We start from the raw sequence: 113778 nt of genomic DNA on the forward strand, positions 1-113778 counted from the left end.
AAAAAAGCAGCGCGGAGGGCAATCTAAACTCCCCTCTGTCTGGAGATCAGGGGGCGGGGCCACCGGCCATGTAACTATTTTCGCCGAGGGCAATTTAAACTTTAAAAGACTGCCCCCTTGTTCCAGCTGACCCAAAGTGATATCATAATGCAGTCTTGAGTTCCACCGCTGAGTTCCACCACCTCTTTTCCCAGAAAAAAAGCCCTGTTTGAATCATTTCCCCCCATCTATAGCCCCACAAATGTTTAGCCTCAATGTAGGGGTACTGATCCTCTTTTAATACATGTCTTTTTTCTCTAAAAGTAACATATGATGAGAAATAATTTCATTTGGGAAAATGGTATAGTGGGAGAGCTACAAGGCCCAATGACCATTTGACTCTGTATAAAGCAGCTTCATACATTCAGAAGGTGACCACCTTTTTCGTTTATTCATTCATTTTGGAATGTATTTATTTATACCCTGCCTTTATCCCTGAACGGGGACCCAAAATGGCCTGCATTGTTGCCCTTTCCTCTATTTTATCCTCACAACAACCCTGTGAGGAAGATTAGGCTGAGAGTCCCAAGGTTACCCAGTAAGCTTCCATGGCAATGTGGGGATTCAAACCCAGGTCTCCCAGGTCCTAGTCCAGCACTCTAACAACAATACCACACTGGCTCACCACAATCACATCCACTCTCTCTCTTTTAGGGGCCCGTTCCCCGAACTTTTAACCACCACCTCCTGACCCACAGAAACTGAGCAGTTAATTTTTCTTCATCAAGTATCTCCAGGCCAAGAAAAGTTTCCCCAACCCATTTTCCTGGGAACAAGTCCAGGAAAGAAGGTGGCGACCCAACGACAGCAATGGCTTGAGCTGCAGACATTAATAAGATGTCTTCCTCACAGGGACAGGCTAGAGTTGCCAACTCTGGGTTGGGAAATTCCTGGAAAGTTGGAGGCGGAGCCTGGGGAGGGTGGGGCTTGGGGGAGGGAGGGACCTCTGCAGGGTATAATGCCATAGAGTCCGCCCTCCAAAGCAGCCATTTCCTCCACGGGAACTGATCTGTGTAGTCTGGAAATCAGTCGTAATTCTCACCAGGCTCTACCTGGAGGTTGGCAATGCGATAAAAACAACAACAACAACAACAACAACTGCACTTATATACCACTCTTCTAGACAGATTAGGGCCTCACCCAGAACAGTGAACAAGTTAGTATCATTATTATCCCCACAAAACAGCTGGGGAGCTGCAGCTGAGAGGAGAGGTTTACCCTAGGCCACCTACTGAGCTCATGGCAGTAGTGGGATTCAAACCAGTAGAGTGCTGATTCACAGCCAAACTGCTTAACCACTGTGCTACAGCAGCAGTGTAATGGTATTTATCTCCACATTGAGATTTGTTCACATGGAGCTGATGTTGGAGTCACAAGAACTTTTTTTCTTCCGGTAACTTGGCAGTCCTACAAACTGGAGCATAGATCTCTTCTGCCTGTTTCCAGGCCTTATGGAATAGACATGACCTAGAACAGCGTCAGGTTTCCAAATCAATAAATAAAATATGCTAAAGGTTTTCCCTTTTGAAAAAGATCCAGCATTTCAGTGGGGAGAGAGAACTGGTGGCAAGAGTGACCCGACTGGAGTTTCTTTCTCCAGCGTTCTCTATTAGCATGAAAATGGTCTCAGTTCCGGCTCCTCTTACCAAAGGGGAAAGAGCTCAGCCACTCAATTCTCCACAAAGGGTCAAGCCTCTGAAATCAGATGGCCAGGCGAGATGAGAATACTTGCTAGGAATTTAATTCCTGTAGAGCAGCTTGGTTTTGTGTTACTCTTGCACCAGAAAAAGCTTTTTTGACAACAGCTAGCTATACATTACTGATCTGCACAAAGGCCTCAGCGTGCTATTTTCAAAAAGAAAAGCCACTATGGGAAGCAATTACTGAAGCCCTTTCCACGTGGGTTTGATGCTGTTGTGAAGAGGGTTTCCCCCCTGCTTCCTAGGGTTGCCAGCCTCCAGGTAGTGGCTGGAGATCTCCCGGAATTGCAACTGGTCTCCAGGCCACAGAGATCAGTTCACCTGGAGAAAATGGCTACTTTGGGGCGGGGGGGGGGGGGACTCTATGGAATTATGCCATGCCACGGTCTTCCTCCCCAAACCCCACTTTCTCCAGGTTTCTCCCCCCAGAGCTCCAGGAATTTCCCAACTTGGAGCTGGCAACCCTACTGCTTCCCCATAGCATCCTGGTCCATTTGTGCACCTTTCTCTGATCTTTCCCAAAATTGCTTTGCTATGGAGTTTTGGGAAAGATCTCAGTAAAACTTTGATGGCTGTCCTGTGGTTTGGAAAGTTTGGCTTTTCCTGGTCCAGACCACACGGCAGCCTTGTCCCGTCCTTAACACGGCCATTCCTCTCCACTGGGGTGTGCGTCTTTTTTTAAACCAACAAATGAATATTATTATATTGATATGACACCATAACAATCCATTGGGGCTGGGGACATGTGATTTCTTATGCTGGCTAAGTAACGGGCCCCCTTAGGGCTATCTTCAGCAAATATGGTTGCCCCTCTCAGGACCAGGTTGCCAGCTCCAGACTGAGAAATTCCTGGAGATTTGGGGGGTGGAGCCTAGAAAAGGTGGAGGTTGAAGAGGGGAAGGGCGTCAACAGGGTATACTGTCATAGAGTACACCCTCCAAAACAGCCACTTTCTCCAGGAGAAATGATCTCTGTGACCTGGAAATCAGTTGTAATTACAGATCTCCAGCTACCACTTGAAGGTTAGTACACAAAGCAGATGAACCCCCACATCAATACTGAATTCTCAAAAGTAGAAACCTCTACAAGTGAAGGAAAACCCAATCAAAAATTATTGTAAAGCTAAATGAATACGTTTTTTTCTACACAATAGCTGCAACTATTGACTACAGGAGAATACACATTATGGATGACAGCAGGCAGCGTCTTGCCGGCCCTGGTGTTGGGTGAATAGGATACGCCTCTTTGGCTGTTTGAACTTGGCACCCACCACCTGAAAGAAAGAGAAAAAAACGAAGAGGTTACTTAAGAACTTACTGAAGTACTTACCTTGGACTCACCTTTTGGAATACTTACTTTGGACTTTTCTAAAAGATGGGTTTGATCATTTGAATGGACTTATATGGACTGAGAGATTATTTAATGTAAGCGGTCTGAGCTTGCATGGCTTGCTGACCACCTTGAGGTTGGCAACCCTATCTCAGGTGGTGGCATAAGCAAAGCCATGTTGGATCAGGCCAGTGGCCCATCCAGTCCAACATTCTGTCACACACAGTGGCTAGAAATCCAGTGCCATCTAAAGGACTGTCAGTGAGGCCAGGACACCAGAAGCCCTCCCACTGCCTTCCTTCCAGCACCAAGACAACAGAGCACCACCTCCCCACAAAGAGAATACCATCTATCTCCTGTGGCTAATAGCCACTGATGGACCTCTGCTCCATATATTTGTCCAGTCCCAGTCCCAGTGGCAAGGGATGCCTGGTCCCCCAGGATCTAACAAGGCCATAAAGCCCACCCTCCTAAGCAGCCATCTTCTCCGGGGGAACAGATCTCTCTATTCTGGAGATCAGTAGCAATTCCAGGAGATCTCCAGCTCTCACACAATAGGAGCAGCAACCAAAAGAGGTCAGCTGACAAGGTTTGCAAAGGCTCCTTCCATGCTGAAGGACAAGTATCTATTCCACCAAATGGACATGCCAGTCATGTTACCCATTCCCCTTGCAACCTTGAGACCTTTCCCCCATCTTGCAGCCTCAACCAGGAAGGCATTCTCCGAAGTCACTATGGAAATACAGATGCCGAAGTGCGTTGTCTCTCATTATCATTGTCAGGCTCCTCTTCCTTTCACCCATCAACTTCTCAAATATTCATTACCGCTTGCACAAAGCCATGCTGCATAATTGGGACCTTAGGGAAATTATACCCTTTCTAGAACAGGCAAGGGTATGTTATGCTTCATCTACTGGATCAAGTAATCCGTGTGAAGGGAGAGGGGCTGTCATCGCCGATATGGTATTTATACCCTCCAAGGTTATCAGCAATCCAGGGGTGGGGGGGAAGCCTGGCCTGGCCCGCTCTTGTGTCTCATTCAGAAAGCACAGGGTGAGCTTTTTGAAAAAAACAGGTAAAGCTGCTCGTACTTGCATACTAGGTAAATATTAAAGGCACAGCTGGCTAAAAAGTTGGAAGCCTGATTTTTCACGCTTTCTCTCAGCAAAAAAGAAAACAATGCAACTCAATATGGATCCTGGGTAAGGTTGCCAATTCTGGGTTGGGAAATTCATGGAGATTTAGGGACAGAGCTTGGGAAGGGACCTCAGCAGGCTATAATGCCATGGAGTTCACACTCCAAAGCAGCCATTTTCTCCAGGGGAAGTGACCGCTGTCAATCGGAGATCAGCTGTAATTCCAGGAGACCACCAAACTGCAAGTTAACAACCCTTGTCCTAGGGCTGGTGCGTGATACAGCAATCTTGCTAAAGCTAAGCAGCTTTGCATGCAGATCTGGGCGCAGCCTGGCTGCAGGGACACCAGCTTTTAAACTGGTCCCTCTAGCTGTATCTTTAATATCAGCTTATCAGTTATCAATGATATTTAACTTCCTGCCATGTTAAGCTTCAATGGTCCGTTCCCACACATGAAGCCCCTGGTAAAAGGGTAGCACATTTTTCTCCAGGTCTACTTGGCAACCCTTTTTCCTGCTGTGCTTGTTTTGTGTTTGCATGAAATATTTTATACGAAGCTGGAATCCTCCTGCTGTCTGAAGTCTATTCTCTCTTATCCTATACATGTGGAATTCCAAGTTGGGAGGTCTGGGGGAGGATTCTGGGAAGGGTGGAGTTTCAGGAGAGGAGGGACTTCAGTGGGGCATAATGCCATAGAGTCCACCCTCCAAAGCAGCCATTTTCTCCAGGGGAACTGAAGTCTGTAGTGTGGATATCAATTGTATTTCCTGGAGATCTCCAAGGTCCCCCTGGAGGTTGGCAACCTTATGAACTAGACTAAGGGTGGCCAAACCGTGGCTCAGGAGCCACATGTGGCTCTTCTAGACATACTGTGCAGTTCCCAGTGGTCTCTGAGTATCGCTGTGGCCATAGATTTTATTTTAGTCTAGTTTATTTCCCTCTCTCCCTTTCCTCCCTTCTGTCTTTCCCCCCCTTTCCTTCTTTCTTTCCATGTCTTTCCCTCCCTTTTCCTTCCTTCCTTCCTTCCTTTCTTTCCATGTCTTTCATATTTTCAATAAAAATTTTGGGGTTGCCAGGTCTGACTCAGAAAATACCTGGGAACTTTGGGGGTGAAGCCTAGCAAGGATGTGACATCACTTTCATGATGTCACTTCCAAGTCAGAGGTCAGGTGATGGCTCTTCCCAAGTTCCACCCCTTCCGATGATGACACTTCCAGCATACTGCACCAAAACCCCACCCCTTCCTGTGATGTCACTTTCAGGACACTCCCCCAAACCTACCTCCTCATCTGAAGTCACTTCAATGCATCGTGTCTTGTGGTTCTTGAACATCTGACGTTTATTCTATGTGGCTCTTACATTAAGCAAGTTTAGCCACCCCTGAACTAGACTAACTGTGCTTCTGTGCACGTGGATAAAATCATTCTATATTTCTTGCAGTATATGATTTGACTAGTGTGGCCTTTGTTTGAAATCTTACCTGCTTTCCCAAACAGTGCCACTCTTCCTGGTGAATAACCAGCCACCTGGAAGTAAGGGCTGTAATATTAGCAAGATCCAGTGACTGGCTGGTTAAGATTTTATCTCTTTCCTGTACAAAATGAGATCAGTTCTGAAAGAGAACTTTGCAGAACAGGAGGGCTTTGATTTCCATAGCTGTCATCCCCTTTGTGTCACCTCCTGCAAAAAGATTCTCTTCTCCTTATTTAAATTGACCTACAACAGCCAAAAATATGTGTGACAGAGACTGTGCATATAGTAAAGTCTAGGAAGACTCCATTTCGTTCAGAGATAACATGACTTTACCATTCACACCAGCACCCCTGCAAGCCAGCATGTCACAAGCATGGACTAGCAAGGGACCTATTGGCTGTAGCATAGTAGTTAAGTGGTTGGAGCAAATCAGCACCCTGCTGGTTCAAATCCCACTACTGCCATGAGCTCAGCAGGTGATCTCGGGTCAGCCACTCCTTTCAACCCCAGCTCCCCAGCTGTATTGTGGGGATAATAATAACACCGATCTTGTTCACTGCTCTGAGTGGGACACTAATCTGTCTAGAAGAGTGGTATATAATTGCAATTGTTGTTATTACCCCTTTTATGTTCCTTGACTACATTTAGGTGCCATCTTTCTTCTATTATAAAACTCAAGATGGCGTGGCGGTCTAGCATACTGGTTAAGAGACTGGGTTGTGAATCAGCACTATGCTGGTTCAAATCCCACAACTGCCATGAGCCCAGCCGGTGGCCTTGGATAAGCTTCTCTTCTCAGCCCCAGCTGCATGGAGGAGATAATAATAACATAGACTGCTGTAGCATAGTGGTTAAGTGGTTGGGTTGTGAATCAGCACTCTGCCAGTTCAAATCTTGGAACATTTGTCGATTTAAAGGACTATTGATGGACTATATGTGACAATATGTAAGAGTAACTGAAAGTAATTGTATAATTGAATAATTGTAAGAAATTGATTGGAGTGTGCTTTCTACTAGAAGGTTACTATCGACTTGTATATGGTTGACTATATGGATTTTGTATGTATTCAATTATGTGGATAAACATTTGATTTTGTAAGTGGTAGTAATTGATGTATGCACTATAATATTTGATAGAGTACTTTTTGGTTACTATAAGACACTTTGTGTTTAGAATGACACCGGTTGAGGCAATAGAGTTCTCCCATGGGGCTTTGCACTCACAGGGTCTCTTGTATCAACTGGGCTTCTAGCTGCACAAAGTAGCTATGCTGGGTGAGTTCTCATCCAGCATCAATCTTAAACAATCAGTGCTGGAGAGCTGACACCACCTCCGATCCCTGATGAGTTCCTGAAGAGATCCATCTCCGGATGACAAAGGAAATAACCGCAGCCATTAAACAACATTAAAGTATCTTTCCAGAGGCCACAGACTTCCTTTAGATTTTATTTCAGACCATACAAATTATTATTATTATTATTATTATTATTATTATTATTATTATTAACAACATTTCTAACTCGCCCTTCCCACAAGTGGGCTCAGGGCGAGGTACAACAGATTATAAAAATATAATACAAATATTAAAACCATAAAACAACAGTTCATCATAAAATCATCAAACAGATAATAACTGTCCCAAGACGGGGTCAATTCCAGATTCCTGCCCATCAGCATACGGGGCGGGGGAAGCTGACAGATAATGTACAGCAACCCATACGTGGGTCAGCAATGAATGGGCACTACATAGCCCCGTGCTGTACCCATATGTTGGGCAGCCGGCCGGTGGACACTGTGTAGCCCCACACTTAGTGGGAGGCTAGTGGAAGGTTCAGTGAGGATCTCATGCTGGCCTCAACCATATGCCTGGTGGAACATCTCCATCTTACAGGCCCACTGAAATGATAGAAGATCCTGACAGGCCTGGGTGTCCTCAGACAGAGAGTTCCACCAGGTTGGGGCCAGTTGAGGCCAACCGAGCCTCCCTGGGGCCAAGGACCACTAGCAGATGTTTTCGAGCTGATTGGAGCATTCTCCGGGGCACATACGGGGAGAGCTGGTCCCTTAGGTATGCTGGTCCCAGTCCATTTAGGGCTTTATAGGTCAAAACCAGCACCTTGAACCGAATCCGGAATTCCACGGAGAGCCAGTGGAGCTGCTGCAGAATTGGTGTAATATGTGTCCTATAAGGAACACCTGTCAATGGGCCCCAATTCACAGCGATCAGATAGCCATCTGCAAGACAGTACAGATTACAACCTTATTATTATTACAACTGTATTACGTTCTGCCTTTCTCACTGGGGTTCAAGGTGGATTACACAGTGTAATCAATAGAATGAGGCTTCTAGTAAACCATGTAATAGGAATGGGATTACAGCAGTCTTAAAACAAAGAATAAACATATATGGCATAGACATATATATGAAATTCTGGGGGGGGGAGGAAGAGACACCAAACTAACCCAAATTTTATGACAAGCAGACAAAAATTTGAAATGGAAGTAAAATAAAATAAGCTTGTGATCCTATTCACACACAACTCTCACTCCTATGTGTGGTTACCGAGAAGAAAGTCGCACTGAGTTTAGTGAGATTTATTCCCAAGAAGAATCACACTTTTGCTCAATAGGTTATCCCGTTGAACTTGGTGAGAGTAAATGTATACCATAACACTGCCATTCCCCCTGAAGGCAATTGTGTGAGTTATGGTAAACTGGTTTCAATAAAACTCACTTTTTTTATTCCTGGTAAAGATCTAAACTATATCTTATTTAATAACTTTCAAAAGACCATAATTGTCCTTTAACATCCCATTTTTTCTCTAAATATTTTCTGAGTTTCCCTCAATCCTCAAAGTATCCCTTTGGATCTTGATCCCTCAATTTGATCTCTCTAATCAATTCTGACTGACAGCAGCTCTCCAGAATTTCAGGTAGAGAATTTTCACATCCCATGTTACCTGATCCTTTGAACTGGAAATGCCGGGAATTGAACCTCTTACTTTCCGCATGCCAAGAAGATGCTCTACTGCTGAGCCATGCCCTACTAGGGCAACATGAAGCAAACCTCCGCTAGATTTGAGTCCAGTGGCACCTTAGAGACCAACACAATTTCCAGGGTATAAGCTTTTGAGAGTGAAGGTTCTCTTCTTCAGATACAAGCAGGACTGGAGGTCCCCGTGTCTTTATATCCCAACCAGAAGGGTAGAGGGATGTTGAAAAGAAGGGAGTCAAGATGCAAAGGTACAATGTGTCGTACCTCCCACCTTCTGGCTGGGATATAATGGCTCAGGGATCTCCATTCTTTGTATCTGAAGAAGGGAGTTCTGAGTGTCGAAACCTTCCACCCTGAAAATCTAGTTGGTCTCTAAAGTGCCACTGGATTCCAATCCTGTTGCTCTACTGCAGACCAAAATGGCTACCCACCTAAAACACTGCAAAATGCAGAAGTTCCAGGTAGGGCTCCAAAAAAAAATCTATAAAATACTTAGAGAGTTTCGGGAGGGTAGCTGCCTGCATTAGAACAGCAGGACTCCAGTAGCACCTTAGAGACCAGCAAGATTTCCAGGGTATATGCTTTCCAGAGTCAAAGCTCCCGTCATCAAATATAAGTCTTTGACTCTGGAAAGCATATACCCTGAAAATCTTGCTGGTCTCTAAGGTGCCACTGGACTCCAATCCCACTCTTCTACTGCAGACCAGCCTATCCAAAACAAACCTCAGCCTTAGATTCTCCATTACCTGTTTTCTTAAGCAGCAGGAAAGAGCAAGAGTCCAGTAGCACCTCTAAGACTAACAAAATTTGTGGGTGTGAACTTTCGTGAGTCACAGCTCACTTCTTCAGATACTAGGAGTTTTGGATACAGATGGTATCTGAAGAAGTGAGCTGTGACTCAAGCTCATACCCTCCCACAAATGTTGTTAGTCTTAGAGGTGCTACTGGACTCCTGCTCTTTTCTACTACTACAGACAACTAACAAGGCTACCCATCTTGATCTTTTCTTTAGAAGAGACTCTTTGGAGGGTGGCTGCTAGGGAATCTTGCCCCATACCTGTGGGAAGACAAGCATGGCCAGACTAGCCATAAAACCGGCACGCATCGCCACCTCGCCCTCTCCTGAGCTTAGACCCTTTCCCCTCTTCTATTGCACGCTTCAACCAGCTGCCTCTCCCCCCACCTCACCCCGGGGTGCAGCTGCGGTTGCAAGCAGCTCCGCCGAACAGCAGGTGGCTGCCTGGTGATTGACAGCCCTCCCATGACGTCATGCAGGTGGGCAGGGCGCTGGGAGGCGTTGACTGGGGTGGGGGGAGAAGCGTTTTGCTTATCAGTACTCAGAGTGTGTGGAAGGCGGGAGGGGGAGAAAAGAAGCAGCGGTGCGCGTCTGGCGGCTCCCCATACGAAATGCATCTCAGGCGAGGCTTCCTTGCAAGAAAGGAGGCGAGCGCACAGTTGTGGCAAGCCGAGAGCCATTCTCCTCGGGCTCCTTAGCTCTTCCCCGGGTGAGTAGCTCCCCTCCAGCCCTTCCTCTCTCCGGTGAGGCTCTTTCTCAATTAGTTGGGCGCAGACTGTCTTTTTAGCTGCCATGGGGAGGAAACACACACACACAATGCAAAATGCAAAACGCAAAACCCGCGCGCAGAATCGCTCCGTCTGGAAGAACAGACAGAGGGAAAGGAAGGAGAGACTTGCCGGCTTTCCTATTCTCTGCAAGCGTCTCTTTGGGTTAGCAGCGGTAAAGGATGGACTCGTTGTCCTAACGCCCTGGACCGATTTGGCACTCTCGCCTTTGCGTCCTGGGATCAATTGTTAGAGGAAGGAAGGAGGGTGGCTGGCTGGATGAATGGAGGCTGATGTGGTATTGGCTGCAACGCCTGAGGTTTTTTGAGGACACTGATGGGGGCAAGCTAGGACGGGTTTAAAGAATGGAGGAGAGGCGTCTGGCTGGGGGTGGGAGGAGAGGCAGCCCCCCCATGCTTGAATAGGATCGCTGCAGTTGGGGGGCTTGCTCGCTCAGAAGTCAGGAGGAGTCACCGCGCTCCTAAGCAGAGTTAAGTCCCCTGAAGCCCACTGGCTTCCAAGGGAGCTACTCTGCCTTAGGATGGTACTGAAGAAGGGAGCTTGGACTCGAACGCTGAGACCCTTGTTGGTCTCTGAGGTGCCCCTAGACTCAAATCCTGCTATTAGGACGGCCCTGGAAGCATGCTTTGGAGTCACTTTCCTGGCAGGATGGGCGCCCCCGTCTTTCGCCCTGCCAGGGAGAGGGCAGTTCTGTTCCCTTTCTCTGGATTAGGAGAAGCTCCATTGTCAATTCTGTCACGCCCTGTGGATGGGGTCTCTGGAGGGTGGCAGGGGGGGAGCTGGTGGCTTTGTCCATTTCTGGCACCGATGCCCACTTGGCTGGATCAGCTGGCAGCGACTGGCAGAGGGAGGTGGCAGGGAGGCTGTCAGATGCGTCCTAGAAGCGCTGGCGGAGCTGGGAAGCGTCCCTTTTGTACGCCTGCTTATTTTCCTCGCTCTCTTTCCCCCATTGATAACAATGTGGTAGATTGGGACTAACCTCTCCAGACCTTCCTTGGAAGTACCAAACGCAGGGAGGTGACTCTTAGCTGATTATTGGACACACAGAGAATATGGTGAAAGATCAGTGAGTGGGTTGAAGAAAGCTGTTAAGACCAGAGAGGGAACATCACTGTGTATTTATGTTGTGAGTGGGGTTCAAGCCTCCCCTCAGCCAGAAGAGCGGATGGGTTGGTCTCTATGCTGAAGGTTGCCAACTGGCCGGGTGGGGGTGGGGAGTCCTGTTCCTTTAAGAGAGGCTTTGTAGGAAGTTATTTACTTCCATGCCCGTGAAAGCTTTAGCTGCACATTTCCACCCCTTAAGGGGCAGGATGATTTTCTTCAGGGCAGTTGCCAATTCTGACTCTGCCCTAGTACCGTGTCTCTGATATGAAGATGGTAGTACCAAGCTTGTTTTTGCAAAATCAACAGCTGCCCGTACACGTGCATTCTCGGTGGTGGCCCCTGCCCTGTGGAACGGCCTGCCTGAGGGGGTCAGGAGAGCCCCCACAAATGGTGCAAAACTGAATTAATCAAAAGTGCTTTTTAAACAGATAGGAGAGCTGCACTGTAGGGAGATGATCTCAAAGAGGTGCTTTACTAATGAGTTAGGGACCGTAGACTTCACCACTATGTTGCTTTATGTCCGATATGTTGCTTTAAGTATGTGCTCCTATCTGCTACCTGTTGCTTTAAGTACAACCCTACTGGCTGGTTTTATGTTGTCTAATGTCAGTCCTAGAATTACTTGTGCTCTGGTTCAGCATTTCTTCAGCTCTGTATCAGATTTTTGCGAATGTTATATCTTTGTAAACTTGCATTTATTTACCTTATGACATTGTTCATTGAAATGTCCTTGATGTTGACTGTACTAAACTCATATAATGTGATCCGCCTTGAGTCTCAGTGAGAAAGGCAGACTATAAATGGCATAAATAAATAAATAAATAATCAAGACAATGGCCTGTATCCTCGCCACTGCTCTGCTAAGCAAAGTTTGTAGCTTTCCTCCAGCTGATGGAGATTTTCTCCCCCTTAAGCGGTTCTTCTGTCAAAAGAAGAGCCCCGTAAGTTGGTGGAAGGTTTCTTAAGACAGAGGAACTTCCTCTAACTTTCCTATGCACCCAGTACATAGGAAATAACTGTGAACACTGTACAGATAATACTAAGTGTGAATGAAAGGGGCTGTGGCTCAGTGGTAGAGCATCTGTAGGGCATACAGATGGTCCCAGGTTCAATCCCCGGCATCTCCGGTTAAAACGTCCAGGGAGGAGCTGATGTGAAAGACCTCTGCCTGAGACCCTGGAGAGTCTAGAGGGGTGGGGGAACATCAGCTAATTTCGAGTGCACTGCCCAACAGTTGCTGGGATTTTGGCAAGGAATGCTGGTCTAGATGAGCTTTGCTCTAGTCTAGTGATCTCTTAGCAAGAGTGTATACCCAGGATAATGTCACTTTGAACTGTTCGGCAATCCTGAGCTCACTCACTGGCTTCGTAAATGTAAGGAATATTGATAGACCAATGGGGATTCTGAGAAAAGACAGACAAGGCAAGATGAAGCTAGCCACTCCTGCCTCAAGAAGAATATGCTTAAATCCAGGGCTCATTTCGAGGGGGAACGCGCAGGCACGCAGTTCCGGCAGTTCCCCAAAGAGGTCACATGTCAGGTGGCCCCGCCCACCTGACTCTCGGCCATTTGGGGCCTGTTTCAGCCTGGATTGGGGCCAAAACAGCCTGGATCGGGCCTCTGACAGGTGATGGATTACTCTCCCGCTCAGCAGTGGCCCGATCCTGACCATTTTAGGCCCCTTTTCGGCCATTTTCAGCTCCTTTTTGCCATTTTGGGCCCAATTTTGGCCCTGAATGGCCAGGATTGGGTCCAAAACAGCCAGGACAGGTGATGTCAGGGGGTGTGGCATATGCTAATGAGTTATGCTAATGAGCTGTATTAATAAGTTCCTCCAGCTCTTTTTCTACGAAATGACCCCTGCTTAAATCTATCATAAAACTTGATTAGGTGCCGTGTGTTCTTCTCTTCCACTTTGGTTATTTGTACTGTGATGTGCTGCTATTGGTGAAGCCTCTGGACACCGATTGGCTGACCTGATGTGTTCCATCATTCAGGGAATGAAATGGCTTCTAGTCCAACTTCTGTGAGGTAAAGGGAGTTGTAAGTCCAACTGGGATTAAAACCTTGCACAGGAAATGGTAGAGGACCTGGAAGAGGTCTGAGTGGGAGGAAAGTGGAGCGACAAGCAGACAAAGATGGGTGCAAAATAGGATGCTTACTGAGAAGGATCCAATCCAGAACTATCCTGTATTTGAGTGAGGCTCCATCTATACCTTACAAAGACCTCATGTTTGTTGGGGAACATGAAAACCTTGTATCACATGAATAATCGTATACAATTATTCCCAGATACATGCCAGCACTTCTTTGTTTACAACCACAGCAGGTAGAGAGAAGGGGCCTTAATCCCCACTCCATTGTTTTTGGGTCCTCAAACTGACTGATGTAGCTGCAATTGGCTTTGTTGTGAAAACCACATGACATGTGTAGCCAGGGCTTTTTTTTCAGCTGGAACGCAGTGGAAGGGAGTTCTGGAACCTCTTGAAAATGGTCACATGGCTGGTGGCCCCGCCCCCTGATCTCCAGACAGAGGGGAGTTTAGGGCAATCTAAACTACCCTCCGTCTGGCGATCAGGGGGCGGGGCCACCAGCCATGTGACCATTTCCGCCAAGGGTGAATTAAACTTTTTAAAACTCTGCCCTTGTTCCAGCTGACCCAAAGTGACCTCATTGGCACTTTGTGCACGCACATGTGGTACCAGGGGCACCACCTCTCGCCAGGAGTTTCCCCATGTGCTGGCAACCCACTGAGTTCCACCACCTCTTTTCCCAGAAAAAAAGCCCTGTGTGTAGCCATGTAACAGATCCAATAGCGGCTCCCCAGGGTGGCTTGGAAACGTGGAAATGGCAGAGAGGGAGGCTGTAGCCACTTCTCCCTGCATGTTGTGGCCTCAGACAAAAAACAGTCAGTGTGTATCTTGGAGGCACAAAACTCCCATCTCACATCTAATGCGAAGTCCCAGTTTAGATCCCAAATGGACACGAGGACTTTGTAATGTGTAGATGGTGCCTGTGGTGGAAGTATTTCTTTCGCTAGCACGCACGGGGATTCCAGAGGTCTCCCATCCTTCGGCACTGTTGAAATCTGTGACCAGGGTGGTCCAGTCACCCCAAATAATGCTTCCAGACAGACTCCTCCACTTCTACTTTTTACTACTTTCTACTAGACATGGGCACGGACCAAAAAAACCCTGAACCATGAGATTCGTGGTTCGTGGATTTTAACGGGCCAAAAACCACAAGCTGACACAGAACTGGGGCCAGTTACGACCCAGTTCTTGGTTCAGGGGGTTTAAATGCCCCTTTCCAGCTGCTTAGCAGTGGCAGGGAAAGGGCATTTATCCGTTTAAAGGGCACTTTCCTGCTTTGCAAGCAGCAGGTCCCTTTAAACTATCAGCTGGCAGGCGGCAGGGGGGATCCCCCCACCCACCGACTGCCAGCTGATAGTTTAAAGGGACCTGCCAGTGGCAGGGCCCTTTAAACTGCCCTAACCTCAGCCCCCCCTCCCCCCTCAGCCCCAACCGCTGCCCCAGCCCCACATTTACCTTCCTCTGTGGCGTGGGGTCCTCCCTCCCCTCCCGTGAGGGGTGGCAAGGCCGTTTTTGGCCTCCTCCACCCCAGCTCAGGCCCACAGAGGGATGGAGGAGGCCAAAAATGGCCTTGCCGCCCCTCACAGGAGGAGGGGGGGACACAGTGGGACGCAGGAATCCTCAAGGTAAGTGTGGGGCTGGGACTGGGAGGTGAGGGGTAGGGGGGCTGGGGTTTGGGCAGTTTAAAAGGACGTGCCATGGCAGGATCCCCCCTGCCGCCTGCCAGCTGATAGTTTAAAGGGACCTGCCCTTGCAAGTCCCTTAAAGGGGCAGTTTAAATGGCCATTTCCCTGGGGAAATGGCCATTTAAACTGCCCCTGTAAATACAACCCAATGAACCAGTATAAAGTTAGGGGAAGTTCTGGAAAGGGAGCTTCCATGAACCCTGGTTCGGGAACCCTGAACCAGCCTGTTTCGTGGGTTTTTTTGGGTCGCATTTCTGTTCATGCCCATCTCTACTTTTTACCACGAATATATGCTGCACTTACTGTGCTGGGACAGCAGGCTTCTGTGCTTCTTGCTTGTGCCTCTGATTTCCTCCACTGGTTCTAGTAGTGTAACTTTTTCCAAAGGCTGCATTTTCAAGAAATTGGACCCGATGTCTGTTAGTAGACCCTACAGAGTGCGAGCGCTCCTGGACGTGTCGCTTGCAAAGAGCTGATTTGCATCTGCATGAATGGATCCGGTGTTTCCGAAAGCATACGCAGCTCTCTCTGTTCCATTGTGAGAGTGTGGATATGTCATCTGTTGTGTGGCGTACAGGAGGCAGGTGTTTGAATAAGAGATGCATACATCTGGGCAAGCTGAACTGCAAGCTCTTTGCAATCTCCCAGATCACGGGACTGAGCTGCCGGCATATGGCTGTCTCCATGCAAATGTCAGCGATTTGGGTGCCAGCTGACTCCGTGCAATATTGTTATGTCGATCAATAGTGTGCCAAGTTCACAATCTGCATCCGAACCATAAATAATGTTATTTTCAGGGCATTCCAAGATGGGTGTGCACGCTTAGGTTATCCAGAGGAGATGCTGTGGTGTTTTTTCAGCCATCGATTGATGGCTGCTATTACATGGATTTTGTAGTAGTCCAAATGAACCAGAGAAATTCATGACCCCCACCATTAACTCGTAGCCTTCCTTACGCCCATAGGATTGCCAGGTCACAGTGCAGACATAACAATGTTGCTACTGGCAGAATTCCTTTCAAAGAGGATATTCATTCATTCATTCATTCATTCATTCATTTGTACCCTTCCTTTTTCCCCAGAGGGAACCCAAACCAGCTTACATTCTCCTCTCTTCCCCTTTATCCTCACAACAACCCTGTGAGGTAGGTTAGGCTGAGAGATGGCCCAAGGTCACTCAGCAAGTTTCCATGGAAGAATGCAGAACTGGCAGCAGGGTTTAAGCCTCCCCCCGTGCCATTTTTCCAGTCTGAACCAATCCTGGTTGCTGACCTTGTGGGGGGCAAATTCATTGTGTCTGCATCTACTCACATGTTTCTCCAGTGGGACAAATAGCAGATTCCCAAGGCTGTTGTGGATTCAAAAGATGGTGCAGTGGGATACCTCCTGGTTTTGCACTGTGGTCTTGATCCCAATTGTGGGTCCAGCATGACTGGCAGAACTTAAAAAAACACTGGGTGTTCTGGACAGAGAACTCCCAGTGACTCATCTGGTTTCACTCTCAATTGGTTATTTTCCTGCATTTTTTGCTATTGCCTCCTTTGTCTCACTATGATTAGTCAACTGGACTTTTGTTCCACCTCCTGTGTACTCCTTTCTCCATCACCCCATAGCATACAATCCCACGTCATTTTAGGACTGTGTGGAGTTCCTCCAAGCCCCCTTCTCTGATTTGCCCCCTGTTGTGTCTCTTTTGCTCTTCCATCAAGCCTCATTTTCAGCCTATTATCAGGCCCCTCTTGCTGTCACTCAGTTGCCTACCTTCAGCCTGTATGCTCCGTCTCCCTTCACTATATCTCTGACCCTCTCCTGAGTCACCCAGCCATTTTCTGTGTGAGGTTTTAAGTCCATCCAAACTGACAAGTACGTCCTTCCTCACAACAGTTGGACTAACAGTTTCCCCAAGCAACTGAACATTCTGTGCTGTCATGCTAGTTCAGCCAATCAAACTGTGAGGCTTCACTGACACAAGCACAATGTAATATATTTATTTTCATATAGGTCTGTTGGTGGGGGGGCTGAGTGATTAATACATAATAAAATATAATTGTCTTATCTGGTAGCATTTTAGTTGAGTGCACACTTGTAAGAATTGGGTACATTTGGGACGCCTTCATACAAGTTTGACCTCCCTCTCCCATGCTTGCATTGCTTCTTTTTGGAAACATCCAAAGTCTGCCAATGATGACAGATAGTTTTAGGATGGCACAGTTCACAAAGTAACAAAATTATCTCTCTAGATTGGGTAACAAAATGGCAGGTGCAGTTCAAATTCATTGGCATTCTAGTTAACTGATATATAGATGCCCAACTTCGGGGTTCTCTCTCTCTCTCTCTCTCTCTGGCTAGCATTAAGCTGAGTGGTTTGGCTTCACCTTCATTTATTTTTCCCTTCCCTGCATATGCAAAGCTGGTAATCAAATCCTCTTAAATAACTCTTCATTGGCGTCTCTTGGGACGAGCAGCCAATTTTATAAGAGAGCTGATTACATCATAGCTCTTGAAGGCAGCATGCATATTAATGCTCAGCCATGCTTTCAGACCATCACACGGACATCGATCTCCACAAGGCTTGGAGTACAGAGTCGCAGGTCAAGGGAAGGACAGTCCGTTGGCCCAGGTCTTTGCATAGGATCATGTTCAGAAAGCTGTTGTAGATACTGCCTCTGCGGCTTGAGATGTACGTTGTGGAGTTCTGCAAGGTTCTGCGCCATCTCCTACGTTGTCAGATTTTTGTGTAGGGCTGCTGAATGAAGCTGTCCATCAATACGCTGATGACACCTAGGCCTCTGTATTTTTAAGCTCCTGAAAGCCCCTGTCTCTGTGCTGGGCCAGTGCGGGCAAAGGGCTAAGGGGAAACGTGCTGAAGCTGCACCCCGATAAGATTGCAGTGATGTGGTTGGTAGGGCTGGTGTTCTAGGGAGGAAATGAACTGCCTGCTTTGGATGGGGGTTAGTATCTCTCTTTTAAATAATGTATTTGAGCTTCATTAAGATATTGTGGTGGGAGGGAAGGCGGCAGAGTATAGCCCAATCTCGTCAGATCTCGGAAGCTAAGCAAGGACAGTACTTGGATGGGAGACCACCAAGGAAGACTCTGCAGAAGAAGGCGATGACAAAACCACTTCTCCTTCTCACTTGCCTTGAAAACCCAGGCAGAGGTCGCCATAAGTCAGTTGTGACTTGATGGCACTTTACACACAAGATATGATGGTAGAAAATGCCTTCAAGTCATAGTTGGGTATTCAAGGCAAGAGACTAACCGGTGGTTTGCCATTGCAACACTCAACTTCTTTGGAGGCCTCCCATCCAATTACTAACCAAGGCCGACCCTGCTTAGCTTCCGAGACCTGACAAAATCAGGCTCGCCTGGGCTATCCAGGTCAGGGCCCACAAAGATATGGCAAATGTAAAAATCAAATGGACATGGCGCAGTTTTTCAAGAACTGTATTTCCTGGATTGCTATTGCAGTGTGCATTTTTGGAAGCAAAAGAGAGGAGAGAGAGAAAAGGGAATGATAAGTAGAATATGCGGGACATGATACTGCACTGGTAGTTATGTTTTTGGCGGACAGGTTAAGTTTTAGCACAATTTTTATACAAAGACCTCTGTGTAAACGAGACAGATGCCTTCAATTGGATCCATAATCGGTAACCTACAATTGTGCTGGTTCAGTTAAGGAATCTTTTATTTTATTTATTTATTTATTCATCAGATTTATATCCCGACCTCCCTGCAGGCGGGCTCAAGGCGGGACGCAACATCATAAAACCACAGTTTAAAAATATGTATACAATAAATAACAGTTAAAATCATAAATCAATAAAATGAATACATATCACTCTGGGTGAACACAACAGATCTTATTAGACAGTGGAGCAGAACAAAACAGGCAAGGGACCAGCAGGGGCGTTCACCAGCTCCTCGGCCACTCTCATAGGCCTGGTGGAACATCCTGTCAATACTTCGCGCTTGACAGTAAACAGGACTACTCCTCGCTTATGAACAGAGGTAGCTGGTTGACTGTTGCTGAAACCAGCATAGCGGACTTGATAGATCTGCGTCGAATCCATCAAGGCAATTTCTGTATTCCTATTTCCACTTCTCCTGACGTAAATCTTGTTGATTCAAAGATCCGTGGGGCAGTGGTCTTAGCCAATGCGGAACAGAGCAGCTGCCCGGGGGGTGGGGGTGGGGGTAGGGGAGCATGACTGCATACAGCGCAGTGTCTCCGGATGATAGGGTTGCCAATTCTGGGTTGGGAAATTCCTGGAGATTTGGGGGTGGCACCTGAGTTGGGGCTTCAGTGGGGTAGTGCTTTGGAGGTTGGTAGCCCTATGAGACAGAGTGGAAAAACAGGCTCCTGCTGCTGCCGTTCACACCTGCCTGGGCTCAGGACCCCCACTTGCAGCAATGGCCATTCACAGCGGCCCCATCTAGGGTTTAGAGAGCTGGCTCAGCGGTGGCCACTTGTGCCTGCTCTATTAGGGATGCCAGACCCCTGGAGGTGCCCGGGATCCCTAACCTTCACCTTTTGCCCCCTGGCCCCACTCACCTGGCTGGCAAGAGTCATGTAGGGGTGATAGGGCTGCCAGGTCCCCCCATTGGGGGTGGGGGGGATCCCCCGCTCCCAGTCTCTGCACCCTGCCACCAGTCACCTGGCTGGAGGGGGGAAAGGCCCTGGGGATGGTTCCGGGAGGCAAGAAATCTCCTGGACTAGTGTGCAGCAGGCACACTCCCCATGGCCGTGATGATGTCACTTCTGAAAGTGATGTCATCACACCCGGTGGTGGGCAAGCTCCCTCCATTGACCTCTGTGAAGGGCGGGGGCACACCTGCTGCCAGGCACACTGACATCACTTTTGGAAGTGTTGTCATCTTGCCTGCTGGGAGCATGTGTCAAGCAAGTGCCAAGCCCCCCCCCCACTCCCACCTCCTGCCAGGAGATTAAGGGGACCTGGCAGCCTTACGGAGTGGGGAGCACTTCTGGCCTTTTCTGAATGCTCTGAGAGTCTGTTTATTGAACCACTTTTTGAACTAGCTTTTTAAATTTAAAGTATTTCTATGCTACGCACTTAATCTCTTGACTCCCAAGGTGATTAACCATGAACAAAATCTTTTGTAAAATACAATAATAGTTGGGAACAATAAGAGTGAGAGATTATAGCCGCCTGATCAAGTTATCAGTAAAAAAAAAACCCCTCTTAAAATCCAGTTTAGTAGCATGTTGTTAAAATCCAGTAAAAACCAAATAGCCACACACAACAAAAGCACAACGGTAGGTTCTGCCGGCTTTTTTATTCATTGAGTTGCTACCCAAATCAATGTAAACGGTCGGTATTGTTGGAGTATAGCAACGTATTGCGTGCAAAGAAGAAGTTCCTGCAGGGGGCAGTAAGCTCTAGTTAGGCCTGTAGGAGAGAAGTACCTTCATTCTAATAAGAGGTTTTCTCCTTGTCTATCGGCAGAATGCTACTCTCAGGGTAATCTCCTCCTTCTCAGAACTCTCTCAGCTAGCAAGGCAGCTAGATTTATTTCTTCTCTTTCCTATCCAGTCTGTTCTATTACTAAAGCTTTTTTTTTATTCTCAATCAGTTCAGTGTCCTGACTGTTGCATAGGCACCCTGCAGACAACTGTACTACACCAGAAGGAGGTGGCAAAGATAAAACAACACAAAACTCACAGTGCTTCAGTTTAGATGTAACACACAACCAGGGCTTTTTTTCAGCAGGAACGCAGTGGAACGGAGTTCCGGCACCTCTTGAAAATGATCACATGGCTGGTGGCCCCGCCCCCTGATCTCCAGACAGAGGGGAGTTTAGATTGCCCTCTGCACTGCTGGAGCGGTACGGAGGGCAATCTAAACTCCCCTCTCTCTGGAGAGCAGGGGGCGGGACCACCAGCCATGTGACCATTTTCGCCGAGAGCGATTTAAACTAAAAAATTCCCCTTTGTTCCAGCTGACTCAATGTGATGTCATTGTATGGTCCTGGGAGCATGTGTGCACTTTGCGCACATGCATGTGGTACTAGGGGTACAACCTCCTGCCAAGAGTTGTCCCCTGTGCTGGCAACCCACTGAGTTCCACCACCTCTTTTCCCAGACAGAAAAGCCCTGCACACAACTATGATTTATTTTAAATGTGGTTAGTTTGCAAAAGCAGAATTTATTTGTGAGCGATCGAGACTCAATAAGTAAGTTTCTACAGGCAGTCTAGGATCAGCTCAAGTTTGTACTTGAGCAGTTTGTTGTTGAGGTTGATGAACCAGTTAAGAGAGGGGACCTTGTTGGCTATTTGTCTGCTCTGACTCCAGCTGCACTGGTGGCTGCAATACCATTTCTGGCCACCTGCAGTGGTGGGGCTGTTGTGCAGCACAGAGCAGGCTAGGCAGTTCTGTCCTTTGGCCAGCTTACCACAGTGGCACCCGGAGTAATAGTAAGTCCCTCACCCAGAGTTTCTGGTTGAAGATCCCCCGTGCATTTCAGTTCTAAGCAATAAGGTTCCATCTAATTTGATCACAACGAGGGCTGAATGAAATATGGTTCAAATCATGAGTGCTGTTTCTGCATTTGCATTTGGGAAGAACCCATTTTCTACTGTGTGAAGCAAATGATCAAAGACAAAGCAGCACAGCCTGTCGGCAATCATTTGCCCAAGACTATCAGAGGAATATCAGATTCTTTTAGGTTAATTATTATTGGACACCACCCCCCTCCCCTTGGCTCAGTCAAGTACAAGATTGTTATTCCCGCAATGCTATTTCATCTCCTTTTGCTTGCTACCCGTTGTGACTTTCGTTGATGGTTAAGTGAATTTCCTAGACAGCTGGATTTCAATCTGACATTTCTAATGATATTGTAACCTCCCCCCACCCCCTGCACTCAACATGAATTTTCCGAAGAAGCCATAGTTTGTAGCAGCACAAAGGTGAGTTGATGGGCATCAAGCAAATTAATAAATTGAGAATTAAAAAGAAGAATGCAAAAGATCTCACACAGGGATCCCAGGTCCCTGGTGGGGGCAGGGGATTCCCTGTTCCCACCCTCTGCCACCTGCCAGCACTCACCTGGCCAGCGGGAGGGGCAAGGTGGGGGAACAGACATGTGTGCAGAGAACAAAAAACGAATTTGTGCTGGATCCTCTCTACCCACCGGGAAGGTAACCCTTACCTCTCCTGATATTGGACCTACCACACACGCTTGTTTTATCTTGCCATGTGTCTTAATATTTGGGTATATGAGCCAATCTCAGTTCTTTGCTTGTCTTAGGGAGAGAGGAATTAAAAATTGCTCAGTGTTTATGGGTTATGTTATAAAGTCCTTGTTGCTGCCATAATGACTTTAGTTTAGCCATGCATGGGGAGTTCTGTGATTTGGATTTAGGTTAGGGTTCCCAGGTGCCCGCCAGTGGTGAGCAAACACCCAGGGATTTGCCCCCATGCTCATTGATCCGCCAGAGGTGGCAAGCCCCACAGAGGTCGCTCACCACGGATAAGGACCTCAGAGACAACTGCAGACTGTGTGCTCCTGGGGGAGCAGTGACGTCACGTCCAGAAGTGATGTCATTGTGCCGGCTGCAAGAGCGTCCCCGCGCTTTGTTTGGGGCCGAGTGACCACACAAGCGACATGAGGTAAGTGCCAGCTTAACGGGAGGGTATAGGGACCTGGCAACCCTAGCTGGGGCCATGGCACGCGGAGTGAAGCCGCTTTAGCCTTCACCTCCCCACTGTGTCCCTGACCTGAGATGTTCCCAGAAAGATACTGTTTGCCCCGTTGGGAGATGTCACATAGGCTTTGGATGAGGCAAATTTCTGCATACCAATTGCTTAGGAAGACAAGGATAGATATCTGTGGTTGCCAGCATGTGTCAGGGCCTGACCTTTGTGGCTATGAAGCACTTCCTCCACCCATCCTCTGCAGGGCATCATGAAAAATTGGTCAGTCCCGATATAGCACGTCTTCAGTATTCCAAGAATTAATACACATTTTCTCTTTATGCTTATATCAAGCAAAGGTTGCTTGCTTCAGCTTCGCAGCTTGGCAGGTAGTGACGGGTCGGTTGCTAGATCCCCTTACTTTCCTGGTGGGGGGAGTGGGATCCGTCACTCACCTTACTTGTCTTCTTTGTGCTTGTGAAAAGTGTGCACGTGCTCCCAGGGCAGTGCAATGACATCACTTCTGGGAAGTGATGTCATCACGCAGACCTGGGAGCACACGCATGATTTGCAGCGGGCCAGTTTGGGACCCAAATCGGCTTGCTGTGAAGCACGGGAGTGCTCTTGGGGCTGCACGCCCAGGAGGTCTGTTCCCTTGCCTCCCCCCTCCCGCCACTCTGGCCAGGGGAATGGGGGGGCAGACGATGGGAATGGAGGATCCCTCACCTCCACCGAGGGAACGGCACCCCTAGTGACTGGAGAGTATGGAGTTTGGAGGAGGTAGCTTTGCAGGGATGTAATTCCATAGAGTTCACCCTCTGGAACTGCCATTTCTTCCTGGCGAACTAATCTGTATAGTCTGGAGATCAGTTGTGATTGCAAGAGAACTCCCGGCCTTACCTGGAGGTTGACAACCCTACATCAACCGATAGGATATGTCAGCAGAATCCGTATCATAGTTCAGATTGCTGCACTGAACCAGGTAGGGGGAAAAGCCTTTTCGAGGTAAGGTTGCCAACTCTAGGTTGGGAAATTCCTGGAGATTTGTGAGGTGGAGCCTGGAGAGGGCGGGGTTTGAGGAAGGGCGAAGCCTCAGTGCTGTATAATGCCATAGAGTTCACCCTCCAAAGTGACCATTTTCTCCAGGGGGGTTGATTTCTGTCATCTAGAGATCAGTCATAATTCCAGGAGATCTACAGCCACCACCTGGAGGCCGGCAACCATATTTCAAGGCCATCTAGTGATTTAGCTACTCTTGAGAGATGAGTTGGGGAATTTCACAGCTTGTGGTTCATTAGGGTTGCCGACTGCCAGGTGAGGCCTGGATATCTCCCAGAATTACAACTGATCTCCAAACCACAGAGATCAGATCCCTTAGAAGATTGACTCTATGGTGTTAAAACCACGAGGTCCCTCCCCTTCCCAAACTCCGCCCTCTCCAGGCTCCATCCTCAAATCTCCAGGAATTTCCACACCTGGACTCAGTGACCTGATGGTTCATACTTTTAGCTTCTACACTATAACAGCTCTTCTCTCTCTGTGTGTTTAAAAATGCTGTGTCCTGGTATATAGATAAAGGCATTAGGATGCCACAAAATGCACATTTGGGGCTGAAATAAAAGACCTGATATGCAATTGTCTGTTTATTGGATTGTCTTTCAAAGCACCTTGCAATGAAAAAAAAATTAATTACAGAAGTTTATCATATAAAACAGAGGAATAATAAACTAACATGTATTACAATCCCAATCCAGAGAATACAGTTTGAGAGGATGAAAGGCAGCAGTACAAGCAGAAGTTCATCACATGAAACAGAGGAATAATAACTTTTAAAAATGTATTCTTTTGATCAGGATTTTAATTCAATTGGAGAAGACAAAAGGCTGCTGTACAAGCAGAATCAATCAGTTTCATAGCTATTAAAAGTCTTGTTAAAAATGAAATCCCACGGAGGGAAAAATTAATTCTATCCATGGTGCCCTTTTATTTTCCGTATCATGGTTGCTTCAGACACTCATGGTTTATTTTATAACAACAACAACATTCGATTTATATATTGCCCTTCAGGACAACTTAACGCCCACTAAGGGCCAAGCTACACATGACGAATGACACTTGAACAGCAAGTGTATTTCTCCCTGTTCACTTGCCCTCCACTCAATCCACTTGCCGTTCAAGTGTCATTCGTCATGTGTAGCTTGGCCCTCAGAGCGGTTTACAACGTATGCCATTATTATCCCCACAACAAACACCCTGTGAGGTGGGTGGGGCTGAGAGAGCTCCTAGAAGCCGCCTGTGACTGACCCAAGATCACCCAGCTGGTTTCAAGAGGAGGAGTGGGGAATCAAACCCGGCTCTCCAGATTAGAGTCCCGCACTCTTACCCACTACACCAAACTGGCTATTTGTCTTGCTCAACATCATGATGACAAACAGCGGTTTCATTGTCTTCACGGTTTCCCCCCTGCATCCCTGAGAGTGACCTGATATCATGGCCTGCATTGTGTTGAAGACACCACTGGGAAATAAGCCAAGACAACGTCAAGAAAGATGTCTGCATACATATTTCAGGCAAAACCATAATTAGGCCAAACTGTAGTTAATCAACCTGCTTTGATGTATCATTTCAGATCCCAGTTTGATGTACCCACCGTAAGTCAGCTATTACTTGAGGCACTTTCCATGGCCACTTAACTGTAGCTGAAGGTGTAACACGTGCCTAAGCAGCATCACATCTTTTAAAGCTCATTGGATACTAGTGATGTGCACTGAAAAATTTCTGTTTCGGTTTTGGAACTCAGGTTTCTCAAAGCAACTGTGTACTGTTATTGGGGTGCTGCTGGCTTAGATCTAATCCTTTTATTGCCGTTGTGGTTATCATGTGTTTTGGCCCTGTTCTTTGCAAAGAGGGCTTCCAAGCTCTTTGGGGCAGCTGGTTTTGCACTTAACGGCAACAAAATCGCACAGAACAGAGTCTCCCTCTAAACCATCGATCCACCAAGTTTTTCTTCAGTTATACTACACACACACACAACAATGGACTCTGAAGAAGGTGAGTGGGACCCACTATGTCAGGAAACTGCCTGGCAAAGGGGCATTGGGGCTGCAGCAGCATTAAAAACAATCCTGCTTTCTGTTCACTTTTTTCTTTTTCTGTAGCGCCAATAAATTATTATCTTTACATTGTGTATCCTCAGTCCCTGCTTTCGGTTTTCTTATCCCACAGCTACAGCCTGAGGTTTAATTTTGGAAGTGTTGCCACTTGGCCTTGGATGCTGCTGTCTTCCTACTTTCCAAGCCTGGCTCTTGCTTGTATCTGGCTGCCCTTCCTTCCATGTCAGCATCTTGGGAAGGAAGATTCACTTGAATCTTGGTAGAGCACATGATACTTCAAACACTGTCGGAGAGTGGTTAGTGGGGAGTGGTTTCTCAGCTCTGTGTAGGGTTGCCATTCCCCTGCTGGGGGCGGGGGATCCCCAGATCCCACCCTTTCCCCCTGCGACCACTTACCTGGCTGGTGGGGGGCATGCTACCTGGGGCACCCTCTCCTCGTGCGGCATGGTGCGCCCCCAGGCAGGGGGTGCGCTCGCACTGCAAGAGTGAGCGGTGGCAGTGGCAGCAGCAAGAGCAGGCCACTCTCGCTGCCACCAGCTCTCACCACCACCCCTGCCGCCTCTCGCCACTGCGGCCCCTGTGCGCCAAATGAGAGCGGGCTGCAGTCATGGTGAGAGTGAGCAGTGGTGGCAGTGAGAGCGAGTGGCAACTGCAACAAGGGGCCCCCTTTGACCTGGAGGCGTCCTTTGATCCTGCGTGATGACATCACTCGTGAAAGTGAAGTCATCATGCAAGCCAGGAGCACGTGCACATTGTGCACGCACACAGAAAAGGAAGCCGGGGTAAGTACCAGCTCCCAATCCCCCGCTGGGAGACTACAGGGACCTGGGGTCCCCTGTCGAGGGACTCCAGGTCCCTGGCAACCCTAGCTCTGTGTTGTGAAATTTGTCCTGGAAATTTGGGGGTGGACTCTGGAGGGGGGCAGGGTTTGGGGAGGGGAGGGAATTTAGCCAGGTGTAATGCCTTAGCGTCCACACTCCAATGTAGCCGTTTTCTCCAAGGAATCTGATCCCTGTAGTCTGGAGATCAGTTGTAATTCTAGAAGATCTTCAGGCCCCACCTGAAGTTTGGCAACCTAGGGGGAATGGAAGGAAGCTTGCATCTGACAGATGGCAGCTCTCAAACCTCTTTCGTTTGGCGAAGGCAAGGCTCTCCAACGTTAATATCGGTCCTTCATTACTGAATCTAGCTCAGGTCACTAGAGATGAAAGAGATAGCAGTCCATTAGCCATCTCCTCGATCCAATCCAATTAAAAATGAAATGCCTGGCTTGAATGAACTGAATCATATATTCTGGATAAAAGCAAAAATAATTTTGTGCTGTGGAAAGCCTGGGCATTAGCGCTGGCCTCATCCAACTGTTTGTTCTTTAGTAGGCACATTTTTATCAAAGGCTTGGGCTGAAAATTTTGCTTTTTCCCCTAAGTATGATAACAGGGAGGCTACATAGGTTTTTGTGCCTGATGCCTGGGTTTTTCATATGTGTTTATCATAGAGTAAGTGTATGTGTAGAAGGGGTTTCATGTGTTGGTTTGCTTTGGCTGAATGGGAAAGAAAACCATTGCTGTTAGAACAGCTGGTCTGATCAATTTTTTAATATAACAACATAATAACATTTGATTTATATACCATCCTTCAGGACAACGTAATGCCCAGAACTTTTTTTCTGGAAAAAGAGGTGGGGGAACTCTCACCTGGGGCAACTCCTGGAAGGAGGTGGCACCCCTGTTACTACATGTGCGTGTACACAGCACACGTGCACTCCCAGGGACTGTGAGATGATGTCACTTCTGAGAAGTGACATCATCGTGCAGGCCATGGCCGCTCTGGGAGTGCTCCCAAGCCTGAATCAGCCCAGAATGAGCTGCTGTGGTGCAGGGGAGCACTCCCTTGCCCAGCAGTGGCCCGATCATGGCTGTTTTGGGCCCAATCCTGGCCGTTTTGGGCCTGTTTCAGCCCGAAACGGCCAGGAGTGGAAAGGGGCAGTTTTGAGAACTGCCGAAATGCCGTTCTGGAGCATTCCGGCAGAAAAAAAGCCCTGTTAATGCCCACTCAGAGCGGTTTACAATGTATGTTATTATTATCCCCACAACAATCACCCTGTGAGGGTGGTGGGGCTGAGAGAGCTCTGGAAGAGCTGTGACTGACCCAAGGTCACCCAGCTGGCTTCAGGTGGAGGAGTGGGGAATCAAATCCACTTCTCCAGATTGGAGTCCCTCTGCTCTTAACCACTACACCAAACTGGCTCAAAAAATAGTAGATTAACTGTCATCTACACATAATAAACCAACAGTATCTTAATATCTATAGCAGACTTATGGACATTTCTAAGAGCAGCAATGTGTTTTTTAGTACATTGTAAGAAATGTGTATACATATAAAGGTCTTCGATAGAGAACACATTTGGAGCAGGAGTCTCTCGTTGGCTCAGTCCAAGTGAGCACGGTTTGGAAGATCAGATCTGAGCTGGTCTCATGAATTCCTTTCTTTTTTTCCCTCCACCGGTGTGTGGCTTTCCTTCAGTTCCTTTTTTTTAGCTCAGATGTAGTTTGCCATTCTTCCCATACTTGCCAACTGTGGCTTCTGCTTTAGAGCGTAACACATAGTTGGCAATGTAGACATTGTGGTAAACTGTGGTTGGTTTTAAACTGGAACTATGAAAGCATGCGCACAAGGGAAGGGTCAAGAAGCTCACAGCTGCTTTCCAGTCTTTCAGACCACAGCTGAGATTATCAAGCCTCATCCTGGGGAAGATGGGCCATATCTCAACAGTAGGACAATTACAGTTGCAAGGCATGTTCCTGGCGCACCCAAAAGCCTTTGGTTCAGAAGTGATGTGGCATCATCGCTTCCGGGTGAAGACCTGAAAATGACATCAGCACGTGTTGAAGTGACTGTCCGGGAATCTTCCAATATCATAAAGACCAGGGGAATTCCTAGAACATTGCTTAGCGTGGTGATACCACTTCTGGATCTTCACTCAGAAATGATGTTGCCATGTATATGACATTCCCCCCTTTATTGAAAAGGTCATGAAAGTTCCACTCTTCCCTCCAGATGCCTCTTCTAGAATGAATGGGAGATTGCCCCAGAAGACGCCTATGACATGGGCTGATCTCCTATAACTTGCGAGAGCAGATGAGGAGCTGGTAGCTGGACATCTAGCAGGCTGTGGGCCTCTGTATATATCCCAGTTGTGTGCATGATCTGGACTGGTAGAGGGCCCATGGCTCAGTGATATGGTATCTGCTTTACATGCAGAAGGTTCAAGGCTCAATTCCCAGCATCTCCAGTTAAAGGAACGGGTAACAGATGATGTAACAGACTTCTACTTGAGAGAGCCTCTGCCAGTCAGAGTAGACAATGCTGACCTTGATAAATCAGTAGCCTGACTCAGTAGAAAGCAGCTTTATGGATTCGTGGGCACAGGCCTTGATAATGATCTCTTTCTGCAAAGCACTAGAATATGTATTGGAGCAAAGCATGGGCAGGGAGACTGGGCTATATTGATGCAACAAGCTTGATACCAGAAATATATAGCAAGAAGGCCTTGTAAAACCACCCATGGGATGAGCAGATGAGGCGGCAACTTGGATAAAATGAAAAGGTTTTCGGGAAGCAGTCCTTTCATCCGGGAGCCCAGTGTTAGGGGAGCCACCACAGCATGCGGCGAAGGAGCCAGGCCTCCTGTAGGTTAATGTGCTAGCAAGTTACCTTGTGCCACAAGCTTAGCAACAGAAGCGATGTTTTCCTTTTGTTTTATTGTGCAGCTAGGATTTGGGCAACACTGCCTCTGCCGTTTGTGTTCCAAAGGGGATTTCAAAGCAAACAATAATTCTCTGGCTCGGCATTGCCACTTTATGATATGGTCACAGGGGAGGGGTGAGGGTTGGTGGCTGAGGTTAAGTGGTTTTGATGATAGGTTATATTTATTTATTTATTAAGTTATAAAGGTCATCCTCCAAAGATCCGGCTCCTAAACATTACCCAGAGAATTGAAAAGGCTGAGCTTGCATCCAGCAGAGAGTTTGATTTACTGGGCTCGAAGGCCTCTGGAGACAGACAGACAGGATGTTTTAACAGGGTGCTCTGTAGATCCTTCACCTGCAGCGCGGTCCCAGCTTTGCAATGTGCCTGACATCCATATGTGCCAGTAAGTTAAAAATTGCCCCGGTGTCCCTTGCTCCCCTGCTTCAGGGAAGTCATTTGCTTAAAAAACAACAATGAAATGGAGCATACATGTTTATAAGCATGGGGACTCACTGGTGTGTATGTAGGGGGAGGTAATAGGGCTGCCAGACCCCCGTGGGGGTGGGGGATCCCCCGCCCCCACCCTCCCACCCCCGCCCCCACCTACCTGGCCAGCGGGGGGGTGCACCTTCAATGCGTGCCCCCCTGCGGTGCTGCATGCCCCCGCGCACAGCAGCAGCCAGGATCAGGCCTGTTTTGGCCTGGATCGGGGCCCCTGTGGAGTGCGGGAGCGTTCCTGAGCTCCGCGAGGGCCCACAATGGACCCAATCCATGCCAAAACGGGCCCGATCCACGCCAAAACCGGTGTGGATCGGGCCCGTTTTGGTGTGGATCAGGCCCGTTGTGGGCCCCTGCGGAGCGCAGGAATGCTCCCATGCTCCACAGGGGCCTTAAACAGGCCTGATCCGTGCCAAAACGGACCCGATCCGTGCCAAAATGGGCACGGATTGGGCCCGTTTTGGCATGGATCGGGCCTGTTGTGGGCCCCTGAGGAGCGCAGGAACGCTCCTGCGCTCTGCAGGGGCCCACAACGGGCCCGATCTGCACCCAAACGGGCTGCATGGTGACGTCACTAATTGACGTCATCGCGCATGCAGGAGCGCGCACGCACTTGCTCCGCACGCGCACACACCCCCACCTCAGGTAAGAGCCAGGCCTCAATCTCCCGCTAGGAGATTGAGGGGGCCTGGCAACCCTAGGAGGTAATTCTAGTGCTCAGCAGATTGGAAGGGGCAAAGGGAAAGAGCACTTTTTTGTGCAACATAATCATTGATAAATAAATCATTATGTAGGCCCCAGAAACCAAATTAAGGGATTCCATGTTTGGACCATCAGCAGAGTCTATTGTTTAGCATAGGAAGCGTGATAATAGGTGGTTGTGAGCTGGTTCTGCTGGCTGGTGTGTGTGCAGGAGAGAAAATAATAAATCATACACTTGCTTTACATTTAGAAAACAAATGAGTGTTCTTTATTGTAGGAACTCCATATTCTGATAAGAAAGGAGGAGAGACAGATCCTAACTACCCATCTAGTCTAAGGATGGACATGGATTGCAGGGCAAGGCCTGCATCCATGCTTTCAAGATGGAGGGAGGAGAAGGAGAGAGGTGTTGCCTGGAACAAAGCCAGGAAGAGAAGGAGTGAGAGGGAGGAAGTCAGGAGGAGGAAATCCTGAGAATAGCAATCTGCATATCAAAGGACAGTCAGAGTAGTAAACAGTCAATAGAGTGCCCTGACCTCTCTATCTTTCTAACTCTTTGGTTTGTCCCCCTCTGAAACTTGAGAAAAGGGACAGCTTTGAATCCTCCTCTTCCAACAATCATCCCTTGACGCCCCTTTCCCTGCTTCTTTCCCTCCCATTTACCTACTTTCTCAGTTCTTCCCCTTGGCTACTACGTTCTTTCCAGTTGCTTATTTCACCCTCCTGGCTCCCGTACCTCCTAGTGGGGGAAACGTTTTTGGGGCACCATTTTGTCCAGATACAACCACCCAAACGCCACCAAACGTTTTTTTCCTTCCAATGTCTGTGCATGTATGAACATGAGTTTTAGTTCTTTGGAGTTTTAAAGGAAAAAAGTCTTTTCCAGGTTTTGCATTTTGTATTAGGAATGTCGCCCCTAATTCTACATCTACGGTGTAGATTTTTTGGTATGCATTTTAGGGCTAAGCTCAGAATATCTGATACAATTATCTCTTTTTTAAAAAACATAAATTTTATTGAAGATTTTAAAATGCATACAAATTTTTAAAGAGAGAAAGAAAGAAAGATAGATTTAGGAAACACTTTCATTTTTCTCTATTGGCCTAATTACAAAGTTCACACTTGTAGTCTTATTATCAGCATAAAGCTTCTCATTTTTTCCATAGTCTTTCCCCCCCCCCCTCCCTTCCTCTTACACTTCAAAACCACACATCATCAGTTCATTTTTTTTCAGTTTCACACACAAAATCAATAAGGGGATTCCTGTTTGCTCTAAATGTGGACAATGTCTTCTCTCTGATAAAATCCATAAATTTAGCCATCTTGGCTAACTCTACCATCTTCACAATCCACTCCTCTATTGTAGGCAGTATTGCACTCTTCCAATTTTGAGCATATAGTAGCCTTGTTGCTGTTGTTATGTATAAGGATAAAATACCATGTCCATTTTCTAGCTGTCTGTCCATTAGTCCTGACTACGCTCAGAATATCTGATACAATCATCTTTTGACTTTTTAGGAAGTCCTCCTCTTTCATTTTTTTTTAAAAATAGACATCTGCAGCTGTAGCGTAGTGGTTAAGTGGCTGGACTGTGAATCAGCACTCTGCTGGTTCGAATACCTCTCCTGCCATGAACTCGGGCAGGTGGCCTTGGGTAAGCCACTCCTCTCAGTCCCAGCTCCCCAGCTGTATTGTGGGGATAATAATAACATTGACTTCATTCACTGCTCTGAGCAGGGCACTAATCTGTCTAGAAGAGTGGCATATAAGCGCAGTTGTTGATGTTATTATTCTCTTAAAACTGTTAAATTTCTCCAAAGATTGGAGGTGGGATTAAATTTCTTAGAGGAGTTTAAGGAACTTGGTACGTCAGGCCTGGGTTGGGTCTAAAAGGTCCTCTGGCGGTGATATTTCCTTATGTTGGAGGAAAGAGCCACTGCTCATGGAGCGGACCTATGGGATGTGGTTCCTCCCTCCTGCACTTTATCCTTGAAAGAACCCTGTGAGGTAGGCTGGGCTGAGAGAGACTGAACGGCCCAGAGTCACTCCGCTTCATGACCAATGGAGATTTCCTCTCAGGTCTCCTTATTCATAACCTAACCACCACACCACACTGACAATTTATATTGGTGATGATGCAGGCTCTAGCCAATCAGCATCCTCCACAGCTGTCTTTTACTTGTTTCAAACTGAATCATACTGAAAAATTGCCTGACTAGTTTGTGAAAGCTTATCCTCTGGCAGGAAAAGGTATGTTGATGTGAGGGAGGAGTGAGTGCTTTCAAACGGGCTCCTCTGCTCTTGAGAAAGCTCGCTCTTTGCCATGCATTTATGTATTGAAGATATTCTATGCCAATGCCTTCCTCTTGAAAAAAAGGATATTTGCCCTTTCTCTGTCTCCTAGTTCATTAGGAAAGCTATCAAAAGACATTTCTAATGAGGAAGGGGGAGTGTTGAAGAAGAAAACGCTGAAACCGCACTTGAAAGCTAATCATCCTTTTTCTCCTCAAAGCGAGCAGAGGCCTCTTGTAATATATGCATAGTTCTTTCATTAATCTCTAAGTGCCATAATTTTAATGCATTTCAGACAGCCGCTGAGGGAATTAACATCACAAAAAAGGAGGAAGAGAAAATGGTCTGTGTATTCTGTTCTTTTACAGCTTCGTGTATTGGCCTCAGTGACTCAAGCTGCTAGTTCTCAAGGCTTCCACTTGACTAGCTGAATACTAGTATCCCTACGAAAATAATAATGGGCTTATTAGTTTCATGGGGTTTATTACAGGGGGGTAAATTGTGGCTTTGGACTAGAGATGGGCACAAACCGAAATACCAACCAAAGTTCATGAAGAACTGGGACGGTTTATGGTTCGCGAACCGGAGGTTCATCAGAGCCCGTTTCTGACGAACCGCCACGAACTTTAGGCTAGTTTGTTTTTTGGTTCGTCACTGCAGACAGCCTGGCGCCGATCAATCAGTTTCCTAGGCAACAAGGGATGGACTTCCTGCAGACCTTCTGCTGACCCGGAAGTGACCGGGCCAGGTTCATGAAAGTTTGTGGTTCATGAAATGTGATGAACCTATTCCAGTAGGAAAAAATCAACCGGACTTTTGTGCTCCTTCCAGAGGAAAAGGAGTGACATCTCTTAAGCTCCTGAAACCTGGAGAATTGGCATTTTTCTAGAAGGATGCGGTTACAAAAATGCGTGCTGAAAGACCTGAATACCTCTGCCAAAGATTCCCCTTATCAAACTGCTTGAAACCATAGAGAGGAAACAGAGTAGACTGGGATGTTAAAGTGGCTCCAGAGCAAACAAAGCTGAGTTGTCCATGGCTTATTTGGCTCTGACCCAGCCAGCTGGGGCATGTTGCCGCTGGCTGGGTCAGAATTAATTAGCCCCTGTGGTACTGCCAGAAATACCAGAACTGCCAACACTATTGGGACTCAACCCATCTTGTTCCTGGCTGCCCAAAGAAGCCCAGTGGGAGCTCCTGGTAAGGTAAAGTGCCAGTCCGCCCAAGAGAGGAGCTATAATTGGCTACACACTTGACCATTCCGCTCCTTGGAGGGTGCCTGTAATTGTCTGCTCTTTACATGCAAGGTTATCCAGAAGAACCCCTCCCCAAGTAGAAACATCTGGTTGTAGTCCTCTCCTTTCTTGCCCTCTTTTCCCATGTAGCACCAGAGACGCAGCATGGATGAACTGCTTGTCTTTATGATGTCCCCCCATCTTCTTTCCTCCCAGAAGGTTAATCCACCGAATGTCATTGTGGCTGTCAGTGATTGTTCTGGGCTGTTGCTAAAGCCGGCTTGCTGGTTCAACCTGTGATTCTTGGAGTGATGTCATGTGAAACTGCAGGAAGTCACTGTGTTTGCATCCCGTTCTGTTCTGTGCTATTTTAGGATTTTGACTTGGGATGTAACCTATTTTCTTCCTCCTTTTACCATTTTGGCTCTTCAAGGAGACTCGGGGAAATCTAGTCGGTCTCTAAGATGCTACCAGATCCGAGTCTTGCTCTTCTACTACAGACCAACATGGCTACGCACCTGAAACAATCTGCATGTTCTCAGAGGGCTATTTCACAAGCTGAAACCTGGCTCTGGAAGCAGGTTCCAGAGCAATTCTCAAATTAATCTCTGGTCACATATTCCTTATCCTATTCTTTGTGCACAGTCCATTGTTCCGTAAGTTAAGGTGCACTAGTACAAAATATGTATGTGCGGGATGGGTGCTCAAGCAAAAACGAGGGGAGCCAATGCGGTTATAGTTGCTACGACTGGGGAGATACGGGTTTGAATTTATTGTCAGCCATAGCTTGCCAGGGGACTTTAGCACACTTACTAGCTCTCGTTTACAAGATTATTGGGAGAATAAAATGGAGGACAGGAGAGCAGTGAGCAGTGACCCTGCCTTTGGAGGCAGGGTAAAAGGCAATTGCAATCGCTGGAGGGATCAGTGAATGACAACTTGACTCAAAACCAAGGGTAGGGTTGGTTTTAGTAAGGGGCATTTGCGGCGGTAACTGAGTAAGTGCAGTGACCACTATGCGGCACTGTGTGGGGATGCTATGCTGTTCCAGCTGGAAGTACAGTTCAGTGGTAGCTATTATCTAACCTAAATGGGGAGCCCAGACTTTCTGTTAACTCTCCTTGATTTGAAGGTACTTTGCATCTTCCACAAATAATGCTGCCACGGAACCCTCCCTGGTAATATGAGCTCGGATAAGTCCACACAAACTTTCCGATTATGTACACACTACGTACAGCTGCCTGCAGTTTCCTGCACTAAGGCTCTGTCCCAGCTAGATTGCCCAACCTCCACGTGGGCCTGAGAGATTTCTAGGAACTACCAGAGATCTTCAGACTACAGAGATCAGTTCCCCAGAGAAAACCTTGCTTTGGAAGGTGAGAGCCAAGCTACAAGTGATGCCTTACGCAGGTTGGACACTTGTCAGCTTCCCTCAAGTTTTGAGGGAAATGTAGGCATCCTGGTTTTACAGCTTGGCTCTCCATTACAGCTGCAAGACCAGGATGCCTACATTTTCCATCAAAACTTGAGAGAAGCTGACAAGTGTCCAATCTGTGTCAGGCGTTACTTGTAGCTTGGCTCTCAGTGCTATGGCATTAAACCCAGTGGAAATCTCTCACGCTCTCCAAACCCCATCCTCCACAGACTCCATCTCCACATCTCTAGGAATTGCTCAACATAACCCTAGCACTCCTGGGTGCCCTTCTTCGGTGTCGTACTCTTGCCTCCTTTCTAGGGTTGTCAAAGTCCAGGCAGGGCCTGGGGTCCTCCTGGAATTACAACTGATCCCCCGACCACAGAGATCAGTTCCCCTGAGCAAAATGACACCGAGCTTACTCCCCAGGCTCCACCCACCAAATCTCCAGGAATTTCCCAACCCAGAACTGGCGACGCTGCTTCCCCTCCCACCTCTTCCTGTTTCCTCTTCCCTTTTTCTGCTGCTCTATCCCCTAGTTGTCTCCTCCCACCTGGCCACAGGCTGCTTTCTCATGACCTGTTAAGGCCGTCTGGTACCCCTGCAGCCTAGCCCCTTGGGGATGAACCCGAAGCTGCAGGGCCACGTCCTGTGTTAGGGCCACTGGAGTCAGCTGCCTTTCTAACCACACCAGGCCAGGCAGCAGCTGATAGCTTCCCTGGGCCTCTTTGGAATCTTCTGGGCTCCCAGGTAAGGCTGATCATTTGATGCTGTCTTTGTCGGATTGCCACACTCCTGTTGTGTGTTTGTAAATCTGTTACAAGTTATGGCAACACAGGAAAAAGAGGTTCAGATATGGGCTTTGCATGCTGAAATTTGGCACCAAAATACTGGCTTAGCATGTTGAAGATCCCTATAGTGTCTAGATGCTACACATGATCTTAGCCAAAAGGCCGAGAAGCTGGTCGTGAACCGAAATAAATAAAGATGAGTGTCTAGATGACCTCTCTCAGTCTCTTCATGAGATACGGAGAACTGCTGTCAGTCAGAAAGCACAGCACTGGATCAAATGGATAAGTGGTGTCACTTGATACAGTGTCTTCTTGGGTCGACGGGTGCAATGGTTGTCTTGGCATCGGGCAAGAGAATGCTTCTTTTGATCTGCTTGGATGGCCCCGTACGTGTTTAAAATGTGTGGCATATTGACTTGTCCCTGTGCGTGTCTTGATACCATGAGCCTCTGGGCAAATAGAGATGCCCGTCTCAAATGGAAGTCAGTATTTACTTGGGGATATCTTGCAAAATTGTTCTTACAAATCACCATCTATCTGCGCTGTAATTGATTGGATTGATTTTGCTGTTAAGAGTGGCCCGAGAGACCTCCATTTTGGACTCCCTCCCTCCCTCCCTCGGACTACTCTCTACTCTTCATGCAACACAGTCTATTTTTATGGCCCGGATAAGAGGGCCATAAATAGCATGTCTGCATTACTCCCCTTTTACTGGATGCAGGGGAACAGTTCATGTTGGGTTCCTATTGATTGGCAGGGAGCCTTTCATGTTAATTAATGGCAGATCTCCGTGGAACATAGTTTTGCAATTGGATACACTGAAATAATTCAGCTGGGCTCTGCTGCTCCCATGACCCATCCACTCACAGAATGGGACGCAGGCATTGAAGTCGGATTCCCCCTGTTATCTAGGGGCAGTCTAGGTGAGACTTGCCTTAGCACAGGTGCCTTGTGCTTTGGGGGCAAATGAAACAAAGGGGTCCATTGAGGGTCAATTGACAAGGTCAGATGAGGCACATGGTATGGTTCTTCTGCGGGGGGGGGGGCTGCATCATTGAATACACCCTCCCAGGGCTTTTTTTCTGGGAAAAGAGGTGGTGGAACTCACTGAGTACCATACGAGCGCTCCCAGGACCACGTGATGACATCACTTCTGGGAGTGACATTATCACACAGGCTGTGGCTGCCCCGGAAGTGCTCCTGAGCTCCACAGGGGACCCGATTCAGGCCCAAATCGGACTGGAATGCGCCACTGCTGCACAGGAGAGCACTCCCATGCCAAGCAGTGGCTCGATATTGGCTGTTTGGGCCGAATCAGGCCGAAACAGGCTGGACTCGACCATTGCCTTGTGGGGAACCCTCTGCTGCCCAGTAGCGGCCCAGTTCTGGTCGTTTGGGGACCAAAATGGGCCCCAAACAGCTGAAACAGGCCCCAAACAGCTCGAACTGGACCCAAATCAGCCTGGAAAAGGCTGCTGATATGCGGGGTAACCCTCCCCCACTGGTTAGTGGCCCAATCCTGGCCGTTTAGGGCCCAAATTGGGCCAAATGGGCCCAAAATGGCCAGGTTTGGGTCTGAATCAGCCTGGAACGGGCCGCTGCCTTGGGGGGGATCCCTCTCCCACCCAGCAGCAGCCCTATCCTGGCTGTTTCAGGCCCAAATTGGGCCAAAATGGGCCCCAAATGGCCAAAACGGGCCCAAAGCAGCCAGGATCAGACCCGAATTGGCCTGGAACAGGCCACTGCCATGCAGGGGAACCTTCCTGCACCTGGCAGCAGCCTGATCCTGACCATTTCAGACCTGTTTTGTCTGAAACAGGCCCAAAATGGCTGGAACAGCTGAATACCCACCAGTCATGTGGGTATTTTTAAGAGGTGCCAGAACGCAGTTCCGCTACATTCTGGCTGAAAAAAAGCACTGCACCCTCCTATCAAAGCCTTCTTACATTAGTAAGCTATCCTGCAAAATCTATAGGGGTGATAATTAACCAGAGAAATGACATTAAGTAAGGTTCTTTCCATTTTAATTTCTGCTTAAGGCAATAGCTGTATAAGCAGAGAGAGAGAGAGAGAGAGAGAGATTACTCTATCTATCCATCCATCCATCCATCCATCCTGTTGGGAAGACTGATTCTAGTTAACTGTCTTCTTGACATGCCAGTTCTCTTTGTGCTGGGATTTTTTTCCAGTGTGGAAGAACATTCATCTATCTCCCATGAAGACACACTTTTCCTGATAAAACAAAAGTCCAGTGGCACTTGAAATACAATATTTATTTCAAGATGAGCTTTTGTGAGTTGCAGTTACCTTCTTCAGACATGTGAAAGGAAATCATAACAGGAGTCTTGCTTAAGGGGAAGATTACAGGATGAGGTGGGGGAAGAGTTAAGACAGAGTCAATTATGCCATCCATCTTTCAGTATGAAAAGCCAGGGGGGGATTCTTATAATGGGATTGATCTGGGGTGGCGCAGAATGGATCAGAAGGGCGCTTTCATAAGCAAGTGGGTGCCACATTGCCTGCACTTTTGTAATCCCACATTTTGCATTGCTCATGCTATGCTTGTTTGGGCTGAGCAGTTCCATTGTCATTTAACTTTATGTTCTTAGTCCTATTATGCTACTCAGTTGCATTGTTATATGTATCTTATACTGTGTAGTCACATTGTTGCTTGCTTTGTTCAATTTTGTATTCAAAGGCCTTTTTTGCATGAGTGATTTTTGCCACTTTGGGCCCCATACTTCTTCAGGTTTTCTTCCTAATTCTGGACAGTTTACTCCTCCTTCAGATTTTAATGCAGCGTTTCAAGGGTTCTCGTCTGAATTTTCTGCCTGCACAGTGTGGTGAGAAGGCCTAATCAATGTATGTTCCAACCTCTGAGGCCCATTCAGGTGCTGAAAGGAATGGGGATATACAATAATGGCTCCTGTGGTGGACAGACAACATGATGGCTCTGTATTGGCCTGGCCTAAGTCTTCTGCACTTGTGATTTCTGCCTGCTGCACGACCCTGGGGGACCCTGGACTAGAGATGGGCACAAACAGGGGAAAAAAATGAACATGATGTTCGTTGTTTGTTGCCATCCATGGACAGGGATTCACGAACAACCACGAACATGGCCCTGTTCACGAACATGTCCGTGGTTGGATGTTCGTGGGGGCCAGCAGGCTCTCCTCCAGCCATCACCCAAGTTTGGTCAAGATCCCTACTGCACCGCTCCCAGAAACCTTACTTGAGCAGGCAGCAGGAAAGGTACCAATAATAAATAATAGTTTGGTCCACAACCTGGCAGCAGCCCTGGAAACTGAAGGGGTAGATCCCTATCCCACCACACATAAAGAAAATTCAAGCTCCAATGCACTCTATCAAAATGGCAACAGCAACTGTCTCTCCCTCTCCACTGTCTGCAAAGTCAGAGGCGGGAGCCCCCCTCCCCTCTGGTCTTTGCTCCCTTGTTGTAACAAATTTGGAGCTCCACACTTGAAAGGAAGACCTGCCTATCAAGCTAAATTGGGCTTAGATTGGGGTTTCCAGGGCAACAGCAGGAGTTCAGACAGAGTTCAGACAATCCCTGCCTAAGTTGCCAAGGGAATTGATTGCAGGTGCCAGACAGTCTGGCTTGACGAACAGCAACGAACGAGGCTTGCGACGACCACCTGTTCATTTAGAATGGGGCCTCACGAACAGTTTGTTCTCGAACAGCAGATTGGGCTGTTTGTGGCTTTTTTTTTGTTCGTATTGCTGTTCGTGCGCATCTCTACCCTGGACTGGAGAATGTATGATTCAGCCTACTTCTGTCACAGCCTGCATCCGTGTGGAGACGTGTTGTTTTCATCGCTGTAACAGTCAGCCTACAGGAGTTGTTTGAGGGATGAATTTAAATGGATACCAGCTTGCGTGTGTGTAAACAGGTTTTCCTCAAGTCTCCTTCCCCCACCTGAAGGCAATCGATCCAGGCAAGGCTGTTTGCCAACCTCACCTCAGTGAACCCCAGACTATTGATGCATTGGCTGGTGCACTTATTGGCCGGTACTGAATTTTCTTCCTCATTATATGTATTTGCTCTGCTTTAGCTTAAGTAGAGGAAACTCCTTGGGGAAAAAATGACCTCTTCTTTTGCTGTGTTGGATCTCAGAGCATTGTTACCAGTAAATGCAACCTGCTATATCTAAATGGCTCCTTTATTCTATAGGAGTGAGCAGATTGTGAACTTAGCATTATACTTAAGATCACTACTTAGTTGCCATAGAAACATGTTTCGTTCTAGAAAAAAAGTTGTTTAGGAGGGTTGTGAGGGGGGAAAGGGGAAGGGAGGGAAGGGGAGCCTTTTGTTGAATCAGGTTAGGTTCAAAGGTATCTGCAAAGAGTATTGGGTGCAAGTTTTTGTGCTACAGGATAAGCTCTGCTTTAATTTCACTTCCCCAACCTCTGAATTAAAGCCCAGTTGCCTCCTCATGCTTCAGGCAGGACGTCCATTTTGTTTTTTTCCCCTCAAGCATTGTGCATGTTCAGTGGGATTGTTTGGTACAACAGAAGCGAAACTATTTTTTACTTTTTACTCTTGAGAAACTGCTCCAAAATGGGAGGGAAGGGGGCTGCATGATTGGCATTGGGACTGGCCAATCAGTACTGTGCAGAGAACTGCTTTGGGAAAGGTGAAGGAAGTACCTTCATGATTGGCACATGGGACAGCTAATTGGCCCGCTGCAAATCCAACTGGAATAACAGTTTGTCCTACACTTAATCTAGAGATATAGCTTGAACGCATGCCCCCAAATGTAATGTGTGTCCTCTGATAATATCACATATGTCTGTCTATGCTCAGAGGGACAATTATGAATGTTGGCTATCTCTCCTCTTTAGAGGACAAGAATTTTTTCCTTACATCACAGCTCCAGGGAATGGGCATCGTTCTTTACTTGAGGGTAGGCTTCCCAGACCACTATAGCAGGAGGCCTTCTGCCAGCAAACTTTGTTGCCTGCTGCCACTTCCGGGAGAAAAATAAAAAACAGTGATGTTGCAATGTCATTTTCAGGTACAATGACAAAAGATAGTTCTGGGGATCACCGGAAACTCTATGATTTTACTATAGAGTTCCCAGTGATTCCCAGAGTATACTTTGTTGCTTTCATGTTGTACCCTGAGGTGTTGTAGTGACATTGGTGCTACACCCCCTTGTCCCTAACCCCAGCCCTACTGCCAATTGCCAGATTGGGGGAAAAAAGAGTCCTGGGAGGATGTTAGTAATTGAGGTTCCAACTTACTGTAGCTCTTGACCAGATTCCAGGCTTTCCACTCAGTACCTGATTACTGTGTTAGCTGGCCAAGATTCAAAGCATTCATTGCAAACCAGTCAAGTTCTAGCCCTTCTAAGGCAGATATCTGTATTACAGACTTAAATTAATTCAACAGTCTTCCCCCTTCCCCAGGGAATGATAACTCTATGAGGAACCATAGGGACCTCTGACACAGAATTCTCAGCACTTTGTCAAACTAAATTTCCAGGGATTTTGTGGGTCAATCTCTAAAGATTAAAGAAATTTTGTAATATAGGCTATACCTATAATTGTAGAACAAAATGGAGGGGGGAGCAAGTTGCCTAATACTTGCAAAAATGCTCTTCCACCTTTGGGTATTAAAAGAGAAACGTATCTCAGCTGTACTGAACTGCATTATGAAGGAGATGAGATTAATAACTGCGTTATGAAGGAGGCAAGATTTTTCTACTTCCTCTTGCTTACCATATGGGTTTTTTTGGGTCTCTTTGGCTGCCATCTTGCCTAATGGGTGGGGCTAAAGGAGAAGGGAGTGGAGCTTCCCTTTCCCCCGACTTCTGCCCCAGAATAGAGTTGCTTTTCACAATACTAGAGCAGACAGTCTAAAATGCCTTTCGTTATTTATTAAAAATTGCCTTCCTAACGGAATGCTTTGCTTCAAGCTGTGTTTTCCAATCAAGGCTTCAATGTATCCCGTAAGCTCAATTTCGTAATCAAATGAAAGGGAAGAGAGAGACTGTATGCATTTTTTTTTAATTGGAGCAGCCAGTGTTTTAAAACTGGTGAACAAAACAGATAATTCCTAAGTGCATGCTGCCGTGTCTTATGCATGAAGATGTTGTAGGATCATGACGGTTTGTGGGAACACTTGCAAGTCTTGTAAAGAATATTTTCTGCCGATGCTGCTGCTGTTACCTTCTGCATGTTGCTTTTTACCAACTTAATTTGTATGGCACCGTCTCTGCGTGGGTGGGTGTGATGTACACAGTCCCACAGTTGTGCCAGAATGCAGTGATAAAATAAAAAGCGGGGAGGGTAGCAGACATATTTTACAGAAAGCTTTCTTTCTATTTTTATTTTATCGCATGTATACTCTGCTTTTCCTCCCGGGAACTCGGAGCTCCCGAGCACATTCTCATCCCAGCAGCTTCCGAAGCCAAACCTGCTCAGCTTCAGCTGCTTCACGCATCTTCGATAATTGTCTCAGCCCGTGAAGTAATGCAAAAAGATGTTTTCTGTCTTCCTGTACAGGTTTGCATGTCAGGTGGAATAACCCCTCATCTGTTCCTTCCGTGAGGATTCAGATATTCTCTTGAGAGCAGGCTAGATGTTCCAGCAGCATGACGTGGCACATCAAAATGCAGGCTGTGCCAATTTCCTACGAAGTGTGAATTGGAGGCACGGCATGACGAGTTCAAGATTTTTTTTTTTAACCCCAAGTGATCCATCCCCTTCTGGGCTCACATCACTACCAGCCAGGGCCAAGCTAAGCCCCTGTGAGAACAGCATGGAAAATTGGCATGGACCTGGTTGGTGGCAGTGCAGACCCAGGGGAGTATGCCAATCATTTTCTGTGCCACAGATGATTGGCAGCTAACTGAGCCCCTGCGGTTCATTGGCACCTCCCTTCCAGGAGGGGCTCTGGCTCAGCAGTAGAGCGTCTGCTTGGCATGCCAAAGGTCATAGGTTCAGTCCCTGGCATCTCCAGTAAGGATCAGATAGGAGGTGCTGTAAAAGACCTCCACTGGAGACCCCAAAGAGCCACTGCTCATCTGAGTAGACAATACTGACCTTGATGGACCAAGACTCTGATACAGCATGAGGCAACTTCATGTGTTCATGTGTGTTTATAGGGCTGGAGTCCTGAAGCATAGTAAGTGTCAGGATGTCAGTGGCTCTGAATTTTTTTGCCTAAACCTCCTCAATTCACGACTTTATCCCTAAACCATCTTCTTCCTTTTGGTTCTCAGAGACAGGAAGGAATTTCCAGCATGGAAGCGTGTTGGTAAAGAAAAGTCTTGCAACCCTTCTTCTGCTCCCTCCTTTACAGGATTTTTGTAATGATATGGTTCTACTACACGGCTCCACTTCTGTTCCCTCTCCTTTTTAGATGTCTGTGGTGTAGTGGTTAAGAGTGGCAGGACTCTAATGTGGAGAGCTGGGCTGGATTCCTCACTCCTCCGCTTGAAGCCAGCTGGGTGACCTTGGGTCAGTCAAAGCTCTCTCAGAGCTCTCTCAGCCCCACCCACCTCACAGGGTGATTGTTGTGAGGATAATAATAACACACTTTGTAAACCTCTCTGAGTGGGCATTAAGTTGTCCTGAAGCGCGGTATATAAATCAAATGTTGTTGTTGTTGTTATTATTAATGTACAGCACCATGAGCCAAACATGAAAGCTGATGCAATGTGATCACTAAGAGCTAAACTACACGAGACAAATTACACGAGGACGCTCAAGTGAAGGGAGACGCAATGTTAGCCGGGAAGCATAGTTTGAATTTCACCTCTCTCTACGGAGCTGGCAAAGATCGCTCCTCAGAGGGTTTGTTAATTCCCTCTTTGCCTCCCCGAAGGCTCTGTCAATTATTAACAAACCCTCTGAGGAGCAACCTGATTTGGACCGGGACCATAGTGCATGGGGAGTACTGGCTTAAGCGTCCTCCCAACCCATGCTGCTTTCCTGACTGAAAATTACTTTGGGAGCTTTTATGTGCCCGTTGGGGAAACATACATTACTGATGGCTGTCAGTTGGCAGTCCATGCACCTGGTATGTGGACTTTGCAACATGTGACTTGGAGGTCAACTATCCATTATTTTTCTGATTTTTTTTTCTATTGCAAGGAGAGCATTTTCAGAAAGGCAATAGGCCTGTAGTATAACTGAACGGCTCAAGAAGGTGCTTGACTTTGCCACTGCATATGGTATGGATTATCTGTTTATTGGATGTCTTACCCTGCTTTTTTGCCTTGTTTTCTACTTAGGTCATTCCATTTTCTGCATTGGTTGACATACCACATCGGATAATTGTTTTTCATTATTTCTGGTTTTTGCAATCTGAGGGCCAAGCTACACATGACGAATGACACTTGAACGGCAAGTGGATTGAGTGGAGGGCAAGTGAACAGGGAGAAATACACTTGCCGTTCAAGTGTCATTCGTCACTTGTAGCTTGGCCCTGAGTCTTATTGCATTGCTTCTTACATGTCTTATGCTATTGGATTGCGGTTTTTTACACCATGTAATTCACCTGGCATCTCAATGAAAAAGGCAGGCTATAAATTAAGGGAATGAATGAATGAATGAATGTAGCTGTGGGGATTGCTTTTATTGAGGAGAAGAGCATGGAAAGAAAGAAGTTTATAGTGTGGGGGGGAGCTTCAAGCCTTTCCTTTTCTGTTATTTTCTTATTGGAAAATGCCATTTCCAAGGTGCTTTTATTTGGGGAAAACTTACAGGTATGAATCCATTCCACCCACCCCTCTGCTGTGTGTGTGTGATGTTTGTGTGTGGGCAAAGCAGCTGTGGTTCAGGTTGCCAACCACCAGGTGGTGGCTTGAGATCTCTCAAAATTACAACTGATCACCAGGAATCAGTTCCCCTGGAGAAAACGGCTGCCTTGGAAGCTGGACTCTATGGCATTATAGCCCTCTGAGGTCCCTCCCTTCTCCAAACTCCGCCCTCCTCAGGCTCCAGCCTCCAAATCTCCATGAATTTCCCATCCCCAGGCAGGCTGGCACCCCTAGGAACGACTTCTTCCATTCAGAAAATGCCTGGGGAAGAAGGGGTTAAGGCTGCCTTCCACCCTGCTCTCTTCTTGATAGACCATCCCTGGCAGCTGCGACTGCAAAAGAAAAAGGCAGAGATGGATTTGGAGAGAGGCTTAGAAGTATATAGAAAATGCCTGGTGCAATAACTGGAGTGGGGGCAGAGTTTGGAAAGCTTTCCCAGAGTCAAGTGTGTGCTTTCCTTGACTCACATGACTCTTTGCCATGTCCCCATAAAACACGTGCGTCTATGCACCTTTGGCTGCGATTTATGCTAGTTGTTGAATTTTGTGCAGAATCTTTGCTTTAAAAAACCCCCAGAATACATAAATCTTTTGACACAGGCCATTCCTTGCAAATGATTGCTTGGACTTAAATCTGCGAGGATATCCACCCCTGTCATTCCTTGGGTTTGAAATGGGGGGAAAGTGCTAACACAAGTAGCGTCTCTTCCCAGAATCCCATCTTGCAACGCCATCAGCCATGACCTCATTAGCAATCCTGTCTCCGTTTCCCTCCTGGTTTCTTTGGCAAATGTGCATCGGAACAAACGGCTTATCTGCATGACGTAAAGCTTGGGCTGGAGCCTGTAAGGCTTGCTGCCAACGGTAAAGTTGACCGAGTGCCGCATTTGGGTGATTTACTGCTGGACCTTGAATGCATTGGAAACTGCCCCGTTAGGCTGGCAATGTAAAAGCCATAAGCAGCTCAGGACAGGCAGCTTGTGATGCAAAACCTATTAGGCACGTCTGACAGGGCCTTCAATTGGGAGAGCAGGAGTTTGGCCCTCTGTTACACATGGGAGGGATGGGGGATTTGAAATGCAGTAAAACTCTCGTTGATGGCACCGGCGGGCAATGAAGCCGTGTCTGTAACTGTAGATCTTGCCCGTAACAGTAAAACTGGCTGGAAACGAGGACACGCTGGAAGGGTGATAAATTATTGAATCCACTTCTCGATAATGGACTGCTGCCTCCATGGAACCTCCAGTTCTGTCCAGAGTCCGCTTGGCAAACACGTGGCAGGTGGGTGGACATGTAATCCAGAGGCCCCTCCCTCCCAGTATTTTCAGCTCTGATTGTCAGCGAGGTCCCAAGCCCGGATCGGTTCTGTTTCTGATACCTGATAGCCTGTTAATCTCCAAGATGTTGGGGATTGAACCTGGGGCCTTGCATGGGCAAAGAAGGGTCTTCCACAATCACGTGTTGTTATGCTCTTGGTTCATCTAGTCCTCTGTTCTTTGCGTCTGGGGCAGCTAGGGTTGCCATCCAGGTTGGGAAATTCCTGGAGATTTTGAGGGTGGAGCCTGGAGAGGGTGGGGTTTGGGGAGGGGAGGGGTCTCAGTGGGGTATAATTTCATAGAGTTCACCCTTCAAAGCAGCCATTTTCTCCAGGGGAACTGATCTCTGTTGCCTGGAGATCAGTTGTAATTCCGAGAGATCTCCAGCTATCACCTGGAGGCCGGCAACCCTAGGCAGCTGTCTAGAGTTTTGAGTAGGACCCGCTGTTTGAGATCCCTGCACTTTGGACCTGCTATGTATTGACCTTTGGCCCTTCTGCAGGCAAAGCATGCACCCATCTGCTGTCCCCTTCCCACCAGATGGTGTGAAAGGCAATACAGTGTGTGATCCAATGAACACACTGAAGCAATCTGAGGTTGATATTCCAGTTTTGCTTGCACATCACTTGACTTCTTGCTTCTAGATTATTCAGTGATTGATCTGAAGCAAAACGTGTGAAATGGCTTGTGTTTGAGGTAGGTTTTATCTGTGGCAGATATCCTGGGCATAAGGGGGAGATTGAAGCATGCCAATGTGTTTCCTTATACCACCATGTTTCCTGAGAGTCTCTCTACACAAGACGCCTGGGTGCGTTTGTCAAGTGCTGGGAGATGCAATGTTTATCCAAGAAGTGTAGTTTTAAATGATAGAGCCAGTGGAGGTCTACCCCTGAGCCACAGCCCCTCCCCAGGTTTGTGTTAGGCATCAGGGTGAGAGGAGATATGCCGCTGAGCAACTGCTGAGCATGCCCAGAATGCCCACGCTGCTGTCCTGCTTTCCCCTGCTAAATAGCTGTTGCATTTCACCCTGGATTTGGCCTCTGTCCATTGGCATAGGAATCGCCAGCTAAATATAGCCTGTGATCGGTGGGCCTTGCAGAAACGGGAGATAGTTATCATGGCTGGGGAGCAGAGGCAGGTTTTAGTTACCTTCCCTTGAGCAGCACGTGCATACTGATAGACCTGGCTGCAGTGCTGTGGGAAAGCACTTGGGAGTCGGACCAACAGGTCTTGCCGTTCCAGCTCAGCTGTGATTAAGCTGGTCTGCTTCAGTTTTGCTCCCGGCCACCTCTGTTTCTGTTTCACCAGCTTCTGATCTGCACTAGCAGGTGGTTATGAATCTGGACTGGGCAGAAGTAGCAGAGAGAGAGAGAGGTCATATCAATCTGGGTCCATCGAAACATAACATCCATACGTAACGTTCTGCAGACGTGAAGTCTGGAGACATTTCTGAGATCTCATGCCCCTGTTTCAATACTTTCCAAGCTGGACTCCATGCGCTTTGGAGACAGAAATGGAGCTTGCAATAAATGCTTAGGAAATCTGGACCACGGCACTTGAAAGAGAACTGAAGACACACAATGCTATGCTCAAGATAATGCTTCTTGGGGTGATAATCAGTTAGGGCTGCTTGTCCCCTGTTGGGGCAGGGGATCCCCCACTCCCAGCCTCTGCCGCCTCCCACCGCCACTCATTTAGCCAGTGTGGGAGGGAGAGGGAAGGCCCCCTCGAATGGGCCCAGGAGACAAGAAGCCTGTCAGGCCAGCATGCAGTGGGTGCACAATGACTTCACTTTAAGAAGTGACATCCTTGCACCCAGCGGCCTTCACATAGCAGATTTCTTCATTTTGTATCTCCCCTGCCTTTTCTTCCTCAGAGCTAGAGATAGGAGCTTCCCAGGAGACAACCTGTCAAGGCACTGACCAGCACGAGATCTGCTTTGCTTCAGCAAGGTTGCTGCATCGTTCACCTTAAGGCCCTACCCGGCTTCTGTATTTTTTAGCAGTGGATTCACACATCCCTGGATATTGTACTATCATTGTCCTACAGCAGTCCTTCATCTCCTAGATTCTGCTGCTTCGACACCGTAATCCTAGAGGCGAATGATAGTGCAATGTCCCATGATACATAACAGCCAATTCACACCTTATAAAGATATATTCTGGAACTCCGTGCCTCTAAGGTGTGTATGGGCCCAGTTTGGATCAGGACCATGTTGCACGGGTCAATGGTTTTTGAGCTTCCCCCTGCACTTTTTTACTTCCTCCCAGGAGCTGCTGCTTGCCTGGTTGGAGAAACTTACCTATACTTCTGACTATGTTAAGTTTCCCCAGTACGGCCAGTAACTTCGGGACCACCTCTCACCCTATATACCCCGGAGGGCACTTTGCTCAGCAGGGAAACAGCTACTGGAGATCTCCAGACCCAAGGAGATCTGCCTTGCCTGGGTTAGGGCCCACACCTTTTTGGCCCTGGCCCCAACCTGGTGGAATTCTCTGTCTGAGACAACTCGGGCCCGGTGGGATCTTTTAGCATTCCCCCGGACCTGTAAAACAGAGATGTTCTGCTAGGCTTTTGATGGTTGAGGCGGGTGGGCCTCCTCTTGGCCTCCTACCAAGGCAGGGGGAAGACCTCCTCCTGATTTTTAATTTATTGTTGTATATCAGCCTCTGTGGATCCACTGATTATGCAAGACTGTGAAATCTGCTTTCTGTCTTGAATTTTGCTGCCAGTTTTAATTGTCTTAGCTGTATTTTTATTGTTGTATATTGCATTGTATTTTAATCGGGTTGTGATCTGCTCTGAGCCTGCATTGCGGAGAGAGCGGACTATAATCCCAATCAATCAATCAATCAATCAATCAATCAATCAATCAATCAATCAATCAATCAATCAATCAATCAATCAATCACAGCTCTCTAGGGAAATTTCAGGCCCAGGAAAATGGTGGAAGGGAGACTTAAACACACTTTTCCCAGCGGCATGGTTCATATCTGAACTGGAGTCCCCGCATGTCTGGGAGGTGCAGAACTCCAGAACATGCCTTTATAATGTGTGAACTGGGCTAAACCTCTTTGAAAGGCGTGAGGAGAGGACGAGAAAGCTGGGAACCTTGGAAGATAGTTTAGAGACAATCTCATCAGCTTTTCCAAAGATTATCACTGATGCATCCCCCTCTCCTTTCTCTTCAGGTGCATTAGCCTTCAGAAAGAAAGGGTTTAAACAAAAGCCATTGCATAATTAAATTAATCCACTTTGCTACTTTTTTTTGTCTTGTAGGAGGAAGATTTCTAACAAGTGAGGAGTAACAGATGCTGAGTAATCAATCAAGCAACGCTCATCCCAGCAAACAAAGGATACAGGGAAGATAATGAGTGTTGAAACTGATAGTGTTGAGCTCAGTTGATGACTATAAGATCTCGTCTGAAAAGTATCTCAGCCATCTTCTGAGTTCAGAGCGAAAACCAGGCTTACTTTTAAAGAATGGGTGGTAGAAATTGCCCCAAAGCCTGTGGCAGTCTTGGTTTTGCACAGAAAAATGCCGGCTGATTCCATCTCTGGAGAATAAAGGTTTCCAGTGAATGTTGACTTTCAAATACCTTGTGGCTGAAGGGCCTGTGTTTTGATAACAAAGGAACGCTAACCATGCTCAAAGGCTTACGTCTTGAAGTTTCGTTGGGTCCCGTTCCCACAAAGTAGAAGAAATAAGGGTAGCTTTAAAACTCAATTGGTTTCCTGGCATATTGCTACAGAATTTTTAAATGAATTTGCTTTGCTTTAGCAAAACCATCTGTAAGCTTTCATCTCCGTCTGCCCTGCTCTCTCCTCCAGTGTAATGATTCAGTACTTTACATTTGCAAGCTCTTTCTGGAAAGAAAATTTTCGAATCCGCTCGTTTAGCTTTTTATACCCGAACCTTGAATATTCGTGGGGCTCTATTTTAACAATGGGCTCAGAGAAACAGATTTTGCAGATTCTTGTTCATAATAATGGACTATTTAATTTCAACCCACACTTGTGATCTGGAGGTTCTGCTCATCTACTGGAATTTTGTTACCGGGTCAAAGAGGGAGCTGACCCCGCCATGGCAGAGAAGTGCGATTACATTGCTAATATGTATGGTTATGACCTCGGTTGCCGTTTCATCAACTTCAGACCATTGGGCTTCGGTGTAAACGGGCTTGTCTTGTCCGCAGTTGACAGCAAAAGCTGCCGGAAAGTGGCTGTGAAGAAGATTGCTATCAATGATGCGCAGAGCATGAAGCACGCTTTCCGCGAGATCAAGATAATCCGCCGGCTGGACCATGACAATATTGTGAAGGTCTACGAAGTGTTGGGTCCTAAAGGAGTGGACCTTCAAGGGGACTTATTCAAGTTCAATATGGTGTATGTTGTCCAGGAGTATATGGAGACAGACTTGGCACGACTGTTGGAGCAGGGACCACTCTCAGAAGAACATGCTAAGCTCTTCATGTACCAGTTGCTCAGAGGTTTGAAGTACATCCACTCGGCCAATGTGTTGCACCGGGACTTAAAACCAGCCAACATTTTCATCAATACAGAGGACTTGGTGTTGAAGATTGGAGACTTTGGACTGGCAAGAGTTGTGGACCAACATTACTCTCACAAGGTGAGTCCCTAGACTTCTTTTGGTAGCTTTGACCATATTCCTGTCCAAAACTCAGAGAATCTTGCACCGGATTTCCAGATTTCCAGACTCAAATAATCCCAACAGGTTATGTATGATTTTACTGCTGTCTAATTATAACTTATTCATTCTATTTATATCCTGCCTTCATTGCATCATAGAACTAAGAGAAATAGCCTACAGAAAAATAGCTTCCAGATCTGATTAACTTCAGCTAGGTGGTTGTAACAGTTGCTTTCGGACAGTTCCCACGATCCTATGATAAGCCCATGATCAAATGTTACTCAAAGGATACATTCAGTTATAATTCTCAAAGTAGTAGGAGGTCTCAGTAGAAGTCAGTTTCTTTAACAAGAGAGCGTTCCGGAGATTTAACATGTAGTTTCAAATATACCAGGTGAACAGGTAAGGGGCAAGATAGTCAGGAAAGGATCGTCCCAAAAGCAAGTGACATATGTTTAGCCTCCCCTCCAAAGTTTGGTTTTTGCTAACCAACTGCGAAACTTTCACTGACCTTTAGTGGCTATCGACAAGTGTACACAGGAGTCCAGTAGCATCTCAAAGACTGACAAAATGTATTCCAATATGAGCTTTTGTGAGCCAGTGATGATTTCCTCAGATGCACAGATACATTAGGTCTGGATAAATACCAAACTGAAGAAGAGGGGGTGTTACAGAGAGAGGACAAGATCCAAAAGATAAATTGGTTTTCCCAGAGTAGCTGTGAGATACTCCCAGCCAACAACACCAGAACAGAATAAAGATTAAAATTTCCCGCATTACATTTGATGTTTAGTCTACTCTGTTGTTGGTTGAGAATGTTTCATACCTAGGCTTCCCAGGTTCCTGCTGGGGGTGGGAGATCTCCTGCCTCCAGTGGGGCCTACCAGCTGCCACACAGTTGGATGGTGAGGGAAAAATAAAGACAAAAATGAGGGGGCATTTGGTGTCCCGATGCGCTGATGTCACTTCCCATACAACAGGAAGTGAAGTAAGCACATAGTTAACCCTTAGAGTTTTGTCCAAATGCTAGATGTCACTTCCCATGAGACCAGAATGAAGTCAGGGCATCACTGACAACGTCATTATGGTGCCAGCGAGGGCCCCGATTCCTGTATTAGTCACCTGCCAGTTGTCAGCTTTGTGCTGGCAGTCCTACTCACATCTGCATTGGCTGAACAGACTCCTCTTTTTATTGGCTCTTGTTTTACTCCAGCCTCTCTTTGGCTGCTTCCACACACGTTGGATAATGCACTTTCAATGCTCTTTAGTGATCATTTGGAACTGGGTTTTCGTGTGTGAAACACAAAATCCACTTCTAAAGGATAACTAAAGTGCATTGAAAGTGCATTATTCAACGTGTGTGGAAACGGCCTGTGTAACATTTCTTCTATCCTTTTTCTGGAGATTCAGCTTGGATTATTGGACATACCTGCACTTCTGTGCATCAAAGGAAGTGAGCATTCACTCACTAAAGATTGTGATAAAATAAATTTTGTTAATCTTTAAGGTGCAACAGGGCTCCTGTGTAATTTTGGTAAAACAAACTAACGTGGCTACCCTACAGGCAAACTGCCCCAGCTGTTCCTTCCAAACTCCCCAGATGTGCATTCAGAATATATGAAATAATGTGTAGCCACATGAACCATCCCAAACTGCACCTTTTTAACCAAGCTTCCTTTTGGCTATCGACACCCACCGATGAGACATTTTTAGTTATTAGCCAAAAAAATGGATCTAAAAAGAATCACCTGGCCGGTCCAAATGGCTGAGCTCAGCATCCAGACAGATGTCACAAGGTGCATAGCTCAAAGTTCATCATCCTGTATTTGGTAGGAATAGAGAGATTGTGTTTTTGGGTGTTTGGGTGTGTTGCTCTGTTCTCCATGTATTCCTGTTGTGTGGTTTAAGGCTTCTGTTCTAGTGGTCCTCGTAACTGAGTGTATTACAGTGAAGTTGTATACCATCAAGTATATGGTCTGATTAAATGCTGAGAATTCTTTAAATTGCTGTTGTGGAAAAGTTTCAGCAGCGACGATGTCATTTGCATAATCTTTCTAAAATGGGATTTTGAATTTCCCACGTCTGTAAATAGAATGGAAGAACAATGCTGATCAGGAAGGATGTACATGGAGATTAAAAATGACTGGCTCTTACTTAGATGCTAAAAAGGCATCTTTTAGCATTGCCTGCAAAATCTTGCTGTGTTAATTGGATTACAGATGAACGTTGTTAGGTTGGAAGGCATCCATCACAACCTTCCAGAAGTGCAAGAACAAAAATGGGAATTTGTAGGAAAGAAACAGGGAAGAATGTTTCCAGTACAGGTCAGCTTTTGCAAGACTTTTAATATACAGAAGGGTAATGCGAGTCTTTATATTAGACTAGCTTGATACCCATGCTTCGCTACGGTATTTAACTATTTTAAATCCAGTTATAATACTTACGGGTATGTAACAATATGTGAACTTTGAGGGGAAGACTGGGAGGTGTATTTTACCTCAGGACACATTCAATGACATCCAATAGTAACTGCAGACTGTTTCAAACGTGGGTGGTGAGGGCCAATCAGGCCGCATATGCAAATGACCTCTGTTCCCACTGTCTCTAGAGAGGGTGAGGTGTGGAATGCTGTGAGCCCCAATAGGCCCACATATTCAAATGACCTTGAAAGGCTGGCCCAATCAGGGAAGAGTGGCTGAGCTGGCAGTGGGCAAGGACGCAAGCAGGCAGCAGCCTGCCAGCCACACAGGGAAGCTGTATCCCTTTGGGAAAACACATTTTACTCCTTTTTACCTCCATAGGGGGCAAATTTCTTAAAATCCCTTCTTAGTGGGTATTTACATCATGAAAGGAATGTTCTCCCCAGATTTCACGTTTCTAGGTCCAGGGGTTTGGGCTGGGCGTTGATGAGTCAGTCAGGACACTTGTCTTTATATATATAGACTAGGGATGTCCAACTTGTTGACCTTTTCTGGTATTCCAGCCATTTTATGTGACCCATCTGGCCACAAGTTTTCTGTGGAAAAGAAAAATAGAAATATTCCATACTGCAACATGTTTGAACATAAAACCTAGCTATGACTGAGCTCATGGCCTTCTATGTGGCAACTAGGCTGGCAGCTGGCACGAGACTCAGCATCTGTGAGGGGGGCCTTAGAATCATAGGTTTGGAAGGGACCTCTAGGATCATCTAGTCCAACCCCCTGCACAATGCCGGAAATTCACAAATGCCTCCCCACAACACACCCAGTGACCCTTACTCTGTGCCCAGAAGATGGCAAAACGTGGTGGGCATCATAGTGACATCACTTCTGGCATGACCTAGAAGTAATGTCATTGCAACGTTGGCAATCGTTTGGCATTTTCCTGATGCCATGATATCATATCCAGGTTGTATTGGAAGTGATGTGATGGTATCGGGACATCACCAGTTGCCCCACTGTTCCTCCCACTGTCCCCCCCTGCTGCCCAGCTGAGTAGTGGTGGAAAAGGCAGGCAGGAGGTGGGGCTGCATGATGGCAACAGTTTTATCATATTTTAGTGCCTGGGCACACATCCATTTGGGAGCAAGATGTTCTTTAGCCCACACACACACACACACACACACACACACACACACACACACACACACACACAAAATAACACTCTGAAAATAACTTTCTGACCCCTGAAAAGTTCTACTGAAAAGTTCTAAGCAACAGATGAAACCTCTGTCCACGCTGTACCAGGAGAAATTTAAAACACAGAGTGCTTCTCCGTTTCAAAACAGCAACATCCCTTAATGTAGAAAGCTAGCATGTCAGGGTCAAAGCTAGTCTGTAACCTGACATACTAGTTTTCTGTGGGGAATGCTTTTGGAGAAGCATTCATTCATGTGAGTTCTGTCGAAAAGATGCGCTGGTCAGTTACCCCGATGAGAAGGAGGTTCTTGGGCCCGTTATTATTCCTATCTGGAACTCTTTCAGGCGAGGGGCATTTCACAGTTGCTACTCAGGATGGTGTTTTAGAATTCACTGGAGGCTGGCGAAAGAAAACTCTAGCCTCCTCCTGAATCAGACGAACAGCCCATCTAGTCTAGCATTCTGTTTTACTTAGTGGCCAGCCAGATACTTCCCAAAAGCCTATAAGCAGAGCGCTGGTATTGACAGATCACTGCTTCTGACCATGGAAGTTCTATTTCGTCATTGTGGTTAATCTCTTGCGTGTGTACAGTCAAGTGGGAAGCACAGCTCAGTCATTCCCTTAAAGCAAAGGGATTTGTGTGTTTAGCTTTTGTAGGATGACATAACTGTTTTTAAAGTGTAATAATGCCCGTGTGTTGAACTTTGGAGTTATTTATTTTATTTTACTTCCTTTATACCTGTGTGTTTCTCCACAGAGGGGACCCAAAGCGGCTTCCCACATTGTTATCTCATCTTTTGTCCTTACAACAACCCTGTGAAGTAGGACAGGCTGAGAGTGTGAGACTGGCCCAAAGTTCCGCAGAAAGCTTCTGTGGCAGAGTGGGGATTTGAACCTGGGTCTCCCAGATTCTCGTCTGACACTCTTACCACTACAGCAGTGTCCTCCCCGCAGTAATTTTTGGATTAATTTAGCTGCTTTGTGCTTCTGATGTCCTTGGTCCAACTGAAGCAGGATACAGCAAGTCCTTTCTGTCTACCACACCATGGCAGTCATGCTGTCACACTGCCTGGGACTGCTGCATGTTGAAACCACAAGACAAGGGAGATGGTATGGTGTCTGATTCTGTGGGTGCTCTACCCTGACCTAGATAGCCCAGGTGAGCCTGATCTCATCAGATCTCAGAAGCTAAGCAGGCTCAGCCTTGGTTAGTAATTGGATGGGAGACCTCCAAAGAAGACCCGGGTTGCAGAGGCTGGTATTGGCAAACCGTTAGTCACTTGCCTGGAAAACTCCAACAGGGGTCGCCATAAGTCAGCTATGACTTGAGGTCACTCTCCACCACCACATAGGGGTGCCAACAAGTCTTTAAGCATGCCGAACTCTGCACTGGATTTTGGTCCTAGGGCACGATCCAGCCATAGTTTAGCCCCACTGATTTGTGGGAGGCTGAAGCATGGATGCAAATCTCTCCAGCTAAAATTGATAGGATGTATGTACAGCCCAAATCTATCTGTGTTTATTCAGAAATAAGTGCCTATGGGACTTGCGGCCAATTAAGTGTAGAGTTGCCAACCTCCATGTGGGACCTGCAGATTTTCAGGAGCTACAGCTGATCTCCAGATGACAGAGATCAGTTCCCTGGGAGGAAATACCTGCTTTGGAGAGTGGACTTCATTGCATTATACCCTGCTGAGGTCTCACCCTGCCAGCTCCAGGTTCGACTCCCGGACCTCCAAAAAGTTCCCAACCCAAAGTCAGCAACCCTAATGCGTACAGAATCTCCGCCTTTAGGCCCTCTAGGACTGGATAATTGGAAGGCTACAGTTCCGTGCACTCTTTATTTGGGAATAGGTTCTAGAATTCAATGGGATCCTAGAATTCCGTGGGATTTGTTTTTGAATTAAGCATGCATCGGATTTTATGCTGCGGGGACCTGTTCATCAGCATGTTTATCGAGAGGGATCCTAACCATTTCCCCCATGTGTGTGGGAGTCGGTAGTGCTGGGCTGGCATTAAGTAGCAAGGAAGGGGCTGGAGCACGTTGAGGGGTGACTCACCTGTGAAATGGAAAATTCCACCATGAAGAACATGTGCACAAAGAATGTCCTGTTATGGAAAACTTTGACCCCCACCTCTCCAGAGCCCTAAGCGTAGGCTCAGTTTATCTGCGTGATTTCCCCAGATAAAAAGAACAGATGGACAGGAGGAGGAATTCAAAGTATGCTCAGCATCGTTGCCCCCAATGATTATTATTTATTTTTTCTGTCTCCAACAGAGGGTTGCTTTAGGACTTTTTTTTTTGTGTCTAACGTGCCTTGCCTTTGCCAATGAACAATGAGAGAGATGCCCTTCTGGCTCAGCGAGATGTGCTTATGTAAGTAAGACAACGGTGTGGGCCCCTGATCTCCAAGGGCCAGCTTTTTTGCTTTGGGATAGCTGAGCTCAGGCATGTGGAAGACTGAGCCCTTGTTCTGTGTGGAGGAATTTAGTGGCCTGCAAAAATATAATGATACAATTGCGGCACTTCTCCCCCCGCCTCCCAACCTCCAAGACCAGAGAGCAGCATAAATTGAGTTCCCTTCCATTTGTAGCTCCACAACAACTTTGCTCCCACAACGGGATCTTTAGTCAGGGCGCTGTGCACATCCTACATACTGGTTCCTCCAAGACACGGGAAGGATATCCCATCATGCATCTGCACTCTGTGCATAGACGTGAGTGCCATCTACCCTCAGTTCTGAGAGCACGGTGGAGTGAGCTGCAGATAGGAAGCAGAAGATCCAGGAAAAAGGACACTCTGCATTGTCGACTTATTGGTTGCGGTTGCGACTGTGAACATGCGCCGTCACGGCCACACCGGAGCATAACGTTAAGAATCCGTGCCTGGACCAAAACACGTGCTCATCGAGAGAATGCTGGACATGGGCATTTGGGGGAAGACAGGACTCCTGACACTCACTCCGTCTCGTGTAATTCGTATCATGTGGTTTGGCTCTAAGATGTCAGGTGTCCGAGTCTGGTCCTTCTGTAATGGCGGTGTGGGACTGCACTCAGAATGGATGAACTTAGTACATTTTCATCTGGCCTTTCCTCCAGGGAGTTCGGGGCGGCCTACGTGGTTATCCCTCCTCCATTTTATCCTTGCAACCAAGTAGATGAGGCTGAGAGTGACTAGACTAAGGTCACCCAGCAAGCTTCGTGTCAAAGCTGGGATTCAAACCTGGGTTTCCCCGATCCAAGGCCAAGAAAGTCTCTTCCACTGCCCTGGCTTTTTAAATTCTGCTTACAAGTATGGTGTGGTGAAAAGCAAAATGACATTTATTTTAATAGTATACTCGGTAGAATCAAATTAAAGGTACCCATCTGGCAATTAAAATAGTACTGCTCTGAAGGTGAACTGAGTGGGAGTTCATTCCACCAGGGATGCTGAGTTTGATTTCTCTTGTACCCACATTATCTGCCTCAAATGTAACTGCCTTATGATCAGTTGAGACTAGGGATTTTAAAATGCCAAAAGGGCCCCCAGAGCAGCCGGCGGAAGTGCTCTTAGGCCCCCTTAGGAAGGGTTGCCAGCCTCAAGGTGGTGGCTGGAGATCTCCCGGATTTCCAACTGATCTCCGGGTCACAGAGATCAGTTCCCCTTGAGAAACTGGCTGTTTTGGAGGATGAACTCTATAGTATTATGCCCTGCCGAGGTCCCGCCCTTTCTCAAACTCCACCTTCTCCAGACTCCCCCCCCCCAAATCTCCAGGAATTTCACAACCTGGAGCAGATAACCCTCCCCCCTCCCTTTTTCAACCCCATGTTACTAAAGACTTAAGATGGAGAAGATCAAAATCAGGGCAAATTACAGAGATGTTCCCAATACCAGGGAGAAGGCCTCTGCAGAAAGGAGGAAACCTGTGAGCACTTTTCTGAAAAGACAAATACACACATTTTTATCCTTACTATAGTATGAAATATCGTTATTTGACATAGAACAACGAGGCGCTGAAAGTGAGCTCGGAAGCCTAGCTGTAAGACCTTGAGGGTGGTAGGAGAGGGAGGAATGATGGAGCTGACGTCTCTCCAAAAGCAGAGCGGCTACTACTACATAGGTAAATATAAACTTGCTGTACACAGAGAGTCAAGCTACAGATGACGCCTGACATGAGTTGGACACGTGTCAGTGTCCCTCAAGTTTTGATGGGAAGTGTAGGCGTCCTGGTCTTGGAGCTTGGTTCTCTGTGAAAAAGCCCATTTAATTGAAATCTGCAGAGCGGTCAGTCAGAATGGAATGGGAGGGAGAACATGTGGTTGGGAGGGGAGTGCAGGCGTCGGGCTGTTGCTGGGCACCCCCCTCCCTTCCAATGGGGAAATTAATTAATTAATAAAGCTGCAAGACCAGGACGCCTACACTTCCCATCAAAACTTGAGGGAAACTGACAAGTGTCCAACTCAAGTCAGGTGTCACTTGTAGTTTGGCTCTCTGTCAGACCATTAGTCTATCAAAATCAGAATTGTCTTCTAGGGTTGCCAACATCCAAGTATGGCCTGGAGATCACCTAGAATTTCCACTGACCTCCGGACTGCATGTATCAGTTTCCCTGGAGAGAATGGCTGCTTTGCAGGGTGGAATTTTACCCCAATGAGACCCCTCCCTTCCTCTGGGTCCACTCCCCAATTTCCAGGAATTTCTCAACTTGGTAACCTTATCTCTGACTGGCAGCGGTTCTTTGGTGGAGGCCTTCCACATCATCTATTACCTGAATTTTTTAACTGGGCATGCCGGGGACCAAACTGTATGCAGAGAAGGCTGTTTCCCACAGTACCTGTAGCCCCTTCCAAAGCAAAGCAAAAGCCTGTTCTGTGGCAAACACCCTTTTTCAGATCTTGCTGTTAAAGGCTTCTGAGTGTACCCATTTGCAACAGAGCATGCTCTGTAGCAGCCACTGAAGTCCTTTGCCCTCTTGCCGCCCACAGCTCACACCAAGCTGTAGAAAAAGTGGTCAAAATAATTCTAATTTAGGGGAAAGAGGCTGACCATGTAACATGCTATTTTACACTCGCAAAAGCAAAGGCTTCTAGATGGATAAAGAATGCAATACCGCTGATAAAAAATCTGCAGGGCTGCAAAGTAATCCCAGAATTGGCAAGAATGGATCACGTTCATTTTGGCAGCTGCCATGCTGGACTCTCATCCTATTATGAGAGCCTCCCTAGAGCAGTCCAGCTCAGGGTTTATCTGACCTGTCCCGCTCCAAGTCAGGTTTGCGAAATTCATTGAAACCATTTTCCAGTTCATCCTCCCCGAAGGCCTCCTGGTCTTCCCTGACTACGGTTGCCAGGTCCAGGTTGGGAAATTCCTGGAGATTTTGAGGATGGAGCCTGAAGAGGGTGGGGTTTGGGGAGGGGAGGGGTCTCAGTGGGGTATAATTCCACATAGTTTACCCTTCAAAACAGCCATTTTCTCCAGGGGAACTGATCTCTGTTGCCTGGAGATCAGTTGTAATTCCAGGAGATCTCCAGCTATCACCTGGAGGCTGGCAAGCCTGTCGCTGACCCTTAGGGACCCAGATTCTTGGAGACCTGCTGTACCTTTTAAAAAGTGCCTAAAAGAAGAGAGTTTGACCAGATGTGATTTTCTGTCAGAAGAACTGCATGATGGGGGAGCCACATCTGGTGGAGAGTTCCTTTCTCTGTGACTCTTAACGTCTCAGAAGCCTTCCAGTGTATGAGTTTGGCAACCTGATGTTCTTAGGCATCCAGTCTGCTGGGCTGCAAAGTTTCCTTGTGTCTCGCCTCTGTCTTCTTCTGTGGTCTGTGTGGCTGAAACAGCCCTTTTGCATAGCCCTGCTGAAGTTGGTTCAAAATATGTTTACTGTTAGCCATGGTGATTTTATTTAAGGTATCTGAAGCTTATTCCGTATTTGGGCAAAAATGCAGCGATCGCCAAGGTCGTGCTTTTTGTGTGGCAGGCGTGCTTAATTCTGCCTGGCAGGATCTTGGCAGGTAAACTGCCCCAGTGAGCCTATATCCTGTTATCTGCTGTAGCAGCATGATTGTATCTTCCAACCTGTCTTAGCAATACTGCATTCCAATGGATTTGTACTAGAATCTGCAGAAAACAAAGAAAGGGAATAAAGCATTAGGGATGCTTTAAAGGTACGCTGCGGCTCTTGAAACATAACTGTGAGGCTAGGGCTTATTTTGAACCACGGTCTACCCTGCCTTAATGAAAAGGGTAATTATCCTGAGACGCTGTTATAGCAACAACGGTGCAAAAGTATGGGCCTCGGTAGCTGGCGTAGCAGAAGTCTCTCAATACACCTGCCTATCTAACCCACTTTACCTCCAGGGAGCTCTGAAGGACGTACGTTTCTTTTTTCCCAATCTTGTCTTCAAAACAGCCCTGCGAGGTAGGTGAAGCTGAAAAAAGAGTAACTGGCTCCTGATCTCCAAGAGGGGAGGGGCAGCAGGTCTTCTGGCGATTACCCCCATTCTCCACTTCACAGGCTGGTAAGGTGGACACCAGCCCATAACATCACTTCTGGCTTCAAACTGGAAGTGATGGCATCATGTTGGGTTGCTACTCTAAACTTCACCCAAAACTCTATGGCTAACTACAGAGTTTTAGGTGAATCCTAGAGCATCGTCCTTATGTAGTGATGTCACTTCTGGTTTTGAGCCAGAAGTGAAGTCGCACTCTGGCATGATGCCACCTCTTCCTGCATCCCAGCTCCTGTCAGTGAGTTCCAGCTGTGGCTGAAAACCGATCCCCTAATGAGCTTTGCCTGGAGTGGAATTTTAAATTGAGCTCTCCCAGATCCTGCGTTGCTTCCACTTTGGGTATTTTGCTCTATCTTGTCTTTTGTACTGCAGTGCTGTTTTGAGGAGCACCAGATGACATCATCTTCTATACATCCTATTTCTACCTCTCCCCCGCCCCCTACATTGCTGCAATATTTCCCAAACCTTGTTTGATAGGATCTTTTGGGAAAGATCGCTATTAAAGTGCTTTTGCATTCTATATGGATAGGAATGTGTGCATTTTTTCAGTCCTGCCTACACTGGTGCCATTTCCTTGTGTCAGCCCCCTACAGCCGCCATTCTTCACCCCCAGTGCTACCGGAGGGCTGCTTTCAGACTTCTTTTTTAAAAGCTCGTAATTTCTATAGCAATATATTTATGTCTGCTTTAAAAACAGAACCTTTACACACTCATCCTTCAAATTAGAAAGACATTTCACAATCATTTTTATTTAAAGTTGCAAAATTGTATTGAAAACATTTAGGGGTAGTGGCAGCATTGATGTCACAGGTACTAGCCAATCCATACCCTCCCCAGTAGCACTTGCTCCATTTGCAGAGACAAATCATTTTGCAGAACCACTTTGTTTTTAGAGCTTGTTCAAGGACAAGGGAGAGAGACTGAGAGATTGCCATACTAACAGTGCAGTCCTAAATACAGTTACGCCAGTCTAAGCCCATTGAAAATAATAGTAACAATAACAACAACATTTGATTTATATACCACCCTTTTGGGCAACTTAATGCCCGCTCAGTTTACCAAGTGTGTTATTATTATCCTCATGACAATCACCCTGTGAGGTGGATGGGGCTGAGAGAGCTCTGAGAAGCTGTGACTGACCCAAAGTCACCCAACTGGCTTCAGGCAGAGGAACGGGAAATCAAACCTGGCTCTTCAGTTTAGAGTCCTGCTGCTCTTAACCACTATACCAAAGTGGCTCTTTTGGTGTTTGGGTGATGGCTTTGGAACAAGGTATATGGAAAATGCAGCCACAGAGATCCACTTGTGATCCCCTCCAACTGCTGCAAGATTTCCAACTCCTAATAACCAACCTAAGCTGGGCTTCTTTTCCTAATCAACGCTCTTCGTACTACTTGAGGTTTCCCCGCAGTTGAACAAAAACACTTGGCATTTGCTATAGTGATACGACACTGTACAGTACTAATTAATTTCAGTGGGAGCTAGATCTGCCTTGAGTTTTTTGTTTTTTTGCAGCCTGCTCAGAAATCTGTTTTCCCTATAGTGAGGCCTAATTAACGTTCCTCTTCTGAAATGCAGGCTGCTGTGCAGTACGAGTTTCGGTGCATATTTTCTGCTAAGGTTGTGTGGTATCTGCCACACTACTTTAGCTTTCCTGACAGACCACTAAGGAGTACAGTCGATTCTTTCGCTGTGTTTTTTTTCTCTGTCAGGACAAGCGTTTCTTCTCCAGAGGTCCACAGATTCCTGTAGGGCAGGCAGAAATCAAACTATCGGATGGTAGTGTCACGCAGTGCAACAGTGCAAGCCTAGGCAGAATCACTCCAGTCTAAGCCCGTTGAAATCAATAGACAAGAGTACCTTTATATAGGAAGGGGAGTTTTTATAACCTAATACAAGACGTTCCCTTCTGGATCTGATCAAAGAGGTGCACAGACCTGACATCTGGCAGACTGGCACACAGTAAAATACCTCTAGGCAATCCACAAACAAGGTCGGGTGAAGAGTTCCATTGCGTTTTGCTTCTCCTTAGGGTGGAAATACGCATTACGAGGGATGCTCAAGTCCGTTGCATGAATAATTCCAGTATTGTTAATCTGAGTGAAGAGGGGAGCCAACAGGATGCTCTACCAGGATGGGTTAGTTTTCTGGAGGTCGGTTGGTATTAAACCAGGCCCTGGGGCTTTACCTGAGCGTATTTGCTTAATTAAGAGACTCACTATCTCTGGGATAACCAGAGGTCAGTTTGGAGGGGGGTTCAAATTGGTGAAATCCTAGCGCGCCAATGACATCACTTCCAGGTTTTAGCCAGAAGTGATGATGTCAGCATGCTGGTATCCTTTTCCCTATGCCCCGCACGCACATAACCCAGTCTCCTGGGGGCTTGAGTCATGCACCTGTCAACCCCACTACTCTATTTTTACCTATTCTCAGTTCCTGCCCTGCCCTGGATAGCCCAGGTGAGCCTAATCTTGTCAGATCTCAGAAGTTAAGCTGGGTCAGCCCTGGTTAGTAATTGGAAGGGAGACCTCCAACGAAGAGTTGCAGAGGCAGGCAATGGCAAACCACCTCTGTTAGTCTCTTGTCATGAAAACCCCTCCAGGGGTCGCCATATGTCAGCTATGACGTGAGGGCACTCTCCACTCCAACTCAGTTCCCAAAGCTGCAAACTTATAGGATTGTCTTTATTGCAGAGCAGCAGGGCTCATTTCGAGGGGGAATGCACAGGAACGCAGTTCCGGCTGTTCCCCAAAGAGGTCAAATGTCTGGTGGCCCCGCCCACCTGACTCTCGGCCATTTTGGGCCCGTTTCGGCCTGGATAGGAGCCAAAACGGCCTGGATCAGGCCTCTGACGGGTAGTGGATCACTCTCCCGCTCATCAGTGGCCTGATCCTGACCATTTTGAGCCCCTTTTCAGCCATTTTCAGCCCCTTTTTGCTATTTCGGGCCCAATTTCAGCCCTGAATGGCCAGGATTGGGTCCCAAACAGCCAGGATAGGTGATGTCAGGGGGTGTGGCATATGCAAATCAGTTATACTAATGACACACTTCCGGTGATGGCAAGAGGCATGGCATATGCTAATGAGTTATGCTAATGAGTTCGTCCAGCTCTTTTTCTACGAAATGACCCCTGCAGAGCAGTACACGTCTATCACATCTCTATTCTGCCCTCCCTCCAACATGCTAAGAGCAGCATACGTGGCTCTCCCTTCATCATTTTATCCTCGCCACAGGGGTCTAGAATGGAGTAACTCTGCATGGGATTGCATAGCAATGGTTGAAATGCAATCAGAAAATCAACCCTAGTTAGCATCCTTCTTAAGTTCCACTTGATGGTCCTGGGGATTTGCCTCCCAATTCAGGAAACAGTTTTGAAAAATCTTAAGCAAGTAGTAAGAGGAACCAGGTGGGTTTTAAAAAAATGAAACTGCTAAACATCCCAGCTTGGTTGCACAAATACAGAATCTAATGGGCTTTTAAAAAATATCATTTTCTCTTTAGGGAGTAGAAGATAATGATTGGAAATGACTGCCCACTCCTGTTGGGAAATTATTGCTCTTCCCGAGGCACTCGCCCATTGGATTAATAACGATTAGGGCGGTGAGGGAGAGAGCAAGTCAGAATTTTCAGCAAATTGCTTCCAGCTTGATGGGGGGGGGGCTTTGGCAAAATGCAGAGTGATAGCCAATTCCTCCCCCCCCCAACCATTACCTGCCTCCTGTTTAGTGTTGCCAGCCCCCAGGTGGATCCTGGAGATCTCCCTGAATTGCATCTGATCTCTAGTCTACAGGGATCAGTTCACATGAAAATAGACAGCAACTTTGGATGGTGAACTGTATGGCATCACATCCCTGCTGAGCTTGCGCTCCAGGCATTACTCCCAACTCTCCAGCAATTTCCCTGGCTGCAGTTGGCAGCCTACTCCTTCTGCATATATATTGGAAAAGATGGAGGCTCCTTTTAAATCCATGTTTGTGGTGGCTGCTTGTGTAAAGTGCCCTTATTGGAACAAGAGGGAGAGAAAAGGAATCAAAAGTGGTGTTAGCAGTGGTCCCTGTTTTGGATTGGTGGGGTTTGCCAGTTGACTGTTTCTAGTATAAGCTGACTTCTAGGGAACAGAAGTAGCAGGCTGGGTTGACCAAAGGGGAAGCATGCTGTAGATAAGAGATCAGAGACTACTAGGTAAGAGATCTGGGAAGTTGTTGACAATGGCTCACTGTCATATGAGATGTTCATACGAAGTTACTTACCAGCGTACGGAACTGGAATGATATTTACAATAGCCATTTCTGCTGGGCATCTGAGGCATCATTTTCAAGGACTTGAGTTCCACTCATGCCCCTGAAGTAGAGATGCCAGTCCCCTGCTGGGGCGGGGGACTTCCCGCTCCCACCCTCCAACCTGCCCCCACTTACCTGGCCAGTGGAGGGGGATGTGCCTCCTGGGGTACCCCTCTGGGCAGTGCAGTGTGCTCCTATGCACTGCAGCCACCTGATTCCGGCTGAATTTGGCCAGATTTGGGCCTGAATCAGCCGGAATCGGGCAGCTGCATAGCACAGGAACGCTGCCACGCTCTGCAGCAGCCTGATTCCAACTGATTTGGGACGAATGGGCCCAAATTGGGACGAATCGGGCCTCTGTGTAGCTCAGGAACATTGCCATGCTCCTCAGCAGCCTGCTTCAGGCCCGAATCAGGGCCGAATTGGGCACGATTCAGCCCTTTGGAAGCATGGGAGTGCTCCCAGGGCAGCCTGTGACCCATGCCATGACATCACTCAATGACGTCACTTCCAAAGTCATTGAGTGAGCCAGGAGCACTCCCATGGGAAATGTAAAAGTACAAGGCAGGAGTCAGGCTCCACATCTCCTGCCGGGGGCTAGGGGAACCTGACAACCCTACTCTGAAATGTACTTGCCTTCAAGGGATCTTCCTACATTGCGTTTAAAGCTGTTGCATCTTTGGAAAGCCCTTAATTTTTTTTTTTAAAGTGCTCCAGAATCTGCCTTCTTAACTTGGCTATCTATTGAGCTGTTTTATACAGATTGGCCTAGTTAGCTCAGTATTTTTCTACTTTCTGATAGTGACTCTCCGAGGGCTTCCTGAGAACTTACTACCTGAGACTGGTTCTACATTGAGATGGTGGGACTTGAAACTGGGACATTCTGAACATGAAGTCTGTACTCTGTCCCTCAGCTACAGGCTGTTTAGAGATAATTACAGTAACTTCCCTCCCTGCAAACTAGCAATAAGTCGCAGGCTCTGGTGTTACTCTTGAAATACGCATTATGGAGCAGGTTCTTGGGGATGGTGAACATTCTAAACTGCTATCCACTGATTCTGAGCACGGGACCTGTCCTCTGCCTCACGGAGAGAAAGGTCTTCTACATACATACATTTGTGCCATCAACTCACAATAGGGTTGCCAGCTCCAAGTTGGGAAATTCCTGGAGATCTGGGGGGTGAAACTTGGAGAAACCTGGAGAAAGTGGGGTATAAGGAGGGAAAGGACCTTGGCATGGCATAATTCCATAGAGTCCATCTCCCAAAGTAGCCATTTTCTCCAGGTGAACTGATCTCTGTGGCCTGGAGACCAGTTGTAATTCCGGGGGATCTCCCGCCACTAACTCACAACCAATGGTGACCTCTGCAACCGTCCTTCGAGGCAAGTGAGAAGAAAAGGTATTTTGCCATTGCCTTCCTCCGCAGAGTCTTTTTTGGTGGTTGCCCACCCAAGTACCAACCCTGCTTAGCTTCCGAGATCGGACAGGATCGGGCCACAACATGCCACCTTCCCTGCCCCAAAACTCTTCCCTAAGACCTCTTCAGTAGAGGGATGAGGGAATTGACTGGGAATTTTCTGCACATAAGGGATGTGCTTGGGGACATGGCTTGGTGGTCAAGCTAAGCACAATCCTTCTTGTGCTATTGTTGGTCTGGTCTTCAGAAGCTCTTTGGCCAACACCGTGAGAATGGCAAAATCATTTTGCTACTACAGACTAACACGGCTAACTCCTCTGGATCTATGACCATGAGAGTGGGGGGTGGGGTTTGGCTCAGACCTCTCTTGTGACAACCTGTGGCCAGGAGGTAACACCTGTTGCCTTTTGCACCAAGTTGATCCATTGCAATGTGCTGGCCCCCTTCTCATTTGGCTGGCCTGGGTGGCTTTGCTGGAGACCTGGTCCCACAGATGACAGTTATCTACCTCCATTGCTGGTGGTATGCAATTTCAGTAACACCCATGAGGAATGGTGTCATGATCTGGCTGTGCCAGGAAGGCCTAGCAAGGCCTCAGAAACCTGTTAGCAGTGGGAATAGGCCTGCCTACAATTTCCAGGAGTCCCTGGGCTGTTTTGGTGCACTTTTTGGCCAATCAGAACACAGGGGGCTGGTGCTATATAAGTCTGGGAGGGAAAAAAGCCTGTGGTTCTTTTCTCCCAGGGACCAGGCCAGAGGCGGTTTCTGCTAGGGGGAGAGGCCCTCATCGAGGCAGGGTGAGAAGACAGGCCTGGCAGATAGAGGGACAGTGAGTCCAGTTGTGCTAGGGCCTTTTGTTTATTTTGCTTTCACCCATCTATTGTTGCTAAGGCACCTTGCTTGCTTGTTTGTTATTAACTGACCTCCTTGTAAATAATCCTTTTGTTTGTTGTTACTCTGCTGGGTCCTCACGCCTGTTTACTGGCCAAGCTACGGAGGTCAGAAGGGTTGGGAGGGTACTCTGGGCCTTCCCAAGGGACCCTAAATCCCAGAGTGGTGGCAGCGTATGGTGGCTCACCCCACCTGAGGCATGACAAATGAGTTTGCCGGGGAATGCAAAGGGGGGGGGGCATATGTCATTTGAACAAATATGCATGACTTCAGCAATGAGGAATCTGGTAACAACTCCCACAAAAGACCAGCAATGACCTTTTACACCTACCATCACTACCCACTGAGGATATGGGGGCTAGCAGTGAGTAATGGTCTTGGGCAGGCAGAAATCATGACCATCTGTCTCCACCCAAGTTTTGCATGAGCAAGAAACTGACTTATCTCTGCCTCAGGTAATGGTAACGGGGGGGGGTTGCTGAAAGGCCGGGCCACGTCCTTCAATCTCGTCGTCGTTCTGAGCATAATGGTGGCCATATGGCAGGGGACTTCCCAGTTTGTAGCTCCTTCTCAATCCCTCCTACGGCCAGATGTACTCAGCTAGTAGGGGGGTGTTCCATTTTTGCCTTGGCTAATTTGAGGAGAGACGCGTCATCGCTAGTGGATACAGTTCCCTGCCTCGGCACTGGCTCAGATTCTCTTGTGTGTTTCACTATTGGGAGCGAAAATGTTCACATGAGCAACGTTGTTACTTGAAAACATAAATTGTGGATAGCCATATTGGTCCATTAGGAGAAAAAAATCCAAATGTCACGGGGAGGATATATTTTTTATTGCATGTGTAAGGTGCCGTCAACTCAGAGGTTACTTACGGCAAGAGAAACACAGGTGGCTTGCCATTGCCTGCCTCTTCATAGCAGCTCTGGATTTCCTTGGTGGTATCCTATGCAAGTACTAACTAGGGCTAACCTTGCTTCGCTTCTGAGATCTGATGAGATCAGACTAGCCTGGGCCAACCAAATATAGGTATCTATTTTATTGGCGCGTGCCCTCAAGTCATAGCTGACTTATGGCGACCCCTGGTGGAGTTTTCATGGAAAGAGACTAACAGAATTGGTTTGCCTTTGCCTGCCTCTGCAATCCTGATCTTCATTGGAGGTCTCCCATCGAATTAATAACCAAAGCCGACCCTGCTTAGCTTCTGAGATCTGACGAGATCAGGCTCACCTGGGCTATCCAGGTCAAGGCATATATTTTATTAGGACCAACTAAAACCAGCAATGTTGGAGACAGATCTGAATCATTGTTGGTTTTTATATGCTCAGAGGAGGCATGGGCGCTGCTGCTTTCCCCAGTGCTGTGACCTTCTTTGCATCTGGAACAGTGTAACCTAATTTACACCTGCAGAACACGGAACAGAGTGCCGACTAGGTGTTTTTTGGGCCGTGCCCTGCCCTCTCCCTGCTCTTCCTTTCCTTAACATCCAGCATGTGAAACAGCTCCGATCAGCTGCTTGGCACTGTTGTAGCTGTTAATAGTAACACCTGCATTTCGAATGTTGACACTCTAGAGTGCTTTAATATAATAATAATAATAACAACATTCTATTTATATACTGCCCTTCAGGATGACTTAACACCCACTCAGAGCGGTTTACAAATATGTCATTATTATCCCCACAACAGCAAACACCCTGTGAGGTGGGTGGGGCTGAGAGAGCTCCTAGAAGCCGCCTGTGACTGACCCAAGGTCACCCAGCTGGCTTCAAGTGGAGGACTGGGGAATCAAACCTGGTTCTCCAGATTAGAGTTCCACAATCTTAACCACTACACCAAACTGGCTCTCGGCATTTGAAGCAGGCCAAGGGGCTATCTAGTTCAGCGTTCTGTTTCCAGCACTTCTGGAAACCTGCAAGGAGGGTGCTGGGGCATTCCCATGCATGCTGTTTCTCCCTAGCAAGTGGTGTTCAGAGACACACTGCTTCTGAGCTTGGAGGTTCTATTTAGATAGCATTTAAAATGAATCTGTCTCATCCGCCTTTGTAAAGACAGGGCATAACAATATCTTGTGGCAGTGAGTACTCTATGGTGATTATACATTGCATAAAGATGTATCTTCCTTTTGCTTGTCCTGAAGTGGAGGGAGGTGTCCAGTGGAGTGCCCCAGGGCTCGGTTCTGTGCTCAGTGCTTTTCAATATTTTTAGAAATGATCCAGTCGAGGGTATGAAAGGATTACTCATTAAATTTGCAGATGACACCAAACTGAGAAGAGTAGCAAACACGCTTGAAGTCAGGGATAGATTTCAACGAGATTTGAACACACTGGAAAAGTGGGCAGATTTGAATAAGATGCTATTTAAGAAGGGTAAGTGCCAGGTTCTCCACCTGGCTAACAAAAATGCAAAGCATGCATACTGGATGAGGGATACCCTTCTGGGTAGCGGTGTGTGCGAACCAGATCTTGGAATACGGGTGGGTAGGAAGGTAAATATGAGCAGTCGGTGTGCTGCAACAGCAAAAAAGGCAAACTCAATCTTGGGGTGTATCAACAAAGGCATAACATCCATATCACAGAATGTCATTGTCCCATTATATATACTGCATTGGTCAAGCCCCATCTGGAGTATTGTGTGCAGTTCTGGAGGCCTCACTTCAAAAAGGATGTGGGCAAATTGGAACGGGTACAGAAAAGACCAGCCAGGTTGATCTGGGCCCTGGAGACCAAGCCCTACGAGGAAAGACTAAAGGATCTGGGAATGTTCAGTTTGGAGAAGAGGAGGTTGAGGGGAGACATGATTGCTCTATTTAAGAATTTAAAAGTCTCCCTTAGAAGAGGGAATAGAGGACAGGACTTGAAACAGTGGGTTTAAACTACAGGAGGGAAGGTACCAGCTGGACGTTAGGAAAAACTTCTTCATGTTAAGAGTAATTCAACAGTGGAATCAGCTGCCCGGGGATGTGGTGGGTCCCCCCTCATTGGCAGTCTTCAAGGAGCAGCTGGATGAATACTTGTCAGGGATGCTTTAGGCTGTTCCTACATTGGGCAGGGGATCGGACTAGATGGTCTTTAAGGCCCCTTCCAATTCTAGGATTCTGTGATTCTATACCGGCGATTGTACCTGGAGCCTCCTGCGTACCAAGCAGATGCTCTGCCCCTGAGCCACAGTCCCTCTCTGTTCCCTATAAACATGAATTTATAAACCTGTGGTGTGTGCTCCTCTTGAATTATCTTTTTCCTCAAGTAAAAACTCTGGTGCTTTTTCTGACAGGGAGTGTGCCCCAAGCCCTTTATCATCTTGGATCTCTTTTTTCTGCACAGAGGTTGCCTGAGTAATGGTTGCAACTTCCCTGAAAGGCATTTTCGTAGTGTGGGTGTGTGTAAAGTGCTGTCAAGTTGTAGCCAACCTAGAGCAACCCCTGCGGGAATTTTCAAGGCAAAAGACTAACAGAGGTGGCTTGGCATTGCCTACTTCTGCCTATCAACCCTGGGCTTCCTTGATGGTCTCCCCGACTAAGCACTAACCAACAGCGACCCTACTGAGCTTCCAAGATTTGAGGAGATTGGGCTAGCCTGGGCTATCCAGGTTATTTTCATGTTATTATCCCTTTATTTACGGAAGATTTACTTTTTGGCTTTTGTTTTTTTCTGAGAGAGAAAGAAAGAACCGTGCCTTCCGAAGACCACCCAGGATGCACACAGATGTAATCTCCTCAACAGGTATTTCATTCACCATGGGCAGTGTACATGATGGATGTATTTACCAGCAAACTGAGCATGGGATTTAGCCTAACCTTTCCTAACCCCCATGTGTCAATCATGTGATTCACACATTATAGAGTATGCTGGTTGGGTCTGGGGTCCCCCCCATCCTGAGTAACAGTCGCATGTAAGTTGCAGGTTCTCCTCAATTCCCGCAGGCCTTCCTGCTACCCCATGCTGTTTGCCCACCTGGAATGCCTCCTTAGCTGCCGCTTGACCCACTGGATGAAGCGATGTGTATTTCAGGGAACCTGTGCCACCTGGACCATTTCAAGCCAGGGAAACAGCACACGGGGATGGCTGGGCTCCCATCTTCATATGTGCGATGGTCCCACTTGACATCTGGCACTGTTAGGGTTGCCAGCCTCCCAGAATTACTACTGATCTCCAGACTACAGAGCTCAGTTCTCCTGGAAATAAATTGATGCTTCTGAATGCGTACTGTAAGGCATTCTACCCCTCTGCTCCCCAAACCCTGTTTTCCACAGACTCTGATGACTTGGGGAAAAGCAGCTCAGGGGCATAATGGAGTTGAAGTCTGTCGAGCCCTTGGGATCAGGGGATATATTGGGGGGCAGCTGGTGAACCTTTGAGGGACTGCATTAGGGTAGGATCACCACCAACTCCGGCATTGGGAAGATTTGGAGGCAGTGCCTGGGGAGGGTGGGGTTTGGGGAGGAGAGGGAGCTGTGTGTAGCTGTGTTGTCATAGAGGCCACCCTCCAAAGTTCTCTGAACGTCCTCTGTGGAAACTAGGCTTGCCAACCTCCAGGTGGGGCCTGGAGATCCCCCAGAATTACAACCGATCTCAAGATGACAGAGATTAGTTCCCCTGGAGAAAATGGCTGCTTTGGAGGGCGGACTCTACGGCATTATGCCCAGCTGAGGTCCTTCCCCCCCAAACCCTGCCCTCCCCATGCTCCATCCTCAAATTTCCAGGAATTTCCCAACACTGAGTTGGAATAACAACAACAACAACATTCAATTTATATACCTTCCTTCAGGACAATTTAATGCCACACTCAGAGCGGTTTATGAAGTGTGTTATTATTATCTCCACAACAACAATCACCCTGTGAGGTAGGTGGGGCTGAGAGAGCTCTGAGAGAGCTGTGACTGACCCAAGGTGACCCAGCTGGCTTCAAGCAAATGAGTGGGGAATCAAACCTGGTTCTCCATCTTAGAGTCCTGCCACTCTTAACCACTACACCAAACTGGCACCAAACCCTAAGGGGATCTGATTTCTGTAGTCTGGAGATGTTGTAATTTAAGGACAACTCCAGATCTCACCTGGAGGTTGGTAACCATAAATTGGGGATTTGCTAATCCTTCATATAAGATGGGAAGTATGCATACTTATATGCTCTTGTGAGTATTAATTGCTGCTGGGATTCTATAGCTGGAGAGGGCTGGTTTATATTCTTAGTGCACCCCTTTATCTGCTCCAGGGCAAAACCCGTTCTTGGCTGAGACAGAAGCGGCTGCTGCCACAAATTCACCTTTAAAAAAAAGAAAAGAAATATTAACAGACTTAATAACAGCCTTTCCGTTCACTGCACATTGTTTATATGTGTAAGCTACAGGGACCAGCCACCTAATTAATGTAATTGTTCCTGGAAAGGGAGAAAGCTCCAATCCTGAATGGGGCTGAAAGCCTTTCTCCTTGTGCTCATTATCGAGCACCACGTGTGATAACTTGAGCTGAAGAAAAGCCAAGCAAGAGAGTGGAACACGCTAGTTTCACTGCAGTGGGGCAACCGCAAGCTGGCAACTGAACATTGTATTTGCGGGTGTGTTTATGTGTGTGTGGGTGTGTGCATCACCTAGTGGAATTGCTTTGCGGAAGGAAGGATTTCCTCATACAACGCCTTATTAATGTATGATCTCTGCTGCAAGATTAGCCCAGATGACTTTTTAAAAGATGATGGATAGGTTTGTCAATGGCTAATAGCCATGAAGTTAAATTTGGATATGTCTTGTAAGGAATTCTGTGACAACATAAGGCAAAAGGCACTAGTTATTTGATACGGCTTTGTCCCGTAAAAACTGGGTTGATAATTTATTGGAATGGTATGGGTGAAATTGTATAAGTTGGTTTCTTTTACAAAAACCAGTGGATATTTTAAAAAAATAACATGGAAGCCAAGAGCAAAAGTCCTTCTGGAAAGGAAGGCTTGAAAGGAAAAAGGAAATTCTCTGCTCTGCCCCACTCTTTGCTCACTTCCACAACTCTTCTCTGTTCTAATCCACAGACCTGACTTTACTTAGGCGGAGAGCATTTCTTTCGCCGGCCAATCCCTTTGTTCTCCAGCATCCTCCTTCCGCCCTCAGTTACTGCTGCCTTCCTGTCCTCCAAGTCAAGTTGCCAATCTCCAGTCTGGAGCTCTCCTGGAATTGCAACTAATCTCCAGATGACAGAAATCAGTTCCCTTGGAGAAAATGGCAGTTTTGGAGGGCAGACTCTAAGCATTATATTCCACTGAAGTCCCTCCACTTCCCAAACCCCACTTTCCCCAGACGCCACCCCCAGTATCCAGGAATTTCCCAATTTGCAGTTGGCAACCTTACTTCCAGGCAGGGCTTTTTTTCTGGGAAAAAGGTGGTAGAACTCAGTGGTAGAACTCAAGATTGCACAATGACATCACTTTGGGTCAGCTGGAACAAGGGGGGAGTTTTTTAAAGTTTAAATTGCCCTTGGCGAAAATGGTCACATGGCTGGTGGCCCCGCCCCCTGATCTCCAGACAGAGGGGATTTTAGATTGCCCTCCGCGCCGCTTTGGCGGCACGGAAGGCAATCTAAACTTCCCTCTGTCTGTAGATCAAGGGGCGGGGCCACCAGCCATGTGACCATTTTTAAGAGGTGCCGGAACTCCGTTCCACTGTGTTCCTGCTGAAAAAAAAGCCCTGCTTCCAGGCCCTCTCATCAGAACTGGGTTCTGTGCCCATGTATCATGCCAGAGTTTTTTTTTCTTTTTCAAGAGTGGGAGGTAATAAACAAGTTCATCTAATGTGCTGTAATTTAAACCAGTTCTGCCCTGTCGACTTCAACAAAATTTCCATAATTTATCTGTTTATTTGATCTACTTATACGCCAGCCTTTTTCCTGAGCATGGCAGGATCCAAGGTGAGCAAATAGGGTGATTTAAGTAGGGTTGCTTCCTCACAGAGGTTTTCCTCCATGTCCCTCCTTCCCCAACCACCATTATAGCAATTGTTTTTGGGTTTCCCCATGGTATTGTAGTGGTTAAGAGCGGCAGGACTTTAATCTGGAGAGCCAGGTTTGATTCCCCACTCCTCCGCTTGAAGCCAGCTGGGTGACCTTGGGTCAGTCACAGCTCTCTCAGAGCTCTCTCAGCCCCACCCACCTCACAGGGTGATTGTCATGGGGATAGTAATGACATACTTTGTAAACCGCTCTGAGTGGGCGTTAAGTTGTCTTGAAGGGTGGTATATAAATCGAATGTTGTTGTTGTTTGTTGTCGTTGTTATTATAAGGTCATCCATTTTCTGGCTATTTCCCAGCTCTGCTGCTAGTTTTCCCAAACCATTCCTGATAGATTTTTCCTAAAAGAGTATACCCAAAATTGCTTCAGAGAAAGGGTAGATGGGAAGATTCCACACCTCCTGTCCCGTATCTGGTGTCATTTACACACACACACCCATCAATGGGCTTTTTTGCCAAATCGTTTTGAATCCCTAATAGATACATCACTATAGCGTTTTGTTACACTGCAGTGATATAGCTGCTGTTGTTCTTTTTCTTTTCTTTTTTTAAGTGGGCAAAAAGCATTCTGGATGCAAAGAGGCAAAATGCCAAACATGAAGGGATACTGCAGGGAAATACCTTCATGTGGAAACTCTGTTGTTGTTGCAAATGCCCTCTATATTTACAACAACAATGGAAACACAATGGGAATCATTATAGGTTGTGAGACTGGGATGTGAGAAGGGAAGAAAATTCAAGAAGTAACACAGAGAAGGAAAACGAATTAGACAACTTGTGTGAGAAAGGCACAACAGAACCCTATCCTCTTTGGCAGCAAAACCAAGGTAAAAAGGCTGCTGGAAAGCATCTTTAGCCTGAATCAGGGTTTTTTTTCTGGGAAAAGAAGTGGTGGAACTCTCAAGAGGGAAATGAGGGAGAAGCACATGGGATTCTTTGAAATCATATTATTTTCATGTGCTGTTGCAGAGTATTTTTAAGAGGTGCCGGAACTCTGTTCCACCACATTCCCACTGATAAAAAGCCCTGGCCTGAATTATGTGACTTATAAATATGAGCATCCCAGTTTGTTTTCCAGCATCGCCCTCATTGCAACGGATGCCGAGTCTCTGCATAGGAGGCGGGGGAGAGAATGAAGGTGATGAAACCAGCGTTTGTCGAGGCAAACCAGGGTCTGAGGAATCATCTGTATGGCGAACTCTAGCTTCACAACCTACCTGTACTTAAAATAAATCAAGGTTTTGCGTTATGTCTGAGCTGAGCCCTCATTTTCTGTGAAGTTTCAGTTAAATTGTTATAGAACCTACTGTATACATTTCTAGCTCCCGTGTGCAAGATTCAAGTCTGGTAGCAACTTAAAAGACCAGCAAGGCTTTCCAGGGTATACGCTTTCAGCCCAAAAGACAACTAAGTGGGTTCTAGATCAAAGCAAGTCTGAATTCTCCATAGAATTGGTGTAGTGGTTAAGATCAGCAGGACTGTAATCTGGAGAACCGGGTTTGATTCCCCACTCCTCCGCTTGAAGCTAGCTGGGTGACCTTGGGTCAGTCACAGCTCTTCCAGAGCTCTCTCAGCCCCATCCACCTCACAGGGTGTAAACACTCTGAGTGGGTGTCAAGTTGTCCTGAAGGGCGGTATATAAATCAAATGTTGTTATTATTATAGAAACTGAGGCTATTGGACTTTGGTCACATCATGAGAAGACAAGATTCACTGGGAAAGACAATTATGCTAGGAAAAGTCGAAGGCAGTAGGAAAAGAGGAAGATCCAAAACAAGATGGCTAGACTCAATAAAAGAAGCCACCTTCTTTGGTTTGCAAGATCTGAGCCAGTCTGTTAATGGCAGGACGTTTTGGAGGTCTTTTGTTCATAAGGTTGCCATAGATTGGAGGTGACTTGATGGCACCTAACATACACAAGCTTTCGAGAGTCAAGCTCCCTTCATCAAGTAAAAGTAAAAACTTTAAGGTGCTACTGGACCCAAACCTTGTTCATCTACTGCACACCAACACAGCTGCCCACCTGAAACTAGCTCCCATGCACATCTCCAAATTGCCCTGTTGCCTAGTGGTCTTCTGTGTGCAGCATGTTGTTTCCAGTGGGAATTGGCCAGATGATACTGGAATATTGCAACCAGGATGGGAAGGGAATAGCTACCATCTGGTAGTCAGAAGTCCAGTTTGCAGAGTGAATCAGCCTGTCATGAACACAGATATGAATGGTGGAATGTGAAACGAATGTGCTTCACATTTGCTCTGAATGATGCACTCATGTTTAAATTGCCATTTGTGTGTGTGTGTGTGTGTGTGTGGTTTAAATCCACTTCTGTGTATTTCATCAACCCAACCTTTAATGGGATGCACGCTATTCAGGGCTGACACAAGGCCGTATGGGTTCTCTCTGTATGGATAAATACAACAAATGAGAGCCAAACTACAAGTGACGTCTTACACAGGTTGGACACTAGTCGGCTTCCCTCAAGTTCTGATGGGAAATGTAGGTGCCCTGGTTTTACAGCTTGGCTCTCCATTACAGCTGCAAGACCAGGATGCCTACATTTCCCATCAAAACTTGAGGGAAGCTGACAAGTGTCCAACCTGTGTCAGGCGTCACTTTTAGTTTGGCTCTAGGAAGCAGAATTGTGTCCTGTGATGGACAGAGAGCTAAGTGAAGAGGAAAAACTGTTTTAAAGGGGCACTATGTTTTCAGGTTTGCTCCCCCCCTTCCCTGTGTTTCCAGGCTATTATATATTCCAGCAACGTCTTCTGAGGTAATGTAGTCTTGAAATAACCAGCATTTGCTGATCGCTGCAGAACAAATAAGATTCTAACCAGAAAACGTTTGGTGTTCTGTCTCTCTCCTGGGAGCTGTCTTTGAGTTCGCAGCATTTGGCCTACATTCAGACAGCACACATTAGCGCTTGATGGATGAACCAAACATTTGGTTGCTCCAGTGCCTTTGGAACTCACTGCTTTTCATGCATCAACAATCTGAGCCCTGCCCACGCAAGGAAATACCTTCAGACGTATTTCTGGACATACTGAGGCCCTAAACTATATCATGTTTAAGATGGGTTTACCAAAAACATATAGCAGCCCTGTGGCACAGTGTGGTAAGCTGCAGTACTGCAGCCCAAGCTCTGCTCACGACCTGAGTTCGACCCTGGCGGACACTATGGCCGATTCCAGACGGCCCTCCCCATTGCGAAACGTCGCGCGTCGTCGCGCAGAAAACGCGAAATATCGCGTTTTCTTGCGCGAGTTTTGCGCGATGTCGTGCAAAACTCGCGCGAGAAAACGCGATATTTCGCGTTTTCTGTGCGACGACGCGCGACGTTTCGCAATGGGGAGGGCCGTCTGGAATCGGCCCAGGTTCAGGTAGCTGGCTTAAGGTTGACACAGGGCCAAGCTACAAGTGATGAATGACACTTGAACGGCAAGTGGATTGAGTGGAGGGCAAGTGAACAGGGAGAAATACACTTGCTGTTCAAGTGTCATTCGTCACTTGTAGCTTGGCCCTCAGCCTTCCATCCCTCCGAGGTTAGTAAAATAAGTACCCAGTTTCCTGGGGGTAAAGTGTAGATGACTGGGGAAGGAAATGGCAAACCACCCTGTAACACAAAAAAAAGGCTGCCAAGAAAACATCATGATGCGACGTCCCCCCATGAGTCAGTAATGACTCGGTGCTTGCACAGGGGACTACCTTTACCTACCAAAAACATGTACTATTCTGACATTAGATCCAGAGGAGTTAGCCGTGTTAGTCTGTAGTAGCAAAATAGTAAAGAGTCCAGTAGGTGAGGTACTGTGGTTAGCATGTCAAACTAGTAGTGAAGGGCCCAGGTTGAAATCTGAATGACCTGAATGGCGATCAAATTCCCACTCATTGGAGTTGCAGGCCTCCAGGTGGGGCCTGGAGATCTCCTGAGATTACAACTGATCTCCAGACAACAGAGATCCATTCCCCTGGAGAAAATGGCTACTCTGAAAGGTGAACTCTCTGGCGGCTGAGGTCTCTCCTCTTCCCAAACCCTGCCCTTCCCAGCTCTGTCTCCCCAAAATCTCTAGGATTTCCCAAACCCAGAGCTGGCAACCGTAATCTGCCTTGTGACTAAAAAAAAAGGTGAGTAAAATAAATAAATAAAATAATACCACTCAGCCATGAAGCTCTTGGGGTGACTTTAGGCTGGTCACGTACTCTCAGCCTATCTACCTCAGAAAATAGAGGAGAAAATTGAGGGGAAGGGAGAACCTGAGATGGGGAAAAACTTTTTAGAGCAAAGGTGTGAGGGACTGATGTGTAGGGATGTCTTTCATCCTCTGGTGGGGCCTCCAGGATCTGGCTTCTGCTGACAGTGGGGTACCACACCGTGAGGAGGATTTTTTGGAAGGTCCTGGGTGGTTCTCTTCATAAGCTGCCTCCTCTTAAACCTCAGAGGCACGCAGCCACCCACCTCATCCTCAGCTGCCTGAGCCCTCTTTTATGGAGGCAGCTCTAGAGCCACCCCAGTCCAGAACCTCACATCCTGTCTCATCCCAGAGGTTGGCTGTTTTGGCAAGGGAAAATTCTGCCTCTCCTTTAAATGGGACTGTTGCCCCTCCCTGTTCCCAAAGCAGAGATGTTCCAGGCTTGGCCTCTCCCCGCCAGTGGTCATGGCAGTTTGGTCCTTGTTGCCAGCTCCATGTTTAGTCTTGCCATCCTCCAGGTGGTGGATGGAGATCTCCCAGAATTATGACTGATCTCCAAGTGGCTGATTCCGCACACGTTGGATAATGCACTTTCAATGCACTTTATCAATCGTTTGAGGTGGAGTTTTTGTTCCGCACACGAAAAAATCCATTCCAAATGATCTATAAAGAGGATTGAAAGTGCATTATCCAACGTGTGCGGAATCAGTTCTCCTGGAGTAAATGGCTGCTCTGGACAGTGGACTCCATAGGATTATAAACTGCTGAGTTCCAGCCCTTCCCAAACCCCGCCTTCCCCAAGCTCCACCCTCAAACTCTCCAGGTATTTCCCTACCTGCAGCTGGCAACCCTACCCATGTTTGCCTGGGGACTTCACTGTCACCACGGGACCCATTGGGATGATGGTCACCACAGCACTCTGTGGGCCCAACAGGCCAGGGCCTCTAGCCTGGGGCAGACCTCCATTGCCCAGCAAGTGGGTATCCAGGGGGGTGTCAGCTGGGCAGGGATAAGTCCAGGGCAGCTGGGACAGGCTCTGGACAAAGAGTGAGAAAAAACTAGATTGATTCGTTCATTCCAGTTACATGTGCTTCGAAGTCCAACAGAATGCACCAGACTCAACTAGTTTAGGTAGAATACAGTTTAGAGAGAAGGGACTGATTTGTATAATTTAATTGCATGCTCATGTACTAGCATCTGGCTGTTTCAATGCAATCCCCACCCCCCTTCTAATTGTAGAATATGAATCTGGAAGGATCACAACCTACACAGTTCGCTCTGCTTTGCATGTCTCGCTACAATTTGCAGACTTGTTCTGGCAGAAATATATCTGGGATCTGATCATTATGATCTAAAACCAGATTATTCAAAGCAGGGTTATATATGCATGATGCAGTTTTATTCCTGTACTGCATACTTCCCAGTACAACAATATAATGTTCTCATCTACAAGGAGCCGAAAGTAGATTCTGGAAAAGTACAGAGAGAGGGAAGAGAACGTTCATCATGTCCCTCCCCGCAAGGGTGCTGGCTGGGTCATACAGCAAGTGCCACATGCAATTACCTGGGGGATTGCTATTTTTTTCACCGTATACCAGCAACTGCCACAGTGTTTATGAGTGCCGGGAAATTGGTACTCAGCTGCTCATGGAGCAACAAATCTCCCCTCAAGAAACTGTGATATTGCTCCTTTTGGATGCAAAATCTGGCAGTTCTCAGGTGGAACAGGAACGTTAACACTCGCAGAGAGTTTTGCTATCCCCTTGATTTAAAAGGACCCAGAGTTTTGCTTTGAAGCGTTAAGAAGCAATAGTTTAGGTAGCAATAGTTAAGGTAGCAGTAGTTTCCATCAGGAAGGCCAGTTGGGGCTTGAACACTTAAACCATGTCCCCTCTCCCCACACAACTCCAATCCAATTTGGGCCTGCTTGCACTTGTAATTTGCCTTTTGAGATCCAGGATCATTGTAGCATCTGTTTTGGTCCCGTATAGAGATTTAGAATGAGGAGAGTACATATATGTTAAGCTGCTACTCACAAAAATTCAGGCTGTTTCTACATTTCAGGAATATTTTGCCTAGGTACTGCTTTGCTTCTCTCACTCACTGTCTTCCCTTGAGAAATCATAGCTCAGGACGGGAATGAAAATCTTGGATGTTCTCAAACACATTTCGTGATTCAGTGGGGCTGTTCTTATATTCTTTTCAGATGATTTGGTGGATGGGTTTGTGTCATACGTTTGAATCCATCTGGCCACTGTATTTTAGAGTCAGTGTGGAAGGTACTTAGTGTCAGAGTGGGAATAAGGAGATGACAACAACAGCATGTGCTTATATACCACTCTTCTAGACAGATAAGTGCCCACTCAGAACAGTTTTTAAAAAGTCAGTGTTCTTATTATCAGACCTAGGTTCAAATCCTAGATCAGTTGTAGAAAAAGAGAACTTACCGTTTATTGAGGTAGATTCCATTCATAGCAATACCTTGGAGTGGAAAGAAAAGAGTCCTAGTCTAAAGCATTACCGGCCCTGAAGCATGGCCGGCTATTTCAGCACCGAGGCTGCATGCGGGTGTATGGATGAGGCCTTCATGGTGAGAGCTCTGAAAAAATACATTCTTCCGTTTGGAAGGCCATGAGGCAAGAGAGACTATTCCAAAGGAAACAGAAAGAGAGGAGAAACCAGAAGGAGTTCCCACTTTAATTAATTTTTATTTAATGTATTGAATTTCTAACCCACCCTCCCCACAAATGGGTAAAAACATTGTTAAACTATAATAACAGTAAATACAGTATAAAATTAATAATATAGTACAAAGTACAGAATACTGTTTAAAACCATAAAACTATATCTGACAGCCGCGAAGATATTAAAAACAATACACCAACAGGGCAGGCAGGTCATAGATATTTCAAATAAACAGCGGACCAAAGCCACAGCAGAGAAGCCTACCAGGTAGCCCACCCATACCTCAGTCACTGCCGTAGGCCTGGCAGAACATCTCCCTCTTACAAGCCCGGAACTGTAATAAGTCCCACGGGGCCCTGATCTTGGCGGAGAGAGAGATCCACCAGGCTGGTGCCAGGGCCAAAAATGCCCTTAGGGTGACTCTACACGTTACTTTTTTAATGAGCCAATCTGTGATCCGCGCAGTCACACAGCAGCTCCGGGGAATGGCTTCTATAAAGAAAGGAGAACTCAAAAGGGCTCAGGAAGCTGCCACCAGTGTAGGGAGAGCTCCTGCCTTTCCCCCAAGCCTTTTCTCCTGTACACAAACAGTACGGAGGGGGGATGTTTCCCCATTTCTTCTGCTCCACGTGGAGGTATTGTGTGCATGTGCAGCAGCAGAAATGGGACCCCCCCCCCCTTTGCGTTGTTTTTACTTGGAGAATAAAGCTTGGGAGAATGACAGGAGCTCTCCCTCCCCAGTGGCAGCTTTCCAAGCCCATTTGCACTCTCCTTTTATTAACAGAAGCCATTCCCTGGAGTTGCTGCGTGGCTGCACAGAGCACGGGTTGGGTCCATGTTGAACTCGGAAAAGAAGTAACATGTAGAGTGACCCTTAAAGAAAGAGAAGCAGCTTACTTATCAAGAGAGTAATACAGAGAGAGAGAGACACGCTGCAATGTTGAGTCGCCTATTGCAACAGAGGGATGGGATGGGAGCTTGCCAGCCACAGGAGGGCAAATGGTAAGCCTAGGTGGTTCTGGGCTATGTGGGGCTTGAGTAGTCTACAGGCAAGAGACCTCAGGTGCTGCAGAGGCTCTGGGGTGTAGGGTTTAGGTTCCAAGTCTGAGTCAGGAGGTAGGGCTGTATCACAGGGCAAGGGAGGTGATCTAGTCTCTTGGAGGAGATTGGGGGGGGGCGATGCCTGGAAAGGGTGGAGTTCCTGGAGGATGTGATATCACTTTGGGTGCTGCCCTAGGAATTTCCTTAAAGCTCTATGGGAAATACCATAGAGAGTATGGGAAATTCCTAGAGTGCCACTATTACTGCCCTCCTTCTGTATTTTATCTCACAATCCTCCAATTGGCAAAGGTGCCAAAGGGATTGCTCGCTGATCGGCAAGCCTATCTACGACACCCCCAAAATATCCTGCTCCCAGCTGGATTTCTGGTCCCTGTGATACCAGGGTCTGCTTGTTTGTGTCCTTTCCTGGATTGATTCCCAGCCAAGGAGAAAGGCTCTGAAAGGACTTAATTGGGAAATCTGTCTGAAAATCCACAGTTGGATCATATATTATGGGCCTTTTGTAGTCTCCTCTTTCAGCTGCATTAGCAACAAGACAGGAGCCGTAAATAAGCTGGGTGCGAAGATCCTCCACTAATCAGTCTCAATTACTTGCTTATCTTGGGGAGAGAGAAATTAAAACAGCCTTTCATAGCAGAGCGCTGTGTTGATTGGGAATGCGGAGTTATCGTCATGAGCAGCGGCATACGGCTGCAGAATGTAAACCAAGAAAGTAAGATGCCTCTCTTGTTTTTCGCTTATGCTCGAAAGGTCTTTTTGTGAAAAAAGCTGGTGCTGCTGATTACCATTTCTGACGCCCATTTATATCATTTACTTAGCTATAGTTACCATATACGGGCTACAGAGATGGCTCAGCCTTCAACCGATCAGTGTTTCATTAGTGTTATGCCCATTTTCCAGATAGAAAATTGAGGCCTAGAGTTGTTGCCTTGTTTTTTGCCCGCGGCGCCTGGGACTACATGGATATGACCTGAAAGCGCAGGCTGTGTATGTGGTTAGTCCTGTGAAGATGTTAAAAAACATTGGTTGGAAATGTTAAAAAACAAGTGTTGGAAATGAAAAGAGCATGAAGGTTCTCTGTTTCATATGTGGTGGACTTGTGATAAGGCTAGAGACTTCTGGTCTAAAATACGTACTGAAATGTCTTTAATACTCCAAAATAATGTAGTTAAGAATCCAGAAATGTTATTGTTATCCTTGCATTTAGAGGACATTGATAGAAGGGATAGAGTAATACTGTACTATGTGATAATGGTGGCAAGAACTTTGTATGCACAATATTGGAAGAAAGAAGAAATACCGAAAACTGAAGAGTGGATACAAAGAGTGTTATATATGGCGGAAGTGGACAAATTAACAAGGAAACTGAGAGAGCAAGATCCAAAGGAATTTTTTGAGGACTGGGGGAAATTGAAAAAATACTTAGAAAAAAGATGGGATGTTAAAGGACAATTATGGTCTTCTGAGTGTTATTAAGTAAGATACGATATAATGTAAATCTTTACCATTAAGTTTAAAATGACAAATAAGAGATAGTATTTGTAACAAGAAACGGGGGGTTGAAGTGCTGTTGGAAGTCAACAGAGGAAAGGGGGAGGGGAGGGGGTGGGGAGCATATACTATATATATAGGGGATAATTAGTAAGATGTAATAACATTATGTATGTTATGTTAACCATCCAAAATTTTTTTTAAAAAAAAAAGATGTTAAAAAACATTGGGCCTGCTGGCTTTGATCCAAAGTCAGCACGTAAGGCTAAACTTCTGCAGCAGGTCCCGTGCATGTAAAAGAGATGTTCAGCTGCTTTTTGCTACAGATGTTTGTCCAAACATGCAGGCATTGCGATGGGCCACATGACTGCAGTCCCCACATTCTGCGAAGATTATTCTAAATGTCTGCACAGGCATACAGAGGTTGAAAGAGAGAAAGAAGTTGCCAACTCTCCTGCGATTGACACCTTGAGACTCTAGAGTGTTGTTTGGCAGTTGAACTGATAGCCTTATTCAGGTGTTACTAGGGTTCCCGTTCCCCCAGTAGAAGCAGGTGATCCCCCACTCCCAGACTCCCCTTGCCCCCTCTCACCTGGCCAGAGTGTGTGTGTGGGGGGGGGTATGGGAACAAGGCAAGAACCCCCAACCCTGGGAGTGTTCTCCCGCACGCTCTAGATCGCTTCTGCATTGCACCAGGAATTATGTCATTCCCGGGGTGATGTGGAAGCGGAGGGGCTATTTGGGTAAAAATTAGCCTCAAATGCTAGATTGGCGGGCTGGTTTTTACCCAATTGGCCCCTGGTGTGATCAGACACTGCTGCATCGCACTGGGAATGATCTCATTCCTGGCATGATGTGGAAGCATTGTAGAACACATGCATGCAGCGTGCATGCAGGGTACGTATTCCCGTCACGCTCTTCCCCCATGACCCTCCTGTTCCTCTCCTTGAGTCCCAGGGGACCTGGCAGTTGGAGAAAAGCGAGTTAAAAATAATTTAAATTTAGAATTGCAATGGACCTTGAATCAATAAAGAGTTAGGTGCTTTGTTTGCTTTTAAGAATATTTACTTCTAAAGGGAAAAGGTACAAAAAAAAAGAACTCTATTGTCTACATCTTTACAGTACGGAGTACAAACTTAAAAAAGCATGAGCAATGGAGATTCTTCCTCCTCCTTCTTGACTGCTGAGAGAAATCACCTCACCTATTGACCAATAACAGTTTACAAACACGTCTCAGTTTCCCTGGCTTTCAATCAGATAAAGCTATTGGCTCTCTGCCAGGTTTTTCTTCCAGGTCAATACAAACAATAGAACACTAGGTAAACACATTGCCCGCCTAATGACTGAATGTCAGACCTTGCTGCCTATATTCCAACACTGGAAACCCTAAGTGTTCCATTTTTCATGCTCCACATATCAGGAGACTGTACTAAGCACTGTCCCTTTGATGCACATAGTTACCGTTTGTGCGAATAGGGCAACACGTTTGTTTTCCAGCTTTGTTGCAGGTGTGTGTTCGCACATACGAAAGCTTGAAAATACACATATTGCCCTATTCACACAAAGCAACAACTGTGTTATGTGAATTCTACTGCACGAAATACGAATTCTATCACATTTTTATCCCCTACCCCACTCTTGCCCAAGGATCTTAGGGTGGTGTGCAATCTTCTTTTCTATTTCATTCTTACAACTTCCTGTGAGGTGGGTTTAGCCGAGAGAGGGGCTGGCCCCAAATCACCCAGTGAGCTTTTATGGAGAGATAAACCCAGGTGTTCTCAGGCCTAGCCCTACTCAACAGTGATTACTCAGTTGAGCACAGAATCTGATTGGAAACTGGTGAGCCATCAAGGACGTTGCCGTACAGTCAAGGAAGCACATTTTTGTTGTGTATCTGCAGTCAATCAAGTTTCTACACGTGTGGCATGTAGCCGTACCAGAACTCCTCTCCAAGACAGGAACAGTTTTGGCATTCCAAAACTTCACAATGGGCTGGCAAAAATTTTGAGTGGTGATGATGACAAAGAAGGCTGGCATTACACTGAAAGTACTTCTGCAAGCTCTTTGAATGCACAAAGAATCGATCCATCTCCATCCCTGCTTGTATTTGCTTTTAGATGAATTTGCAGTTGGGTTCTGGCAAGGATTGGTTTCAGAATATGTTGGGGGTTTTTTTGGCAAAGCTTCTAATCATGCAGATAAGCGGATCCTGCAGTGAAGAACTGGGCAGTTACCCAGGCCAGTTGTATGTGTTAAGGAAAAATTTCCTTAAAAGTACTCTGCATTTAGATTATATTTCCCCACAGCCGTCACCCACAATTAACTAAGACACCAAACAGTGATCCATAAAGAATTAATGAGCTTTATTTGCAATAAAACCCAGTTGCAGTGCCATGTTTCGACACATGCATAAATATCAGCCATAGCAGAGAATCTTATATACTTTCCAAAGTTAATTGTTTACAGAAAAGAGATAAAATTGTTATACAAAACTAGATACAAGCAATTCTTCAGAATCAAATTCTTCAGGAGACATGACACAAAACAAATCTGATTGAAAAGACAGTAAATTCTCTCTGTAATATAAACAGGGCTTTTTTTCAGCGGGAATGTGGTGGAATGGAGTTCCGGCACCTCTTAAAAATGGTCACATGGCTGGTGGCCCTGCCCCCTGATCTCCAGGCAGAGGGGAGTTTGGATTGTCCTCTGCACTGCCGAGCGGCGCAGAGGGCAATCTAAACTTCCCTCTGTCTGGAGATCAAGGGGTGGGGCCACCGGCCATGTGACCATTTTTGCCGAGGGCAATTTAAACTTTAAAAAATTCCCCCCTTGTTCCAGCTGACCCAAAGTGATGTCATTGTGCGGTCTTGAGTTCCACCACTGAGTTCCACCTGAATATAAACATACTCCATGTCTGCTGCCACAAAGGAATTTTGGGTGTCTTCCTGGGAGGGAGCTTATTCAAGCTAAATTCTTGAGTACAAAGTCAAAACAAGAGAGATACTGTCCTTGCAATGGGGCTTTCTAACCCTACTTAACCATAGTGTCAGAAGGAATCGGCTTACAAGGAACAACTTTTGCCTTCTGTGTGACAGGTCAACTCCAATAAATACTCATACGTAGGTCTTTTAGAATAGGGGTCATAGAAATTCCTAACAGTATGAGCCACTGAATGACCAGAGAGAGAGAGAGCCAGATATGACATTCATTGTCTTACATTCATTGTTATTACAATTGGCAGTCCCTCTCAGCTGGACCTTGACAACTGTGTAGGCATTTTGGTACCTTTTAAAAACTTGCTCGCGAGTATGAGCTAGGAGTTTGGGCACACCTCCTCTTTTGCAAAACCACCAGTGTATGAAAGAGAATGCCTCCTGCCAGTTGTTGAGCTGAATTTGCTATTCTTCAGAAAACGAGAGATAAGCTATATCACTGAGCAGTTAATAATGAAAAGACAGTATAGACATTAGAATAATTGTTACAATTCTGCGGGGGTGGGAGATACAAGAGGCATTATCTTACCAAATGTCTGACTGCTTTGTCGAAGAACAGATGGAGAGAATTTTCCTGGACCACGGAGTCTTCCCCCACCACCGCACACACAGACATTAATAATAGTACTTAGCATTTTTGGAGTTCTTTTGAATGTACAAAACACTTTGAATACTTTATCTCCGTAATCCTTGCAGAAAGCCTTGATGGAAAGTCAGTATGGCTTTTTCCATATATGCTACAGCTTGAGAAATTCCTGGAGATTTGGGGATAATACCTGGGGAAGGTGAAGAGTCAAGGAATGTGATGTTACATGAAATCCACCTTCGAAAGCTGCTGTGTCTTCCAGGGGAATTGATCCCTGTAGTCTAGAGATTAGTTGTACTTCTGGGGGAACTTCAGGGCCCACCGGGAAGTTGGCAACCCTACTTATATGGGGAGCAAGGTAGAGAGGATGGAGGCTGTTGACTACCTGTACAGCTTGTTCTGCCCGTGTCCAGGACAACAGGCTTCAGAGGAGAAGTGTAGGAAAATATAGCAGAGTTTGTGCAAAGATTGCGCATTGGAAGTAATGAGAATAGATTCACACACACACTCCAGTGTAGCTCTGTAAAATTGCTTTACTAAAGGATAAAAAAATAGGGTTACATTTGGAGAAAATAATAAATTGCTAAGCTGACTACATCTTGCTAGATAAGAAGTAAGTAAGAGAGGAAGTAAGAGAGGAAGTGAAGTGAAGTGAACAAAGAGCAATAAAACTTCAGTATATAGCATCAATTAATTGCCCCCAATAAACTTAACTGCCCAATAGAAAATCCTAGTCTTACTTCATTATGCTTAGTGACTCCCCTTTCTATGGCGGGAATCTTATTCGAAGCTCTAATGGTTACATTCAAAGTATGTTTACTAATTAAGTAGGTAACACAAACAGTTTAACTCTTTCATGACTGAAATGAAAACACTTGCTAAATTCCTACAAGAAGCCCATTTCCAAGTCATCAGAATTTGAAATTTATATCGATATTTTTCTCTCTTACTTTACATGTCTTCTTGTTTGCTAATTTTGGCAACCATCGAACATGGAGTTTCATAATGTCATCCGATCAACACTGTTATTGTTGCTGTTTATTTATAGTCCACCTTTCTCACTGAGATTCAAGGCGGATTACATATTGAAAGTGAATGCAATATAATCAATAGCTAGGAGTCGGACAGTCACAGAGCAAAATACAACATGATCAACAGTTAGGACAATCAAAACAGATATAGTAGGGTATGGTAGACTCAAAAATGAAAAACTAGCAGAAAGTCATTTGATTATCATTTGATGGATGCAGATGGATTGTTTTGGAAAAGCACCGCAAATCATGAGGTTCTCTTCCCTGTGATATGAAGCGGTATAGTCACAGGAAGGGACTATATCATGCTAATTTTTTTTAAAACCCTGTTTCTCAGATCACAGGGTTCTCAACATTCCTATGAGCAATTACATAAAGCAATACCAAAAAGCAGCTGCCTGGAAGATCCTAGCAACCAGTGGGATGGTTGGAGTGGGGACATGGGGGCAGGGGCTAGCATCATGATTGTGATGATGTCATTTCCGGGGGAAACTCAGACACAATGTTGGTAGTTCTAGGAATCACCAAAACTCTGTGGTAAAACCATAGAGTTTTTGAAAACTAAGTGGTAAAACCCTTAGTTTTACCAATGAGTTTCTGGCAATTCCTAGAGCTACTAGTACCAATTTCAGGTTTTCTCCAGAAGTGACGTCATCATGCTTCCAACGGTGGTGAAGTTTAAAAAATTTTCCTCCAACACCGCTTGGAGTGATGAAGATGGGCAATAGGAGCTCATGACACTGTGGCATTGGCACTGTACTGACTTTCGCCCTGCATTCTGCTACCACTGCTCCATGGAGCAGCAGAGGGGGACTGGAGCTGCAGAGCAGGAGTTCTCCAACCACAGCAGGAGAACTGGTAAGCACACAGCTTGTAAGATTTGCCTTTTTTTCAGATAGATCAAGACAGGTAGCTGTGTTAGTCTGTTTAGCAGTAGAAAAGGGCAAGAGTCCAGTAGCACCTACATGACTAACAAAATTTGTGGTTGGCTATGAGCTTTCGTGAGCTCACTTCTTCAGATACATACCTTTTCGGGTTCATACCTCTACTCATCCTCCAATGTTATTTATGCTATCACAAGTCAGCAATGCCCTTCCACCCTCTACACTGGACAAACTGGCCAGTTTCTTCGACCAAGAATTAGTGGGCATAAATCTGACATCTGAAACCACAGCATTCAAAAACCAGTGGGAGAACATTTTAACCTTCCAGGACATTCAGTTGCTGATGTAAAAGTAGCAGTTGTCCTACTGAGGAATTTCAAAGGGAGACTAGAAAGAGAGATTGCTGAATTGCAACTGATAACGAAGCTTGAGAAATGCATCCACTTGGACTGAACTGAGACAAAAGCTTCCTGTCTCATTTCCAATGCTGATTTCTCCACACTCACTACCCCTCTGCATACCCCATCCTGTTCAATCACGCCTGCTATTGTCATTCACCGACTATTATCATTCATCTTCTGTAATCACTCCACTCTCCTAGATATAAGGACAGATGGACTCACATTCTAGCTGTATCTGCAGAAGTGAGCTGTGGCTCACGAAATTGTGGCCCTACCACAATTTTTGTTAGTCTTATAGGTGCTACGGGACTCTGGCTCTTTTTCAGAGCAAGTGTACAATAGTGGCTAAGAGCTTAAGCTGAGGTTGAAGAACTACATGGTTTAAATCTTGCTTCTATCATGAACTCACTAGGTGGCCTTAAGAAAGCCACTTTGTCACAGACTCAGTGATCTGCAATACAGAAGTAATAAAACTGGTCTACCTCACAGGAGTGTTGTAAGGATAATGCACATGAAACGCTTTGAACTCTAAAGCATAATGTAAATACATTACTCTTTTTTAGTTTTGTATGACTTTAATGAGAGTTATGTCCAGTCAAAGTTGTAGTACGTTTGTGACGACAAAGCCTTGAACGCTGGTTGGCTGAGCTGATGTGATGTCACGGAATGCCCATGTATATTCCAGCTGTTCAGGGAATAAGCAGTCAACTTTTGTGACCAAAGGGAAAGTTGTCAGATTGGCAAGGGTCAGAACTTTACAAAGACACTACAGACAAGAACAACTTTGTAAAGCTTTGCTGAGCAACTGGAAAAGGCCCAGAGAAGCAGGAAAGCTCTTGGACAGAGCTGAAAGAAGACTGCCAAGTAAGCCGTGGAATCCGTGGGGAGGGTGAGAGGAGAAGGAACTTAGTTGTAGAGAGCACGAAACTCTTGTCTGTTGTGGCTTTCATTTTCACTTCAGTGTTGCAAGCTGACAATCCTAAAAAAGAAGGAAACCCTCACGGGAGAAAAGAAAATAATACAACTCTTGGTTCAGTTTAAAGCACAAATGCTAATAGTCACTTCTGTTGTTTCAGGTATAACCAATAGGATGACCAAATTATATCAAGAGAACTTAATATCATGAGTATTCATATGGCATTCATATAAACATTCATATAAGCAAGCAAGGAAACTTTACTTTGGATAACGGGACCAATTACACCCAGAGAAGATACGGTGTGGTCTCCTTTTGTGACTCTCCCGGACTTTTGTTTCCTTGCTTGCTTATATGAATGTTTATATGAATGTCATATGAATACTCATGATATTAAGTTCTCTTGATATGATTTGGTCATCCTATTGGTTATACATGAAACAATAGAAGTGACCATTAGCATTTGTGCTTTAAACTGAACCAAGAGTTGTATTATTTTCTTCTTTATTGGCAGTTTCACACGGGAGTTGCCACTGTTGTTTGCTTTGACAATCCTAAAAAGGCAGCAGATAAGACTCAGGGACAGGGTGGCAGTTGTATTTGGCATATGGATTCGCGCTAACGAGATAAATTCTTTCGCTGCAGACTTCTAAAATAGCGACACCGTATATATGCCACTGAGGACAGCGCCTCATTTCTATAGCTATTGATGCAAATATGGGCATAACCGAGAGACTCTTTTTCTTCTTTCAGGGTTACCTGTCGGAAGGCTTAGTGACAAAATGGTATCGATCTCCTCGTTTGCTCCTCTCGCCTAACAACTATACCAAAGCCATTGACATGTGGGCGGCTGGATGCGTTCTTGCCGAGATGCTAACAGGGAAAATGCTCTTTGCCGGTAAGCTTCTCCCTGCTGTGGAGCTCTGAAGATCCTTTTACGTGCTCGCATTTGTTCCAGACGCTACAGGAGAACCCGCAGAAATTGAAAATACCTGCAGGCAATATTGGAAACCGTGAACATCCTACTTCTGTATCTTTTTTTAAAAAAAATCTTTTTTCTTGTTCCCCTGAGTTTGGAAATTATGTTGGAAAGGCAATAAAAAGGGGGGGGGGGATAACAGTCGTTCTTAATTTAAGAACGGCAGTGATCCCCCCCCTTTTCTATTACCTTTCCAAAATAATTTCCAAAATCAGCGGAAACCAGAAACATGAATTCTAGGACGGCTGAACCTGTGTTTCTGCCTTGAAGCCCTGACTCTGTTTTTCATATGTAGAACTACCCATTCTATATTAAAAGCATAAAAAATCTTGTTCTGGTAGACCTTAGAGAATGAGAATGAGAGTGAGTAGAAGAGTACCAATCCATTTCTATCAACTGAAATAAAAAAGGACACTGAGGCACCCAGATGAACAGATGTGTCAGGCTATGGATGACAGGATACAGCAGACAGGTCTCTGGCCCATTTGCAGTAAGACACAAGACAAATGGATTTTATTCAGAAATCAGATCATTTCCATATGCAGGTCCATAGGACTACTTAGAAGCAAAGCAGACATCTAAGCAGCATGAGTAGAAGTAGATAGGAATGACATCACGTGAAAGAGGCTTCTCTTTTCCCCTTCTGGTTTACTCCTCTCTCCCCCCTCCCAATTGTAAACAATACCTTGGTGCTTTCTTTGCGTGAGAACGTTTCACATATTTGTGATATCTCGATGAGTTACTAGGAGGCAAGACATAGCACTGTCTGGGAATGAGCACAAGGGCATAAACACTGGAAGCTGCTACGGTTCAAGAGATAACCACCTGTGAAAGCCTGAGAAATAATAGTTATGACACTAGCAAAGTGACATTGGGCCATAGCAAGATACACTGTGTTCAGTAGAACATAATCAAAATTGGCATGGATGGGGCTCAAACATGACAAGATGTTTTGATCATTTCTACTAGACCAGATGCTTAGATATGCTGTCTGATTCGACCAGTGATCCTACCCTATCTTATCACTCCTATTCTATAAGCAAAACTTACCCGTTTATTAATTAAAATCTTTACCACCCATTTTTCCTTCAGGCTCAAGTATGAACTATTACTCCGGTCTAAAGAGCCTTCCGTCCCCTTAATGAAGGGCTTTGACTCTTAAAAACTGATACCTTGAAAATCTTGTTGGGTCTTCAAGGTGTTACTGGACTTAAATCTTGCTGTTCCTCCAACTTATGTGGCTCTTCCTCCAGCTTAACGAAGAGAGCTTTGATTCTCAGAAGCTTATACCTTGAAAATTTTGGAAGAAGAGACACTTAAGTTGGAAGATGGCTGGATTGGATCCACCCAACTATCCCCGTTTCTCTCTGTTCTCCCACCACCCCCGCAACAACATACCATGCCTTCTGGAGCATGTTCAGTTGTCATCAAGTCATTTTAGGTGTTATATGATCTCAGTGGGGCCTGCCACTTTACTGTTAGATGCAGTGATTTTGCAGGTTGCAGGGAACTGGCTGCTCTGACCTGAATAGCCCAAGTGAGCCTGATCTCATCAGACCTCAGAAGCTAAGCAGGGTTGGCCATGGTTGGTAAATGGATGGGAGACCTCCAATAAAAGCCAAGAGTCCTATGCAGAGGCAGGCAATGGCAAACCCACCTCTGTTAGTCTTTTGCCATGAAAACCCCAGTAGGGTCACCATAAGTCAGCTATGACATGAGGTCACTCTCCACCACCAGGGAATTGGTCTCTGTTCCAAATGAAAACTTCTGTGTAACATGAAAATTTTCATGCTACTGTATTACAAGGAGTTGGCCAAGTACCTCTTCTGTATCTCAGACAATCCAAATCATTATGCACTGAGGCAGCTGTGACATCCTGACCAAAGCAGAGAAGTCTGATTGCCTTTCTTTTCTGCAAGCCCAGGGCTTTTTTTCAGCTGGAAAGCAGTGGAACGGAGTTCCGGCACCTCTTGAAAATGGTCACGTGGCTGGTGGCCCCGCCCCCTGCAGGGAGAGGGGAGTTTAGATTGCCCTCTGTGCCAAAGTGGCGTGGAGGGCAATCTAAACTCCCCTCTGTCTGGAGATCAGGGGGCGGGGCCACCAGCCATGTGACCATTTTCAAGAGGTGCTGGAACTCCGTTGCACTGCGTTCCCACTGAAAAAAAGCCCTGGTTTTCATGCAAGAAAACTGGGATGTTCTGAACCTGCTTGGGCTCTCTCTTTTGTTTGTTTGTTTGTTAAAGAAGCAGTTCCCTGCAGCTGCTATGTGACTGCAGGGAGCATGTTAAAACCAGTGCATGTCCCAGCAGAAAAGTATTATCTAGAGGTGCCCGCAGTCTGAGCAACATGCCTGGCCAGCCAGCATATTTGACTCTCTCTCATTCCACACTCTGACTCATGATCGTTCCACTGTGGTCCCCCCACCCTTTCCCATCACTGCCACAAAATACGCCTGTGCGTGCCATCAAGTCGCAACTAACTTGTGGCATCCCCATCAAGGGGTTTTCAAGGCAAATGAGGAGCAGAGATGGTTTGCCATTGCCTTTCTCTCCAAAGCAGCCCCAGTATTCCTCAGTGGTGGCCCATCGAAGTGCTCCTCTGCTTGAATCCAGTTGGGTGACCTTGGGTCAAGTCACAGCATCTCGGAGCTCTCTCAGCTCCACGCACCTCACGGGATGATTGTCATGAGGATAATAATAACACACTTCGGAAACCACTCTGAGTGGGCATTGTTGTCCTGAAGGGCGTTACATAAATCGAATGTTATTATTATTATTATTATCACTGACCCTGCTTAGCTTCTGAGATCTGGCGAGATCAGGCTATACCATGCCCCCTTCTAGGGTTGTCAGGTCCCCCTGCCCTCCAGGAGTTGGGGGCCCTGGCACCTACCTGCTCCGTAGGTCATCGCACAGGCTGCGGCCACCCCAGAAGTGCGCTTGCAGTCCGAGGGGGGCAAAATCAGGCCCAACTCGGCCTGGAACGGGCTGCTGCTGAGTGTGGGAGTGTGTTTCAGGCCCGAATCTGCCAGGATCAGGCCCAAATTGACCTGGAAGGGCCACTGCAGAGCGTGGGAGTGCTCCAACACTCCGCAGTTTCCCGATCCAGGTTGATTCAGGCCCAAATTGGGCAGGATCCGGCTGTATCAGGCCCACGGAAGCGTGCCACACCCCCTGGGGGTGCACCCTGGGAGGCCCTGCCTCCCCCACCAGCCAGGTATAGAGGGTGGGAGCGGGGACTGGGAGTGGGTGCCAGCAGGGGGACTGGCGATCCTACCCACTTCCCTTTCGCCACAAAATACCAGAGGCCTAAAAAGAAATATATGACAGTATTTCAGATAAGAAAGATCACTGTCGTTCCCTCCCGTGCCTCTTGTTTCTGCTTTTGCATGTCATTCCTTACTAGAAAGCCAAAAGCAGTGTCTACCAGGGACGACTGCTATTTGAAACATAAAAGTACGAGTCATAAGGGGCCATAAATCCTATGAATTTCGTATCTCCCTTGAGAAACTTCCTAAGAGAAAAAGGCAGGAAATGGCTTCTGATACTCTTCCAGTGCAACATCTTTCCCAAAGGACTTAAAAAAATTCTCCTGCACCTGCTGGAAAGCGGGCTGAGCCCCTTCACAACAGTTAGAAATATTTATTCAGGAACCCAGCAGACCCCCTGATGCTACTTAGCAAATAAACATCCCTCCTTTTCCGGCTTGACCTAACTCTTTCCCTTTCTTCTTTTCCGTTATGATTGCCCGTTATTTATTTTGCAAGACAGCAGGACTTTAACACCCTTGTAGGCAGCTGTGCGAGGCTTTCTCTAAATAAATAAAAGCTTCATTAAATATGGATTCTAGCTCTTGGCCATCCATACGGTTTTATCCAAGGAGACCTGGGCCGTTTCCACACGGTTGACCTTATTCTGCAAAATAGAGAAATCTTGCACGAAATCTCATGGGAAGACGCTGTTATTGCGCAAAATTTCGCGCAAGATTTCGCTATTTTGCAGAATAAGGTAAGACGTGTGGAAACGGCCCTGGTAGAGTTGGATTTGCTTAGAGCAGCAGTGATCATTTTTTCCAGTCTTGGGGATCAATTCTCTCCCCAGACAAGCTGCTTAGGAGTAGAAGTGGGAGAATGGGGTTATATCAGTGCTTAGTCTTATGGCCCTTTCTTACATGCGGATCACCACTTTGGGGTCAAGAAGCAATTTTCTCCAGGCCAGTTTGGCCAGAGATACTAGAGGTTTTTTGCCATCTTCTGGGCATGGAGTAGGGGGTCACTGGGGGTGTGGGAAGAAAGTTGTGAATTTCCTGCATTGTGAAGGGGGCTGGACTAGATGACCCTAAGGATACGTTCCAACTCTATGATTCTGTGATTGGAAATCTTCTCCAGATGTGGTTTCCTTGCAATTCCAAGGTGTTTGTCCAGAGAGGATCCAGCTGCCTGAATGTCGATTCACACATTATGGATTATGCAGACTAGGACTGGGGGCATGTGGCAAAGGGACATGTGGCAAAGGGTTTTCAGCTCCCCTTCCCATGACATTTTTCCAAACCTGAGACAGTCCTGCAGTGGTGCTGTTTGAAGGATCTTACCTGTCTACTTGGCTGCATGTGAATTTCCCCACAGTCCAAACATCACATCGACCACTGCAAGTCAGCAAATGGGCATGGAGTAAGGTTGCCAGCTCTGTGCTGGGAAATTCCTGGAAATTTATGGGTGGAGCCTGGGTAAGTTGAGGTTTGGGGAGGGAAGTCGGCAGGGTATAATGCTATGGAGTCCATCCCCCAAAACAGCCATTTTCTCCAGGGGAGCAGATTTCTGTTGTCTGGCGATCAGCTGTGATTCTGAGAGATCCCTAGGCCGTACCTGGGGACTGGCAACTTTTCTCCAAGGTCTGGAGGCTGGCAACCCTAGCATGGAGGGACGGCTGAATCCCTTCTCCATGTGTACCACAGACCTGAATGGGGAACCATATGTGTGAGAATAACAACAACAACAACATTCAATTTATATACCGCCCTTCAGGGCACCTTAATGAGACACTCAGAGTGGTTTACAAAGTGTGTTATTTTTATCCCCACAACAATCACCCTGTAAGGTGCATGGAGCTGAGAGAGCTCTGGAAGAGCTGTGATTGACTCCAGGTCACTCGGCTTCAAGCGGAGAAGTGGGGAATCAAACCCCGTACTCCAGATTTGAGAACCCGCAAGTCATGTCTGACACAGGGTGGGGACCCCAAACCTAGGGATGCCAGGCCACAGCCTGGCTTTCCCAGGAGATTTGCTAGTGGAGCAAACGGAGGTTGTGAAGGGCTATGTGCCGACATCTTGTCCAGGCAGGGCTTATTTTGAGGGGGAACACACAGGAACGCAGTTCCAGCAGTTCCTCAAAGAGGTCACATGTCAGGTGGCCCCGCCCACCTGACTCTCGGCCATTTGGGGCCCATTTCAGCCTGGATTGGGGCCAAAACGGTCCGGATCAGGCCTCTGACGGGTGGTGGATCACTCTCCCACTCACCAGTGTCCTGATCCTGACCATTTTGGGCCCCTTTTCAGCCATTTACAGCCCCCTTTTGCCTTTTTGGGCCCAATTTCGTCCCTGAATGGCCAGGATTGGGTCCAAAACATCCAGAATAGGTGATGTCAGGGGGCGTGGCATATGCAAATCAGTTATACTAATGATATACTTCCGGTGATGGCAAGAGGCATAGCTTATGCTAATGAGTTATGCTAATGAGTTTTGCTAATGAGTTCCTCCAGCTCTTTTTCTACGAAATGACCCCTGTGTCCAGGCATGAGCCACAGCTCTCAAAACTCTATGGTAACCATAGAGTTTCTGGAACAAAAGCTGAATCTTTGACCTCATGTCCGGGTTTTTGCCTGGATGTGATGTTGGCATGTAGCACATCATTTCTACTTCCTACAGTTCCTGAGCTGAAGAACTGAGATGGTCTCTCACCTGGCACAAGATGACATGAAATTTCAAGAGCATTACTGTCTGGCAGACAAAGTGCATGCAGGATCCTAGCTAATGGGCCTAACTTTCATAAAATTGACATCCTTTTCTTTTTAAAGCTCACCATGGTGAGTTGTCTTGTAGGAGTCCGTTCCATAAGTTAATTATGTGCTGTGCGGAGAAATTATTTTCTTTTGTTTTATTTATCAGGCTTGTTAGTCACAGTTTGCATGACAAGAAAAGCAATTAGTAAAAAAAAACATGAGTTAAAACCGATGGGTGACAAAATTAATAACATAGGAAAATTAAAATAGAGAGTTCGGGAACTGCGCTTTGGACTTTATGCATGCAAAACATACGCTTGGTCGTTGAGCCACGGGCCTTGTTGCTCCTGCAGGGGGGTTGTTGTGAGATGGAGTAAGATAAGGAATAAAAGAGGGGGAAGAGAAACAGAGCTGACTCAGTTTGGGTGGGAAGTTTTGTTTGAGTCCTGGGGAGTGAGACCCAGCATGTCCGCACATTCTTCAACACCTCTCCCATCAACCCCCAACTAGGATACTTCAGGACGAATATTTTAAAATAAATACTGAAGGGATGTTTGGCCATGCTGAAGATGTGCTTCCCCGCCCAAGTAAGCTATGGGAATCAGTGGGGTGGGAGGTAAAGGATGGAGAATGCGCTTTTTTACCAGGTCAAGTGATTCTTTGAACTCAACATCAGTTCCCTCCTGTGAACAAGAGAAAAAAGAATGCTGAAGGGGGGGGGGCCCTATGCTGGCTTTACATACCAAAAACAACAGACAGACTGGTCATGGTTTGACATAACCTAATCCAAATTATTCAGTATTCTTCTGAATAATTTGAGAATTAGCATTGGGTAGGCATAGAGGCATGTGCTTCTTTTGGGGAGGCGGCGGTCTGAATTCTTTCTCTTTCCTTATTTGAATTCAGAGATGTAGTTTTCATTTAGCAGTAAATTCTTACCACTTGCACAGACTGAATACTCCTCCATACTCTTCGCATAGAATACCAGCAGGTCAGGGTGAATGGTTGTGACCCGACTGTCTCCCTGACCTGCTTGTTTTCTGTATGCTACGTGGTTGTATATATAGAGAAGTAGTCAGTCATGTAAACCCTTACCTGCATTATTCTGCCTTGCCTCCAAGGAGCTTAGGGTCTCCCTGCTTCATTTTATTCTTACAACTAGCTAGATACCTGTGCTTTGCTACGGTATTCAACTACTTTAAATCCAGTTATAATACTTATGAGGAAGACTGGGAGGTGCATTTTACCTCAGGACACATTCAATGACTCCCAATAGCAACTGCATACTGTTTAGAATGTGGGGGGTGAGGACCAATCAGGCAGCATATGCAAATGATCTCTGTGTTCCAACTGTCTTGGGGGGGGGGGGTTGAGGTGTGGAATGTTGTGAGCCCCAATCAGCCTGCATATGCAAATGATCTTGAAAGGCTGGCCCAATCAGGGAAGAGTCGCCGAGCTGGCAGTGGGCGGGGGCACAAGCAGGCAGCAGCCTGCCAGCCACACAGGGAAGCTGTCTCCCTTTGGGAAAACACATTTTACCCCTTATTACCCCCTTGGGGGCAAATTTCTTAAAATCTTAAAATTCTTAAAAAAAATTTAAAAATGAGGAAAGGGACTCAGCACTGTCCCTTTCCTCAGAGGGGGACAAACCAAAGAGTTAGAAAGATAGAGCGACCAGGGCATTCTGTTTACTGTCTACTGCTCTGACTATCCCTTTGATATGTAGATTGCTATTCTCAGGACTTCCTCCTCGTGACATCCTCCTTCTCACTCTTCTCTTCCTGGCTTTGTTCCAGGCACCATCTCTCTCCTTCTCCTCCCTCCACCTTGCAAACAAGGATGCAAGACTTGTCCTAGCATCCAGGCCCATGCTTAGACTAGATAGGTAGTTAGGATCTGTTTCTCCTCCTTTCCTATCAGAGTATGGAGTTCCTACAATAAAGAACTTTTATTTCCTTTCTAAGTATAAGCAAGTGTATGATTTGCTGTTTTCTCTCCTGCACACACACCAGCCAGCAGAACCAGCTCACAACCACCTGTAATCACGCTTCCTCTGCTAACAATAGACTCTGCTAATGGCCCTAACATGGAACCCTTTAATTAGGTTTCTGGCGCCAACATACAATTTATTTATCAGAAACAAACTGGCAGCGAATGTAGTTGTTCTAAAATTGGTGAGCCCTAATTTAAATGAACCATATGAATGGCTCTCACACAATCCCAGCCCCAGGGTCACTGTCAACATTTTAGCGTGAGCCCTAGCTGTTCCTGTTGCCAAGAGAGCCTCCTCACCATGACTGGCTACATTTTCGCTTGATACTTGGCAGTGTTGCCAACTGTGTGTTGGGAGATTCCTGGTGATTTGGGGGTGGAGCCTGAGAAGAGTGAGGTCTGGGAAGGGGAGGGACCTCAGTAGGGTATAATGCTGTAGAGTCCACCCTCCAATCGGCCATTTTTTCAGGTGAACTGATTAGATTTGCCAAGTTCCCTCTGCCACTCAGCTGGGCAGCGGGAGAAAAACGGGGGAGAGGCAGACGGGCAATCACCAGCATCCCAACCCGCTGACATCACTTCAGGCATGAACGGAAGTGACATCAGCACATTGCCGGTGATGCTATATCATTTGGGCAGAACACACAATGACTCCCCACAGTGAGTCTCCCACTAGTTGCCAGCCTCATGCTAGCAATTTTAGAACAGATCCTCTGGATCTATGGAGATCAGCTGTAATTCTGGAAGATCCTTAGGTGCCACCTGGAGGACAACAGTACTACTTGACACCTTAACTTGCTTCCTGTGACCTTGGGCTCTTGGAATGGAATCTAACTGGGGAAGGCAGCTGTTTTATTGGGGGTATAAATTAGTTGGTTCTGCCTGCACGGTCCTGTAAAAATATATGGATTGGATTTTCATGGATTGTGTAGTCCGTTGTTCAGTTACTGTTGTTGAATTTTATTACTGCCTACATTTATATATTAATGGATATATAAAAGTGCTCCAGGACAGTACCCCTTTAGACTGCAAGTGGAAAAGCTCATGAATGTTCCCCCAAATAATAAAATGGTAAAAAGTCCAGTAGCACCTTTAAGACTAACCAACTTCATTGAGGCATAAACTTTTGAGAACCACAGCTCTCTTCGTCAGATGTGCATCTGACAAAGAGAGCTGTGGTTCTCAAAAGCTTATGCCACAATAAAGTTGGTTAGTCTTAAAGGTGCTACTGGACTTTTTACTATTTTGCAACTACAGACTAACACAGCTAACTCCTCTGGATCTATGACCAAGTGATAAAAATATCACTGCAGATAGAAATATAGATGTTCTGGAGAAGAGCTTGCCATCTGTCTGAAAGGCTAATTTTCAACATGTAAGAATGGCATATTATTTTTCTGCAAAGGATCGTTCAAACATGCAACATACATACATCTGCAGCCTGAAGTGGTACAGTCCTGGTCCACTTTTACTAGATGATCTACTATTTGTAGAGGGAGCCTCTGTACATGGAAGTTTGGTTAAAGGGCTTTATGAAGTAACAAGTCCATGGCTGCTTTCCCACTGTTTACCCGATCACGCAAAACTCCTGGAACGACGTGCCTTCCTGTTGCAATTTCCTGCGATAACTCCGGTTATCGCAGGAAATCGCACCAGCAAGGTGCATCGTTCTGGGAGTTTTGCGCAATCGGTAAGCAGTGTGAAAACGGTTTTCAGCCATTTTGATTGTGCACTCATGAAATCAGAGGAGTAGAAGTGACTAAAAGATCAGAAAATCCTGCCTACACGCTGCGTGTAAAGTGCTGTCAAGTCACAATTGACTTATGGCATCCCCTCCTGGGGCTTTCAAGGCAAGTGAGAAGCAGAGGCGATTTGCCATTGCCTTCTTCTGCAGAATCTTCCTTGGTGGTCTCCCATCCAAGTACTGACCCTGCTTAGCTTCTGAGATCTGACATGATCGGGCTATAACAACAACATTTGATTTATATACCACCCTTCAGGACAACCTAATGCCCACTCAGAGCAGTTTACAAAGTATGCCATTATTATCCCCACAACAAAACACCCTATGAGGTGGGTGGGGCTGAGAGAGCTCCAGAGAGCCGTGACTAGCCCAAGGTCACCCAGCTGGCTTCAAGTGGAGGAGTGGGGAATCAAACCCGGCTCTCCAGATTAGAGTCCCGCGCTCTTAACCACTACACCAAACTGGCTCTCTATTCCATGCTACCTTCCTTCCTTTGGCCCTCCACAAATCAAGTCTCACAATACCAGTTGTTTTTTTCGTTCTCATGCCTCAATGTTTTGGAGAGGCACGCCTGCTACAAGAAAGGAAACCTCCATCTAATTCCTGGGACGTGATTAGAAGCAGGTCATTTCAGCTGCTAAAATAATCATGAAAGCAGATCTGACTTTGTTAATTATTTAAGGCAGCATTAATGAGATTCCAGCAATAAAAATACCCTGTTGTGGTGGCTACAATCTCCCTCTATCTAGCCTGTATATTTCTAGACACTTGCCCTTGAAAATAAATAAGTAAACTGGCTGGTGAAACGTTTCATACGTGAAATGATTTTATGTTGGAAACCTTGCTTCACGTTTGTCCTTCAGCTATATGACTTCTATGTATTTGCAATCAACCCATTTCTAAAGAAGGGGGGAATGGACACTGTGAGGAAATGGTCACACAAGCTCCATTTCTACCCATGCAGGAGGTTGAAAATTCCATAATCACCCCGGCCTTCACGTATTGAGGTCCTCTTGGCGTAACCAGCTTCTCTCTGTGTCATCTTCCCCTGCCATTAGTTAACCTTGGAGAATATCTCTTGCTGAAGGATTTAGCGCTTTCCCCATGTATTTCTGCTTAAATGCTGTGCACTGTTTTTGAGTCTCCTGCTTCCCTCACACTAGCTAGCATGAGAAGAATCAATCACACTTGTGCACAATGACTAGGAAAGGAACAGATTGGCTGTTGCTCCCTCTCAGGGCTTTTTTTCGGCTGGAACGTGGTGGAACGGAGTTCCAGCACCTCTTGAAAATGGGCACATGGCCAGTGGCCCCGCCCCTGATCTCCAGACAGAGGGGAGTTTAGATTGCCCTCTGTGCCAGAGGGGAGTTTAGATTGCCCTCCATGCCACTGGTGCGGAGGGCAATCTAAACTCCCCTCTGTCTGGAGATCAGGGGGCAGGGCCACTGGCCATGTGACCATTTTCGCCGAGGGCGATTTAAACTTTAAAAAACTCCCCCCTTGTTCCAGCTGACCCAAAGTGACGTCATTGTGCAGTCCTGAGTTCCACCACCTCTTTTCCCAGAAAAAAAGCCCTGCTCTCTCTCCTTACCACTCCTTGATAAGCGTGACCGAATTGATCTTACAATGGCAAGAAATTTAATAAAGAAATAAAAAAGCACACAGCAATTTGAAATCACATCTGACAGGGCAAGGACAAAAAGAAAAGGTGATAGGACACCATCCTTTAAACCCTAACACTGTACATACCGAAACTGATATTAAATCGGGATGGACTATCTATTCTTAGAGCTGCATGCATTTAGAAACCATCCAATAACCTGGGTTCTTAGTGTTCAGGGCTTCTTCCTTTTGTCCAGTAACATGTGCTAAAGGAGTCCAGAGTGGTTCTGTCTATAACTGGTTCTGTATGTAACTCTTGTTAGCTTTGTGGCACAGCCCCTCCCTTTGAGGATGGCACAGAGGATGTTGGGCCAGGCTAAACCATCAAATCTAAAGTCAGTTGTCAGAGCCCACATTGTCATGATTACTGTTACTGTCTTGTCAGTCCTTTGCAATTTGTAAAAGAAATGTAGGAATGTCCCAGTAAAGAGCAATTCTCCAAACTGTGTGAGATGTGCAAGTGAAATGTGGACTGTGAAGAGATCTCTTAAATGTTGCCACAACTTAGAATGTCATAGATGTTGTCTTCCACCTAGTGGTGAAAACAAACATTTTAACACAGGTAACTTATATTGTCAAAGGCTTTCACGGCCGGAGAACGATGGTTGTTGTGGATTTTCTGGGCTGTATCGCCAAGGTCTTGGCAGAGATCTCTGAGAGATCTCTGTCTTTTGGTGCTACACCTCTGAAGATGCCAGTCACAGCTGCTGGCGAAACGTCAGGAACTACAATGCCAAGACCACGGCGATACAGCCCAGAAAATTCACAACAACCACAGGTAGCTTAAATAGCCATAAGTAGCAATAGAAACTCGTGCTGGTTTTATACAAGTTTGTGTTATTGTTTCCCTCCAAAGAATCCTGGGAACTGTAGCGTAATGAGAATGCTGAGAATTTTACTTTCAGAGATCCAAAGCCACCCCTCGCAGTACAGTTCCAGGGTTCTCTGCAGAGATGGAATTGCTGTTAAACTCACAGAATTCTGTCGCAGAGCCAAGCCACAGAGAACTTGAGCCAGCAGGATTTATCATTAATTTCAGTGGAAAGTTTAGCATATAATGGCTTCCAAATACTTGCACAGGCAATGTGAATTTTCACATGGCGCTGCGTTTCCCCCCTAATTGCATCTGGATTCAGAAAACATCATTTGTGAAGCAAACATTACTCTAGATGGAGGACTAGGACTAGCCAAAAGAAGCTTATACTTGCCTGATGTCGGGACCTATTACAGGCAAAATATTTAATTTCTTATCATCACTTAATTTCTTATCGCTTGACAACCCTCTACTGTTCAGATGCTGCAATCACACGTGCCGGAAATCTGTCAACCACACATAGACTTTCCGATACGCATGGTCAACATGTTGTACGTACAGGAACAATGTATATCTTAACCATCCACATACAGTTCTGGTAGGGAAAATGGACCACTGGATTTTGAGAGGTTTCATTATTGTATATGAAGACTGTGTTCACATAGTGCCCTGACCTGGATAGCCCAGGTGAGCCTGATCTTGTCAGATCTCAGAAGCTAAGCAGGGTCGGCCTTGGTTAGTTATTGGATGGGAGACCTCCAACGAAGGCCAGTATTGGATGGGAGACCTCCAATGAAGGCCAGTGTTGCAGAGGCAGGCAATGGCAAACCGCCTCTGTTAGTCTCTTGCCAGGAAAACCTTGCCAGGGGTCGCCATAAGTCCTCTCTGACTTGAGGGCTCTCTCTACTGCTCACATAGTAAATATGTGTTTCCCTTGAATGGGAAGGATTGCATTTAGTACATGCTTCTGTTATGCATGGTTGGGAGGTTTGTGGTATATACAACTGCAACATTTGAAAAGAGGTACAAAGGACCAGTCTCATTGAACAAGCATTGGGGTTTGAGGTGATAAAATTTAGACTTGTTCTGGTTCCTTCCAATATGAAAGTCAACACTGGATGCAACAATCATCACGGTGAACGTAAGAGCGCTTTAGATTGGAAGCTTGATTGAAGCATCCTACCTTTCTTTGCAAGTCTCTCCTTCCTCTACACTTCAGGACTTTGCAGGTGAATTGTAGACCACCTCCATTCGACAATATAAGATAGAACATCTCTGCACCTGATGTTTGAACTGTGTGGCTTTTTAATGTTTTGTCCAGTTGATTGTGTGGACAAAAAGTGAAGGGTGAATGAGACCTGAAAGGCCCCTATAAGCAGCTTTGCCTTTCTTTGTTTAGGAAGCCACGAGTTGGAACAAATGCAGCTTATTCTGGAGACAATCCCAGTTTTCCACGAAGAGGATAAGGAGGAGCTGCTCAAAGTGATGCCGACGTTTGTCAACAGCACCTGGGAAGTGAAGAAACCTTTACGGAAATTGCTTCCTGAAGTTAACAGCAAAGGTATTGTGCTGGGTTTGGTGACTGGTATGATCCTGGAGTTGGCGTCTTCATTGTCAGCTGGGGAGGTGGCCTTTTCTGTGGTACATAGACACCATTTTTCTGCCTGCAGTGGACAAATCTCTGAACTTGGCCCCAATCCCCTGCCTTTGAGAAACTAAGGAGTGGGAGAAAAATGGACAGAAAATGGCTGCCATAGCAATGCTCTAGGAATTTCCCCATATCTTTTTGGCCTTTACCATAGAGATTAGGGGAAATTCCTAGAGTGTCATCCTAAAAAAAAAAAACATCCTCCCCAAATGTTATCCTCCTCTTGAGGCATTGCTGGTAACCCTAGTGTCTTTGTTTCAGCAGAAGGGGCTTGCCCCAGCACGGAAACCGGCTCACTTGGACCACAGAAGCTCAGACACTCCTACATTGATATGGGGCTGGCCCGCCTTCTTAGGCACTGCCCTGTCCGGTCAGGGGGTCCCATTGGGTTGGCAGTAGATATGCAGTCCAGAGTGTGAGAGGAGGCAGGTGCAGTGGTTGGGCCTGACCTTAAAAGATTCATTCTGGATGGCTGAGAGAGGCCAGAAGAGACAGAGGAAGAGGCGGGTTGATCTTCTGGAGAGGAGAGAGGGGAGTGATGTCTAACTACCCCTCCTGTGTATCAGTTGCAAGTATAGCACACAAGAAGACTGGGGCTGCCCGGGTGGGAAGTCACTCGCAGGAGAGACCTCCCTTGGGGGAATTGAGTGTGCGTCCAGGGGAAATTGGTGTTGTTCTGCAATGCCACAGGAGACCTGGGCAGCCTAGGAGGAAGTGCTGGCATCCACTTGGGCCGATGTGGCTGTCCCCAGGGAGAGGCATGTCTGAGATCTGGGGGAGGGTTTGGATGTGGAGTGTGAGGATGAGCATAGAGGTTGGGAAAGGCTGTGGTTCAGTGGAAGTGGACCTTTGCAGAAGGTCCCAGGTCCAATCTCCAGCAACTCCAGTTAAAAAAGGACCGGGTGTGAAAGACCTGTGCCAGGGACCTTGGAGAGCCGTTGCCAGCCTGAGTAGACAATACTGACCTTGATGGACCTCTTGTCTGATTTAGTATAAGGCAGCTTCATGTGCGTTCATGTGTGAGACACAAGCACAGGAGAAACAAATGCCCCTTGGTTTCCAGTTTGATTCGGGACATTCATCGGTCACCCACCTGACCTGCCTGTTGGTTAATGCTTTTATTTGCTGAAATATGCCAGTGTGGAGGTGCTGTTATGCATTGTTGATGCTACACCCATGTATGCAAGAGGCTCTTCTTGGCTCATAATGCCAGAAGAAAATGAGATTGTGAGCAGGGCCGGTGCCAGGGTTTCTGGCGCCTGAGGTGAGATACCTACTTGTCCGTCCTCCCCGCTCACCAACTTGATATTGTAGGCTTAAAAATGATGAATTTTAAATACATTTCCAAAATATACCTTTTCCAGCTTTTCCAGCCTGCTTTCAGTATTCTTGGTAATTGGGAGGGGCAGCGGCGTAGCATGATCGTGGGGCTGCCGGGGCAGGAGGTGGCGACATCGCGCTCTGGCCCTGCGTGATGATGTCACTTGTGACATCATCGTGCAGGAGTGTCCCCCTCACCTGAGGCGAGTGGCAGCGGCGAATAGGCAGGGAGGCAACCCGTTTCCCTGCTCGTCTCCCCACTCGCCTCCCTGCTTGCTGCCGCACCACCGGGACACCTGGCTCAGGGGCCGAGCTGAGGTGGGCAGCAGCAGCAAAGGGGTGGAGAGGTGAGCGGGGACGTGGCCCACTTCTGGGTGTGGGTGTCGGGAGCCAGCATGGCACCTCCGTCAAGAGTTCAGCACTCGAGGTGGCTGCTGGCACCACCCCCATGGACACGCCAGGCCTGATTGTGGGCAGAATTCATCTGGGTGACCCATCCCAATATTGTGGGTTTTTTTGAAAGACCTAACTCTGTTTAGCTTTCTCTATCATTCCTTGTATCCTGATTTTAAAAGACATCCACCATGCCTGCTGTCCTTCCAAATGATGCACATCTCTTCCATTAAATGCAATTCAACTTGTGCTTTTAAATCGAGGACAATTATATGGTGTAATTAAATTGAAGCAGAGCTTAACGGTTAAGTCATCTGATTTCGGTAGTGACTGATGTCATTGGGCATGTTGTGCTTCCTTCTGGGAACAAGAGCGGCTGTTGCTTCCATATAGCTGACCTGATTATTTGTCTGCCACTCGCAGCCATTGATTTTCTAGAGAAGATATTGACATTCAATCCCATGGACCGGCTGACCGCAGACATGGGCCTACAGCATCCTTATATGAGTCCGTATTACTGTCCTGAGGATGAGCCTGTTTCACAGCATCCTTTCCGGATCGAGGATGAAATCGATGATATTTTGCTAATGGAAGCCACCCAAAGCCAGATGTCCAACTGGGACAGGTATTGTGTCTGCTGGCCTGCATATGGCTCAGCATTCTATACATGCATGGAAGGTAGAATGGGTGAATGATTCTAATTCCTGAAAATCTCAAGTTCCATTGGTGGGGAATGTCTTGCAAGTTTAAAATGTGCTTGGAATTCTACAGGCAATAGACAGAAGCCAAAGGAGACATTGAGTAAGATTTTCAATGGTGGGGCATGGGAGGGGCCTCAGTGCTTGCCACTGCTCTCTGCCCCTCCCTGTGTAGCACAACTAGAATGATATCGAACAGTGAAGGGAGCTTTGAATCTGGAAATCTTATTGGTCTTAAAGGTGCTACTGGACTCTGATCTGAAGGTGCTACTGTAGACCAACAAGGCACCTGTAAGCTATATTATGCAAAATAAGATAAATGATGCAATCCTGTCCTAATTGCATAATTCATATTACGGCATCTGCCTTGAGTTTCACATAGTGTAGAACCTGCTTTACTGAAGTGTAATTCCAATATCTATTCATGCTATAAATATATATATATTATTGCCTTGACCTGGATAGGCCAGGCAAGGCCAATCTCACCAGATCTTAGAAGCTAAGCAGGGTCGACCTTGGTTAGTAATTGGATGGGAGACCTCCAAAGAAGACCAGGGTTGTTATGCAGAGGCAGGCTGTGGCAAACCTCCTCTGTTAGTCTCTTGCCTTGAAAACTCCAGCAGGGGTCAACATGTGTCAGATATGACATGATGGTACTCTCCACCACCTTTGGTAGTGTTTATTATTTATTTATTTATGTCATTTATAGTCCCCCTTTCTCATTGAGACTCAAGGTGGATTACACAGTGTGAGAGTAGTACGATCAGTAGCAAGTACATTTCCATACAGTAAAAAAGGTAAAGGTAGCCCCCTGTGCAAGCACCGAGTCATTACTGACCCATGGGAGGATGTCGCATCACGACGTTTTCTTGGCAGACTTTTGTTACGGGGTGGTTTGCCATTGCCTTCCCCAGCCATCTACACTTTACCCCCAGGAAACTGGGTACTCATTTTACTGATCTCGGAAGGATGGAAGGCTGAGTCAACCTTGAGCTGGCGACCTGAACCTGGCCTCCGCCGGGATCGAACTCAGGTCGTGAGCAGAGCCTGGACTGCAGTACTGCCGCTTACCACCCTGCGCCACGGAGCTCTTTTCCATACAGTATCAAGGACATTTCCATAAATAACGCCATAGGGTAAATAGATAAAAGTTTACGAAGACGTAGCATTAGCAAGAATCCAATACAGAGTAGAAGAAATGCTGAAGTAGGACAGTATTCTAGTGCCTGGCAAAAAGAGGTCCCTGCCCCTCAAGGAGTTTACAGTCTAAAACTGACAATGGGTTGGATCCAACCAGCTTTTTTGATCAGTCTCTCCCAATTCTGCTTTTTGTTACTTATTCCACAAGGCTTTTATCATTGTAGGTCCCATAGCTGTTTTCATGGTGAAAAGGTACCTCCCGCCTCGCCCTTCAGCAGTAAGAAAGTTGGTTGGATCCAACCCAATGTCCCGAGCATCCAAAATACACCTATACCTGTGTATCCAAATTGTGCCAAACTGGGCGCTTCTGCCACTGTTCAGTCACAACCTCTGCCACCATATTGATCCCGAGCCCAGATTTCATCATGCTGTTTAAGAGCCAAGCTACAAGAGATGAATTACACGAGGAGGAGCACGGGAAGGGAGTCGCAATGTTAGCCAGGAAGCTGAGTTTTAAAAGAGACCGGAAGGCTTTGTCAATTTCCCCTCTCTACAGAGCCAGCAAAGATCTCCTCAGAGGGTTTGCTAATTTCCTCTCTGCCTCCGGAAGTCGATGTCAGTTTCACCTCCCCTTCTAGGAGGTGAAGAGGAAATGAACAAACCCTCTGAGCAGGGATCTCCCTGGCTCAGTAGAGAGGGGGAATTGACAAAGCCTTCTGTTCTCTTTTAAAACTCATCTTCCTGACTAACATTGCAACTCCCTTCACGTGCACGTCCTCGTGTAATTCGTCTCTTGTAGCTTAGCTCTAAGTTTCTAGTGCTTTGGGCTACAAATAAAGGTTTGAAAGTGTTTTTTGAACTGCCCAGTTTTTTGCCTGAAGCCAGAATGAGAGCTGAATAGGATTTCCCAAAAAGGCGGCATGCATTTTCCCTTGCTTTTCTCAAGACCAGCAGAGGCATAAGAAGTTATTCAAAACATGCTATTTTTTTTAAGTGTAGAAATTTTATTTAAAAACAAAAAAATAACAATGGAAAGTGCTTAAAAAACTTATACAAACACTACATTTGAAATTAGTTTGAAACTTATACAAGCACTGCATTTGAAATTAAACTAATAGAAACATACTATCAGAATTTGTAATAACTAAACTTAATTGTGTAATAGCTCTCCTTCCCTTTCCTTGGCTACTTACACTTATACAAACTATAATATCAACTTTTTTGGTTAATCATTTCCCTGTGTTTTATCTTCTTATCTTTATACTGAGTTACCTTAATTAATGTTCATTTTTGCCTAAGTAGTCAAAGAAATCCTTCATTTCCCCCCAAAATTTAGCTATTGTTCTATTCTGTACATAAATAGCTACTTTGGCCACTGATGCATTTTCATAAATCTTATCTATCTTATCTGTCTTTCTGGGAACCAAGATCAAGATAATCCAAACTATGGTATTCCCCATTGCCATGTATGGATGTAAAAGTTGGACGGTAAAGAAAGCTGACAGGAAAAAAAATGATTCATTTGAAATGTGGTGCTGGAGGAGAGTTTTGCAGTTTTGGACAGCCAAAAAGACAAATAAGTGGGTACTAGATCAAATCAAGCTGGAATTCTCCTTAGAAGCTAAAATGACAAGACTAACGCTATCGTACTTTGGTCACATCATGAGAAGACAAGATTCTCTGGAAAAGTCAATAATGCTAGGAAAAGTGGAAGGCAGCAGAAAAAGAGGAAGACCTAAAATGAGATGGCTGGACCCAATAAAAGAAGCCACGTCCTCCAGGTTGCAGGATCTGAGTAGGTCTGTTAGAGATAGAATGTTTTGGAGGTCGGTCATTCATAGGGTCGCCACAGGTCGGAAATGACTTGACGGCACATAACACACACATCTATCCACACTGACACATCAGCGCACATATCTGCTTTCCATTTCGTTGTGTATAGCACTCTCGCTGCTGTCACCATGTAACGGAAAAGGACTTTTCTAACATTAATTGGTAGGATGTTTAATAGCATGTTTTTTGGATTTAGCTCAAATCTGAGTTTGAAAATCTTCTGCATTTCTTCATGTATCTTTTTATCCATGCTAATGTGTACCATTTGCTTGAGTGGCACAGTCTATGCTAGTCAAAGAATTCAGCCTATTTTTAATTTTGAATATATATGTTTAAAATTAGTAGAATATACAAAGATCTAGATGCGGCCCTATTTAACAGAGCTGCAGGACGCAAGCCGGTGTGTTATAAGAGAACAGAACTTGGGAATGGTGGTCCCTGCTACCTTGAGAAAGTCAACTATTTCTACCTAAGAGACCTTATGAGACTATTACAAGGATAAAACTTCTTTATGAGGATAGCCCTGGGTTACTTAAAATTTGACACAGAGAAGCAATGGGGGGGGCGGTTTAGAGGCAAGAGCGAATGGGATAAAATCTTGTGTTCAGTTCAGTTGCCCAACCTTAAGGTATAGTTTTAAATGGGGTGAGAGCTTAATTATTAATCATCATAATTATACTTATTTATTGTTCATTACAAAGGGTTAGATCTTAAGATGCCCTTGCAGGAGGCGGAGCCCAAGAGAAAAGGTGTGATTTCTGCAGATTTCCCGCTCAGGCTGCAGCTTCCCCACATGGCATTCCATACTGTTTTGGAGGGTTCCCCCCCCCCAGGCTTTTTTTCAGCTGGTACGCAGGGGAACGGAGTTCCAGAACCTCTTGAAAATGGTCACATGGCTGGTGGCCCCGCCCCCTGATCTCCAGACAGAGGGGATGTATGGTGGCGCGAAAGGCAATCAAAATTCCCCTCTGTCTGGAGATCAGGGGGCGGGGCCACCAGCCATGTGACTATTTTCACCGAGGGTGATTTAAACTTATAAAAACTCCCCCCTTGTTCCAGCTGATGCAAAGTGACGTCATTGTGCAGTCCTGAGTTCCACCACTGAGTTCCACCACCTCTTTTCCCAGAAAAAAAGCCCTGGTCCCCCCAATGTTGGGGTGGGTGTGGGGACTATAGAAAATAAGAAGAGGCAGAAAAGATCCATTTTTTAAAGCAGAGCTCTACTTGTGGAATGCCACCCAGGATAGCTTGATTCCTGTCCTGTTATCATTATTTGTCTCATTTGTAATGGGAAACAGTAACTTAAGATCTGAAACTTTTCATTATGTCTCTAACATTTGGGACCTTTAGGTATCAAGTGAGCTTGTCTTCTGATTTGGAATGGCGACAGGAGAAGTGCCATGAGGTAGACGAAGTGCAGCGGGACCCTCGAGCAGGATCGGAATCCATTGCTGAGGAAGCTCAAGTGGATCCTCGCAAATATTCCCAGAGCAGCTCAGAGAGGTTCCTGGAGCAGTCTCATTCTTCAATGGACCGAGCGTTTGAGGGGGATTATGGGCATTCGTGTGATTATAAAGTGGGGTCTCCTTCCTACTTAGACAAGCTGCTGTGGAGAGACAATAAACTCCACCATTATTCAGAGCCCAAGCTCATCTTAGACTTGTCTCATTGGAAAAGAGCATCTATTGCACCCACCGCGGAGTTAGCACTGGAAGAGGAACCATCCAACCTTTTCCTGGAGATTGCACAATGGGTGACGAGCACCCAAACAGGACTCGAATGCCCCAACCCGCTTCCAGAGATTCAAGAACGGAGCCTGCCATCTTCTCCTCAACATCTCCACAAAGAACCCAAGGAGGTCAACAGTGAGAGCGACCCTCAGTTTGACTTGGATGTCTTCATTTCCAGGGCATTAAAACTTTGCACAAAACCAGAGGATCTGCCGGACAACAAGATGAAAGATATCAACGGTGCTTGCATAGCAGAACACCCTAAAGAGATTGTACAGACAGAAGTGTATCATAAAGAGAGGTGGTAGAAGAGCTACGCTTCTGATCTTCGGGGCTCGGCTCTTTACAAATCCTTCTGATTACGCACCAGTGACCCAATGCCGAATAGCGATCAAGGTTTGATCACATAAGAAATGTATCATCTCATTTTCATATACATTGAAATGCCTTTGTGTAAAGAGCAAGCACAGAGAACCCTTTTTGACACCTTAGGGAGTTAAAGGAATCAAGAGGTTGGAACGAAATTTTAGGAGGGTTTTTTGCTGCCTTAACAATCTTGCCTT

General features: G+C 46.4%; 1 protein-coding gene across 1 annotated transcript; it reads left to right on the forward strand.

Annotated features, from left to right (window-relative positions):
* The first annotated feature begins 50777 nt into the window (after positions 1 to 50777).
* Positions 50778 to 113523, forward strand: MAPK4 (mitogen-activated protein kinase 4). Its single transcript, XM_054987152.1, has 5 exons — positions 50778 to 51323; positions 92019 to 92163; positions 105853 to 106014; positions 108238 to 108439; positions 112836 to 113523. The coding sequence occupies exons 1-5, from the start codon at positions 50778 to 50780 to the stop codon at positions 113521 to 113523; spliced, it is 1743 nt and encodes a 580-aa protein (XP_054843127.1).
* Positions 113524 to 113778: the final 255 nt, after the last annotated feature.

Source organism: Eublepharis macularius, chromosome 8 (genome assembly GCF_028583425.1).
Source record: "Eublepharis macularius isolate TG4126 chromosome 8, MPM_Emac_v1.0, whole genome shotgun sequence".
NCBI classification, from domain to species: Eukaryota; Metazoa; Chordata; class Lepidosauria; order Squamata; family Eublepharidae; genus Eublepharis; species Eublepharis macularius.

Bases quoted from the DNA above. Each gene is read 5' to 3' on its own strand.
- MAPK4 (XM_054987152.1), top strand. From the start codon at position 50,778: ATGGCAGAGAAGTGCGATTACATTGCTAATATGTATGGTTATGACCTC. The intron at 51,324-92,018 runs GTGAGTCCCTAG...TTCTTCTTTCAG, and splicing joins ACCAACATTACTCTCACAAG to GGTTACCTGTCGGAAGGCTT. The intron at 108,440-112,835 runs GTATTGTGTCTG...TGGGACCTTTAG, and splicing joins CAGATGTCCAACTGGGACAG to GTATCAAGTGAGCTTGTCTT.